Raw genomic sequence first — 144,179 nt, forward strand, 5'->3', positions numbered from 1 at the left:
GAAATCCATGGAAATAACCTCCCACTTCCACTCTGTAATCATAATCGATTGTAGTAGTCGACTTGGATGCTTACATTATGCTTTCTCCTACTGATAGTACAAACATCTAGTCACAAACTTTTCCACACCCTTCTTCAGATTTGGCCAATGATAAAACTTCTTCACTGCTATCAATGTCTTCTGGTATCTTAGGTGACCTGAATATGGTTTTTCATGAAAATATTTCAAGAGACTATTTACAAAAAGGAACCTTTGGGGTTTTATTTTTTGCCTCTTTCTCAAACTCTCTAAACATAAAAAAGGAGTTGATTTAGACCTTCACTAGACTCGAGAAAACATCAAAAAACGATAGAATTATCGAACATGACGAGACCGAACCACTCAGTTTTAGAGTTCGTTAAAAATACTCAGAGAGATTCATCCTAAGGATGAAATTACAGATCAAGCATATGTTATCCTCAAGCTTGTCAAAAATAAAGAGGTACTGACCAGAAATGGTTGGGGAAATTGGATAAATGGGATACTCCACATATTAATGCCAGCAAGTCGCTCTTGAACATGATACTCTTCCACTTCATCTTTGTGGCTGTTAGGTTGGTAAATCTTCTTGTTTTTTATTCATCACACCATATCAAAGCCTCTGCTTTCAGTTTTGGGTCAATGCTGCCAACTCCATTCAGTGTCACTGATATGTTCAAGAGAAGTCATTCAATTAATATCTGCTATGATTCTCTTAAGCCTTCATTCCATGACTATCATTCCTGAACCAGTTCCACATCAATTCCATTCTATCTCAAATCATGATACCTATTTCATGTCGTTGATGGGGGTTACATCAAGGCCCTCCTGCGATGGATCACTTCCTGTCGACATCAGTTCATTATCCAAGAAGTTGACTTAGAAAATATTGATTCAGTACCTTGGGGATTTCATATAGCAATGACAAGTTTCCTCACTCTCTATGACAGGTTTTCATCATTGGCCTTCGACCGATAGATTTTGTGTCATGTTATACTTCAACTCATTCATTCACGCCATATAGATTGTGTTGATGTACCTTGAGATCCATTAACATCATTGGTAGTTGCTCTCACATATTTTAATGGCTTACATTGATGGTTAGTAATCAGATGGTCTCTACTATGTTCAACTCCAGCTCCTTTATTTGCATGGTTAGACTCACACGTTGAACGATCAAGTGAAAAAGATAGAAGACCCTAAATCTAGTTCCATCCATCCAAGCTGTATTTTCAGGATTAATGCAAGATCACAAAAGTATGATGACTATGATCATAAATAACGTCATGTAATCATGGTCCATCCACACTTTTTCATCAGTGGAAACGAATTATTGATCAGTGTACATGTAATGTTAGCTTATGTGTTGAGCATGGGTATGCCTCCCTCAATAGAGATATCATGATGACAATGTATTCTAATAAATGATGATCTCGACCAATTGTTTTTTATCCAAACTTGTCACAATGTAAAGCACTTCAATCATCAACTACCATATCTAACTTTGCGCTTTAGGGGGGCAATATTTTATAGGTCATTTTGTCGCATCTAGTCAATAGGCATGCAAACCAGATTAATCAACATCCATGAACACCTTGTAATCATCCCTACCCAAATCCCTAAGAATGACTCTTCCAAATCCCTGAGTTTCTGGGTCTGACTACTTGAAATCAGTGCTTTTAAGGTCAAGTGCACCCTACCCCTTTAGGGACCTATGTTTAGCAACAAGTTGCTTACCTCTACACCAACACTAATCAGCAGCAAGTTGTCCCTTATTGGGGGTGCGCTGATTTTATAAATTCGGCTAACCGACCACAGCACATCCACAACCATACACCATTGGGTGCCTTCACCAAGGACGATATCTTCGCGTGAGCCAGCAGTGTCGCGTTCCATACAACATCAAGCCCTTCACGGATGAGGTATTGTGTGACATTGCTCCCCTTGAAGTTTGTGATGTATTACTAGGACAACCATACTTGTGGAAGCGACATGCTGTGTATGAATCAAGGCCCCGTGCTGTTATTATTACATTGGGAAATAAGTTGTTCAGGATACCAGAGGTAGCACCACCTGCCGCCATCTCTTTGATTACTGCAAAACAATGCAGTAAGATCATTTCCAAAACCAGGAAATTTGTTTTCCTGATGATACACCCTCAAGGAAAGAAGAAGACATTGGCCGCAGCCTCCAAACGAGGTCCCTCTGCATGACAACTACAGATGGACAAGGTTGTGGAGGAGTACGAGGACATCTTCACCTCCCCGGCAGGGGTTCCTCTGCACTGTCAGGTCAAGCACTCCATCGATCTTACCCCAGGTGCGCCGCTACCCAATGGACCAATTTATCGACGCTCCGTTCAGGAGAACAATGAAATCAAGAGGCAGATTCAGGAGCTCCTGCAGAAAGGTCACATCCGTCCGAGTTCATCGCCCTGTGGGAGCCCGATCGTGTTGGTACAGAAGAAGGATGGGACGTGGAGACTCTGTATTGACTATCGGGCGCTGAACAAGATCACTGTCCGTAATAGGTACCCGATCCCGCGGATTGATGACCTCCTAGACCAACTAAAGGGGGCGAAATATTTCAGCAAGATCGATCTGAAGTCAGGATATCACCAGGTACCAATCGAACCCTCCGATGTGTGGAACACTGCCTTCAAATCCAAGGAGGGCCTCTTCGAATGGTTGGTCATGCCTTTCGGATTGACGAATGCTCCTGCAACTTTTATGAGGCTAATGGATGACATCTTGCGGCCATTCACCAACTCCTTTGTAGTAGTATACTTGGATGACATTCTGATCTTCAGCCAGAGTTGGGAAGAGCACCTCCACCACATCCAACAGGTTCTCCAAACACTGCGGCAACACAAGCTATGTGCCAATTTGGAGAAATGCACTTTTGGCATGACCCAGGTTCAGTATCTGGGATACATCATTGATGAACAGGGGGTGCATGTCGATCCGGCCAAGATCCAAGTCATTCGGGATTGGCCCTCTCCAACCACTCTAACAGAGCTCTGCAGCTTTCTAGGTCTTGCCAACTTCTACCGCAGGTTTGTGTTGGGGTTTTCTCATATTTCTTGGCCCTTGAGTCAAGTCACCAAGGGCGGGGCGAAAGCAAAATTCTTTTGGTATGGATCTCAACAGAAGGCATTCACGGAATTGAAGGATCGCCTCTGCACGACACCAGTGCTCGCGTTACCAGATTTACAACAACCATTTGAGGTCGAGACAGATGCCTCTGACTATGCTATTGGGGCAGTCCTTACTCAACATGGAAATCCAGTGGCATATCACAGTGAAACACTTTCAGACACAGTCCGGAAGTACCCCACTTATGATAAAGAGATGTATTCAATTGTACAGGCCTGCCGACAATGGAAGCATTACATTTTGGGGAAGGAAACGGTCATCCACATAGACCACCGACCTCTGCAGTTCATACAGACCCAAGGGAAATTTTAGAATGATCGCCATCAGAAGTGGTCTACATACCTGCAACAGTTTCACTTGAATATCAAGTATAAAAAGGGCAGCACCAATAATGTTGCAGATTGCCTCAGTCGGCCACCGATCATGGCACTAACCACCGTGCTCAACTCTTGTGGGCACGAGACTGCTGATTGGCCACTTCTCTACAAAAGCGACCCAGAATTCGGCCACACATACCAGACACTCTTGGAGGGTCAGCATGTTGCAGATTTTCACCTCCAGGATGCCCTATTATGCCACCTCGGTCACCTTTGTGTTCCTTCAAGCGAGCATGCCAAGATGATTTGGGAAGCACACTACAGTCGGGCTGCTGGACATTTCGGCGTCGAGAAGACAGTGGCAGTACTGCAAAATTATTTCTATTGGCCGAATCTTCGACAGGATGTTGGGAAGTACATCCGATCATGTACTGCCTGTGCCATTGCCAAACCGACCATTAAGAAGCACGGCCTCTATACCCTGTTGCCTACCCCTAGTCGACCTTGGGAATCCATCTCCATGGATTACATGTCAGGCCTTCCTTCCACTAAGCATGGAAATGACTGTGTTTTTTTGGTCGTCGACAGGTTCTCGAAGATGGCCATTATGATGGGCGACAAAGTCTAGTTGCATTTGCAAAAGGAACGCCTTACTGGAGCCTATCGGAAATTGAGACCACTCCGATATGGTCCTTACACCATTACTAAGGCTATGGGAGACAATGCATTTGAGCTCAGCATTCCCCCATTCCTTGGCCTGCACCCAGTGTTCAATGTGGACTGCCTTCGACCATACTTTCCACCATTGCTAGACACATCTGACATTGCAGAACAGCTCAAACCCACAAAATTAAATCCAGATTGCATGGAACAAGCTGCAACTGATCGGATCATGGACACATAGATCAAGAACACTCGCCAATAGAATATCCAACTGTATCGAGCTGTCAAAGCAGGCCAACTCCTTCAGCAGGGCAAGTGGCTCACCAGGGAACAAGTTCAGTAGAAGTTTCCTCGTCTCATGGAGGAGCTCAACGCAATGGGGACCATTGCTTCCTAAGGGGGGAGGAATGATCCAGGTGGATATTGGTGGCCACCTGCCAAGTCCACCTGGACCCCCACCATTGTATTTCTCAGCATTTTCAGTTTCCTTAATTGTAGCACAACTTACTATTTTTAGCAGTTTTTCGGGTCCTGAACTTCCGGAGCCGTTTTGAGGCCCTAAACGACGTTTTTTGGGGAATCCGGGGGCAACACGAGTCCATGGAATGGACTGGTGTTGCCCGTTCCAACAATGATAGTGCTCGAATAGATCTTTCTAATGAGCTACTGTACGCGTCAAACGGAGATCATATGCCAAAGTTACGACCCCGGGAAGTTGATGTACCAACTTACCCCCAAACGGGGCCCACAGTTTGGCGTTTCATCTCCTAGGGTTAGGTTTTGGAATGTTAAGGGTTTTCCATTGTTTCTCAACAATAAATAGGCCTTCGAGCCTCATTGTAACACAGTTCAGAGGCATGTAGCCATCACATCTCTTCTCAGAGATAAGCTACCATCGCCCTAGCTGGTTTATTTCCATTTCTGGTTGTAAGCATATTTCAGTATTTTCCATTAATGAAATGAAGTATTATTTCCGCTGCATCTTTGTGTATATGGTTATCTCTGTAATTTGTTGCGTTCTTGTTTAAATCCGGATCAGTGGTATCAGAGCGGTCTGCTTTTTCTCTGTTTTTCTTTGCATGTCCCCAACAAGGTCGGGATATAAGGAGTTAAGGCTTGAACTGGTTGAACCTTTGCAAGACCAGCCTCGCAAATCCCGACGGCCTCCCATGGCGGACGAGAAGAAAGATGAGGGGGCAGGAGATCCCATCAAAATCTTGCTCGAAGAAGCCCTCGAGCGACAACGGAACGCGATGATGGACAGCTTTGCCCAGATCCTTCAGCGGCTACCCAGAAGCAACGCATCGGCTTCCAGCAGCTACTCTGGAAACACCACACCCTTTAAGGTACAAGTTAATTTTGAAATCCCCATATTCGAGGGTCAGATAGACGCAGATGCTGTAGATAAATGGTTAAATCTGCTAGAGGGTTATTTTTCTGTTCATGAATTTTCGAGTCGGGAAAAGATTGTTTTTGCTCTTCTCAAAGCAGCCCCCCACGTCAAGGACTGGTGGGAAACCTACTGCGAGCAGAAGGATGAAAGTACTGGCTCACTATTTTCAGCCGCACCCACCTGGGATTCGTTCCGGGATGCCATCAAGGAGCAGTACTACCCTGTCGGAAGCTATGAGGATGAATACATAAAGTGGACCACGCTGCGGCAGGGAAGGGACCAAGACGTGCCGGAGTTCACCAATCTTTTCCATACCCTTTGCACAAAGTTGGGTATCAAGGATTCGGAGCAACATTTGATACTCAAATACCGTGGCTGCCTGCACAAGTACATCCAGGAAGAAATACAATTCCTAAACATCCCCTCGCTCGGCGCAGCATACCGATATGCCGTCAAGGTCGAGCAGAAGTTTAAACAAAAGAAGCGAGACTTTGGATCTGCGAATCCAAAGCAGGGGAAAGGTGCCCCTAAACCACTAAACAAAGGCCAAAGCCAAGGCGGGACAGCCCAAGACAACCAGCCGAAGCCGCAAGCAAAGAACAGCGTCGCGAAGCCGAGAAAGGACACTGGAAAATGGTGCGAGTTCCATAAGAGCTCCACTCACAACACAAGTGAGTGTCGGGCCAAGCAGTCACTGGTGGCTGAGCTAAAGGTTTTAGAATCAGATGCATGTTCCGACTCTGAGTCTGAACCCGATAAGGGGTATGAAAAAGGGAAGCAGATCATTGATGCGGATCCCAGCGCCACTGTTGCTACCGCAAAGATCCAGAAAAATGAACCCGAAGATCCAGTGGAGGAGGAGCGTCTCTTCCACTCCCAGATGTGGGTAAAGGGCTCCCCGATACAGTTCATTGTTGATAGCGGGAGTCAAAAGAACCTCATTTCGGCAGAGGTCGTGAAGCGGTTGGGCTTACCGACCACAGCACATCCACAACCATACACCATTGGGTGGCTTCACCAAGGACGAGATCTTCGCGTGAGCCAGCAGTGTCGCCTTCCATACAACATCAAGCCCTTCACAGATGAGGTATTGTGTGACATTGCTCCCCTTGAAGTTTGTGATGTATTACTAGGACAACCATACTTGTGGAAGCGACATGTTGTGTATGAATCAAGGCCCCGTGCTGTTATTATTACATTGGGAAATAAGTTGTTCAGGATACCAGAGGTAGCACCACCTGCCGCCATCTCTTTGATTACTGCAAAACAATGCAGTAAGATCATTTCCAAAACCATGAAATTTGTTTTCCTGATGATACGCCCTCAAGGAAAGAAGAAGACAGTGGTCGCGACCTCCAAACGGGGTCCCTCTGCACGACAACTACAGATGGACAAGGTTGTGGAGGAGTACGAGGACATCTTCACCTCCCCGGCAGGGGTTCCTCTGCACTGTCAGGTCAAGCACTCCATCGATCTGACCCCAGGTGCGCCGCTACCCAATGGACCAATTTATCGGCGCTCCGTTCTGGAGAACAATGAAATCAAGAGGCAGATTCAGGAGCTCCTACAGAAAGGTCACATCCGTCCGATTCCATCTCCCTGTGGGAGCCCGATCGTGTTGGTACAGAAGAAGGATGGGACGTGGAGACTCTGTATTGACTATCGGGCGTTGAACAAGATCACTGTCCGTAATAGGTACCTGATCCCGCGGATTGATGACCTCCTGGACCAACTAAAGGGGGCAAAATATTTTAGCAAGATCGATCTGAAGTCAGGATATCACCAGGTACCAATCGAACCCTCCGATGTGTGGAAGACTGCCTTCAAATCCAAGGAGGGCCTCTTCGAATGGTTGGTCATGCCTTTCAGATTGAGGAATGCTCCTGCAACCTTTATGAGGCTAATGGATGACATCTTGCAGCCATTCACCAACTCCTTTGTAGTAGTATACTTGGATGACATTCTGATCTTCAGCCAGAGTTGGGAAGAGCACCTCCACCACATCCGACAGGTTCTCCAAACACTGCGGCAACACAAGCTATGTGCCAATTTGGAGAAATGCACTTTTGGCATGACCCAGGTTCAGTATCTGGGATACATCATTGATGAACAGGGGGTGCATGTCGATCCGGCCAAGATCCAAGTCATTCGGGATTGGCCCTCTCCAACCACTCTAACAGAGCTCCGCAGCTTTCTAGGTCTTGCCAACTTCTACCGCAAGTTTGTGTTGGGGTTTTCTCATATTTCTTGGCCCTTGAGTCAAGTCACCAAGGGCGGGGCGAAAGCAAAATTCTTTTGGTCTCAATCTCAACAGAAGGCATTCAGGGAATTGAAGGATCGCCTCTGCACGGCACCAGTGCTCGCATTACCAGATTTACAACAACCATTTGAGGTCGAGACAGATGCCTCTGACTATGCTATTGGGGCAGTCCTTACTCAACATGGACATCCAGTGGCATATCACAGTGAAACACTTTCAGACACAGTCCAGAAGTACCCCACTTATGATAAAGAGATGTATTCCATTGTACAGGCCTGCCGACAATGGAAGCATTACATTTTGGGGAAGAAAACGGTCATCCACACAGACCACCGACCTCTGCAGTTCATACAGACCCAAGGGAAATTGCAGAATGATCGCCATCAGAAGTGGTCTACATACCTGCAACAGTTTCACTTGAATATCAAGTATAAAAAGGGCAGCACCAATAATGTTGCAGATTGCCTCAGTCGGCCACCGATCATGGCACTAACCACCGTGCTCAACTCTTGTGGGCACGAGACTGCTGATTGGCCACTTCTCTACAAAAGCGACCCAGAATTCGGCCACACATACCAGACACTCTTGGAGGGTCGACATGTTGCAGATTTTCACCTCCAGGATGCCCTATTATGCCACCTCGGTCACCTTTGTGTTCCTTCAAGCGAGCATGCCAAGATGATTTGGGAAGCACACTACAGTCGGGCTGTTGGGCATTTCGGGGTCGAGAAAACAGTGGCAGTACTGCAAAATTATTTCTATTGGCCGAATCTTCGACAGGATGTTGGGAAGTACATCCGATCATGTACTGCCTGTGCCATTGCCAAACCAACCATGAAGAAGCACGGCCTCTATACCCCGTTGCCTACCCCTAGTCGACCTTGGGAATCCATCTCCATGGATTACATGTCAGGCCTTCCTTCCACTAAGCATGGAAATGACTGTGCTTTTGTGGTCGTCGACAGGTTCTCGAAGATGGCCATTATGATGGGCGACAAAGTCTTGTTGCATTTGCAAAAGGAACGCCTTACTGGAGCCTATCGGAAATTGAGACCACTCCGATATGGTCCTTACACCATTACTAAGGCTATGGGAGACAATGCATTTGAGCTCAGCATTCCCCCATTCCTTGGCCTGCACCCAGTGTTCAATGTGGACTGCCTTCGGCCATACTTTCCACCATTGCTAGACACATCCGACATTGCAGAACAGCTCAAACCCACAGAATTAAATCCAGATTGCATGGAACAAGCTGCAACTGATCGGATCATGGACACACAGATCAAGAACACTCGCCAACAAAATATCCAACTATATCGAGTTGTCAAAGCAGGCCAACTCCTTCAGCAGGGCAAGTGGCTCACCAGGGAACAAGTTCAGCAGAAGTTTCCTCATCTCATGGAGGAGCTCAACGCAATGGGGACCATTGCTTCCTAAGGGGGGAGGAATGATCCAGGTGGATATTGGTGGCCACCTGCCAAGTCCACCTGGACCCCCACCATTGTCTTTCTCAGCATTTTCAGTTTCCTTAATTGTAGCACAACTTACTATTTTTAGCAGTTTTTCGGGTCCTGAACTTCCGGAGCCATTTTGAGGCCCTAAACGACATTTTTTGGGGAATCCAGGGGCAACATGGGTCCATGGAATGGATTGATGTTTCCCGTTCCAACAAGGATAGTGCTCAGATAGATCTTTCTAATGAGCTATTGTACGCGTCAAACGGAGATCATATGCCAAAGTTACGACCCCGGGAAGTTGATGTACCAATTTACCCCCAAACGGGGCCCACAGTTTGGCGTTTCATCTCCTAGGGTTAGGTTTTGGAATGTTAAGGGTTTTCCATTGTTTCTCAACAATAAATAGGCCTTTGAGCCTCATTGTAACACAGTTCAGAGGCATGTAGCCATCACATCTCTTCTCAGAGATAAGCTACCATCGCCCTAGCTAGTTTATTTCCATTTCTGGTTGTAAGCATATTTCAGTATTTTCCATTAATGAAATGAAGTATTATTTCCGCTGCATCTTTGTGTATATGGTTATCTCTATGATTTGTTGCGTTCTTGTTTAAATCCGGATCAAGGTGACCTGTAATAAGATACAATACAATACATTATTTTTCATACTGCTTTCATGATCTAGCTGAGGCGGGCATTCCCATGCTCAGCTTTATAAATTCATTTTTCTGTACATAGAGCAGACAATCGTCTGATGGTAGACTGATGATTTTGATGAAATCGTCATCCTTTTTGGTAGGATGATTATCTACTGCAATGTTGTACATGTCAATGTCTTTATTTTTCCTGAATATATATCGCAGCCCGGATGGATGAAACTAGATCCGGGGTCTTCAATCTCGTCCGATCTTCACTCTAAGTACAAGTCGATCCATGTGAAAAATGTTCTGAAGTCGAACATGGAAAGACATCGCTTGATTACCAGTAAATGATGTAAACTGTTAACAAGCGCGAGAGGAATCACCGATAATGATAATGACCCTCAAGGTACTGCAGTACAATTCACGTGGTGTGAATAAAGGACTTGGCGTTGAACACCACGCAAAATCTTTCGGTCGAAGGTCATTGATGTATACCTGTCGCCGGAAGTGAGAAACTTGCCATTGAGGCATGCAAGCTTCAAGGTACTGAAGGGGGTGTTCCTAGATCAACATCTTGGATAATAGGCTGATGTCGACAAGAAGCGATCTGTCAAAGGAGGGCCTTAATGTATCCCACATCAGTGACACGGAACGGAGCAAATGATTTTTATGGAGGTGAAAACGATCTGATGATATATGGTTCAGGGTGGCAGTCATGAAAGGATGAAGGATAATGTATGGTAGTGGATGGGACACGGTTGACTTCTCTGGATGACTTCTCTTGAACATATCAGCGACACTTGTGTGATGGATTGGTAGCATTTACCCCAAAGATGGATGGTATGGCGAGACCATGGTGATGTGACCGGTGAATGAAACAACCCAACCCGACTCAGGCACGGAGTGGAAGTGTCATGTTCAAGAGCGACTTGCTACCAATAAAAGTTCTTTGAGTTTCTTCCCAATTTTTCCCCAGTCATTTCTGACCAGTACCTCTTTATTTTTGTCAAGCTTGAGGAGGATAACATATGCTTGTTCTATAATTTGCCCTTCGGGCAAACCCATCGCTATGTTTTAATGAGCCTAGCGATAGTGAAACTTGTTCTCGTCTAAAGACAAGTTTGTCGCCATTAATGTTTTTTAACGAGTCTAACGACAAATATAACTCGGTCCTTTTCAATTTTAGAGAGTCTGAAAAGGTACGTAAAGATAACTCCAAGAGTCCTTTTTCGTCATCTAATCCCTTAAGTCCGAAAAAGTATAAAACAATACAGAAGGGATGAGTTTTCGATAGTTTTAATGAGCCGAACAAAACAAGCGCTCGATCTTTTTGTGCAATAATCCCTCAGGTCCAAAAAGATTAAAATCTAGAGGAGGGATAGCACTTCCGGTCGCTTTAACGAGCTGGAAGGCCAAAACTCGGCAATCTTTTCATATTTTACGAGTCAGATGAAAAGAGCTTAAAGAAGACTCGTCTTTTGAGGAACGAGTGATGAAACGGGTTAGCAGTTGATTCCAGGTAAGGGTTGGAATCTTCCAATCACGACAGTGTCACAAGGATGGCTAAGTGAAATCACTCTTCGTAGCTGTTCCTCAAAATGGGTAAACAATCAAATGGAGGTGAATGATCGGCCAATGGAAAAGTGGAGGTGACGGTGCAAACACGACCAAGGCTTTAATGGCTGATAATGTTACATTCACGGTGGTTATTTACCGGAGGGTTCATTTTTTAACGAGCTTAAATGCGGGTTGAAACACTTGCTCGATCTTATGTTTATTTTTTAACGAGCATGAACTATGTGCTAAAACTGCTCGATCAACATGGTCTAATTTTGATTTTTTACCATAACTAGCTTTGCCCTTTTCAAAGATAGTACTGTACCCTCAATTGTTGCACCAAACTAGTTAGAAATGAATAACATTTGTTTGAAAATGAGATTAAAACCCTAATATTTCGCTTTGAACTACGTAAAAAGCAATTAAAAAGTGTTTTTACCTCTCATTTTACCATTTCATTTGAACTTGGTTTGTTGGAGCTTTGGAGGTGCCTCTTCCCCTTGATTTTCATCAGCTGATTCCGGGAGATTCTATGGACGATTCTCGGTGTCGTCTGGACCAGGTAGGAGCTAAACTTGAGCTCTTTCATTTCATGGTTTCCTTTCTGCATTCTGTGCTTGATTCCCTGTTTTTCTGAGCCCCTGGGGTTTGATGGGGTCGCTCTGCCATCAGCGCACCTAGTACACTCGAAACCTACGCTGAATGTGAAGCAGCATGAAGGCAGTTTGACCTTCAACGCAGGTGGAACACTGGGCAGGTGCGCTGGGTGCAGAAAAAGAGTTTTGTTGCACAGTTTTTGATGAAAATTTTGCCAGTTTCTCATCAAATCCAGGATCTAACTCCTCTCATGTTTGTTTTTCAGAGATATGGATCAAAATGACCCTTATATGGCGGGAACGAGAACATGAAGAAGAGGACATGATTGCCCTACATGATCCTGTCATGGTGAATGCGCTGTGGAACTGTGGCCTGCTGAAGTTCTTCCGCATCTCTAGCATGAGACAGCAGATCTCCCTACTGCAGTATTTGCTCGATGCTTGGGATCCTATTAACCAAGTATTCCAGATTAGGGGCAAATCTATCCCCTTGCCCGCAGTAGACATTTACTTCTTGACTGGCTTGTCGAGGCGGGGTGCCCCCATTTCTTTGTCAGGTTCGGCCTGAGGGAGTGACTCTGTGAGAGATTATGTCCGCCGGTATTGCAGGGAAGGATCTCAGCCGAGTAAATACGGCAAGATCATTATCCGTGAGGTTGCTGACAGGTCCCTCAGGTCTATCCTGTACACTATTGGTAGGATGTCCGGTAGTGCGTCTCTTCATGTAGCCAACAGATCCTATGTGCAGCATGCCTTGGAGTGCCTCCAACCGAAAATATTCAACTGGTGCGATGCAGTACTTCTTCAAATGAAAAGTCAGTTGACCAAGGTAAAGGACGGGAAGTTGAAGAACTTTGGGTTTGGTTCTATTTTGACCGCCTTTGCTTTGGAGAAGATACCACTGATGCAGCCACAGTACATTGCACTCGACTTGCCTTCTCCTACTGAACCACGCATGCAGAGATGGGTTGATCACATGTCTAGGCATGCTGGTCAATCTCATATTTCTTTCTCTGATACCTTCTTCAGGTGGTTCGAGCGTCAGGAGATGGTCTATTCCGAGTATCCATATGTTGGCATGGACTTCCGGGGCGATCCGGATTTGGTACTGCCGGATGGCGAGCAGTGGGGTGCTATTGGTAAAATCTTCGACCATATCACTATTTACTGTTTTTATTCATAATTTCCTTGTGCTTTATTCTATCAAGACTTTAATCAAACTCATGTGTGCATGCAGATGTTGGTCCTGTTCGTCCAGCAGTTCACCCGAGAGCGCCAGCCGCTGCCCCAGCAGGGGAGACTGCCGGGAGGGTTATTCTTCGCGACCTTGATGTGGCCGAGACCCTCACAGCTGTGCAGGAGCAGGTTGAGAGCCTTACTCTCGACATTCCAGATGTGAGGATCGACGAGTTACCTCTACAGTTGCAGCGGCATACTACTGGTGTGCCTAGACGATGGACTCGTCTCTTACGCATGATCGCACAGGCCGTGACGTGCTATCATGAGCATCACTAGACTAGGGTGCCCCCTAGCATTTTTGAGTTTTTGGGTCATGCGACTGATTTTGTCTTGGTTACAGAACATTATATGTAAACCATAAACAGCTTATATATATATATATATATATATATATATATATATATATATATATATATATATATATATATATATTGATTTTCAGGGTTTTATTCTGGTTGAGTTATATGATCCATATGTACAACATTGATGATGTGTTTCTTTTTATAAATGTCGCAAATGTCTATCTAACACATAGTTTGCTAATGAGTCGGTTAATGTGTTTAAGTTTCTGGAAATATGTTGGTATTGAATTAAATCAAACTGTCTTTCCAAAATCTTAACCCTTAGGAACATGCAATAAATAGCTGGGTTGCGGACAGAATATATACCATTGAGTTGTACTATTACGAGTTGTGAGTCTAGCCTGACGATTAGGTAGCGTATACCATGGGTGATGGCATCAGAGAGCAGTTCTATCAACGCGCTATATTCAGCGATGTTATTCGTTGATTGACCAATACATACACCTCTGAAACTTACTAACTCGCCGCTTGGATCAAAAATGGCCCAGGCTGCGGAGGACAGGTTCCGCGAACTACGACTCGCTCCGTTGGCATATCCCACACATGTCTCCAAAAGGTTCGACATCTGCAATAAATGTAAAAATGTGGATTACTCGACCAAAACAACCACTTTAGCGAAAACAAAATACAACAAAAGCATATTGGTTACTATTTAAGCATAGTAACGCTTGAGGTACAACCCATTACGAGGTTGCGCCAGTGGAATTCCGTCATAATCCATCAATTCGTAGGCTCCTTTTGCTAACACTCGTTTAACAATATAGGGGCCCATCCATAAAGAATTAAATTTACCTGCTCCCAATTTATCGGATTCTTGGTCTAAAGCAAGACCAAGTCACCTTCTGAGAAGACACGGGGTTTGACATTTTTGTCGAACTGCGCCTTGACTCGTTTCTTATGGGCTTCGTTAGCCAAAGCGGCATCACGACATGTTTCATCCAATTGGATTAATTCCAAGAAATGGGCCTCTTCTTCTGAAGTTCCGGGGAGGAGATCGATCGCGAGTTTAAGAGACGAGATTTTGCACTGGACTGGTAAGACTGCTTCCAGGCCATATACCAGTTGGAAAGGTGTGAACCCGGTCGCATTCCTTACTGATGTTCGGTAAGCTCACAAGGCTGAGTACAGGATTAGGTGCCATCTTCTTTTTTGAACCCCGATCATCCTTTGCAACATACGCTTCAGGACCTTGTTGATCGCTTCAACTTGTCCGTTAGCTTGCGGGTAATACGGAGTAGAGCTGTCGTGAGATAGCCCTAGCTTGGAAGCTAATTCAATCATCATGTGATTGCGAAAATGCGATCCATGATCTGTAACTATAGCCTGTGGTACGTCGAACCTGGCGACTACATGATTGAAAAAGAAAAGGGTAGCTGTTTCACCGGTGTTATCTAATGTAGGCATCGCCTCGGCCCATTTGGTAAAATAGTCAACGGCGACTATAATATACCCATGCCCCCCGGTCGAGGTGGGGTTACATGTCATGAAATCGATGCCCCATTTGGCGAAAGGCCCAACAGCTATTATTGGATGTAAAGGTGCGGGTGGTTTTCTGGTTTTGCTATCAAAAATTTGACAAGCATGGCAACTTCTGACTGCTATTATGCAATCTTTGAACATGTTTGGCCAGAAGTATCCTGCTCGTAAGATTTTTTGTGCTGTAGCATATCCAGATTGATGTCCCCCACATGCGCCTGAATGACACTCATTCAGGGCTTTTTCGGCCTCCTCATGGGTGAGGCACCTCCTTAGAACTGTATCGATACCACGACGGTAAAGTGTATCACCGACGATCATGTAGTCTTTTTCTTGGTATCGTATACGTTTTTGTTCAGAGTGAGAGGTATTTGGCCTGAACTTTTGGGTTTGGAGATAAATTATTATATCTCCATACCACTCATTGCTTGTAGATATCAGAAACAAATTCTCGTCCACGATTGATTCTTCGGATGTTTCATCGTTGGACGACGATGGGAGATCGCACAATAATTCTGCGAAAACTAGAGCTTTCTTTGATTTGGATTTTACAAATTCCAGATCAAACTCTTGAAGGATTGCTATCCATTTTGAATATTTGCCCCCCAGCAACTGTCGCGACAATATATAAGTCATGGGGTTGCAATCTGACAGAATGGTAGTTTTCCGAAAGAGGACATAATGTCAAAACCTTTGAATCGCTTGAACAGCTGCAAGCACTAGTTTTTCAACATAAGAATATTTTCTTTCTGTATCATTTAAGTTTCTACTTAAATAATATATAGGGTGTTCAATTCCATCGACTTCTTGAACTAAAACCATTGCGATGGTTGTATCTGCTGCAGCCAGATACAGGTTAAAATCTCTTTGATAATCGGGGATGTACATTAATGATGCTTTTATTAAGGAATCCTTTAAAGCATCAAAGGAAGCTTGCGCAACCTGATCCCAAACGAAGGGCACCTCCTTTTTCAAAAGACGTGTATAACCTTTAGCAAGTTCTACGTAATTTGGAATGAACCTCCTTAGAAAGTTTGCTTTCCCTTGGAGTTTCTGAATCTGAAGAAAATTCGAAGGTGGAGGCAAATTGATGATTGCCTGGACCTTGCAAGGGTCAAGACGAATCCCATCCTTGGAGACTACAAAGCCAAGTAAACGACCAGAACTGATGCAAAATACACATTTGTGCGGATTGAGTCGTATCTTGTAGTGTCGGCAACGTAGAAATATCGCTCTTAAATGCTGCAGATGATCAGTCCGCTTTCGCAAATGAGCCGGAAGGTCGTCGAGGTATGGTTGAACGATGTTCTTGATGTCATGGAAGACATAATTCATTGCCCTCTGAAACGTCACCCCTGCGTTCTTTAAACCAAAGGGTAATTTCCGATATGCAAATGTGCCCCACGGACAAATGAATGCAGTCTTTGACTGGTCCTGTGGGCGGATATTTATTTGATTATACCCGGAAAATCCATCCATGAATGAAAAAATTTCACATCCGGCGCATTCATCAATTATCTGGTCGATGAAGGGTGTAGGGTAGTTGTCTTTTGGACAAGCTTGGTTTACATCCCTATAATCGACACACACTCTAATTGTCACTTGTTTCTTCATAACAGGGACAATATTCGATACCCAATCGGTTAGAGGAACCGGGTAGATGAAACCAGCATGGAGAAGCTTTTCAACTTCTGCCTTAATGGCAGCGGCTTTCTTGGGGTGCACCTGCCTGAGCCGTTGTCTTACCGGTTTGACATCTGGATACATCTTAATTTCGTGTTCAACTATACTCGAGTCAATGCCTGGCATCTCATCATATGACCAAGCAAAGACATCTCTGAACTCGCGAAAAAGAGCGTTATATATTTCCAGTTCTGAAGGAGAACAACCTTTGCCGACGTAAATATTCTCTACAACATTCGTTTTAGTCGAGATATTTATGGCTATAGTCTCTTCAATATTGGATAATTTTTGCTCGAAATCCACCGTATTTACAGTATTTGATAGGAATTCAAAGACTGAAGGGTGATAAAGGTCATCTTGAGTATCTTCTTCATATTCTGGAAGAAGGGAACGATGGTGGCAATCATTCCATGGTGCCCCTTCAATCAACATTGATTGTAGAATTCCTTCGTCGGTTCCATGCACTCGCGACCAAGGATCTAAAGGGGTACCATATTCTCTAGACCTATCTACCCAAACGCTTGATGAGCGTTGATTTGGGTTCGCCTCCCATGCCCGAAACATTGATTGCTACAATATTTCTATTGGGCTTGGGGGCAAAACCATTGCATGATCCATGTTGATATCGTTTTCTAAGATCTTCGTGGAAGATATCATATTGCAGGTACCTACCGATGCTACTTCCGCCAAATCAATTGGAGGTGGAAGAGCGAAAGTTCCCATTAGTATAGGATCTTTCAGTAGGCCTACTCCGATATTCTGAAGTGAATGGGGGCTTCCATGGATCATGGGAATGCTTCCTGTAACTTGTGAACCATTGGGGAGGAAGTTTTGTTGGTCGACGATCGTAATCCCCCCTTGAAAATGGAATGCGATCTTTCTAAAATAGGTCGACACAACAACTGCCATGGCATATATCCATGGTCTTCCCAGTAAGATGTTGTAATCAAGATTCCCATCGATGACTTCAACATTTATTTCTATTGTTTTTCCCCCTAGTTCAACCTTCAAGTTATTTAGGATACCATATGGGGTATATGTCCTTCCGTTGAATGCTTTTAATGTCGTCGAAGATCGCGACAAGGTTGTAGATCCTAAAGTTTTCCAGCAACTCATCGACATAATACATGTAGATGCCCCCTCATCAATAATTGTTCGGTGAACAGTTTTGTTGAGGGCTTTCACTTGAATAAGGAAAGCTAGTTGAGCTGGTAACTGAGGATCGTATCCTTTGTGGTCAAAGGATACTAGATTGGAATCCCTAGGATCAATCCCACCAATGGCTGATAACAAAGCCTGCCTTTGAGATGGGAAATTTTGTAGTACTTCTAGAGTCGACATAGCGGATGGCGTTTGGGTAAAATCTTCCACTATGTTATAATGTTGCGCCGCTCTAGCGCGAGGATTAAATGTCGACTTGTGTACTACTCCCTTTGGCGGTTTTATTGTTAATTCAGGAATGATGGGTGGTGTTAGCGCTTGGAATTCACCTAGGCTGAGATAGACAAACTCTCAAGGCTACATCAAACTATTTCACCTCGTAGCTAGCCCTACGAGGTATGAGAAGGCTCTCTCGGGTCAGATTCGATAGATCTTTCAATATGATTAGGCTGACCAATTAATAATAAAGATTTTAGGCTAGTAAATTGATAAGGGGGTTGATTTAATGATTTTTTGGGGTTTTTGGTGGCAATTGGTGGAAGTGCAATTCAAGGTGCGGGGATTGAGCACAGTTTTCACAGGGGGATCTAAGGGGCAAGGTAGGAATGAGTGCTGATGCCTTAATTTGATATGGATGATCAGAGATGATAGAGGAGAAGCTAAAGAGGGCAAACACACAATTCGAATCCTCTCTAGATAGTAGAAAACATTAAAATTGAACAAACTAAAAAGCTGAGCATGTCAAAGCATGAATTCAAACTTTACCACTTCATCTGTCCAATTAGAAGCAAAAGAGAGATGTGGAATACATAAACAAACTTACAAGAAAATGTAGAGAACACACCATCAACACATCAATCCACAAGAATCCACAATGATGTCTGCAAAACCCTGGCCTTCCTTTCCTTAAATTGCAGAAATAGATGTACAATACACAATAAAAACTTTCTCCCACAAGAGTCCAACCATGAAAATGAGAAGGAGAGAGCATAATATAGACCATCTAGACCATCTAACTCCTTTCCCCACCTCTAGGGGTCGAGCTCAGCTTCCTAGGAGCAGTTTGAACTAATTCTAAACTAAGAACTAGAAAATAGGCAGCCCAACAACTTGCCTCTATTACTTAGCTAACTCATCCATGCATTAATTTTTCACTTTTTACATCATGGAAGCTTCTAGAAGGGTAAAGAAAGATAAAAACTACCAAAGTGCCATGAAAATATTACATTTATCCTTCATCTACAAGTAAAAATAGTCAACCATAGTCAAAACAGTGTTTTTTGACCAAAAATGTGAATTCTGGCAAATCTGGAAGTTCTGGTCGCGCCCCTGGAAGTTCTGGTCGCGCCCCTTCACAGCTGTTTTGGAGTGGGTTCCACTGGTCCAAATCAGGTGCACGATGGCTCATTGGAAAGCTTGGCCTGTCGAATTTCCATCCCAAGTGGAATTTCTGAATTTGGTGTTGATTTGACCCCTCAAAAACCATTTCTCCCAAGGTCACTTTCTGCAACTCAAAAAGTGGGCAGAAAGTCATTTTTTTGATGTATTTTGAGCTTTTGGAGGCTCAAAACTCAAAACCAGGCTTCTTCCAAGCATTGGTAATTTTTATTTTTGCATGCCCTTTCCAAAAATGCCAAGTTTTCAAAATTCCGAGCAGTCCTCCAAACTGGTCTCACCCGGGGTGAGACCAGTTCTTGGGAAAAACCTGTAATTTTCACAAAAAATTCACAAATGACAAAATTTTCTCCAAATTTCTTGAAATTTGGGCTGGGAGACCCCAATCAAGTACCATGCTCATTCAAAGAGGCTTTGGCCAAATTTTGGAGTGGATCGGGCGTTTTCTTTCGTTTTTGTGCTTTGGCCAACCGTCCTTGGAGCACCTTTGTTCTCGTCGGTAGTTTTGACATTTCTCTCAAACCATGACACCTGTGTAAAAAGTGAAAGATGTTTTTCTTCCTTGGCATGTTGTGGACAAAAACCTCTCTCAGTTTTGAAAAATTCATCTTTGATTGCTCTGGAACATCATTTGAGTGAAACTTGTCCCGATGTGTGAAACAAGGGATTTTGTCGAAATGGAGCGAGATGAAGGGGATAGGGGGCTTCTAAATTCTTAGGGAAATTTTTGGGAGTGGGGAGGGATGTTAGGAAGCAGGAGAAAGTGGAATCTTAGTGATTGAGTGAGGGGAAGGGGTCCAAAAGGGAAAAACACAGGCCCAACCTAGAAAATGGCCAGGTTGTAGCTAGAAACTAGGGTTTGCGCAAAAATGAGGAATTTGGCGGATCTAAGGGATGGGAAGTGTTTGATAAGGTACTTTAAGGATAGGGGAAGGTGTATGAACATCAGGAAACAAGTTTTGCCGGTGATTTGACTGTCCAAGAGAAATTGGCTTTCAAAACCCTAGGAGAGGGAAATGAGCTTGCCAAAGCACAACTGAAGCATGGACAAGGTGTGGAATGACTCATTAGACACTGACATGATAATGACAACCCTACGAATGATGATAAACTCAGCTGAATGGTGACATAGACTAACATTTGGGAAACTTTGAACAGAGTGAAAGCAAACCCTAGACCTAATGCCTAATGACCAAATTTTGCTTGAAGACTCACTGAAATGACAAAATTTGACTTGGAAACTCTGAGACCACAATGTAAGAGCACATTTGATCACTGGAGGAAGGCTGGAAAGACTGACACTAACAGGTGGTACAACTTCTGTCGAAGTTGTTGTCGAACTACTTGGTTGATCTTTACCTTTGTCGTTTGACAGCTGCAGATTCCCGTAATCTTTGTTCCTTGTTGAAATCAAAGCATCATTTTGTTGCCTGGAAATCGACAACATTAGCACTTGCGACGGGGAAGCATTTCCACTATCAACCAAATTCGTGCCTGGATTTGGAAACGGATCAGTCAACACAGCTGAGGTTTTCGAACTTTTAAAGAATTTCTTAAGCTCAGCTCTATATGGACAATCGGTTGTCCAATGATCCTCATCGCATATAAAACATGGACTTTTTGGTTTCCTATTTCCAGGAGGGTTTGAAGAAGTTTTTTCAGGAGATGATTCATCCTGTTTCTTCTTCTTCCCTTTGCTTTGTTTCTTCTTGCTTCCTGGTTGTTTGGTTTCTTTTCCCTTATCTACTGATACGGCATTTACTTCCGAAGCAAGAATTTCGTCTTTTGCATTTTGATCTGAAATCTTACGTGCTTTCTTGGACGAAGCCTTTGTCTATTTCGCGTTTGTCGTGCCAATCACGCCATCGCCGGCATGAGAGTCATTATTTGATTTAGGAGGAGGAGGAATTGAGAATTCCGGTCTAGGGGCGTCAGGTATTTTGTCGTAGAGCATGCCAGACTAAGTATAGACCAAGTCTAGATATTGCGCACGAGCGATAACTTGCTCTTCCGTTACGACTCCCCCCTTCGCCACATCTTCCGTTATGGCAGGAAGTAACGACTTGATAAACCATTCAGCTAATAGCTGATCAGGAACATACGTTTTTACCATCCTACGACGACGTCGCGACTCATGTATATGATCAGATATGTGAGTGGCCGTTGTCTATTTGAAGTTGGTTAAGATTTCCGTTCCTGTCTCATACCTTATCGGTAATTGAAAATGGGTTAAGAAAGTCGTGGCTAAGGTGCTGAAATTTTCGAAACGAAGCTCTAGGCAATTCAATATACCATTTTGCCACCGGACCCGTTAATGTCCTCTGAAAAAGGTGAAGCCTTATCGAATCATCGTTTAGGGTGTTTGATGAACACCATAGATGAAATGTCATCACGTGATTCGATGGGTCTTCACCTGGATTTCCATTAAATTTAGGAATGTCTGATGGAAGTTTGTGAGGAATCGTTGGCCACCAAGGGGCGTAAGAAATTGGATCATTTGTTAACCGGTGTAAATCGGGTAACTCTAAAGTTGCCACGAATGGTAACTGTTGATTAAGGTTAGGTGAAGCATACCCAGGGTACGATGGAATTTCCTGAGCAGTTGGCCTTTGCATACCAGCATAATGTAATTGATGCTGGTATGACTGATACGGTTGGTGGACTTGACCACTGTAAAGTGGTTGATTTTGACCATTTTGAATGTACGGTTGTCCATTGTTCGCAAAGATCTGCTGCTCAGAACCTTGGTACACTTGTTGGAATTGTGGTTGTTGGTATTGCATCAGCCACGGTTGTGAAGCCATGTTCTGTTGTGCTATACTAACCGTCGGATCAAGATGTGGGCTAATTGTACCCGTTTGGACCTGTGTCGCCCCACCAGTTGGCGATTGTGGTTGAGTCATAGGGTCAAGGGGCTGTTGCATTACAACCTGAGAAATCTGAGGTTGAAATACAACAGGCATCGTTTGAACTTGTGACACTGTTACAATAGCTGGTGTTGTCGGGATGTTCGACATAGGTACACATTGTTGCATAGAATACACAACTCTTGGTTGTTGGGGTAGTATAGGTACCCAACCACTTGTCGTAACTCCAGTATAACCTGAATACTGTTGAGAACTCCCGTATGGATATCCTCCCGGAGGGGGTAATAAAAGGGCATACTACCCCCCATACGGTGGTAATCCGGAACTCAAGGGGATTGTTTGCCCTTGGGGACTGGATGGCCCAAATTGACCTCCAAATGGATCAATTTGTCGAGTCTCAACATAAGAGTTGCCGGATATTATCCCGGAAGAACAAATAGGAACGGACCACACTGTCAAAATAGTCCCTGGATGGGCTCCTTCTAGCGGTTGTGAGCTAGTCAGGACAGATGGTACGCCGACAAACATTGTCGGAGTGACGGCAGGGAGTTCTGTCGTCGATGTGTCATTTGACACAGTCCTAGATGTTGACGGTTGTTCAGACATTTTGAGTCTATCCAAAAGATCACCTAGCGATTCTACAGGAACTTCCAGTGGTGGTAGACTAACTTCTGATGTCGAAGGAAATAGAGTGACCCCGACTCCAAAATGTGTTGGAGTACTTGCTTGCGGATCTTCTACAATTTCCTCTATCGCAATCAAACCAGGTGGAAGGGGAAGACCGTCAGGTCCGTAAAATATTTCTGGTGCCGAAGAAGGGGTTGAATCGACAGCGACAGATGTTTGAGGAGCAAGACTCTCTGAACCGGTTGCAGATGGAACTGGTTCAGTAACGCAAGTGTTTGCTCTCAGACTAGGATCAGTATCACTGTCCCTCTGTGGCTGTTGAACTTCTTCTATAGAGGCAGGGTTTCCAGAAATGTTTGGAGTAACCAGAATCTTGGATGTTGTTGGAACACTTGTTTTAACTTTGATAGGAGATTTCGAACCGGTTAAACGAGTTCGCTTTGTCCGTACTGTTTTCGATTCCGGAGACAAAGACGGTTGACTCGTAAGTCTCCGCGAACGACGGGGTTTCAATTGACTTTCTTCCACGATTGCGGATTACTCGATCAACCAAAATATAAAAGGGGAAAGTGTGTTTCCGAATTAAATGAATTTTTTAAACGCTTTAGACACAACTTGCTTTTTCAATTTTAAAGAGTCGAGAAAAAGCTAAAGATGATGCTAGTCTCCTTCGATGTTTTAACGAGCCCGAAGTGACAAATGCTCGGATGGAATTTTTCTGTTATAGAGTCTGAAAAATGCCAAAATGAACTGCTCTGGAGTTCTAGGTAGAGGGTGTGCCAAACTTTTCGCAAAACCGCAGAATACTTTTTAGGGTACAGGCGGTCAATCTTCCTGAATGATGTGTTCAGTGCATTGCGATCAGTAGGGCGGCCGACACGGCTTCCTATAGATAAAGGTTATATTCCTATAGGGGTCTCCCAATATATACGCGACGGTACGTGGGAGCACAATCCGTACTGGCACTTATCGTCTCTCAGGAGGAATCACCCAACCATCAGTGAGGCGACCAGTGACCAGGTTTTACGACGCCGGAACACGTCTCTAGCCTAGACCTCTATGTTGTGCGTTATGTTACAAAGCGTTGTTAAGTTCATTCAATTTATTTTATGTTGATCTTTCTTAGAAGTTTGCCTTTTTGGATCACCACGAGATGTATGATACAATTCCTAAATGCAGTCTAAAGATGATAAGCAAGCTTTTATATCTTCTCAACAATGAAAATCCTAGCTACAAGGGAAAAGAAAGACACCATCTTTTCTCAAAGAGCATAGAGCACACAGTAATGCACTTTTCCCTAAATCAACATACAAACTATCAAAATGCAAATGCACATATGCATGTATTTGTTTTCACTTTCTTAATATTGATTCCTAAAAAGAAAGCTTTTGTACAAATCTGAATTCGATTTCAAGTGAAAAACACAAACAAGTTCCTTTTTCGAAATCAAAAATACGATTACGACACTTTATGATTTACTTGTTTCGACACTTGAAATGCATAAATTCAAACCAAAAGACAAAAGTAAAAGTGTAATCAACTGTGAACAGCAAACAAACTCACTCCTAAGATCAAAACGACACTTACGACAGGTCTAGATCTAAGGGCGACAGTATGACTAGTTTACTTTTGTAATGGGAAACTGCAAATGATGTAACAAATACACAAAGAACAAATACAGTTTCTTTATACAACTAAGGCAGAATTGAGGCAAAGAAAAGGGGTTTCAGATAGGTACACTGACTGATAACAGGCTGCAAAAAACAGAGAGAAAACTGAGCAAAAGGAAGCAGGGAACCACAGCTGCACAAGGCAAAGACTGATCAGCGCACCCTCAACACAGAGAATCTGAACTTCAGCGCAGGTAGCCTTCACGGGACCTGCGTTGAAATGTAGAACCTCTTCACAGAGTCTGCGCTGAAGCAGAAACGAGAGTTGTTTCTGGGTTCTAGGTCATGGTTTGCAGTTTAATCTATGGTTTTTGGCCAAATAAAAGCTATCAATTAGGTACAATTAGAAGGATGATTTATAGGAGGACTAAGATCTATCACAAAGGGTTGTTAGAGCACTTGTGGATCAGATGTTCAGATCATAAACAGGCCCAGTGAGTGGACTAGAGTAGCTGATCTCTACTTTGCATTTGTAAATGGCAAATGCAATTCGATTCGGCACTCTTGAGTTTATGAAATGAATAGCAATAGAAACACAAATAAACTAACAAGATACTCTCCCCAGTGGAGTCGCCAATGTGTTGTTGGGAAAAGTATCCAATTCGGAATGCCCCTATCCCACTCTAAGAGGTGATAGTGCCTTAGCAACAAACAAGGAAAAACTATCTAAGTATTCTTCTTTATGAGATGCAAATAGAGAAAGAAGGATGTAACTAACCGGTGTCTTCCGCTAGTTTGTCGATCCAATCACTCTCTCTTTTGTTCGCTTCCCGCTGCCTGCTCTTTCACTGGTCTAGCTTCACCCAGTTCCTGCAAGATCACAAGAGAGGAAAACTACACAAAAGACATAGATTCACATTCATAACTAGTTTAGGATCAGATGTAAACTAAATATGCAAATATAACAAAACATCATTGAAATACAAGCATATAGGAGAAACTCAAATAGCTTTATTGATATGATAACAAGGTTCAAGAGGAGATACAACCAAGTGAGTCCCGATCCAGCATCTACCTCCCAGCAAAGGAATCCCTTCCTCTCCTCCAACAAAGCATAAATCACCCAATGTACTAATCTCAATCTCAAACCAACAACAATTCTCTGCAAAGTACAAAATTCCAGCCTCCTGAACCTCTGGGTGAGAGATCCATATATAGATGTAAGCAGAGAGGATGAGTCAGCTTATGTTTTGACTTGTGGCTTCTCTCTGTCAGTTCTTGCTTCCACTTGGAGATTGAGAACCTCTTACTCATCACTAGTCGAATTCATTGAGGCAAGTGTCATTGGAGAAGATTCTGGAAGCTTCCAGGGTCTTTCCACCTCGTTGAATGAGCTTGCCATTTGTCATTTCCCGCTCAGCGCACCCTGGTAGTGCTTCTACCTGCATTGCAGTGCACCTAGCCAGTGTAACCTCTGCATTTCAGCGCAGACAGCTAGTGGAGCCTCTGAATTGATCCTGAATTGACTGTTTCTGAGTTGTTTTTGGTGGAGAACTTCTGGGAGAAGCTGTCATTGGTTGACCTTGTTCCTTTAGGGGTAGGAACAACTCATTTAGGGACTTTGGATCCCTTGGATTATGGACATTTCATGCTCAATGTTGTAAGGCACAAAAATGTCTATAACAGCATGTCCCAAGTGAAAAATGGGATACCATTCTCCTTGAGGATAATCCGGGAATAGATGTGTACAACATAACATTTAATCAGCCACAACACAGGGTTGTACAAGCACATAGAGCACGCATCTCGGATGAGCATGCATCACCTACGCACTTTGAATAACGGGTGATTGTGTCAGATGTACAAAGACATCCAACCACCTTACCCGATGTTGGATTAGGGGGTCTTGACCCATGCTCAGAGTTAGTTGCGCCAACCAAGAAATCCTTACCCTATTGTCCCTTTCAGCAACAACCTGCATAGCATAGGCTGCAGTCTCACTTGAAGCAGTATGGGGGGATGCAAGAACAAATTTTCTGCATCCAAAGACTAGTGTGATGTCTTCCAGCGCCTCAGATCTTCCTTCATGCAGATCGATACCCTCTTAGGGTACACTACTGCAACTCTATCAAAATGGCCTTCAAGCCTTCATGAAGGTTGACATTTGGTCTTTGCGGACCTTTAACAGTCAATATATCTACTTATGCACATTAGAGAGCAGTCCTAAATTAGGGTATACAAATTTACTTAAGTTATTAGTAAACATTAGAGAATGCATCAAAGTCTACGCAAAAGTACTTAAACATGCATTGCGTAGATCATTAACAGTTATTCAAGAGAATCACACAATATTTAACAAATATTCCGTAAAACACATCATTCATTGGCAGCATATATCATAAACAAAAGTAAACAGAAATACGCAAGAATTCTTCAGAAACTATCTTTGATCTTCAATTCAGGATTACAGACTCAAAACTACCCTGCGCACAAAGCTGCAGGGGTCTGTGCACTCAATTGTGGACTCTTCTTAGGCCTCTGCACACTCAGTTTCAGAGCCTTTCTTCTCCTATCTGACCCACTTCTCTTTGCTAGCACTCTTTGCCCATCATTAATTACTATCAGAGCATGCATTAGACTCTCTAAGACACACCTATTTATAGCCTTTTTCATACAATTCCATGGTTTGTGAACCATGGGTGGGTCTTAAAACAGACTCAAACTTTACATAAAACAAGGGGCAAAACCCCTTTTGACTCCTACTCATCTACGTGCTCTGCATCCAGAAATCATGGAGACTTTACATTAATGACAAAATTGTATCAAAATTTGGGTTATCTTAACCCCAAAACTGACCCAGGCGACCCCATCCCAATAGTCGATTCTACAAAGGCTTATGCCAAAGCCATGAGCTCGAGTGTTAAGTTCTTGATAGAAGAAAACAAGCTCATGGCTAAGGAGTTGAAAGCAGCCAGGCAGAGAAAGGAACAATCAACAGGATCCGCTAGAGCAGAGATGAAGAAATCCATACTTGGTGAAGTATTGAATCTTGAGATAGTCATGCAGAGACTATATGATAGGTTCGTCATCGTGCATAAGGTAGTTGTCCATCTACATGGTCTTCAGTAGCGCTACATCAAGATAACGTGAACACTCACAGATATACATGCCGCAGTTGATCATGTACAAACATGGACAATGAGGTACAAGGGATCCCCGCTTCACTTGCACAAGATGATGAAGTCACAGGTAGAGTTGGACAAGCATGCATCTGGAGTTTGATCTGGAACTATGAGGAACTCCCGCAACTCATCACCAGTGTTGAGGCTTCATATGCAAGGTTTTATAGGAGTTTGGATGTCGTGGTGAGAAAATATGGCACCCTGTCATTTGGTATGCCCACTGAGGCCAAAGAGAAGAACCAAGTCATATTGGAGCTCGATGCGTACTTTTATAAGTTGATGCTCATGACTACCAGCGCATTTTTGCAAGTCAGCGCAGATAACATGTGTATGTACATCGCTAGTCCGCCCTTGCTCGGGACTAAGCTGTGCATGTTACAAGACGAGTTGGACAGAGGTTCCAAATCAGTATACCTAGAAGCAATGGAGGCAAGAGTTTGTTTCCAAAAAGAAATCATCAAAGAGTATATGGACACCATTCCACACTACCAATCATGGCATCAGTTCATCACCGAGGATCACAGAGAGGAGGAACTAATGAGCTGCTCTTTCCACAGTTTTCTAAGTCTTAGTGTTGTCTTGCTTGGCTGACTCAACCCAATTTTTCCCCACATAGGTATATGTAGAAAATGTATCATTTTTGTAAACACAATGTAAAGTAAAATTCCAAGTGTCATTAGTGGAATGCAAACAATCATATGTAATGTAAAGAGTTATGTAACAAAGTTGAAGAGTCGTGAAGGTAGTCCAAGAGTCACAAAGGGGAATTTCAAGGGTCACCCCACCCTTTGTTATAAATAGAACCTCATAACTCATAGAACATGCTTTTGGGAGCCAAGCTTTTGCTAGGCAATGCTTAGAGAGTGATCTGAATTTAAGCAAGAATGCAACAAATTACAGATATAACCATAAACACAGAGATCCAGTGGAAATAAAACTTCATTTCATTAATATCAAAGAACTGCAATATGCTTACATACAAAATGGAAATAAACTAGCTCGGGCGATGGTATCTTATCTCTGAGAAGAGTTGTGCAGCTACATGCCTCTAAACTATGTTACAATGAGACTTGAAGGTTTATTTATTATTGAGAAACAATGGAAAACCCGAAACATCCAAAAACCTAACCCTAGGAGATGAAACACAAAATTATGGACCTTGTTGGGGTAAGTTGGTACATCAACTTCTCGGGTTTTAACTTTGGCATACGATCTTCGTTTGACACACACAATATCTCGTTAGAAATATCTATATGAGGAATACAATTGCTAACAATGAATACCAAGTTAAAATCTAATATTTTCTGCTAGTGGTTTTCCCGAGCAACGTCGTTTATGGCCTCAAAATGGCTCCGGAAGTTCACGACTCGAAAAACTGCCAATAATAGTAAACTGTGCTACAATTAAGGAAACTAAAAAAATGAAAGAAACAATGGTGGGGGTCGAAGTGGAATAGGCCGGTGGCCACCAATATCCACCTGGATCAGAGAGGGCTTGGAGAGTATTTTGACGAGCCTTTGCTTCTCCACAGTGCAGAGCGAGTATGCCTCTTTGGAGGAGCAGGCGATGTTGACTGTAACGTTCCACTACTAGGGCTAGTGGTTGTCATGGTTTTATGTATGGATGGAACTTTCAATTTATATAATATAATAGATCCATCACGTTTCATGCATGTGTTATTATTGTAGTTTGACTATTCTGGTTACTTTAACAATGTATGTAATTTTAACTTATGCATTTATGTATGGACTATTTCGTATGTGATTGTATGAATCTTATCGAAGTGTGTTGTTGGTTTAACTCATCACTTTTGATTGTCGATTATTCTTCTTTCCAATTTGTGATGTCATTCAACTCGTGTGTTCCTTTCAAGCTGCGTACTATTATAGGCTTCTAAGGGATACACTTATTGGCTTCATGTGAATTTAAAGTCCTACTTTTAACATGTCACCCCATCTCACTTCTTAATGGCCAATTGCCACATCTACAGGATCCTTTCACCCTGAATTGTCTCAAAAGTGTGCAAAATGGAATCCTCTAAGAGATAAACTCTAGGAAACAATAATTATTCCAATCAAAGGTCATTCCCAACTCCGGTCAACCATTATGCTCGGCCTTTTTATAATGCGCAAGTCTTTACCATGCTCCCACTTCACTCTGCCTCGTAACTGGCATCCATGTCATCCTGACCTCCTTCATATTAGTCAGACTCATATGTTATTTCCCTTACACATCATCTTGATGCTCCTAAACTATGCACTAAATATTTGTTTATGGTAAAAGACTCTAAGGACACATCAACCCGATCACATTCTCTCATATATATTTGTTGACAGAAGTTTATTTTGTCATTAACTCCTATCAGGTGACAAAAAATTTCAAAAAATAAAAAATGACTAAGTCTTTGCTTGTATATTCCGATCTCAACTCTTATGCACTTACAAGCCTCGTGCTCTGAGGTATTGGAATAATCTGTCACTGCCTCTTTCTTTGGTCTCAGTTCCTCATAAGTTCCAACATTATTTATAAGGGCATGAATTCCTCTGTCGCAGATACAGAGATTTAAATAAAAGTACAGGGCATAATGCAAACCCTTGCAAATATTATAATATATGCATGCATTCAATTAAATAAAAAGGAAATGTTACAGAAGCACTGGTTGTGCCATAAATCCATTCAATCACCCTTACTCTACACTCTACTTTTTTTATTAAACTCAAACAATGAATAAATACAACAACAAGTTTTCTTCCAAATCCATGAATAGTGGATCAGATGCCTAATTTTGGTTTGAAAACAAAACCTCTGGAATTTCTCAAACAACTTAAAAAATTACTAAATTTACTTGATTACATGACAAACAAAGGATTCTCCTAATCCAACTAAATCCACACATTGAGGAACCAACTAGTCTAGTAAAAAGGGTTGACCTTCTCAGTCAATTGGGATTTACAATGCTCCTACGTCATACTCCTAAGGAAAAAAAAAATTCATGATCTCCTAATCATGACTTTTATGTTTTTGAAGTCTCCTAGGATCCCAAATTTTATGTTGTAGTTTTCCATTTACTTTACTGTTGTGTTATTTCTTTGTTACTTCCTGCAACCATCCATGATACTTAACCAAAATTTTCTTTTGCACAGTCTCTTTTCCCCAACTTCCATTATCAATCATCTATCACTAGTTGTAGTGATTGTTGTTGCTCATCCACTTGAGAGTCTTTATCCCTGATTCTGTTCTTTTCACTTCTACTTGTTGTTAACTCTTGCCTCTTTGAATTGGACACATTACTCCTTGACAAAACATTTGGAACTTACACCAATGACTTCTTAATATTCCAACATTTTTAAAATCATGTTTCATGCATCCTTTATTAGCTGCTCTATTTTGTGTTTCTATCATCAACTATTTTCTCCAAAATGCTTCCTTTAACTACATTGGTGTAGCAATACATGTTTCCTTTTCATGCTAACTTATAGAGGTTATGTTACACAAATCCTCCATTTCTTCCACTATTCACACATTCATTGTCTCAAGTGGAGTCATTTCATCCTTATAACTAAAATATAGAAACAATCCCCCATATGTTGCCTTTTTACTATAATAAATTAAAATTTTCACTAATAGTTCATTGCATTCATGCTGCATTCAAGCGCCTCACTACATTCTCTAACAGTACCTTGATTTCCACTTCCTCATTGATCTGATGAAAAAATATGATTACATGTTATAACTTCACATTCTTGGAAATCTTCCTCTGTTTCAACAATGCCCTATGTAATATTTGTAAAAAAAATTATTCTTCTATTCCATACCTCACCATTTGGATTGTCTCCATCACCAAGACTTCTTGGGTTATTCTCATTTGTATAATTTAATACATCTCTAAAAACATTCTGCAAAATACAATTAGCATTTAAAATTTTAGAATTTAGAACCAAATTACACTTTGCAGTTATCTCCTACAAAAATATTTGAATGTTCATGCTGCTGATATACACATGACACAATAAACTTTCCATGTCCTTCCACTATTGTCTTCTCGTCCATATTTGTGTTGGTGCACTCCTCTATTAGCCATCTCACATTTCTGTAGTCTAAGCCATTTCCAAGCCAAATGACTTCATACATGCCTTCTTTTCTGTCAAATTTCTCTTAATTGCCTTCAACCTTTTCTCCTTATGCTTCTATTATCTTCAACCTGTCTCCTTGACACTTGTCGACCTATAAAACATTTTTTTCTTCATCAGACCAAAAATCATAATGATTGTTATACCTTTTGTCACCCTAAAGCAATTTCTTCCATTCAGCTATCAACATTTGATGTGTGAGAGTTACAAGAGCTCTCTCCCACTTCTCTTGCCTCTAAATAATTCTTCTCATCCTTAGTCATTGTTTCGTCAACTTCAGGGATGTCTATTTTCTGGCCATTCTCAACAAATGCACAAATCTTTGTCTCTTCATACACATGTTTATCAACCATGTGAAGTAAGTTAGATGATAAAAAAATAACCACCTTATATTTTCACTCTTAATGTAAGGAAGATACATAGCTCTTATATTTTTAAAATATTTCAATATAAAACTCATAAATTTTTTGAATATCTGAATTAACTAATTTATTTTAATACCACTTCATATATATATATATATATATATATATATATATATATATATATATATATATATATATATATATATAAGGAAGAAGTGATTGAACGTAGAAAAAATCCATTATTTTATAATAAGAGTAATGAAAAAAGATATGTAATTCATTCAATTCTTAATATAAAATTAAGAATAATAAAAAAATATTACTAACCATAATAAAAAAATTCAATATGATTGTTAATAAAATATTTTAATGCATAGAATTAAGTATTATTAAGATCTATTTTTCCAAGGTATTAATGAGATATACTTTAAGATATATTAATAAAAAAAAGTAGTTAATGTAGATAAGGTTTATAAATAAAATATTTCAAAGTTCATATTCAGTAAAATGTTTATTATATGGTTTACAAAATGAAAAAAAAAAAAACTTATGATTAAAATATTTCAAGTTGTCTTTATGCTCTATATTTGACCCTTTTTCAGGTAGCTTTTCTTTACAAATCATCAAGGTATCTGACTACAGAAAAACTCCACCCCAGGGATCCATTTGTTTTCTTATTTGTTTCAAAGGATTACTCATTCTTTTGTTTACAAAGTCCTTATGGTGATTTTATGCTTCTCCAAACTCAACCATTCCTGAAAATTCAATTTCCATCTTGTTCCCTTGGAAAAATTTATCTCCTAGAACCCTATTGTTGTCTTTAGAAATGATACTTTGTCTTCCTTCTGTTAACACATATTCACATTCATTTAAAAAAATTGGAATTTGCAAAAGGTAAATCCATTACCTCAATTTCTTCAGGTTCAACTTTAGGTTGTGGTAACAAACATTCCAACAACTTTGGTCCTTCATTAAAATCCTCAAACATTGTCTCTGAATACGGCTTCCTATCCTTAGTCATTGTTTCCTCGGCTTCAGGTATGTCTCTTTTTTGCTCATTCTAAAAAGAATGCATAAATCTTTGTCTCTTCATACACATGAGTTCCTTCTCCATCTTTTGTCATTTCCTGGCTATACTGAACATCATCATCACCCTCCCACAAAACAACGTCTTGTTTTGCATCACTTGTATCATGGCCTTCGTTTGTTCTTCCATCCTCATAACTATCCTCATAACTGTCTTGGTATGTTCTTTCTGACCTATACGAGACATCGATGCCTCTTCTTTCATAACAGGCTCTTCACTGTCTTCTCATCCTTGAATTCTTCTAGTCTCATCTGAGCTTTTTGAAATACCTTGAGCTAAGTTCCTCTTATTAGCTCCTCTTTCATTATCTTCACATTGTCCTGATTCAAATTTCTACAAAACAAATGTCTTCTTCTCCCTTTGCATTTCCAATTTCTTCCAAAACTTGAAAAAATTCCCTATAAAATGATTAAATATACACTTAACAAAATAAAGTTGAACCAATCAAATATACCTATGATCTTCCTCTTACAAACTTGAAGAGTTCCATCCTAAAATTATCCATGACTTCCTTCAATGGCATCTCCACAAATTTTCTGCCAGATGCTTTATTTTAATATCTTTACTTTCTCTTTGTCGCAACTTTCGAGCTATAATTGTTGCCACTATATCCTTTCTTTCTGCTACTACCTTCTTCAACACTCCCAAATTAAGTGAAAACAAAAATCATTATTTTTCAATCCAATTCCTTTAATCATTATTGCAATCTCTCTCTCCTGACCATAAGTCTATCCAAATCAGTTATCTTAATCACCACCCTATACTCTGCTCATTTTAATATGCTCCAAAAATTGCGCTTGACTCTTACTCCACAATCCACACTCTACAACTAACAATCCTATCTTGTCATATTTGAAGGTCATTATAACATCTTTGCATATATTGGCTTGATATAGTGATGAAATTCAAATAAGAAGATCAATGTTATAAAATTTTATTCAATTCCAAAGATTTCAATCGAGCGGGCCATCCTGCTTTGATACCACTAATGATGCAAGCCTATAGCTTAAGAATATATACCAAATCAAATTTAAATTCAAACCCTCAAGTGCGATCCAAAACCACAGTGACTGAGCACTCCCCTATATTATTCTTTTCCGATATAATCCCAACCTATATGGAAATATCAGATTATATAACCCAAATCATGACTGTAGAAAGGATTAATTTCATCCCAAAAAGGCCTCTAAATTCCCAAAAACCAAACTAGAACCACCAAAGTCGAAATCCTCCATTATATATTCTTAGAGCCATTGTTTGTAATTTAAAAGAGGAGGGCTTACCTTATGTTACAACCATATGCCCCAAGCCTTTTCTAATAACAGTTGTCGAGACCAACCGCTTGTTATATATCAGGCGACCCCACTCTCTTTAAGATCTCAGTGCTTTTAACTTTCATTCTAGTTCTCGTTGCGCGACCACACCATGTGACCATAATGATTAACCCTAGAGAGAAATGGGTCCTACTTTTAACTATGCACACGTCACCCTGGCTCACTTCTTATTGACTAGATGCCACAACCTCCAAGTCCTTTCACCTTGGCTTGTCCCAAAAGTGCACACAATGGAATTCTTCGTGAGATAAACCCAAAGAAATGGGAATTATTCCCATCAGTTGTTGTTCCTGGATCTTGCAAACTATTGTTCTCGGCCCTCTTTATAACGTGAAAGCCTTTATCGTTGTCCCACTTCGCTCTACCTTGTAAATGGCACCCTTGTCATCCCGACCTCCTTCGCATTGGTCAACCTCATACATTATTACCCTTACACATCTTCCCGGCTCCAAGTCAACCCGACACTCTCGAACTACACTTGAAATATTTCCTTCTAGGAAAAGAGTCCTAGGACATGCCAGCCCAGTCATGTTCTATGATGGGTATTTTTTTAGAGTAATTGATTCCATTGCCAGTCAGGTGACAAAATTTTTCCGAAAAGAAAAAATGGCTAAGTGTTCGCCTATATATTATCATCTCGGGTCCTCTACACTTAAAAGCATCATGCTGAGAGGTCTTGCAACAATTTGCCACTACCTTTGTCTCTATTATAAGATCCTCATAGTTTCCAACATTATTTATAAGGGAATGAATTCCTCTGTCTCGGTTATAGATATTTAAATAAGAGTCCAAGGCGTAATGCAAACCCTTGCAAAGCTTATAATATATATGTTCATTAAATTAAATAAAAAGGAAAGATTGCAGAAGGATTGGTTGCACCATAAATTCATTCAATCACACTTACTCCACACTCTGATTCTTTTTATTAAACTCAAAAAATGAATAAATACAACAAAGGGATTTCTTCCAGATCCAATAGTAGATGAGATGCCCAAATTTGGTTTCAAAACAAAGCCTCTCGAATTTCTTCAAAAACTTAACAAAATACTAAATTGACTCACACACTATTAAGCCTAGAGATGGATAGTTAAGCTTCTTGGAACACACACCATTCTCATCAACTTGATAGCATCAATAACTTTATTTAGTTGAGATTTTTGAGAAGGTAAAAATGTTGGCTCACATTTGCTAAATGGAAGGAAAGATAACCAAATGCCTTTGTAAAGAAACACACATCTTTCCCATCATAATAAACAAGTTTTTTAAATCTTTTATGTGGCTCGTTATCTTTTGACTTCATAAAAGTGTGCAAACCACACACCATTAAACCTTATCATAGGTATATGAGTAAATATTTGTGTTTTCCCTCTTCCTCGTTTGTAGTTTTTAATTTTATATGACATTTAAAGAGCGTAGATTCTTGGGTAAGAAAGATACCTTCATTCCAAAGGATAGAAAATCATATATAGTTTTTTTTACATGGAAAAGGATGGAAAATTGTGTGTAGTTTTTTAATAAGAAAGTTGATAATTTTAATTAATAATAAAGATATAAAATATATATATTTACAACATAAATATTTTAAATATTATTATTAAAATAAGTAATAGTTTTTTACGTGGAAAGAGATGGAATATTGTAGATAGTTTTTAATGAAAAGTTTGATAATTTTAATTAATAATAAAGATTTAAAAATATACATATTTACAACATAAATATTTTTAAAAATATTTTAAATATTATTATAAAAATAAATAATAACCGCAGAAACTTTTATTAATATAATAAAAATATAATTATAATACAAATGTTTATAAACTAGATTAACTAGTTTAATCTTAATGAAATTTTTAGAAAAATAATTAAATGGTAAAAAAAAATATTTGAACAAAACTATTTTAATGATTTTCTTATAAAAATAATTAAATGATAAATAATATATAATATTCAGACTTACCACTCAACAGGTCGGTTCGATCCCTTCCGACCCTTAAAAAAACCATCGAGAGAATCTTACTCACGCCACATTCCAGAGGTTATACATTTTACCATACCCAGCACTACAAGACAAGACGCGTTCCGGACGCGCAATATACTCCGCCAAATTCAAAATAGAGTGAGCCGGCAAATTTCAAAACTCGATGCGAAAATTCAAAACTTGGTAGAGGTTTAAATTAATTGAGTTCAGATCGATCATGCGCATGGTGGATGATGCATCTTGCATTCATCATTGGATTGGATAGATGATGAATGTACAAACACATCAACCCATTTCACGAAGAGTGTTTGCCGGGGAAACTATGTCTACAAATTGACCGTCAAAACTGATTTCAGAGTCTCTCACCAAAACTGGTACACATTAATGGGTCCATAGGGTTGGAAATATTGGTTTCTTTTTAGGATGGGCCGTTGGGGGTGTGGACCCATAATTAATTGACTAAGCCCACGCTTGAGTGTATTAGTTGCAACTTGATTGTATTAATATTAATCGGAGAGCATATAGAAGTTGGCTTGAGCCCTAGCGGACTTGTGCCAGCTGACCAAGTGACAGCTGCGACAAGAGCTAGTACTTGTGCATACAGCACCGTCGCTTCCAAGTTTGTACGAACTACCGGGTTCATAAAATTAAAGAAGGGAGCTCCAGGAGTTGTAGCATTATTGCTACAATACTGGAGCCCACCACTGCGTACTATTATAGGCTTCTAAGGGATACACTTATTTTCCCCTTTTTTATGTTAGAACCTCCCCATACATCTCTCTTGACTCATTGCAAAGTCACACACTTTCTTTCGACAAGGATATATTGCTTACCTCTATGAGCTATCGAAGTTAAGGCATATCTGTACTATCCACTGTTGGGACTCCTGCTCCAAACGGTCTGAGGTCTAGTTGGGAATTCTTACCAGGGAGACCCCCTGACATGTTGGCGGGTCCAGCACCCTCAACAGGTTCTAATGTGGTGTATTTCTTCCAACCAATCTTTTTGTTTTTTATGGATACATTAAGTCTATTTGGTGTCCTTTCCACCTTGACCTCTCTTCCCATTTATTTGGTTCACAATTCACCACTTTTGGGAAATGCTTATTCTCTTCAAAATGTTTCTCAACCTACATATAGCTTAAATTTCACTCCCTATGATATTCAATAGAGTTTATGGGACATGTGATTCTCTATTTATATATCAAGTTGGATTCATTATCACTTTTTGAAGGTCAATATCAATGGTCATAGGGTCGAGGGTTGGGGGGACATGGCGGTTGTGCGGTGTGGTTCTTCAACTACAAGATAAGATCACATAGAATATGATTTTTTTTTCTGTTTGTGTCCTTCTTTTATAGGTTTTCTCACAATCCTTCCTTAAACATTTTAATACTTTACTTGATCACTCTTCTCCCATGCTAATAACTACTAGTCACTCTTCCTTTGGTCCTTACTATTTTGAGTCATAGTTGCAATATATCTACATGACAACATGAAAATAGGATTATCTCTTCTCTAGATCAACGACTAACTCCTAATAATGTGAATGTAAAAACCACACTAACTTGAATCTCATTTATACCCCAAGACTTATTTTTAATTGGATCAAATATTTCCATGATGTAGGCCTAAAGCTTAAGTATATATATACCAATTCAAATTTAAATCAAACCCTCAAGTGTGTTCCAAAACCACCATAGCAGAGCACTTCCCTATATTATTCTTTTCAAATATAATCCCAACCTATGTGGAAATATCAGATTATACAACCCAAATCATCATTGTATAAAGGATTAATGTCGGCCTAAAAAGGATTTTAAATTCTCCAAAACCAAACTAGAACCACTGCAGCCGAAATCCTGCATTATATAGTCCTAGAGCCAAAGTATGTATGTTGTATAAAAGAGTAGGGCTTACCTTATATCGAAACCATTGGCCCCAAGCCTTTTCTTTTAATAGCCACTGATACCAAGCTCTTATTATATATAGGGCAACCGCACTCTCTTTAAGCTCTTGGTGCTTTTAAATTTCATTCCAGTCCTTGTAGCGCGACCACACAACAATACCAGAGTGCTTAAACCTAGAGAGAAATGGTTCCTACTTTTAACATGTCACCCCATCTCACTTCTTAATGGCCAACAGCCACATCTACAGGATCCTTTCACCCTGAATCGTCTCAAAAGTGTGCAAAATGGAATCCTCTAAGAGATAAACTCTAGGAAACAATAATTATTCCAATCAAAGGTCATTCCCAACTCTGGTCAACCATTATGCTCGGCCTTTTTATAATGCAAAAGTCTTTACCATGCTCCCACTTCACTCTGCCTCGTAACTGGCATCCATGTCATCCTAACCTCCTTCATATTAGTCAGACTCATACATTATTTCCCTTACACATCATCTTGATGCTCCTAAACTATGCACTAAATCTTTGTTTATGGTAAAAGACTCTAAGGACACATCAACCCGATCACATTCTCTCATATATATTTGTTGACAGAAGTTGATTTTGTCATTAACTCCTATCAGGTGACAAAAAATTTCCAAAAATAAAAAATTACTAAGTGTTTGCCTGTATATTCCGATTTCAACTCCTATGCACTTACAAGCCTCGTGCTCTGAGGTATTGGAATAATCTTTCACAGCCTCTTTCTTTGGTCTCAGTTCCTCATAAGTTCCAACATTATTTATAAGGGCATGAATTCCTCTGTCGCGGATACAGAGATTTAAATAAAAGTACAGGGCATAACGCAAACCCTTGCAAATATTATAATATATACATGCATTCAATTAAATAAAAAGGAAATATTACAGAAGCACTGGTTGTGCCATAAATCCATTCAATCACCCTTACTCTACACTCTACTTTTTTTATTAAACTCAAACAATGAATAAATACAACAACAAGTTTTCTTCCAAATCCATGAATAGTGGATCAGATGCCTAATTTTGGTTTGAAAACAAAACCTCTGGAATTTCTCAAACAACTTAAAAAATTACTAAATTTACTCGATTACATGACAAACAAAGGATTCTCCTAATCCAACTAAATCCACACATTGAGGAACCAACTAGTCTAGTAAAAAGGGTTGACCTTCTCAGTCAATTGGGATTTACAATGCTCCTACATCATACTCCTAAGGAAAAAAAATTTCATGATCTCCTAATCATGACTTTTATGTTTTTGAAGTCTCCTAGGATCCCAAATTTTATGTTGTAGTTTTCCATTTACTTTACTGTTGTGTTATTTCTTTGTTACTTCCTGCAACCATCCATGATACTTAACCAAAATTTTCTTTTGCACAGTCTCTTTTCCCCAACTTCCATTATCAATCATCTATCAATAGTTGTAGTGATTGTTGTTGCTCATCCACTTGAGAGTCTTTATCCTTGATTCTGTTCTTTTCACTTCTACTTGTTGTTAACTCTTGCCTCTTTGAATTGGACACATTACTCCTTGACAAAGCATTTGGAACTTACACCAATGACTTCTTAATATTCCAACATTTTTAAAATCATGTTTCATGCATCCTTTATTAGCTGCTCTATTTTGTGTTTCTATCATCAACTATTTTCTCCAAAATGCTTCCTTTAACTACATTGGTGTAGCAATACATGTTTCCTTTTCATGCTAACTTATAGAGGTTATGTTACACAAATCCTCCATTTCCTCCACTATTCACACATTTATTGTCTCAAGTGGAGTCATTTCATCCTTACAACTAAAATATAGAAACAATCCCCCATATGTTGCCTTTTTACTATAATAAATTAAAAATTTCACTAATAGTTCATTGCATTCATGCTGCATTCAAGCGCCTCACTTTCTCCTCTGTTTCAACAATGCCCTATGTAATATTTGTAAAAAAAATTATTGTTCTATTTCATACCTCACCATTTGGATTGTCTCCATCACCAAGACTTCTTGGGTTATTCTCATTTGTATAATTTAATACATCTCTAAAAACATTCTGCAAAATACAATTAGCATTTAAAATTTTAGAATTTAGAACCAAATTACACTTTGCAGTTATCTCCTACAAAAATATTTGAATGTTCATGTTGCTGATATACACATGACACAATAAACTTTCCATGTCCTTCCACTATTGTCTTCTCGTCCATATTTGTGTTGGTGCACTCCTCTATTAGCCATCTCACATTTCTGTAGTCTAAGCCATTTCCAAGCCAAATGACTTCATAAATGCCTTCATTTCTGTCAAATTTCGCTTAACTGCCTTCAACCTTTTCTCCTTATACTTCTATTATCTTCAACCTGTCTCCTTGACACTTGTCGACCTATAAAACATTTTTTTCTTCATCAGACCAAAAATCATAATGATTGTTATACCTTTTGTCACCCTAAAGCAATTTCTTCCATTCAGCTATCAACATTTGATGTGTGAGAGTTACAAGAGCTCTCTCCCACTTCTCTTGCCTCTAAATAATTCTTCTCATCCTTAGTCATTGTTTCGTCAACTTCAGGGATGTCTATTTTCTGGCCATTCTCAACAAATGCACAAATCTTTGTCTCTTCATACACATGTTTATCAACCATGTGAAGTAAGTTAGATGACAAAAAAATATCCACCTTATGTTTTCACTCTTAATGTAAGGAAGATACATAGCTCTTATATTTTTTTTAAAATATTTCAATATAAAACTCATAATTTTTTTGAATATCTGAATTAACTAATTTATTTTAATACCACTTCATATATATATATCTATATATATATATATATATATATATATATATATATATAAGAAGAAGAAGAACCGAGGAGATGAGCAGCTCATCAAGGTAGAAGAAGACCTGAAGGCTCTACTAGATGAGAGAAACATGGGATTCTTATCTCAGGATGACAAGGCCCGCCTCGTGGAGCTAGAAAATCAAAAGAATATCATTCTAAAGGGTAGGGAGGAATCCATCAGGCTTCGTAGCAGAGCTACCTGGCTCAAAGCCGGAGATGAGAATACCAGATTCTTCCACAACTTTTCCAAAGGAAGGAAAGTGGCAAACACCATATGGAACCTCCCTCTCCCCGAGGGGGGACTGGCAGACTCTTTTAACAAACTCTCAAATCTGGGAACCTCACACTTCAGAGACCTATACAAGAACCCTGCAGGTATAAATCTGGCAGAAATCATCAACGTGGCCACACACTTCCCCAGATTTGTAGAAGAGGAGGAATCTGAAGACCTTGAAGCCCCCGTCACCATGGCAGAACTGGAAAGTACTATCAAATGGTTTCAAAAGGAAAAGAGCCTTGGGCCGGATGGATGGACTATAGATTTCTACATTGCCTTCTTTGATTTGCTGGGAGAAGATATCTTAAAGGTTGTAGAGGAAAGCAGGATCTCGGGTAGTCTCTACAACGCTATTAATTCCACTTTCATTGCCCTCATCCCTAAATCAGACAACCCATCCTCATTTGATGACTTTCGCCCCATATCCCTCTGCAATGTCCTCTATAAGATCATCTCAAAGATCATTGCCAATAGTATCAAGCCCATTCTCTCCAGACACATCTCCCCCCAACAATTTGCCTTTCTGGAAAACAGACAGATCCATGAAGCCATTGGCTTGGCACAAGAGGCGATCCACTCTATCTGGACTAAACATCTCAAATGTGTCCTGCTGAAGATAGATCTATCCAAGGCATTTGATCGTGTAAGCTGGCTATACATAAAAATGATCCTTATTCACATCGGCTTTCCTCCCGCCTTAATCAACTGGATCATGGCGTGCATCACCACCCCCACCTTCAGTATCTTGATCAATGGATCAGCCTCTCATTTCTTTCACTCTGAAAGAGGGCTGAGGCAGGGCTGTCCCCTCTCGCCACTACTCTTTCTGTTAGTCATAGAAGCTCTAAGCAGGCTTATCATCTCTGCAAAAAGGGAGGGGACTATCCGCGGCCTCAAAATCCACTATCACCGCGGTGGGTACCTCAGCAAATGAATCGCACGTGGCCAGACAGGCGTTTCCATATACAGCCCAGCCACTGGACAGAGGACTCAAATATCTGGGATATTGGCTAAAGCCGACATGTCAAAAGATAGCTGATTGGGTATGGCTTGTATCAAAGATAGAAAAAAGTTTAACATGCTGGAGTCACAGATATCTCTCCAGGGCTGAGAGACTTTCCTTGATAAAATCTGTACTTGAAGCCACCCCTGTATTCTGGATGGCATTAGCTTGGATACCCCGGAACATACTGGCCAAACTTCAGCAGCTATGCAATAGATACTTATGGGCCGGCAACCAAGACAAGCGCATATTCGCCTGGATTGGTTGGAACAAGATTGCCATTCCCAAGAAATGGGGAGGCTGGGGGTTGAAGGATCTCCCTATTTTCGCACAAGCACTAGCAGGAAAAATGGGTTGGGCCCTACTGACGACCCAAAGTTTATGGACCAGTATTACATTCCACAAATACATATGGCCACTCAGCATCTATGATTGGGCAAGGCTCCCTGAATGGAACAAAACAGGCATATCTTCGATATGGAAGGCCCTCCTACATTCACTGCCTCTCATCAGAGACAACCTGGTCTGGCGTATCAGAGATGGGAACAATGCAAGGATTGGACTTGACCCCTGGACGGGGAGTGGGGGAAGGCATACACTACCTCAAGACCTGGTTGCACACCTCACAGCTCGGAACATAAAGGTAATCTCACAGATTGCGGACCATGACCAATCGGACTTATTCCACCAAGCTTGGAAATCAGCGCACCAACTAAACCTCCCTAGAAGATGGCACACAGTATGGGAAGAATACAGAGATGCCTTAACAGAGTCTCACATTAGAATCACAGAGGGCCCGGACGAACTTGTATGGAACCAGGCAGAACACGGGGTATACACTCCCAAGGATGGATACAAACAGCTCATAGCACATAAAAAACCTGAGGTAAATGCTAGTTGGTGGCAGAGTATATGGAAACCATCCGCTTCCCCTCGATCAAAGCTCTTTAATTGGTGCATTCTGCGGAATAAAATTCCCACCGGAGACCAGCTTATGAAAAGAGCACAGCATGGCCCCACGTGGTGCGTGCTATGCAAAGCGGACTCAGAATCAACAGACCACTTATTCCTAAATTGTCGTTCGACATTGGACCTGTGGAAAAACCTCAAGTCCTTCATAAACTACGCGGGCGAATGGGCTGGTCCTGATATCATTAGAGCATGGACTAATTGGGAAAAGAATAACAGAGGTTCCAAATCCATCAATCTCCCCATCATTGTAAACTGGGCCATTTGGAAAACAAGGAACAGAGTGATTTTCAACAACAAGCCAATACACTGGCCACTGCTAGAGGCTAGTATTGTAGTTGCACTAAGGGAACTACCTGACCCTCCCCCTCCCGCATCACGACATCCTGCCCCGCCCCCACCCATCGACCCAAGCACGCCTTGGGCATATTTCGATGGAGCGGCAAACCTGCAAAGTTGTGGTGGAGGTATCATCCTTCATATATCAGAGAATCATCACTACAGAATTAAGGCAGGACTGGGAGCGGGAACCAATAACTATGCTGAACTCATCACTCTTCGCCACTTACTTCACTTTGCATTGAGGCACCACTGCACTAGCATCAATATATTTGGGGATTCACAGATCATCATAAACTGGATAAATGGCACTGCTACTTGTCACATGCATTCTCTCAGAATTATATTACACGAAGCACTAACATTCAAATCAGCTTTTAACAACATTACTATCTCTCACATCTACAGGGAACACAACAAGGGTGCCAACAAATTATTCAAGGAGGCAGCGTTGATGGACAGAGACATCTGGGAGATCACAGAGGTTAAAGATCAGCAGGAACAAAATTTTTTCCACCGACCGTATATAGACCCGGGATATCCAACCTTGGGTCTGCAAATAGCATAATAGGAAACGCTTTTATAACAGCAGTAATTACATAGACTCTATACTGATATTTGGGATATTTTTGGAAAATGTTGAACAGGCTACTGTAATAGAACAGTCGGCATACCCTGCGTGGTAATGCAGCACAACAGCTCAAACTGTTAATACTTGTAAAAACAGACACTCATGTAAATTCTTGCTTATTAATGCTATATTTATGGATTTTTCCAGAGGGAAAATATATATATCTATATATATATAAGGAAGAAGTGATTGAACGTAGAAAAAATCCATTATTTTATAATAAGAGCAATGAAAAAAGATATGTAATTCATTCAATTCTTAATATAAAATTAAGAATAATAAAAAAATATTACTAACCATAATAAAAAATTCAATATGATTGTTAATAAAATATTTTAATGCATAGAATTAAGTATTATTAAGATCTATTTTTCCAAGGTATTAATGAGATATACTTTAAGATATATTAATACAAAAAAGTAGTTAATGTAGATAAGGTTTATAAATAAAATATTTCAAAGTTCATATTCAGTAAAATGTTTATTATATGGTTTACAAAATGAAAAAAAAAAAATATATATCTTATGATTAAAATATTTCAAGTTGTCTTTATGCTCTATATTTGACCCTTTTTCAGGTAGCTTTTCTTTACAAATCATCAAGGTATCTGACTACTGAAAAACTCCACCCCAAGGATCCATTTGTTTTCTTATTTGTTTCAAAGGATTACTCATTCTTTTGTTTACAAAGTCCTTATGGTGATTTTATGCTTCTCCAAACTCAACCATTCCTGAAAATTCAATTTCCATCTTGTTCCCTTGGAAAAATTGATCCCCTAGAACCCTATTGTTGTCTTTAGAAATGATACTTTGTCTTCCTTCTATTAACACATATTCACATTCATTTTAAAAAAAATGGAATTTGCAAAAGGTAAATCCATTACTCAATTTCTTCAGGTTCAACTTTAGGTTGTGGTAACAAACATTCCAACAACTTTGGTCCTTCATTAAAATCCTCAAACATTGTCTCTGAATACGGCTTCCTATCCTTAGTCATTGTTTCCTCGGCTTCAGGTATGTCTCTTTTTTGCTCATTCTAAAAAGAATGCATAAATCTTTGTCTCTTCATACACATGAGTTCCTTCTCCATCTTTTGTCATTTCCTGGCTATACTGAACATCATCATCACCCTCCCACAAAACAACGTCTTGTTTTGCATCACTTGTATCATGGCCTTCGTTTGTTCTTCCATCCTCATAACTATCCTCATAACTGTCTTGGTATGTTCTTTCTGACCTATACGAGACATCGATGCCTCTTCTTTCATAACAGGCTCTTCATTGTCTTCTCATCCTTGAATTCTTCTAGTCTCATCTGAGCTTTTTGAAATACCTTGAGCTAAGTTCCTCTTATTAGCTCCTCTTTCATTATCTTCACATTGTCCTGATTCAAATTTCTACAAAACAAATGTCTTCTTCTCCCTTTGCATTTCCAATTTCTTCCAAAACTTGAAAAAATTCCCTATAAAATGATTAAATATACACTTAACAAAATAAAGTTGAACCAATCAAATATACCTATGATCTTCCTCTTACAAACTTGAAGAGTTCCATCCTAAAATTATCCATGACTTCCTTCAATGGCGTCTCCACAACTTTTCTGCCAGATGCTTTATTTTAATATCTTTACTTTCTCTTTGTCGCAACTTTCGAGCTATAATTGTTGCCACTATATCCTTTCTTTCTGCTACTACCTTCTTCAACACTCCCAAATTAAGTGAAAACAAAAATCATTATTTTTCAATCCAATTCCTTTAATCATTATTGCAATCTCTCTCTCCTGACCATAAGTTTATCCAAATCAGTTATCTTAATCACCACCCTATACTCTGCTCATTTTAATATGCTCCAAAAATTGTGCTTGACTCTTACTCCGCAATCCACACTCTACAACTAAAAATCCTATCTTGTCATATTTGTAGGTCATTATAACATCTTTGCATATATTGGCTTGATATAGTGATGAAATTCAAATAAGAAGATCAATGTTATAAAATTTTATTCAATTCCAAAGATTTCAATCGAGCGGGTCATCCTGCTTTGATACCACTAATGATGCAAGCCTATAGCTTAAGAATATATACCAAATCAAATTTAAATTCAGACCCTCAAGTGCGCTCCAAAACCACAGCAACCGAGAACTCCCATATATTATTCTTTTCCGATATAATCCCAACCTATATGGAAATATCAGATTATACAACCAAAATCATCACTGTAGAAAGGATTAATTCCATCCCAAAAAGGCCTCTAAATTCCCAAAAACCACACTAGAACCACCAAAGTCGAAATCCTCCATTATATATTCCTAGAGCCATTGTCTGTAATATAAAAGAGGAGGGCTTACCTTATGTTACAACCATATGCCCCAAGCCTTTTCTATTAACAGTTGTCGAGACCAACCACTTGTTATATATCGGGCGACCCCACTCTCTTTAAGATCTCAGTGCTTTTAACTTTCATTCTAGTTCTCGTTGCGCGACCACACCATGTGACCATAATGATTAACCCTAGAGAGAAATGGGTCCTACTTTTAACTATGCACACGTCACCCTGGCTCACTTCTTATTGACTAAATGCCACAACCTCCAAGTCCTTTCACCCTGGCTTGTCCCAAAAGTGCGCATAATGGAATTCTTCGTGAGATAAACCCAAGGAAATGGGAATTATTCCCATCAGCTGTTGTTCCTGGATCTTGCAAACTAGTGTTCTCGACCCTCTTTAATGAAATCCTTTATCGTTGTCCCACTTCGCTCTACCTCGTAAATGGCACCCTTGTCATCTCGACCTCCTTCGTATTGGTCAACCTCATACATTATTACCCTTACACATCTTCCCGCTCCGAGTCAACCCGACACTCTCGAACTACACTTGAAATATTTCCTTCTGGGAAAAGAGTCGTAGGACACACTAGCCCAATCATGTTCTATGATGGGTATTTTTTTAGAGTAGTTGATTCCATTGCTAGTCAGGTGACAAAATTTTTCCGAAAAGAAAAAAATGGCTAAGTGTTCGCCTATATATTATGATCTCGGGTCCTTTACACTTAAAAGCATCTGCTCCGAGGTCTTGCAACAATGTGCCACTACCTTTATCTCTATTCTAGGATCCTCATAGTTTCCAACATTATTTATAAGGGAATGAATTCCTCTATCTCGGTTATAGATATTTAAATAAGAGTCCAAGGTGTAACGCAAACCCTTGCAAAGCTTATAATATATATGTTCATTCAATTAAATAAAAAGGAAAGATTGCAGAAGGACTGGTTGCACCATAAATTCATTCAATCACACTTACTCCACACTCTGATTCTCTTTATTAAACTCAAACAATGAATAAATACAACAAAGGGATTTCTTCCAGATCCATGAAGATGCCCAAATTTGTTTTCAAAACAAAGCCTCTCGAATTTCTTCAAAAACTTAACAAAATGCTAAATTGACTTACACTATTAAGCTCAGAGATGGATAGTTAAGCTTCTTGGAACACACACCATTCTCATCAACTTGATAGCATCAACATTCTTCTACATCAATAACTTTATTTAGTTGAGATTTTTGAGAAGGTAAAAATGTTGGCTCACATTTGCTAAATGGAAGGAAAGATAACCAAATGCCTTTGTAAAGAAACACACATCTTTCCCATCATAATAAACAAGTTTTTTAAATCTTTTATGTGGCTCATTATCTTTTGACTTCATAACAGTGTGCAAACCACACACCATTAAACCTTATCATAGGTATATGAGTAAATATTTGTAGTTTCCCTCTTCCTAGTTTGTAGTTTTTAATTTTATATGACATTTAAAGAGCGTAGATTCTTGGGTAAGAAAGATACCTTCATTCCAAAGGATAGAAAATCATATATAGTTTTTTTTACATGGAAAAGGATGGAAGATTGTGTGTAGTTTTTTAATAAGAAAGTTGATAATTTTAATTAATAATAAAGATATAAAATATACATATTTACAACATAAATATTTTAAATATTATTATTAAAATAAGTAATAGTTTTTTACGTGGAAAGAGATGGAATATTGTAGATAGTTTTTAATAAAAAGTTTGATAATTTTAATTTAATCTAAACTAGTTTAATCTTAATGAAATTTTTAAAAAAATAATTAAATGGTAAAAAAAAATATTTGAACAAAACTATTTTAATGATTTTCTTATAAAAATAATTAAATGATAAATAATATATAATATTCAGACTTACCACTCAACAGGTCGGTTCGATCCCTTCCGACCCTTAAAAAAACCATCGAGAGAATCTTACTCATGCCACATTCCAGAGGTTATACATTTGACCATACCCAGCACTACAAGACAAGACGCGTTCCGGACGCGCAATATACTCCGCCAAATTCAAAATAGAGTGAGCCGGCAAATTTCAAAACTCGATGCGAAAATTCAAAACTTGGTAGAGGTTTAAATTAATTGAGTTCAGATCGATCATGCGCATGGTGGATGATGCATCTTGCATTCATCATTGAATTGGATAGATGATGAATGTACAAACACATCAACCCATTTCACGAAGAGTGTTTGCCGGGGAAACTATGTCTACAAATTGACCGTCAAAACTGATTTCAGAGTCTCTCACCAAAACTGGTACACATTAATGGGTCCATAGGGTTGGAAATATTGGTTTCTTTTTAGGATGGGCCGTTGGGGGTGTGGACCCATAATTAATTGACTAAACCCACGCTTGAGTCTATTAGTTGCAACTTGATTGTATTAATCGGTGTATTAAAGGGGAGTTTATTAGTTAGATTTCAACATCATCATTTTGGTCATGGTTCTTAGAGCATGGTGGAGACTTTAGTTTTGGAAAGAGGTTGGGAATATGATGGAGACTTTAGTCTTGGAAAGAGGTTGGGTTATTGGCAAGATGATAAGAGAGTGGTCGTGGTTCTTAGAGTATGGTGGAGACTTTAGTCTTGGAAAGAGGTTGGGAACATGATGGAGACTTTAGTGTTGGAAAGAGGTTGGGTTATTAGCAAGATGATAAGAGAGTGGTCGTGTTCTTAGAGCATGGTGGAGACTTTAGTCTTGGAAAGAGGTTGGGAACATGATGGAGACTTTAGTGTTGGAAAGAGGTTGGGAAGATGATAAGAGAATATGTAAATAAATTGAGAAAATAAATAATTTATAATTTTAATTAAGATAGAAATTATTATATTAATAATATAATTTTTTAATAAAAAATTTTAAGTTTGAACTTACTTGAACGGAATCGACTTCTGGCACAGGACGAGCTTCGGTATACCGTTTTTCCGCTCTAACGTGATTCCGGCAATCTCCGAGGGACTTCCCCCGCTGCAGTCATTGTCCGGCGCCGTCAGAATCCATCGATCGTTGTGAGAGAGAGGATTGAACACGAGCAATATCCTCTCAGTTGTTGAAGGCCGTAGGAAAGTCTGGTAGCATAAGAACCCGTCGCCATAAGTAGTCAACGTCCACAGATGGTTGACAACGCCAAACTGCCAGAACGCGCGTCTGGTTTTGTAAGATAAATTCATGGTCATCAGTTGATACCTGGCGAGCGCAATGTGCTCATGGAAGTTGCTCCAGCAGGTAGCAGGGCATCCCTTGAAAGGCTCCACCAAACCGATCTTCTCCATCCACAGATGCACACGCCGATCCTTCCAAAAACCTATTGCGCTGCTTGTGCTGCAGCTCCTTGAAAATGGCAGGACACCCTTCCCCTTGTCGTGAATCGATGCCTGGTCGAGTGGAAGGTATTTCTCGGCGTATTGCCTCGGAATAACGAGACGGTTCAGCTTCCCCACGTCGCTGGGCGTGACCGCCTTGTCGAACAGGTGCTCGCGGGGTTCTGTTGTTGTCGACCACGCGATGTCGGGATACGCCGCAAAGGAGGTTGTGTCGTCCTTGTCAAGTTCTTCGTCGTAGGTATGTCTTCTCAGCATGTCGACGATTTCACTATTGGAGTGACCGCGGAGAAACAAGGTCTCCGGATTCCTGTCGGCGAAGTTGAAGTTGGTGATGGCTTCGGCACCGCGAAGCTTTATGGCGGCCCTGTCGTATGCCCTGGCGGCGTCTTCTTCGGAGTTGAATGTCCCGAGCCACACCCGCCGGTTCTTCTCGTATATTTGTGCGCCCCAACGCCCGTTGGGCTGCGCGACCACGCCCTTGTATTGGGACGACGCCAGCTTGCGCTGCGCCGAGGGAGTGTGAGTGTTCTGTGAGGGGCCAACGTTGATTCCATTCCCCATTTTTTCCAGCCCTGCCTTGTCCGGCAACAAAAATGAAGCGGCCGCAGGTGACGAGCTAGAGTCCTCCTCGGTCCCAGCCATGCCGTTCTCGTTGTCTGTTCTAGTCAAATCGTTCCCCATCGCCTTGAATGCGAGGGACTTATAATTAGGCTTGCTTGAATCACTGGAGCTTGAAAGATTCGACATTAATTCGCTGCAGTCTGTGTTCTTTGTGCTCTCCAGGGTCCTGATCGGCGGTGGGCGGTCGCCGGAGAGACTTTTCTCGTCCAGAGACAGGCGATATTCCTCATCCATGGCGGCTTCCCATTCAGGATGCCCATTTGCTTCTGCATAATTTTGTGGATCAGATCCATGCATTATATAAGCATGCATGGGCATGGATGGCTCCATAGTTAAGAGTGCTTGCGGATTTTCCTCAAATAGAGGGATAGAGGCAGGATTATCAAAGATATCACTCATGCTGCGCCATTTTTGTGCAGAAGTCTGATCTCGATGTTCAACAACTGGTGGTCTAACAGAGGTTTGAGGAACAAAATCAGAAAATGTATACAGACGAGATTGATCATTTACCTTGCCAGATGCAATCTTCAAATTGGTTTGCATGTCATAGATGCTCACGGAATCTGGGGTAAATTCCACTTTCCTTCCGCTGCCTGTGTGTGTCATCTGATACACTGAGAGAAGATTCATAGCAAGCCTTGGAGTATGCAAGACATTTTCAAACCTTCCATCTTTGAATTTCACTCTTCCTTGCCCAGTTGCTGCAACTGCAGAATTATCCCCCATGAGGATGGGAGGACCTGAGTATGCATGCAAAAAAGAAAAGGATTCCTTTGAAGAAGCCATATGATGTGAAGCTCCTGAATCGATGATCCATTCTTGTGGTGCAGAATGAAGAGCAATCAAAGCATGCCCGTTACCTCTTGGATGACGTGCTTTTTCTCTTGGATCGGGTGCTTTTTCCTCAGACTTCTTCTTAGCATTCTCAGGAATGTGGTCTTCAAGATTGTATTGCTGGAGTGTCTGCGCCATAAGATCTATAGTCTTCTTCATGCATGCAGATTCAGGATGAAAACCACGGTGGCAATAATTGCACATTGATTTTCCTTTCGTTCCTTTCCTTTCCTTTGAGCCAGATGATCCATCGGGGGATCTAAGATTTGCCTTTCCTTTTGCATGCACAGTGAGTGCATGCGCTTTGGAATTTTTAAGTGTGCCCATTTTGATGAGCTTATCTTGCTCATGCATCAAAGACTGAATAAAAGTATCCAGTGAGGGAGGCTTCCAATCTGCACCAGTTGCAGATCTGACTGTGTGGAATGTAGAAACGAATACTGCATACTCTGGACCAAGTTTTGATAAAATGGAAAGAATCAACTGCCTTTCTTGCTTGGATTTGTCGATCCCGCATCCTTTCAGCTGCACCAACAAAGCTTTATACCTTGTGAAAAAATCTTGAATGTTCTCAAAGTTTCTCGGATCTAATGAGTTTAACTCATTTTCGAGAATGTGACCTTGCATTTCATCTTGTTTTCCAAACAATTCTTCCAAAATTTTCCATACCTGATTTGGAGTTGAACATGATTCAACATGAAATAGCAGTTCTGGAGAAATAGATAAACATAGGATGCCGAAGGCCTCGTCCATGCGATTGAAATATCTTGATTTCTCCACTGCCGATGTTGGTTCAACTTCCGTTTCCATGGTTATTCGAAATAAGCCTCTACTTCTGAGATGAAGTTGAATCTTTGGCTTCCATTCGAAATAGTTATATGGAGTGAGAATTGCCGATTGTGGAAACTCCAATTTAGACTCCATTCTTTGTTGTTGCTTCAATCTTTTGAACCTGCAAATAAATTGCTTGTGCACTGATTTACAAATCCCTGTGCTCTGATACCATGTAAGATTTTGAGAAACACAGATGGATCTAGATTTGCAAAACAATAACAAGCTTGCAAAGCAAGGAAGAAAGCGAGCAAGAATTGAGAAGAATGAAAAGTAAATTCTACATTATGAGGTTTAGAATAAATACATAAAAGCACCTAAGTTAAGCTTAGTTGTGCATGCAATAACTAAAGCTAACTAAAGCTAAGTGGGCTTATGTGCCACATGCATGCAAGTAATGAGTTAACTAGACCTAATCTAGGTGCATGTACACCAACACAGCTAGTCTACATCTAGTCTAAGTGCATGTACACCAACAAAAAGGGCCGCCATCGTAGGAGTTTGGTGCATTCAGGACGATGAAGATGCGAGGCCATCGATGAGTGAAGTTCTGTAGACATTGGAAGGGATTCTTGATGTTCCTCCTATTCCCCCACTTCCATTCTCTCTCCAGAGCTTGGCGCTAAAGGCCAACAGTAGTCTCGTCTTCTTCTGGGATAAAGATTCTGCCTCGGCACAACACAATAAGAGCGATACTCCCTCCACCAGTCTGTAGAACCTCGCGGTATTTTCTATTTACTTGGATTTTCATATAAATATCTTATAGATGCATCGAAGTTGTAAGAATAATGTAGCTGCCCAGCTCCCTGTGATCCTACTGCTGTTATTAGATAGGTCCAACGTGCAACCTGTATCCTTTTTAATTTGATTGCAGCTATAGAAATATTTTGAAAATATAATAAGCATAAAGGAAATGGAGGAAATTGTATGTTTTTTTAGCAGGAAAAATAAAGCAGAGCTTCATTTTTATTAAAAATATCAGAGATAAAGAGAACAAACAAAAAAAATAGCTCAAGAGCAAATACTAAATGGCTACACTGCATACAATATTCGAAAATTCAGCTTACTGAAAGCTAAAACTATGAGAAAAATCAGAGGAACAAACATCCAGTGATCAGAACTCAAAAGAGTCTTCTTGTAAGATGGATTCATCAATCAGAAGTGCAAAATATTTTGCTGGCCCAAAAAAAAAATTGGATAGAACATTAGCTTCCCTATTTTGCTCCCAATAGATATGGAGAAAAAAAATGTCACAGAAATACTATCCATCCAACTTGAACCAACTCCACCATTCTGATGCAGTAGCATCTATCGGTATTTTCAAAAAGGAAATTTCCAAAAATCTTGCAGAAAAATATAGAACTTATAAAAGCTGGAAATTTTTTTAGGATTTCTAAATTATGTAAAAGCTCTAGAAAAGAGTAAAAATTAGGATAAGATTACTTTTGGAAATATGGAAGGTGTAATAAAAATCGAGCTTCCTGAATTTTTTCCTAATAGATTTGAACCCAGGAGGTTTATTGAATGTAATCTCTGTATATATTAATCATGAAATATATAATGAAAAAAGTGTGTGAGAGTATGGGGAGGTGTGGAGTATGAGTAAATGACCAAACTTAAGTTGTATCAGGCCATAAAGAGTGAATGGAGATAAATGAACGTGTATGTACATATTTGGTTTAATGAAATAGAGTTTTATATATTTATGGTGTTCACAAATTATCTTTTTATAAATGGAAGAATTTTAATTTGTGCATTGTTTTAGAATTCACTGTAAATGAAATAAAATATTTATACGAAATACTTTTGCAGAAAAAAATAAAAGCTGAATAATGAAGTGATTTTTCTTGTAATTTGATAAAAGTGAATTTCCAAAAAAATAAAATTTTCTTGCCTCACATTCCGAAAGAAATAGTAAATCTCGTTAGCACAAATCATTTTAAATCCGATAAAAACACCTGAATAAAATAAAATAAACAATTTTACTACCATTTTAAATCCGATAAAAACACTTGAATAAATAAAATAAACAATTTTACTTCATTCAACTCGTCAGTACTTATTTTACTTCATTCAACTCGTCAGTACTTACGCTCAAGGCCGCTCAACTTGTTGAATTGAGGCTTCTGTGATCCATATTAGATTTAAGAGAGATTTTTCAGCGTAAATCACAAGATATTTCAGTTTATAAGACCCTTTCGAAATTGTAAGCATAACCTTTTTTTTTCGTTGATTAACGAAAGACTAAAGTGTTGCAGTTAAAAAAATTGTTTTAATAATCTTCCGAATACTTTTTATGATTAAAGTGTTTTGGTCAAATCTCACATTTTATCATCTCAGTGTACTTGCAATGCTTAAAATCTCACATTTAATCATGTTAGTGTAATGGCCCATGGGGATTGATTAATCTTGATCTAATGACTTGCCTCTACATCCATGCATCCATCCATGTATCATCAGAGTTTTAACATTAGCTTTTGTTATCATATTAGTTTTTAACCTTTTCACATTTACTACTCATGGCCATATTTACCATCACATTTAATGGAAAATGAAATGGTTCAAACACCTGTCCCGATGTATAGTGCCTATCCATTTCCAAATGATACCGGAGGCCACTACTCGCACGAGATATGTAGTGGATGTCCCTTCGTTCAATGATGCAACAAACCACGACTCAGTTGCTGATGCAGGAGACCACGACTGGTTGTTTGAAAAGGTCATCACCCACATTAATTATTAATTATATAATAAGAATATTAATAATTAAAATTATTTATGATAATATTGGCTATTAATTATTAATTGATATTAATAAATAATAATATTATTAATATTAATTATAAATATTTATATTAACAAACTTTATATAAAAAAATAAATTATATTATATTATTCATATTATCATAAATACTAGTAACTTTAATAAATAATAGAATCAATTAAATTAAATTGATTTAAAATAATAATATTTTTTTTCTTTTTTTCTAAGTAAGCTTAAATCTATTAATGTAACATATGGTACAAAGAGTTCTAGGCATCAGAGTGCCGCCATACAGTCAGCAAGATATCAAAAATTGAGCCACCCGCAAGGGGAAACCGGCCCGAGAAGCGTTTGAGAGCTGCCTCGCAAGAGGAAACCAGCCTTGACTTAACAACAGTGAGCCAAAAATCTGAGCCGCCCACCAGGGGAAACCGACTCGTACACAGATTTAGGACGAATTTAACTACAAAGATCAGTTTAGACAAGCTAAGATACGTAGGCGACAAAACCAGCAAAATGCTCAAAAGACTAGACATGATGGCGAGAAAAAAAGCAGTAGCGCTAGAGTCCATAGTCACCCGAGGGCGATTCCTCTTCAATTCTGCACCACCATCCTTCCTTGTCATCAGGATCTGGATCTGGAACCCTTTGAGGAGCGGCATCCACCGCTTCACGCTCGCCTGCAGGCGTCCCGGTGGCCTGGAGTGGGCCAGAGCTGCTTTCACCTGCCAAGCGAGAGGGACCTTTGTCTACGGGCAGAGAAACAGGCGGTACAGAAGGAGAGGCCTGCGAGCTAATAGGGGGCGCAGAAGACGGGGGAGCAGGAATCACCTCGGGTATCTCTTTGAAAGAAACAGTAACCGTCGCAATGACCAAGGGGCGGAGGAGTTGCAATGGTAATGGAAGACAGCGGTGGAAGGATTCCGAATAGAGGCGGCGAAAGCAGGCTGAGGTTCAAAGTAAAATAATAATATTTAAATTACATTATTAGTAATAATTAAATTAAATTAAATAATCATTCTAAATAAACAAATAATAATTATTCTATAAATAAATTTTGGTTGATATCAACAATATGACAACCACATTAACCAACGTAGTTAGAAAAAGCCCATAGACATTAATAATAATAATAATTAATTATATTAATAATAATAATATAAACTCAAGGGATTATAATATAAACCCAAAGATAAATATTATAAAACCTAAAATAAATATGGTTGACCATGGTTTTCCATGGTTCAATTTTATATTGAGACAATCTTTGTCACAATGCGATGGTGGACCATGATTGATTTTCATGTTGAGAAAATATTTGTCACAATGTGAAGTTGGACCATCATTGATTTTCATATTGAGAAAACCTTTGTCATAATGTGACATTGGACCATGCTTGACCAAGATTATAAGCCCAAAAGAATAATATTAAACCCAAAGGATTAATATTATAAACCCAAGGTATATAAAACCTAAGATAAATATTATAAACGCTGAAATAAAAATGGTTAACCATGGTTGATTTTCATATTGAGACAATCTTTATCACAAAGAGACATTGAACCATGGTTGACAATGATTGATTTTCATATGGAGACAATCTTTGTCACAATGCGACGTTGGACTATGGTTGATTTTCATATTGAGAAAATCTTTGTCGCAATGTGACGTTAGATCATGGTTGACTATGATTAAAAACCCAAGGGATTTATATTAAACCCAAGGTTTAATATTATAAACCCTATGAATAATATTATATCCTGGGAATATGAACCCTTAGATTAATAAATCAAAGTGATTGATATTATAAACCCAAAGAACAAATTCTAAAACCCGAGGTATTATAAACCTATGGGAGCAATATTAAACACTAGGGATTAATATTATAAACCCAAAGTACATAAACCGATAAATATTATAAAGCCCAAAATAAGCATGGTTGGCCATGGTTGATCAAGGTTCATTTTCATATTGAGACAGTCTTTGTCACAATGTGATCTTCGACCATGGTTGATTTTCATATTGAAAAAATCTTTGTCACAATGTGACGTTGGACCATAGTTGGCGAAGATTATAAACCCAAGGGATTTATATTAAACCCAACGATTAATATTATAGACCCTATGAATAATATAATTATAACACCCTCCTCCCACATTTACCCAATCTAACTGTTCCACTGGGGTAAACATGTGACGAGAGACTACTATGATGTGATTCAACTACCCATGTACAGTTAAGAAAGTTTAACCAACAAAACAAAACCATTTTGACCTTCCACACATGCTACAAAACCTTCAGGAGCCAACCAACCCCTTCAGGTGACCAACCCTTGAGAAAACTTGACATTTCACTGATTTGGACCCTTAACTGCTCCCATGACAAGCCATGCATGCGATTGAGGCCTTCCAATCGCTCCCACAGCAAGGGATGCCAACGACTCTAGGCTTTTTCAGGCAGTTCCATGCCAGTGACCCCAAATTCTGAGCCACTTTTTTAGGATTAGGTCTCAAGCCACTGCCCAAAACTTCATGAACCTTTTGAGAAATGATAAATAACAATGGAATAAGGCTACTAATGTAATCACTAGTAAAAGTACTTGATCTAACCCCTACTAGCCATAATAGGCATTTCGTCTTGAAACATGTCACAAATATGTAATCTATAGGTCATAACAAGATATTTGAGCATAGGGGTCTCATACTTATTTGAGATTCATAAAGAAGCAATGTTGTCTTATCACAATAGTTGCATTATCATCTATTATGTCATATATTCATTGTACATTCATTTTCCAATCAAAACATGATGAGAGTCGTACATCAAGTTTGTCATAAAACATACTCATAACCAACATATAACCAACAAAAATAACAAGGATACAATAGTCATAAAAATAACATATGAACTAGTACATTTACACATGAAATACCAAGGAGAAGGAGATATTATTAATGAATGCATATGCCAATTAGGTCTAGGTCTTCCATGAACCACCTGACCATAGATTGGGTTGAACCAAATCTTTCTTTCAGTCAATCACCCCCGTGCCATATTCCAAGCATGAATGTGAGACTCACAACAAAACCAATCAGGACTTCCTCAGGCTTTATCATATATCCCACCTAAGGATTCCTAGGCCCAAACCCTCATCAATATAACTAGGCTTACCGTGATCCCCATCGGATCACTAGGCCCTAAACAAGCATGGATGCCTCCATATCTCTCCACCTAAACCGTGAGGAATTTGTTTGTCTCAACCTCTTGGCTTTACCATGTATCCCAACATTACTAGTTAAGGGATTCCTAAGACTATTAGGTCACCAACCTCTGGCCTTTACCAACTATCCTGCCATTATCGGTCAAGGGATTCCTAGGCCCAATCAAGGGTATTCATCTATGATATTTACCATATATCCCGCCATTCATCGGTCAAGGATTCCTAGGTTGAATTGAGGTGTTCACAACCAGGCTTTACCATTTATCCCATCCTGGGATTCCTAAGACTTGTGAATTATTCTAAGACCACCTCACTCAGCTTTGAATCCATTCAGAAATCCATCTCAACCAAAACAAGAGAACTCCATCACACCATGGCTATTTGGAAATGGCAAGGCAAGGCTAAGGAACATTGTCACACATGGAAAAACCCATGTCAATGACAACAAGAGAACCAAAAACACACATGCATGTACCATGCATGCAAAAACTACCAAGGAAATAAGACATGCAACTCGATACCTACAAGTAATCTTGTTGTAGCCGTTTGATCCTGCTCTTCCTTGCTTGATATTTGCTTCCCTTTGCCTCCTTTGTCCTTCCTTTGTTTTCTTTGATCCAATGCTAGAGTGCTCCAAGAATGCTCTAAGTGTCCAAGGTTGAGAGAAAGAGAGCGAGAAGAGAGAGAGAGAGTGCTCCAAAACTGAAATAACAAAAGGTACCAATTAATCCTCAAAAACCCTTTTATTAGTGAGTCGTCTATTTTCTTCAATTTCCATTATTTTCCTTCATTTTCATCCTCACATGCAACCTGTGACCTTTCACCTTCCTCTTCTCCTAATTTCCATTATTTTCATAAATAAAATGCCAATTAATGCCACTTTGTCTTTCCAAAGCCTTTGTCATTTCCTTTGCCAATTTCCTCTTAGCCATAATAAATTGAATGAACACCAACACTAGGATGTTTTTCCCAACATTCAACTTGGAATACGTGTCCCATGACCTTGGTTATTAATTTTCCTTTATTAACTTTGTTACATGGATTTTTTACCAGAGTTGTTACAGAACCCTCTCACTTGGGGGAACACCATCCTCGGTGTTCAATGACACCTACAACTAGTAAAACTTGCTAAAAATAAATAAATAAACATGCTACCCATGGAGCTTTATAACTTAGCTCATTACAATATTTACAATGATCAATATGCTCATTATATATGTGCAACTTTCGCATAATAATATATTTTGTATATGCACATATATTTCATATATGTGCAACTTCAGTATATGCATATATACTGAATTTGCACATATACAGATGTAGTGTGAAACTTCCATAATATGCATATATGACAACCTCCATATATGCACAACTTTCATATATGCACATATCTTTCATATATGTGCAAATTTCGTATATGTACATATAAAAAAGTTAAGTATATCTAGAAGTTGTGCACAACTTTCATAATATGCATACATAATAGTCTCTGTATATGCACATATCTTCTGTATATGTGCATATCTTCCATATATATGTATCTTTTATATATGCACATATTTTCCATATATGTGCATATACAAAATATAGGCACATATATGGAAGAAGTGTATATATGGAAATTACGCATATACGAAATTTGTGCATATATGAACATGCATATATTCTTTGTATATGTGCATATCTCTTGTGCATGTGCAACTTCCATATATACACATATCTTCCATATATGCATATACGATAACTTCCATGTGCGCATATCTTCTGTGCCTATATTCTTGTATCATTGTATAAGACAACCTCCATATATGTGTATATCTTCCGTATATATGCAACTTCCATATATTCACATATACAAAAGTTGTGCATATATGAAAGATATGCACATATATGAAAGTTGTGCATATATGAAAGATATGTGATATAGAAGATGTACATATATAGAAGTTGTGTGACTTCCATATATGCACATCTTTCATATATGCACAACTTTTTCATATGTTCATATCCTCCATATATGTGTAACTTTCGTATATGTGCAACTTCTATATATGCACATCTTTCATATATGCGCATATCCTCTGTATATGTGTAAATTACGTATATGTACATTTATCGTATATGTGCACCTTTCAAATATGCATATATATGGAACATATGCACATATACAAAAGTTGCACATATACAAAAGATATGCGCATATACGGAAGTTGTGCATATCTAAAGACTGACGTAATATGCATATACGGTAGTCTCTAGATATGCACAGGTTTCGGTTATGTGCAACTTCTGTATATACGCATATCTTTTGTATATGCACAAATTTCGTATATGTGCAACTTCTGTATATGTGTTTCTTTCGTATATACACATATCTTCCATATATGTGCATATTTAGAGATTGTGCTTTTTTCGTATATATGCATATCTTCCATATATGTGCATATTTAGAAGTTGTGCTTCTTTCGTATATACGCATATCTTCCATATATGTGCAACTTATATATATGTACATATATGGAAGTTGTGCATATATAAAAAAAGTTTGAAACTTCCATAATATGCATATACAACAACCTCCATATATGCACAGCTTCCGTATATGCACACAACTTATGTATATGTGAAAACTTCCTTATATGTGGATACTTGTGTGAGAAGATGCTTAATATGTTTGACCTATGTGAAAAATCCCTATTTGTTGAACATGATGAACTCTAGATCCAAATTAATGCAACACATATATGCCTCTCCATCACCCCCTCAATTTTCATATTTATGTTGAAAATTTTTTATGGTTTGTATTTATCTTATTGTGAAATTTATACAGGTTTGTGGGTTCTATCAACTGGTGTTTGAACCTAAATCATATGAAATCAAGTAATATAGAGGCTTAATGTTCCTATAAAAGGAATTTATATTTTACTCTTGATCTTTAGTTGTAGCTCCCTACTTATCGAGAAGGTCATCAAATTATTTTATTACTTGTTACATATTTATTAGATATTTTATTCACTAATGTTTAGCTCTAAGGTTTTAAGTGTAGGATTCTTATTTTCCATATGAACGTTCTCCTTACCATTTCCTTGCATTTACCTAGCAAATTTTACCATCTCAGGAAACTTACTTATCTTGGAAATTCTATTTTGTATAGTTTTATTATTTGGGTTCTGTTGTAGCGGCTATAACCACCCTTCAAAAATTTTCCTTCACTTCATTTTGGAGCCTCCCTCCTTGAAATCATTGCAACTATCCTACACTAATTAGGTACTTGTGTTTATTTGATTTCATATATTGTTTAACAACTTGTGTTCACTCACTTGTCCTGTCTGTCAATCACAAGCACATCCATCACTTGGTACTATTCATGGATCCACGAGGCATGTCATTGGCCAAAGGAAGGCCCATGGAGATACTTTTATAACTCCTCTAGGCTCAATAAACAGGTCAACATGGTAGTAGAATGGTTAGAATTACCCAAAGCCATAGGAACAAGAACTTGCTTTGCAGGATGAGTTAATATTAGAACATATGGACATGGAGATGGAGCAGGTGGAACATGACCAGGACACCAACCTCATGCCAAAAGCAACCAAGGTCACCCCAAAAACTTCACCAGCTCCAATGACAGAGCATGTCCCAAGTGAAAAATGGGATACCATTCTCCTTGAGGATAATCCGGGAACAGATGTGTACAACATAACATTTGATGAGTCACAACACAGAGTTGTACAAGCACGTAGAGCACGCATCCTAGATGAGCATGCATCACCTATGTGTTATAGACATTTTTGTGCCTCGCGTCATGGAGCATGGAATGTCAATAATTACAGGGATCCTCAGTCCCTAAACATGTTGTTCTTACCCCTAAAAGAACAAGGTCATCAAACAACAGCATTTCCAATCAGTTCTCCACCTGAAAACACTTCAAAACAGGCTTATTTTGGATCATGTCAGCTGCTTAACTGAGCTTCTGCGCTGTAATGCAACTGTCCCACTCTGTACCTGCGCTGGAAGTCAAAAGTAATGAAGGCTACCTGCGCTGGGCGAGATTGGCCAAGTGGCACAGTCATCCTGCAAGGTGTCAACTGCCCAGGAAGCTTCCAAACTGACACTTGGTTCATAAGATTCGCCCTGTGATGAGTAAGAGGTACTTGATCACCATGTGTAACCAAGGATCTCCAAGTGGACTCAAGAACTGAAGATTAACTGAAGAGGGAGAGGACACAAGGCAGCTTCATGTCAGTCTCAAGCTGACTCATCCTCTCTTCTTCTATCCTATATATAGAGCTCTTCTATGAGGTCTAAGGAGGCTGGAATTTTGTGTAAAGCAAGGAGGTGCTGTTGGATTACAGTTAGAGCTATTGGGTGATTGTTTTACTAGAGGTGAAGAGGAGAGTTCTTGCTGCTGGGGAGGTGCTGCTGGATTGGAGCCATCATTGGTTGTAACCTTCTCAGAACCCTGTTACTTCTATCAATAAAGTTTTGCATGTTCTCCTATATACTTGTATTGCATTGATGTATTGTATTTACATGTATATTTGATTCACTCTAATCCATGCATCAGTTATGAGTACTTGTATCTTGTAGTTTCCTCTCTCGTTTTGTGCAGGGCTTGTGTGTAGCTGGACCGGCAAAGAGAGCAAGGAGCTGGGAACAAGAGACAAAGAGAGAGGATCAAGATCGACTAAGCGAAGGATACCAGGTTGGTTGATCATTTCTTCCCCCTCTCTGTACTTTCATAAAGGAAAACATCAAAGATTTACTTTCAGTTGTTGCTAAAGACTGTCACCTTTAGAGTAGGGATAGGGTCATCCGCATCGGATACTTTTCCCCACAACAAACTGGCGACTCCACTGGGGAGCCTAGTATCTTGTTGGTGTTTGTAGTATTCTGCTATTCATTTCTTGAAGAAAAGAGTACCGAATCGAAAAGCTTTTGACTATATCAAAAGCGAAGTAGAGGGACTGCTACTCTTGCTCATTTGCTGAGCAAATTCAAGATTTGAAGAGCTTATCTACAAAAGACTCTTTACTCTTTGTGATAGATCTTCATCCTCTTGATCATCCCTTAGCCTGTACTTGACCTATAGCTTTTTATTTCATCAAAAACAGTGCATTTTTGAGCTTTTTATGACCCGGAAAACTTGGTAGACGAAACTCTCGTGAGTCAGTGCAGGCTGTACACAGGCAGCCTGCATTACAACGTAGGTACTCCCTTCAGGAACTGCGCTGAGAGTGGAATTGGCAGACTAGAACCTGCGCTGGTCCAGTTAGCCCTTGTCTTGCTCAGTCTTCCTATTGTGTCTTGGCCCTGTTTGCACTTGTTTTTTGCTGATTGCTTGCTGGTTATTGTACTTGCTGTAAGCCACTTCTCCTTGACATTATTCCGCCTCAGTTGTGTGATGAAACTGTGAATGTTCTTTCAGTATTTCTTGTTGCAGTTACAGTTTCCCATTGTGAAAAGCGAACCAGTATAGTTGTGACCTCTTAGATCCTGAACTGTAAAAGTGTCTTTGTGATCTTAAGAGCTAGTTTTATTACTGTTCATAGCTGTTTGAGTTTGTTCGATTTGCATTTCATGGTTTGAATCTATACATTTCCTGTGTTTTTAAACAAGTCTATCATAAGGTGTCTTTTTGATTGTGGACAAGCTTGTTTACTTCTACTTGAAATTAGATTCAAAATCATACAACAGTTTCCTTTTTGTCTAGCATCAACATTAAGGATAACGAAAAGAAATACATGCATTGTGCATTTTGCATTTGACTGTATGCTTGACGATTTAGGAAAATGTGCATTTTAGTGTGTGTTCTTTGATCTGTGGAAAAAGTTGTGTCCTTCTTTTCCCTCAAGTAGATTAAGGTTTTCAAAGTTGAAAGATTGAAAAGATTTGCTTCTCATTCTTAGATTGCATATAGGAAGTTGTATATATACATCTCGTGGCGAACCTGAAAGGCAAACTGTTAAGAAAGATCAACATTAAAATAAACTCAATTTACATAACAACGCTTTGGAATTTAACGCAAACATCTAGAGGTCTAGGTAGAGACGTGTTCCGGCGTCGTTAAACATAGTGACTGTCGATCTCTACGAAGGTGGGTGATTCCTCCTGAGAGTCGGTGGCACTAACACGGACTTGAGCTCCCGCGTACCGTCGCGTATATTGGGAGACCCCTATAGGCTTTTATCCTTTATCCTTAGGAAACCGTGTCGGCCGCCCTACTGATCGCGATGCAGTGAACACAGCATTCACGAAGATCGACCACCCGTACCGTAAAACGTATTCTGTGGTTTCGCGAAAGGTTTGGCACACCCTCTGCCTAGATCTCCAGAGCAGTTTCTTTTGGCCTTTTTCAAACTCTATAACTGAAAAAGTCCAACCGAGCATTTGTCACTTCGGGCTCGTTAATACATCAAAGGCGACTAGAGTCATCTTTAGCTTTTTCTCGACTCTTAAAACATGAAAAAGCAAGTTTGTGTCTAAAAGCGTCGTTAATAAAATTTATTTTAAAGCGGAACATAATCACCTGTTATTCCCACGTTGATCTTTCAGTTGAAAAGTATGGAGCCCACCAACCAAGGAAGTAACCTTGGCGGAAGTCCAAATCCCTTCTCCTCTTGGGGAGATGTTGGTGCGCCTCATATGGCTACATTGTCGCTTCCAGGATTGACAATCGGCCTCCCTGTATGGCTCTTTTCAACTAATGTAGTCCAGATCGCCACTAATCTTGAGCATTCGAATCAACAGTCAGAACAATCTAGAACTACCCACCAGCCTTCCACTTCTTATGATACTTCCTCTGATCCTTCGTCTTCGCAAGGTAAAGCTGGCAAAAGTCAGCCTCCCAAGGAGAAGAAGGAAAAGAAGAAGAGAGAAAAGAAGCAGAAGGAGCCTCTGGCGAAGGCGACTGGGGGCAAGCAGAAGAAAGCTGACAAAAACCCACACACTGCACCGACCGGGCCTAAATCGCCATGTGTCATTTGCAAAGGGATCCATTTCCATCGTGATTGTCCTTGTATTCCCCGGATACTAAGGGACTGGTCCCCAAGGTTGCACAATCCGGTAGCATCAACCTCTGGTTGTCATGTTGATTGCATTCCGTCAACTAGCGAGAGTGAAGGACGAAGAAGGGGACCAAGATCACCCTGTCTATTATGTGAAGGTCATCATGCCATCCACAAATGTCCATTCTTAGATGAGGCCAAGAGAGTTTTGGAAGATCGCCCGGTGTCACCGGTGCGACTTCCACCTGGATATCAAAAACTCGCGCCTAATCCCTCGATAGTTGAAAAACCGGTTGAACCACTCAAGTGGTCAGCCGAAGTGTCGGTCATTGAGAATGAACCTACTGGATCTAGACTAGACGAAAGTCTAAAGGTCGATACGGCAGTTGGCCTGGTTCTTCCTTCAGAGGTTCTATCGTCCAATGACCCCGTCATTGAAGACCCGTCTTCAAATGACACCGTCGCCGAAGAGTCGTCTTCATGCGACACCCTCACTGATGAGAACAAGGATGACACCATCCAGGTTCTTTTCATCAGCACCGACTCCGATGAGCATCAGGGCAATGCGCCCATTCCTTTATCGCAGGAAGGAACATCATCAGAGTCATATCCGGCCATATATTCGGTCCCACCGCCAAGCAACCTGGTTGTATCCTTTGATTGGAATCAGCTAGGCAGGCCCCGGTTACCAGCCAGTGTACCATTCAGAATCATTGTCCAGATCTATAGAATGATTATGGCTGGTACTATCATTGATGAAGGGGCGTCTGTGAGTATCCTTTCCTCTGTTTCTTGGAAAGCACTGGGTTCCCCGGCGCTTTTACCTGAGTTGAGAAATCTCTCAGGTTTTGATAAAGGAACCAGTCGACCATTAGGGATCCTCCCCGATGTACCTGTTACATTGAAGGGGAAGACCATCAGGATGAACGTGTTGGTAGTTCAAGGACCCTTGGATTATAACCTACTCCTTGGACGCGACTATATTTATTGCATGGGAGCGATAGTCTCCTCACTCTTTAGAGTAATGTGTTTTCCACATGAAGGAAGGGTGGTCAAGCTCGTAGACCAACTTTCATTTCCGGGATCTCGCATCGCAAATAGTCAAATACCAATCCTAAATGGTCTGTTCACTCAAGATTCGCCTCCGCCCCCGGTCCTCCTTCCCGATGAGCGCGAGTGATTCGGAAAGAAAGACTAGGACCCAGGGGGCATGCACCCTGGTCTGCTTCGGGCAGAAGAAACTCCGGGTATAAGACAGAATTTCCGCAGGAGAACATGACTAGTCCGTACCCCGTCCGTAGGAAGTGGGGTTGTTCTGGAAAAATGATCTTTTGTTAAAGTTATGTGTTTGGGAATCATTCACCTTTGTCTAAAAAAGTGGGCAATGCCCGAGTAGGAATTCCCTTATTACAACAAGTAGTCACCATCTTTAAATTCAAGCCTCGCCCATCGAAACATGTGTTTTGAAGGATAAGCAGGGGCAGTCTATTAAGAAGGAGACCGTATTGTTGTGACAGAGGGTAACCATCTTAGGACAACCCAATGATAGGCACCGCCGAAGAAAGAGATTGATCTGCGGCAGCAAATCGAACCGTCTTTGGAATAATAAGAAAGAGGCAAGCCTCCCTCAATAATACCAATGTTTTATCTTTGAGTAGTGTTCTTCTATTGTCATAAATAGCTGTTTGTTAAAAGTGGGCTGACGGGAAGCCTGAGTACTGCGTAAGACCCCTTAAAATAACGAGAAGACAAGTATCGTTAACATTAGATTAGCAAGATGACAAATAAATGTGAACACCCAAAGAAAAGCAGAAGTAGGGGAGAGGAGGGGCAGCCTCGAAATTCTATCCTATACCTGGGAGCATGCAAACTTTCTGGAGTGAAAGCTAGGGGTGGTTATTTATCTGGTTTTAAGATTAGCCGTTTCCAAACTTGCATGAAAGAAAGCCTGTGGGGCAAAAGTAAAATTTGCCAAAAGTGAGCACAGCTGTGGTAAGGCATAAGCTCTATAAAAATTGGTCCTTACGAGAGGCGTTCTTCATATGACTGGTATATCGAGCAGTTTTAGCATATAGTTCATGCTCGTTAAAAAATAAACGCAAATCCGAGCAGTTTTAGGACTGAATTTATGCTCGTTAAAAAATAGAAAAGTGTGAGCAAAAGTTTCCCTCAGAGTTCAAGCTCATGGAATAAATGAACCGGTAAATAACCTTTTGAGATCGTAAATTCATCAGCCATAAGAACCTTGATCGTGTTTTCATCCATCACCTCCACTGTTCATTTGGCCGATCATTCACTTCCATTTGTGTGTTTACCTCTTTTGAGAAACAGCTGCGAAGAGTGATTTCACCTAGCCATCCTTGTGACACTGCCGTGATTGGAAAATTCCAACCTGTACCTGGAATCTGTAGCTATCCCTGTTTATCACTCGTTCCTCAAAAGACGAGTCTTCTTTCAGCTCTTTTCACTGACTCGTAAAATATGAAAAGTTTGCCGAGTTTTGGCCTTCCAGCTCGTTAAATGACCGGAACGCTATCCCTCCTCTAAATTTTAATCTTTTTGGACCTGAGGGATTATTGCACAAAAGGATCGAGCGCTTGTCTTGTTCGGCTCGTTAAAAGTACCGAACAGCCATCCCTTCTGTATTGTTTTATACTTTTTCGGACTTAAGGGATTTGCTGACGAAAAAGGAATTATGGAGTTGACTTTCTGTACCTTTTCAGACTCTCTAAAAATGAAAAGGACCGAGTTTTCTTTGTCGTTAGACTCATTAAAATAATTAAATAGCGACAAACTTGTCTTTAGACGAGAACGAATTTCCCTATCGCTAGGCTCGTTAAATCATAGCGATAGGCTTGCCCGAAGGGCAGGTTATAGAACAAGCATATGTTATCCTCCTCAAGCTTGACAAAAATAAAGAGGTACTGGTCAGAAATGACTGGGGAAAAATTGGGAGAACATTCAAAGTTTAATGGTAGCAAGTCACTCTTGAACATGACACTTTTCCTCCGTATCACATCGGGTTGGGTTGTTTCATTCACCGGTCTCATCACCATGGTCCTCGCCACACCATCCACATTTGGGGTAATGCTACCGATCCATCGCATCAGTGTCGTTATATGTTCAAGAGGGGTCATTCTGAAAGTGTCAACCGTGTCCCATCCACTGCCATACATTATCCTTCATCCATTCATGATCGCCACCCTGAATCATATGTCACAGTTTGTTTTCACCTCCACTAAAGTCATTAGCTCCGTTCCGTGTCATTGATGTGGGATTCATTAAGGCCCTCCTTTGACGGATCGCTTCTTGTCGACTTCAGCTCATTATCCAAGAAGTGGATCTAGGAACACCCCCCATCAGTACTTTGAAGCTTGCATGCCTCAATGGCAAGTTTCTCACTTCCGGCGACAGGTATACATCAATGGCCTTCGACCAGAAGATTTTGCGTGGCGTTCGACGCCAAGTCCTTTATTCACGCCACGTGAATTGTACTGCAGTACCTTGAGGGTCATCGTCATTATTGGTGATTCCTCTCGCGCTTGTTAACGGTTTTCATTATTGACCGGTAATCAAGCGATGTCTTTCCATGTTCGACTTCAGCGCAATTCTCACATGGATCGACTTGTACTTAGAGTGAAGATTGAACGAGTTTGAAGACCCCGGATCTAGTTTCATCCATCCGGGCTGCGATATATATTCAGGAAATATAAAAGCATTTGCCATGTACATCATTGCAGCAGATGACCATCCTACTCAAAGGATGATAATTTCAGCAGAAAATTATCAGTCTATCTTCAGACGATCGTCTGTCATATGTACCAAAATGTATTTATAAAAAGCTGAGCATGGGAATGCCCGCCTCAGCTAGATCATGAGAATAATGATGAATGAAAAATAATGTATTGTATTGTATTGTATTACAGGGCACTCTCCTCAGCACTGGAACGAACTTCGGATCCTCTAGATAAAGCATTTCACCCGATAAACGGCCTCATACTTTAGGGGGCAACTGTTATAGACATTTTTGTGCCTCGCATCATGGAGCATGGAATGTCAATAATTACAGGGATCCTCAGTCCCTAAACATGTTGTTCTTACCCCTAAAAGAACAAGGTCATCAAACAACAGCATTTCCAATCAGTTCTCCACCTAAAAACACTTCAAAACAGGCTTATTTTGGATCATGTCAGCTGCTTAACTGAGCTTCTGCGCTGTAATGCAACTGTCCCACTCTGTACCTGCGCTGGAAGTCAAAAGTAATGAAGGCTACCTGCGCTGGGCGAGATTGGCCAAGTGGCACAGTCATCCTGCAAGGTGTCAACTGCCCAGGAAGCTTCCAAACTGACACTTGGTTCATAAGATTCGCCCTGTGATGAGTAAGAGGTACTTGATCACCATGTGTAACCAAGGATCTCCAAGTGGACTCAAGAACTGAAGATTAACTGAAGAGGGAGAGGACACAAGGCAGCTTCATGTCAGTCTCAAGCTGACTCATCCTCTCTTCTTCTATCCTATATATAGAGCTCTTCTATGAGGTCTAAGGAGGCTGGAATTTTGTGTAAAGCAAGGAGGTGCTGTTGGATTACAGTTAGAGCTATTGGGTGATTTTTTTACTAGAGGTGAAGAGGAGAGTTCTTGCTGCTGGGGAGGTGCTGCTGGATTGGAGCCATCATTGGTTGTAACCTTCTCAGAACCCTGTTACTTCTATCAATAAAGTTTTGCATGTTCTCCTATATACTTGTATTGCATTGATGTATTGTATTTACATGTATATTTGATTCACTCTAATCCATGCATCAGTTATGAGTACTTGTATCTTGTAGTTTCCTCTCTCGTTTTGTGCAGGGCTTGTGTGTAGCTGGACCGGCAAAGAGAGCAAGGAGCTGGGAACAAGAGACAAAGAGAGAGGATCAAGATCGACTAAGCGAAGGATACCAGGTTGGTTGATCATTTCTTCCCCCTCTCTGTACTTTCATAAAGGAAAACATCAAAGCTTTACTTTCAGTTGTTGCTAAAGACTGTCACCTTTAGAGTAGGGATAGGGTCATCCGCATCGGATACTTTTCCCCACAACACTATGCACTTTGAAGAATGGGTGATTGTGTCAGATGTACAAAGACATCCAAGCACCTTGGCTGATGTTGGTTTAGGGGGTCTTGACCCATGCTTAGAGTTAGTTCTGCCAACCAAGAAATCCCTACACTATTGTCCCTTTCGGCAACAACCCGTGTAGCGCAGGCTGTAGTCTCACCCGAAGCAGTATGGGGGGATGCAAGAACAAATTTTCTGCATCTAGAGACTAGTGTGATGTCTTCCAACACCTCAGATCTTCCTTCACGCAGATCGATACCCTCTTAGGGCACACTACTACAACTCTACAAAATGGCCTTCAGGCCTTCACGAAGGTTGATGTTTGGTATTTGCGGACCTTTAACAGTCAATATATCTACTTACAAACATTAGAGACCAATCCTAAATTAGGGTTCACACAAATTTACTTAAGTTATTAGTAAGCATTAGAGAATGCATCAGAGTCTACGCAAAAGTACTTAAACATGCATTGCATAGATCATTAACAGTTATTCAAGAGAATCGTGCAAGATTTAACCAATATTCCATAAAACACATCATTCATTGGCAACATATATCATAAATAGAAGTAAACAAAAATACACAAGAATTCTTCAGAAACTGTTTTTATTGATCATCAATTCAGGATTACAGACTCAAAACTACCCTATGCACAAAGCTGCAGGGGTATGTGCACTCAGTTGTGGACCCTACCTAGGCCTTTGCACACTCAATTACAGAGCCTTTCTTCTCCTATCTGACCCACTTCTCTTTGCTAGCACTCTTTGCCCATCATCAATTACTATCAGAGCATGCATTAAACTCTCTAAGACACACCTATTTATAGCCTTTTCCATACAATTCCATGGTTTGTGAACCATGGATGGGTCTTAAAACCGACTCAAATTTTACATAAAAAAGGGGAAAAATCCCTTTTGACTCCTACTCATCTACGTGCTCCGCATCCACAAATCATGGAGACTTTACATTAATGACAAAATTGTATCAAAATTTGGTTTATCTTAACCCCAAAATTGACCCACGGGACCCCATCCCAATAGTCGATGCTACAAAGGCTTATGCCGAAGCCATGTGCTCAAGTGTTAAGTTCTTGATAGCAGAAAACAAGCACATGGCTAAGGAGTTGAAATCAACCAGGTAGAGAGAGGAACAATCAACAAGATCCGCTAAAGCAGAGATGAAGAAATCCATACTTGGTGAAGTATTAGATCTTGAGACAGTCATGCGGAGACTATATGCCAGGTTCATCACCGTGCATAAGACAGTTGTCCATCTACATGGTCATCAGTAGCGCTACATCAAGATAGTGTGAACACTCACAAATATACATGCCGCAGTTGATCATGTACAAACATGGACAATGAGGTACAAGGGATCCCTGCTTCACTTGCACAATATTATGAAGTCACAGGTAGAGTTGGACAAAGCATGCATCTGGAGTTTGATCAGAAACTATGAGGAACTCCCGCAGCTCATCACCAGTGTTGAGGCTTCATATGCACGGTTTTACAGGAGTTTGGATGTCGTCGTGAGAAAATATGGCACCCCATCATTTGGTATGCCCACTGAGGCCAAAGAGAAGAACCAAGCCATATTGGAGCTCGATGCATACTTTTATAAGTTGATGCTCATGACTACCAGCACATATTTGCAATTCAGCGCAAATAACATGTGTATGTACATCGCTAGTATGCCCTTGCTTAGAACTAAGTTGCGCATGTTACAAGACGAGTTGGATAGAGGTTCCAAATTCGTATACCTGGAAGCAATGGAGGCAAGAGTTTGTTTCCAGAAAGAAATCATCAAAGAGTACATGGACACCATTCCACACTACCAATCATGGCATCAGTTCGTCACCAAGGATCACAGAGAGGAGGAACTGATGAGCTGCTCTTTCCATAGTTGTCCAAGTCTTAGTTTTTTCTTGCTTGGCTGACTCAACCCAATTTTGTCCCACATATGTATATGTAGAAAATGTATCATTTTTGTAAACACGATGTAAAGTGAAATTCCAAGTGTCATTAGTGGAATGAAAACAATCATATATAATGTAAAGAGTTATGTAACGAAGTTGAAGAGTTGTGAAGGTAGCCCAAGAGTCACAAAGGGGAATTTCAAGGGTCACCCCACCCTTTGTTATAAATAGAACCTCATAACTCATAGAACATGCTTTTGGGAGCCAAGCTTTTGCTACGCAATGCTTAGAGAGTGATCCAAATTTAAGCAAGAATGCAAAAAATTACAGATATAACCACACACATAGAGATGCAGCAGAAATAAAACCTCATTTCATTAATATCAAAGAACTGAAATATGTTTACATGCAAAATGGAAATAAACTAGCTCGAGTATCTTATCTCTGAGAAGAGTTGTGTGGCTACATGCCTCTAAACTATGTTACAATGAGACTTGAAGGCGGATTTATTATTGAGAAACAATGGAAAACCCGAAACATCCAAAAACCTAACCGTAGGAGATGAAACGCAAAACTATGGACGTTGTTGGGGTAAGTTGGTACATCAACTTTCCCGGGGTTTTAACTTTGGTATACGATCTTCGTTTGACACACACAATATCTTGTTAGAAAGATCTATATGAGGACTACAATTGCTAACAACGAATACCAAGTTAAAATCTAATATTTTCTGCTAATGGTTTTCCCAAACAATGTCGTTTATGCCCTCAAAATGGCTCTAGAAGTTCACGACTCGAAAAACTGCCAATAATAGTAAACTGTACTACAATTAAGGAAACTAAAGAAAATGAAAGAAAAAATGGTGGGGGTCCAAGTGGAATAGGCGGGTGGCCACCAATATCCACCTGGATCAAAGAGGGCTTGGAGAGTATTTTGACGAGCCTTTGCTTCTCCACAGTGCAGAGCGAGTATGCCTCTTTGGAGGAGCAGGCAATGTTGACTGTAACGTTCCACTACTAGGGCTAGTGGTTGTCATGGTTTTATGTATGGCTGGAACTTTCAATGTATATAATATAATAGATCCATCACGTTTCATGCATATGTTATTATTGTAGTTCGACTATTCTAGTTACTTTAACAATGTATGTAATTTTAACTTATGCATTTATGTATGGACTATTCCGCATGTGATTGTATGAATTCTATCAAAGTGTGTTGTTGGTTTAACTCATCACTTGCGATTGTTGATTATTCTTCTTTCCAATTTGTGATGTAATTCAACTCGTGTGTTCCTTTCAGGCTGCATACTATTACAGGCTTCTAAGGGATACACTTATTTCCCCTTTTTTATGTTAGAACCTCCCCATACATCTCTCTTGACTCGTGGCAAAGTCACACACTTTCTTTCGACAAGGATATATTGCTTACCTCTACGAGCTATAGAAGTTAAGGCATATCTTTACTATCCACTATTGGGACTCATGCTCCAAACAGTCTAAGGTCTAGTTGGGAATTCTTACCGGGGAGACCCCTTGACATGTTGGTGGGTCCAACACCCTCAACAGGTTATAATGTGGTGTATTTATTCCAACCAATCTTTTTGTTTTTTATGGGTACATTAAGTCTATTTGGTGTCCTTTCCACCTTGACCTATCTTCCCATTTATTTGGTTCACAATTCACCACTTTTGGGAAATGCTTATTCTCTTCAAAATGTTTCTCAACCTACATATAGCTTAAATTTCACTCCCTATGATATTCAATAGAGTTTATGGGACATGTGATTTTCTATTTATATATCAAGTTGGATTCATTATCACTTTTTGAAGGTCAATAGAAATGATCATATGGTTGAGGGTTGGGGGGACATGGGGGTTGTGCGGTGTGGTTCTTCAACTACAAGATAAGATCACATAGAATATGATTTTGTTTCCTATTTGTGTCCTTCTTTTATAGGTTGTCTCACAATCCTTTCTTAAACATTTTAATACTTTTCTTGATCACTCTTCTCCCATGCTAATAACTACTAGTCACTATTCCTTTGGTCCTTACTATTTTCAGTCATAGTTGTAATATATCTACATATAATTGTAGACAACATGAAAATAGGATTATATCTTCTCTAGATCAACGACTAACTCCTAATAATGTGAATGTAAAAACCACACTAACTTGAATCTCATTTATACCCCACGACTTATTTTTAATTGGATAAAATATTTCTATGATGCAGGCCTAAAGCTTAGGTATATATATACCAGTTCAAATTTAAATTCAAACCCTCAAGTGTGTTCCAAAACCACCATAGCAGAGCACTCCCCTATATTATTCTTTTCAAATATAATCCCAACCTATGTGGAAATATCAGATTATACAACCCAAATCATCATTGTATAAAGGATTAATGCCAGCCTAAAAAGGATTTTAAATTCTCCAAAACCAAACTAGAACCACCGCAGCCGAAATCCTCCATTATATAGTCCTAGAGCCAAAGTATGTATATTGTATAAAATAGTAGGGCTTACCTTATATCAAAACCATCGGCCCCAAACCTTTTCTTTTAATAGCCACTCATACCAAGCTCTTATTATATATAGGGCGACCCCACTCTCTTTAAGCTCTTGGTGCTTTTAAATTTCATTCCAGTCCTTGTAGCGCGACCACACAACAATACCACAGTGCTTAAACCTATAAAGAAATGGTTCCTACTTTTAACATGTCACCCCATCTCGCTTCTTAATGGCCAACTACCACATCTGCAGGGTCCTTTCACCCTGAATTGTCTCAAAAGTGTGCAAAATGGAATCCTCAAAGAGATAAACTCTAGGAAACAATAATTATTCCAATCAGAGGTCATTCCCAACTTCGGTCAACCATTATGCTCGGCCTTTTTTGTAATGCGCAAGTCTTTACTTCACTCTGCCTCGTAACTAGTCATCCCGACCTTCTTCATATTAGTCAGACTCATACGTTATTTCCCTTACACATCATCTTGATGCTCCTAAACTATGCACAAAATCTTTATTTCTAGTAAAAGACTCTAAGGACACATCAACCCAATCACATTCTCTCATATATCTTTGTTGACAAAAGTTGATTTTGTCATTAACTCCTCTCGGGTGACAAAAAATTTCCAAAAATAAAAAATGACTAAGTGTTTGCCTGTATATTCCGATCTCAACTCCTATGCACTTACAAGCCTCGTGCTCTGAGGTATTGGAATAATTTGCCACTGCCTCTGTCTTTGGTCTCAGTTCCTCATAAGTTCCAACATTATTTATAAGGGCATGAATTCCTCTATCGCGGATACAGAGATTTAAATAAAAGTACAGGGCATAATGCAAACCCCTGCAAATCTTATAATATATACATGCATTCAATTAAATAAAAAGGACATATTACAGAAGCACTGGTTGTGCCATAAATCCATTCAATCACCCTTACTCTACACTCTACTTTTTTTTACTAAACTCAAAAAATGAATAAATACAACAACAAGTTTTCTTCCAAATCCATGAATAGTGGATCAGATGCCTAATTTTGGTTTGAAAAGAAAACCTCTGGAATTTCTCAAACAACTTAAAAAATTACAAAATTTACTTGTTTACATGACAAACAAAGGATTCTCGTAATCCAACTAAATCCACACATTGAGGAACCAACTAGTCCAGTAAAAAGGGTTGACCTTCTCAGTCAATTGGGATTTACAATGCTCCTACATCATACTCCTAAGGAAAAAAAATTTCATGATCTCCTAATCATGCGTTTTATGTTTTTGAAGTCTCCCGAGATCCCAAATTTTATGTTGTAGTTTTCCATTTGCTTTACTGTTGTGTTAATTCTTTGTTACTTCCTGCAACCATCCATGATACTTAACCAAAATTTTATTTTTCGCAGTCTCTTTGCCCCAATTTCCACTATCAATCATCTACCAATAGTTGTAGTGATTGTTGTTGCTCATCCGCTTGAGAGTCTTTATCCTTGATTATGCTCTTTTCACTTCTACTTGTTGTTAACTCTTGCCTCTTTGAATTGGACACATTACTCCTTGACAAAACATTTGGAACTTACACCAATGACTTCTTAAGATTCCAACATTTTTAAAATCATGTTTCATGCATCCTTTATCAGCTGCTCTATTTTGTGCTTCTATCATCAACTATTTTCTCCAAAATGCTTCCTTTAACTACACTAGTGTAGCAATACATGTTTCCTTTTCATGCTAACTTATAGAGGTTATGTTACACAAATCCTCCATTTCTTCCACTATTCACACATTCATTGTCTCAAGTGGAGTCATTTCATCCTTACAACTAAAATATAGAAACAATCCCCCATATGTTGCCTTTTTACTACAATAAATTAAAAATTTCGCTAATAGTTCATTGCATTCATGCTACATTCAAGCGCCTCACTACCTTCTCCAACAGTACCCTGATTTCCACTTCCTCATTGATCTGATGAAAAAATATGATTACATGTTATAACTTCACATTCTTGGAAATTCTCCTCTGTTTCAACAATGCCCTATGTAATATTTGTAAAAAAAATTATTCTTCTATTCCATACCTCACCTTTTGGATTGTCTCCATCACCAAGACTTCTTGGGTTATTCTCATTTTTATAATTTAATACATCTCTAAAAACATTCTGCAAAATACAATTAGCATTTAAAATTGTAAAATTTAGAACCAAATTACACTTTGCAGTTATCTCCTACAAAAATATTTGAATGTTCATGCTGTTGATATGCACATGACACAATAAACTTTCCATGGCCTTCCACTATTGTCTTCTCATCCATAGTTGTGTTGGTGCACTCCTCTATTAGCCATCTCACATGTCTATAGTCTAAGCCATTTCCAAGCCAAATGACTTCATACATGCCTTCATTTCTGTCAAATTTCTCCTAACTGCCTTCAACATTTTCTCCTTATACTTCTATTATCTTCAACCTGTCTCCTTGACACTTGTTGACCTATAAAACACTTTTTTTCTTCATCGGACCAAAAATCATAATGATTGTTAAACCTTTTGTCACCCTAAAGCAATTTCTTCCATTCAGCTATCAACATTTGATGTGTGAGAGTTACAAGAGCTCTCTCCCACTTCTCTTGCCTCTAAATAATTCTTCTCGTCCTTAGTCATTGTTTCCTCAACTTCAGGTATGTCTATTTTCTAGCCATTCTCAACAAATGCACAAATCTTTGTCTCTTCATACACATGTTTATCAACCATGTGAAGTAAGTTATTAATTTTAGATGATAAAAAAATAACCACCTTATATTTTCACTCTTAATGTAAGGAAGATACATAGCTCTTATATTTTTTAAAATATTTCAATATAAAACTCATAAATTTTTTGAATATCTAAATTAACTAATTTATTTTAATACCACTTCATACATATACATATACATATACATATACATATATATACATATATATACATACATATATATACATATATATACATACATATATATATATATATATATATATATATATATATATATATATATATATATATATATATATATATAAGGAATAAGTGATTGAAAGTAGAAAAAAATCAATTATATATATATATATATATATATATATATATATATATATATATATATAAGGAATAAGTGATTGAAAGTAGAAAAAAATCAATTATTTTATAATAAGAGTAATGAAAAAAGATATGTAATTCATTCAATTCTTAATATAAAATTAAGAATAATAAAACATATTACTAACCATAATAAAAAATTCAATATGATTGTTAATAAAATATTTTAATGCATAGAATTAAGTATTATTAAGATCTATGTTTCCAAGGTATTAATGAGATATACTTTAAAATATATTAATAAAAAAGTAATTAATGTAGATAAGGTATATAAATAAAATATTTCAAAGTTTATATTCAGTAAAATGTTTATTATATGGTTTACAAAATGAAAAAAAAAATCTTATGATTAAAATATTTCAAGTTGTCTTTATGCTCTATATTTGACCTTTTTTTAGGTAGATTTTCTTTACAAATCATCAAGGTATCTGACTGCTGAAAAACTCCACCCCAAGGATCCATCTGTTTTCTTATTTGTTTCAAAGGATTACTCATTCTTTTGTTTACAAAGTCCTTATGGTGATTTTATGCTTCTCCAAACTCAACCATTCTTGAAAATTCAATTTCCATCTTGTTCCCTTGGAAAAATTTCTCTCCTAGAACCCTATTGTTGTCTTCAGAAATAATACTTTGTCTTCCTTCTGTTAACACATATTCACATTCATTTAAAAAAATGGAATTTGCAAAAGGTAAATCCATTACCTCAGTTTCTTCAGGTTCAACTTTAGGTTGTGGTAACAAACATTCCAACAACTTTGGTCCTTCATTAAAATCCTCAAACATTGTCTCTGAATACGGCTTCCTATCCTTAGTCATTGTTTCCTCAACTTCAAGTATGTCTCTTTTCTGATCATTCTAAAAAAATGCACAAATATTTGTCTCTTCAAACACATCAGCTCCTTCTCCATCTTTTGCCATTTCCTGGCTATACTGAACATCATCATCACCCTCCTACAAAACAAGGTCTTGTTTTGCATCACTTATATCATTGCCTTGGTTTCTTCTTCCATCCTCATAACTGTCTTGGTATGTTCTTTCTGACCTATACGAGACATTGATGCCTCTTCTTTCATAGCAGGTTCTTGACTGTCTTCTCGTCCTTGACTTTTTCTAGTCTCATCTGAGTTTTTTGAAATAACTTGAGCTAAGTTCCTCTTATTAGCTCCTCTTTCATTATCTTCACATTGTCCTTATTCAAATTTCTACAAAACAAATGTCTTCTTCTCCCTTTGCATTTCCAATTTCTTTTAAAACTTGAAAAAATTCCTTATAAAATGATTAAATATACACTTAACAAAATAAAGTTGAACCAATCAAATATACCTATGATCTTCCTCTTACAAACTTGAAGAGTTCCATCCTAAAATTATCCATGACTTCCTTCAATGTTGTCTCCACAAACTGTTTTATGAAGTTGTTCATCTTCAAACTCTGCTAACCCTTGTTGCTTTTCATAAGCCAATGATCCATGTGGATATTGGTGGTCACCCGGCTATTCCACCTAGACCCCTCAGTCAGTTTCATATGTTTCCTTAATTGTAGCAAAATTTACTATTTTTGGCAATTTTTTGGGTCTTGAACTTCCAAAGCCGTTTTGAGGCCCTAAACAACGTATTTTTTTTGGAAAAATTTCTTTAACGATTACTACTGAAATCACACCAGAAACTGTAGTCCTCGGAGAGATCTTTCCAACAAGGTATCATATGCGTCAAACAGAGATAATATGACTAAGTTACGACCCCAGGAACATGGTTGCCCAACGAGGCCCATAAACTCTTGGTTTATATCTCCTCAGGTTAGGGTTTTGGTTGTTTAGGGTTTTCCCTTATTTTTCAATAATAAAAATTACCTTGAGCCTCATTGTAACTCAGTTCAGAGGCATGTAGCCGCCACATCTCTTCTCAGAGATAAGCTACCATCACCTGAGCTATCTTATTTCCATTTTGTTTGTAAGCGTAGTTTAGTATTTTTTATTAATGAAATGAATCGTTTTTCTGCTGCATCTTTGTGTTTATGATTATATTTGTAAGTTGTTGTGTTCTTGTTTTTGAGTTCTTCTTGTAATATGGATCCATCAATCAGAAGTGAAAAATATTTTGATAGGCCAAAAAAGAAATTAGATAGAACATTAGCTTCCATATTTTGCTCCCAATAAATATGAAGAAAAAAAAATGTCACAGAAATACTATCCATCCAACTTGAAACAACTCCACCATTCTGATGCAGTAGCATCTATAGGTATCTTCAAAAAGGAAATTTCCAAAAGTCTTGCAGAAAAATATAGAACTTATAAAAGCTGGAAAATTTTCTAGTATTTCTAAATTGTGTAAAAGCTCTAGAAAAGAGAAAAAGTTAGGATAAGATTAGTTTTGGAAATATGGAAGGTGTAATAAAATCGAGCTTTGTGAATTTTTCCCTAATAGATTTGAACCCAAGAGGTTTATTGAATGTAATCTCTATATATATATATTAATCATGAAATGTATAATGAAAAAAATGTGTGAGAGTATGGGGGAGGTGTAGAGTATAAATAAATGACCAAACTTATGTAGTATGAGGCCATAAAGAGTGAATGGAGATAAATGAGTGTGTATATGTACGTATTTGGTTTAATGAAATAGAATTTTATATATTTATGGAGCTCACAAATTATCTTTATATGAATGGAAGAATTTTAATTTGTGCATGGTTTTAGAATTCACCGTAAATGAAATAGAATATTTATATGAAATACTTTTGCAGGAAAAATTAAAAGCTTGATAAAAGTGAATTTCCAAAAAAATCAAATTTTCTTGCCTCACATTCCGAATGAAATGGTTCAAACACCTGTCTCGATGTATAGTGCCTATCCATTTCCAAATGATACCGGAGGCCACCACTCGCACGAGATATGTAGTGGCTGTCCCTTCGTTCAACGATGCAACAAACCACGACTCGAGTTGCTGATGCAGGAGACCACGACGGTTGTTTGAAAAGGTCATCAACCACATTAATTATTAATTATATAATAAGTATATTAATAATTAAAATTATTTATAATAATATTAGCGATTAATTATTAATTGATATTAATAAATAATAATATTATTAATATTAATTATAAATATTTATATTAACAAACTTTATATAAAAAAAAAAAAAATTATATTATATTATTCATATTATCATAAATATTAATAACTTTAATAAATAATACAATCAATTAAATTAAATTGATTTAAAATAATAATACTTAAATTACACTATTAATAATAATTAAATTAAAGATTTTTTGATATCGGAACAGAAAGCGATGGCGGAACGAAATGCTTCGAGCAGGGTTTTTGGTGCTCGGGTTCTAGGAATGGGAGACGCCGAGCCCCCGCTCCCTCCAATGGCGCCGCAACAAGAAAGGCCGCAGGAATGGCTCCGGTACTGCTCACCCTGCGAAGATTCAGCAACAGGGAAAATCGAGAGCCACAGGCCGGGGCTGTGGTGGTTGTCGGACGCAGATGCTAAATATTATCCAGCATTTCGCACCGGATCCGCTCAGAAGAGGAACTAAACCCAGCCAGGGTTAACATAAGCAGTGCTCTGCCTCCTCGGAATGGTCATTACTCCGCATCTCATTTTCAGAACTTTCCAAGCTTCCTGGATCTGCCTAGAAGGAGCATCTGGGATCTGAATGTTTCAACCTCGATTCCTCTTTCAAGCAGCCGAGATCTTACTCATTTCCAGCAAGCGAGTTTCCAGATTCAGATAATTCTTCTGACTGGCAAAACCCTGCTCCTAGAAGTCCAGCCGTCTTTCACAGTGCGCCATCTCTCAAAGATTCTCGAACTGAGGCTGGGGATCCCTTCCTCCCTTCTGCGGCTCCTCTTTGCTGGTAAGCAGCTTGATAACAATCTGCCTCTTTCCTTTTATAATATTGAAAGAAATGCCACAGTGATCCTATCACTCCGACTAAGGGGAGGGGCAGTCGGGCAATCCTCTGCCTCCAAAGGTTTCTCATACAAAGATGCAGTACATGCACAACCTGCCAAGAAGCCTGCCCAATCTGCCGAGGCTCCCAAACCCTTCTTGGTGGACAAAATGGAGGAAACCCCTGCCATTGAAATCACTCATCCATCTTTGGATGATCAATACCAGACATTTGCAGAAAAATCCCTCATCTGCAGATTTAATGGACTATGGCCCCGCACTGCTGATCTATACCAGTGGATCCATTCTAATTGGACCAACAACTACAAAGTCTTCTTCTGCTCGAAAGGCTTCTTTATTGTAGTCATTGCCTTCAACGAAGATTACCAGAAAGCCTTAACGGGTGGCCCCTGGTTCTGGGGATCAGCTGGACTTTTCCTCTCCCCCTGGCTCCCAAACTTTGACCCCTCCACTGCAGTCATCTCCAAGCTTCCTATCTGGGTCAGGCTTCCAAATCTCCCTGCGCATCTATGGCATTTTGTTGTCTTTCAGGGAATCGGAGACACCCTTGGCCGCTTCCTGGCAACAGATACCTCAAGGGGGGAGAAAGGAATATACACCTATGGCAGAATTTGTGCAGAAATAGACATCAGTAAAGGGCTGCCAGATCAGATCATCCTCAAAGTTGGGGACTTCCATTGGACGCAAACTTTGGACTATGAGAATACAACCTTCAGGTGTCGCCACTGCCATCAGACAGGGCATCTCCAGAACACATGTGCAGCATTCCTCGACAAAAAGAAGAATTTCACTCGCAAATCCAAATCCAAGAGTTGGAAACCTTGTGACAGACCCCCTATGGATGACATAGAGTCCTCTAGCTCTGATGAGGAGGACTTGGAAGTGGACGAGGAGAATTTGGAGCAACCGAAGGACCCGCCCTCAGCCAGCGCCATGGATCCTTCTGCGCCTCTGTTCTCGCAAAAACGTCCTCATGAGTCTTCGCCTTCTGATTCAGACAAGGAGTCTCCTCCTTTAGCTCATATCAGTCTGCAAGTTGTTCCGGTCCAACCAGATCCTTTTGGTTGGGTCAAAGTCAGCAAAAAGAAAGGAAAAAAATGTAGATTGGAAGATTCTGCCCATGCTGGGTAGACTCCCTAGACCAACTCGTTCTTTTTGTTCCTCTTTGTCATTTTCTACTTGTGCCATGGTTGTTTTTGGGACCGAGGTTGATATCATATCATTTCCGGCTCCCTTGCTCCTTAGCTTCGCTTCTTTGTAAGCTCTATTTGTACCATATTTTTTCTTGATAGATTTAGTCTTAATTCAGAAAAAAAATAAAAAAAAAATAAATAATAATAATAATAATAATAATAATTAAATTAAATTAAATAATCATTCTAAATAAATAAATAATAATTATTCTATAAATAAATTTTGGTTGATATCAACAATATGTACAACCACATTAGCCAATATAGTTAGAAAAATCCCATGGACATTAATAATAATAATAATATAATAAACTCAAGTGATTATAATATAAACCCAAAGATAAATATTATAAAACCTAAATAAATGTGGTTGACCATGGTTTTCCATGGTTCAATTTTATATTGAGACAATCTTTGTCACAATGCGATGGTGGACCATAATTGATTTTCATGTTGAGAAAATGTGTGTCACAAAGTGAAGTTGGACCATCATTGATTTTCATATTGAGAAAACCTTTTTCATAATGTGACATTGGACCATGCTTGACCAAGATTATAAGACCAAGAGAATAATATTAAACCCAAGGGATTAATATTATAAACCCAAGGCATATAAACCCTAAGATAAATATTATAAACGCTAAAATAAAAATGGTTAACCATGGTTGATTTTCATATTGAGACAATCTTTGTCACAAAGCGACATTGAACCATGGTTGACAATGATTGATTTTTATATGGAGACAATCTTTGTCACAATGTGACGTTGGACTATGGTTGATTTTCATATTGAGAAAATCTTTGTCGCAATGTGACGTTAGATCATGGTTGACTATGATTATAAACCCAAGGGATTTATATTAAACCCAAGGTTTAATATTATAAACCCTATGAATAATATTATATCCTAGGAATATGAACCCTTAGATTAATAAATCAAAGTGATTGATATTATAAACCCAAAGAACAAATTCTAAAACCCGAGGTATTATAAACCTATGGGAGAAATATTAAACACTAGGGATTAATATTATAAACCCAAAGTACATAAACCCATAAATATTATAAAGCCCAAAATAAGCATAGATGGCCATGGTTGATCAAGGTTCATTTTCACATTAAGACAGTCTTTGTCACAATGTGATGTTCGACCATGGTTGATTTTCATATTGAAAAAATCTTTGTCACAATGTGACGTTGGACCATAGTTGGCGAAGATTATAAACCCAAGGGATTTATATTAAACCCAACGATTAATATTATAAACCCTATGAATAATATAATTCTAACACCCTCCTCCCACATTTACCCAATCTAACCGTTCCACTAGGGTAAGCATGTGACGAGAGACTACTATGATGTGATTCAACTCCCCATGTACAATTAAGAAAGTTTAACCAACAAAACAAAACCATTTTGACCTTCCACACATGCTACAAAACCTTCAGGAGCCAACCAACCCCTTCAGGTGACCAACCCCTGAGAAAACTTGACATTTCACTGATTTGGACCCTCAACTTCTCCCATGACAAGTCATGCATGCGATTGAGGCCTTCCAATCGCTCCCACAGCAAGGGATGCCAGCGACTCTGGGCTTTTTCAGGCAGTTCCATGCCAGTGACCCCAAATTTTGAGCCACTTTTTTAGGATTAGGTCTCAGGCCACTGCCCAAAACTTCATGAACCTTTTAAAAAATGATAAATAACAATGGAATAAGGCTATTAATGTAATCACTAGTAAAAGTACTTGATCTGACCCCAATTAGCCATAATATGCATTTCGTCTTGAAACATGTCACAAATATGTAATCTACATGTCATAACAAGAAACATGTCACAAATATGTAATCTACATGTCATAATAAGATATTTGAGCATAGGTGTATCATACTTATTTGAGATTCATAAAGAAGAAATGTTGTCTTATCACAATAGCTGCATTATCATCTATTATGTCATATATTCATTGTACATTCATTTTCCAATCAAAACATGATGAGAGTCATACATCAAGTTTGTCATAAAACATACTCATAACCAACATATAACCAACAGAAATAACAAGGATACAATAGTCATAAAAATAACATATGAACTAGTACATTTACACATGAAATACCAAGGAGAAGGAGATATTATTAATGAATGCATAAGCCAACTATGTCTAGGTCTTCCATGAACCACCCGACCATAGATTGGGTTAAACCAAATCTTTCTTTCAGTCAATCACCCCCGTGCCATATTCCAAGCATGAATTTGAGACTCACAACAAAACCAATCAGGGCTTCCTTAGGCTTTATCGTATATCCCACCTAAGGATTCCTAGGCCCAAACCCTCATCAATATAACTAGGCTTACCGTGATCCCCATCAGATCACTAGGCCCTAAACAAGCATGGATGCCTCCATATCTCTCCACCTAAACCGTGAGGAATTTGTCTGTCTCAACCTCTTGGCTTTACCATGTATCCCACCATTACTGGTCAAGGGATTCCTAAGACTATTAGGTCACCAACCTCTAACCTTTACCAACTATCCTGCCATTATCGGTCAAGGGATTCCTAGGCCAAATCAAGGGTATTCATCTATGATATTTACCATATATCCCGCCATTCACCAGTCAAGGGTTCCTAGGTTGAATCGAGGTGTTCACAACCAGGATTTACCATTTATCCCATCCCGGGATTCCTAGGACGTGAATAATTCTAAGACCACCTCACTCAGCTTTGAGTCCATTCGGAAATCCATCTCAACCAAAACAAGAGAAATCCATCACACCATGGCTATTCGGAAATGGAAAGGCAAGGCTGAGGAACATTGTCACACATGGAAAAACCCATGTCAATGACAACAAGAGAACCCAAAACACACATGCATGTACCATGCATGCAAAAACTACCAAGGAAATAAGACATGCAACTCGATACCTACAAATAATCTTGTTTTAGCCATTTGATCCTACTCTTCCTTGCTTGATATTTGCTTCCCTTTGCCTCCTTTGTCCTTCCTTTGCTTTCCTTGATCCAATGCTAGAGTGCTCCAAGAATGCTCTAAGTGTCCAAGGGTGAGAGAAAGGGAGTGATCAGAGAGAGAGAGTGCTCCAAAACTGAAATAATAAAAGTTACCAATTAATCCTCAAAAACCCTTTTATTAGTGAGTCGTCTATTTTCTTCAATTTCCATTATTTTCTTTCAATTTCATCCTCACATGCAACCTGTGACCTTTCACCTTCCTCTTCTCCTAATTTCCATTATTTTCATAAATAAAATGCCAATTAATGCCACTTTGTCTTTCCAAAGCCTTTGCCATTGCCTTTGCCAATTTCCTCTTAGCCATAATAAACTGAATGAACACCCACACTAGGATGTTTTTCCCAACATTCAACTTGGAATACGTGTCCCATGACCTTGGTTATTAGTTTTCCTTTATTAACTTTGTTACATGGATTTTTTACGAGAGTTGTTACAGAACCCTCCCCCTTGGGGGAACACCATCCTCGGTGTTCAATGACACCTACAACCAGTAAAACCTGCTAAAAATAAATAAATAAACATGCTACCCATGGAGCTTTATAAATTAGCTCATTATAGTATTTACAATGATCAATATGCTGAGAAGAAAACCAACATGACAACATAACAACATTACAACCATCATGGCATGACACTGATACTACTTATTGGAGCTTTATAGCATAACTCGTGGTAGTATTTACATCCATATACATATGTACATATACCAAAACATCATACCAAAACTTATACCAAAAACATTTGCTCAACCAACGAATAGAGAAGGATACATAGCCCACATCTGATCCACCATCTCCCATGTAGCTTCATCGGTTAGAAAGTGATTCCACTGCAATTTAACCTGCTTGATTGCTCGGTTTCGGAGCATGAGAATCTTTCTCTACAAAATACATCGAGGTTCCAACTGGAATTCTCCTTCTGGCTCCACCTACAATACAGACTAGTCAATCACATGATCAACATATTTAACATACTTCTTAAGTAATGACACATGGAAAACATCATGGAATTTCACTGTCAGAGGCAATGCAAGTCGATAGGTTACTGGTCCAATCCTTTCAAGAATATTGAAAGGTCCACAAAACCGAGGTGCCAGCTTGGCACATGATCCAATCCTTAAGGAGCTCTTCTTAGGCTTGATGTGCAAATACACCTGTTCCCCAACCTGAAACTCCTTAAACATCATGTTCCGATTTGCATAACTTTTCTGTCTATCATGTGCTACCTTTAGATTCTTCTTGATTACCTGCATTTCCTGTTCCATCTCTACCAACATATCTGGTCCAATCAACACCCTATTCACTGGATCACTCCAACTGATGGGAGTATTACAACTCCACCCATAAAGTGCCTCAAATGGACTCATCCTTAGTGACTCCTGATAACCATTATTATAAGCGAACTTAACCAATGGAAGGTACTCCTCCCATCTCCTCTGCTGATGCATCACATACATCCTCAACATGTCCTCCAATATCATGTTGACCCTCTCTATCTATCCATCTATTTATGGATGATAAGTTGTGTTGAAGGCCAACTCTGTCCCCAAACCTACAAACAGCTCCTTCAAAAACTTGGAAGTGAACTTAGCATCCCTGTCTGACACAATATTCCTTGGAACACCATGCAACCTCACTACATCTCTGATGAATACCTATGCCACATCAATATTTGAATACATAGATTTTACTCGAATGAAGTGTGCTACCTTTGTCAACCTATCTACCATAACCATGATGGAATCATGTTGTCTAGATGTCCTCGACAAACCTATGATGAAATCCATGGAAATGACCTCCCACTTCCACTCTGGAATCATAATCAATTGTAGTAGTCCACCTGGATGCTTACATTATGCTTTCTCCTACTGACAGTCCAAATGTCTAGTCACAAACTCTACCACACCCTTCTTCAGATTTGGCCAATGATAAAACTTCTTCACTGCTATCAATGTCTTCTAGTATCTTCTAGTATGTTTTGTCTCTTTCTCAAACTCTCTAAACATAAAAAAGGAGTTGAGTTAGACCTTCACTGGACTCAAGAAAACATCAAAAAATGATGGAATTATCGAACATGACGAGACCGAACCACTCATTTTTAGGGTTCGTTAAAAATACTCAGAGAGATTCATCCTAAGGATGAAATTACAGATCAAGCATATGTTATCCTCAAGCTTGTCAAAAATAAAGAGGTACTGACCAAAAATGGTTGGGGAAATTGGATAAATGGGATACTCCACATATTAATGCCAACAAGTCGCTCTTGAACATGATACTCTTCCACTTCATCTTTGTGGCTATTAGGTTGGTAAATCTGCTTGTTTTTTATTCATCACACCATATCAAAGCCTCTGCTTTCAATTTTGGGTCAATGCTACCAAATCCATTCAGTGTCACTTATATGTTCAAGAGAAGTCATTCAATTGATATCTGCTACGATTTTGTTAAGCCTTCATTCCATGACTATCATTCCTAAACCAGTTCCACATCAATTCCATTCTATCTCAAATCATGATACCTATTTCATGTCGTTGATGCGGGTTACATCAAGGCCCTCCTGCGATGGATCACTTCCTGTCGACATCACTTAATTATCCAAGAATTTGACTTAGAAAATCTTGATTCAGTACCTTGGGGATTGCATATAGCAATGACAAGTTTCCTCACTCTCTATGACAGGTTTTCATCATTGGCCTTCGACCGATAGATTTTGTGTCGTGTTCAACTTCAACTCATTCATTCACGCCATATAGATTGTGTTAATGTACCTTGAGATCCATTAACATCATTGGTATTTTCTCTCACATCTTTTAATGGCTTACATTGATGGTCGGTAATCAGATGGTGTCTATTATGTTCAACTCCAGCTCCTTTATTCGCATGGTGGGACTCACACGTTGAACGATCAAGTGAAAAAGATAGAAGACCCTAAATCTAGTTCCATCCATCCAAGTTGTATTTTCAGGATTAATACAAGATCACAAAAGTATGATGACTATGATCATACATAATGTCATGTAATCATGGTCTATCCACACTTTTTCATCAGTGGGAATGAATTATTGATCAATGTACATGTAATTTTAGCTTATGTGTTGAGCATGGGTATGCCTCCCTCAACAGAGATATCATGATGAAAATGTATTCTAATAAATGATGATCTCGACCAATTGTTCTTGATCCGAACTTTTCACAATGTAAAGCACTTCAGTCATCAGCTACCATTTCTGACTTTGCGCTTTAGGGGGGCAATCTTTTATAGGTCATTTTGTCGCATCTGCTCAATAGGCATGCAAACCAGATTAATCAACATCCATGAACACCTTGTCATCATCCCTACACAAATCCCTAAGAATGACTCTTCCAAATCCCTGAGTTTGTGGGTCTGACTACTTGAAATCAGTGCTTTTAAGGTCGAGTGAACCCTACCCCTTTAGGGACCTATGTGTTACAGGGAAAAGTGTCTATGTAGAACTGCTAATCCCACTAAGGTGTGGTAGCTACCTTAGAAACAAACAAAGTAAAACTACTTTCATTTTCCTTTATGAAAGATAGATGAGAGAAGAATAAAGGAGACCAACCTCTATCTTGCGCTTAGTTCCTTTCTCGATTCCTCTCTCTTCTGATAGGCCTTTGCTACTTGCTTCCTTGTATACCCAGCTTTACAGAGTACCTGTAGAATCAAATCAACACAACACTATACGAGAACATAGATCTATTATCATAAACAATCTAGGATCGGATGTAAATTGACCATACAAATGCACAAAACATAGATTACACAAGATTATGGAGGAAAACTTGAATAGCTTTATTGATAATCAAGAAAGAGCCAAGAGAGTTAAAACCATTTGTTCTAACCCAGCATCATCCTCTCAGCAGGTAAGCCCTTCTTCACCTCATGCAAAGCTTAGATCACCCAACACTATGATGTTGCCTCAAGAAACCAACAACAATTCCTTACAAGATGCAAAATTCTAGCCTCTCGATCTTTGGGATGAGGGATCCATATATAGATATCTGTAGGGGAGATGAGTCAGCTTGTGATTTGATTAGTTTCTTCCCTCTGATAGTTCTTGCTTCCACTTGGAGATTGATGATCTCTTACTCATCCTTGGTCGAATTCAGAGAGGCAAGTGTCACAGGAGAAGTTTATGGAAGATTCCATGCTTCTCCACCTCACGGATTAACACTGCCATTTGTCACTTCTCGCCCATCGCACCCCATAGAAGGGATTTTTGAAATGAAACACACCCACTGAGTGTATTTAGGTGAGATGCAACGCACTTTGCCTATGGAGCAGGTGAAATGATCCTGTTTTGACCAGTTCTGGGTAGTTTTTCATGGAGAACTTCTGGGAGAAGTTGTAATCAGTTGACCTCATTCCTTTAGGGGTTGAAACAACACTTTTAGGGACTTAGGAGCCCTTGGTTTATGGACATTTTAAGCTTGGGGTTGCAGTGCCCAAAAATGTCTATAACAGTTGCCCCCTAAAGCATGAGGTTGTTAATCTTTTTTGATGTCGGGTGAAATGCTTTATCATGAGGATCCGAAGTTCTTTCAAGCTGGGAGGAGACCTGTAATAAGATACAATACAATACATTATCTTCATAATATTTTCATGATCTAGCTGAGGCGGGCATTCCCATGCTCAACTTTATAAATTCATTTTCATGTACATAGGACAGACAATCGTCTAAGTGTAGATTGATGATTCTGGAGGAGCCATCATCCCATAGATTGGATGATTATCTGTGCAGCAATGATGTACATTTGATGTCTTTATTTTCCTAAATATATATCGCAGCCCGAATGGATGAAACTAGATCTGGGGTCTTCAATCTTGTTCGATCTTCACTCAAAGTACAAGTCGATCCATGTGAGAGATGTTCTGGAGTCGAACATGGAAAGACATTGCCTAATTACTAGCCAATGATGTAAGCCGTTAACAGGCGCGAGAGGAATCATCGATAATGATAATGATCCTCAAGGTACTGCAGTACAATTCACGTGGTGTGAATAAAGGACTTGGCATCGAACACCACGCAAAATATTTCGGTCGAAGGTCATTGATGTAAACCTGTCGCCGGAAGTGAGAAATTTTCCATTGAGGCATGCAAGCTTCAAAGTACTGAAAGGGTGTTCCTAGATTGACTTCTTGGATAATGAGCTGATGTCGACAAGAAGCGATCCGTCATAGGACGACCTTAATGAATCCCACATCAATGACACGGAACAGAGCAAATGATTTTAATGGAGGTGAAAACGGTCTGGTGATATAAGGTTCAGGGTGGCGGTCATGAAAGAATGGAGCGTAAATGTATTGCAGCGGGTGAGACACAGGTGAATTCTTTGAGTGACTTCTCTTGAACATATCAACGACACTGACATGATGGATTGGTAGCATTAACCCCAAATGTGGATGGTGTGATGTGACCATGGTGATGTGACTGGTGGATGAAACAACCCAACCCAACTTGGATGCGGAGTGAAAGTGTCATGTTCAAGAGTGACTTGCTACCAACAAAGTTTCTTCAAGTTTTCTTCCCATTTTTTCCCCAGTCATTGCTGACCAGGACCTCTTTATTTTTGTCAAGCTTGAGGAGGATAACATTTGCTTTTTCTATCATTTTCCCTTCGGGAAAACCCATCGCTATGTTTTAACGAGCCTAGCGATAGTGAAACTCGTTCTTGTCTACTATGGACAAGTTTGTCGCTATTAGGTTTTAATGAGTTTAACGACAAAGATAACTCGGTCCTTTTCAATTTTAGAGAGTCTGAAAAGGGACGTAAAGGAAACTCCAAAAATCCTTTTTCGTCATCTAATCCCTTAAGTCCGAAAAAATATAAAACAATACTAAAGGGATGAATTTTCAATACTTTTAACGAGCCGAACAAAACAAGCGCTCGATATTTTTGTGTAATAATCCCTCAGGTCCAAAAAGATTAAAATCTAAAGGAGGGATAGCACTTCCGATCCCTTTAACGAGCTGGAGAGGCCAATGGCTCGGCAATATTTTCATATTTTACGAGTCAGTTGAAAAGAGCTTAAAGGAGACTCGTCTTTGAGGAACGAGTGATAAAATTGGGTAGCAGCTGATTCCAGGTAAGGTTTGGAATTTTCCAATCACGGCAGTGTTACAAGGATGGCTAACAGGATCACTCTTCGCAGCTTTTCCTCAAAAGGGGTAAACAATCAAATGGAGGTGAATGATCGGCCAATATAGAGTGGAGGTGATGATGAGAACACAACCAAGGCTTTAAAGGCTGAAGTACTACATTCACGACGGTTATTTACCGTAAATTAGTTCATTTTTTAATGAGCTTAAACACGGGGAGAAACATTTGCTCATGACTTATGTTTATTTTTTAACGAGCTTGAACTATGTGCTAAAACTACTCGATATATCCAGTTGTATAATAAGGATGTCTCATATATAAAAACGACAATTTTTCAAATCTTTGCCCCACATCCTTTCTTTATGCAAGTTAGGAAATGACCAATCCTACGAGTTTAAAGGGTTAAAGGACCTACAAATTTAAAAAAATAAATGGTCGCTCTTCGCTTGCACACCAAAAGGTTTGCATGCCCCCAGGTATAAAATAGAGTTTCAAGGTCACCTCTTATTCTACCGACAAAACATTTGTTTTATCGAGAAAGGTCTACCTCTTTCAGGTTACCAAAGATTGTTCTACTCACAGTGCAAACAAAACACTTCTTCGGCGATGTCTACCGAAATAGACAAAGGCGAGTGGCGCAGACGCCTCCACTCACATAACTTTGACGAGGGAATCTTATTCCAGTCTAACCCCCTTTTCCAATCACGGACGGGAGCATCAGACTAGTCATATATCCCTTGCGGAAACCTACCCTATACCTGAGGTTTTCCTGCCGAAGCAGACCAGGGTGCATGCCCCCTGGGTTTCAGTCATGTCCTCTGAATCACTCGCGCTCATCAGGAGGACGGACTGGGGATTGATGAGACATTCCTTGTGTGAAAAGACCATTTAAGGATGGTATATGACTATTTGCTATGTGTGAACCGGGAAATGAAAGCTGGTCTACGAGCTTGACCACTCTTCCTTCGTGCGGAAAACACATTACTCTAAAGAGTGATGAGACAATGGCTCCCATGCAATAAATATAGTCTCGTCCAAGGAGTAGATTATAATCCAGGGGTCCTTGGATTACCATTACGTTCATTTGAACAGTTTTCCCTCTCAATGTTATGGGCACATTGGGAAGGATCCCTAACGGTCGACTGGTTCCTTTGTCAAAGCCTGTTACATTTCTCATCTCAGGCAAAAGCGATGGCAAACCAAGCGCTTTCCAAGAAGTCGAGGAAAGGATACTCACAGAAGCCCCTTCATCTATGATGGTACCAGCCATAACCATTCTATATACTTGAGCAATGATTCGGAATGGTATACTAGCCGGTAAATGGGGTCTGCCTAGTTGATTCCAGTCGAAGGAGACAACCAGGTTGCTTGGAGGTGGGAACGAATACACGGCCGGATATGACTCTGACAAACTTCCTTCCTGTGGTAAAGGAATGGGTAAATTTCCCCCATGTTCATCGGAGTCTGTGTTTACGAAAAGAATTTGGACGGTGTCATCCTTGTTCTCTTCGGTGACTGTATCATCTGAAGATGGAGCCTCTGAAGGCAAGACCGGGTCAACTGCCGCCTCAAACTTTTGACTTTCTTCTGGTATGGGTTCAGATGGTTTATCTTCAATGATAGACGCTTCGGCCGACCACCTGGGTGGGTCAGCCGGATTTTCAACTAGTGACGAACTCGGCAAGTGTTTCTTATATCCAGAAGGAAGTCGTAACGGTGAAACCAGACGATCGTCCAAAACTCTTTTAGCCTCATATAAGAAGGGACAACAGTGGATGGCGTGATCGCCTTCACACAGCTTACAAGGAAATTTGCACTTTTCTTTTTGTCCAGGGGCTTCACTTTCACTAGTCGACGGTGTGTTTTCAACATGATCATCAGAGGTTGACGACACCAGGTTGTGCAAACGAGGAGACCAGTCCCTTAAGATCCGAGGGATGTAGGGACAATCTCTATGATAGTGGTCTCCTTTGCAAATGACACATGGCGATTTAGACCTGGTCGGTGCAGTGTGTGGATTTTCGCTAGACGACGCTTGGTTGCCCCCATTTTCCTTTGGCTCCTTCTTCTTCTTCTCTTTCTTCTTCTTTTCCTTCTTCTTCTCAGGTACTTGATTTTTGGCTTTACCAGCCTCATCAAGCGAAGAGGAAGGAGGAGAGGAAGAATTGGACGAAGTAGAGGGTTGGGAGGTAACTCTGGAATTGTCTAGTTGTTGACTCGATTGTTCAGGAATTGCGGTGTTTTGAACGACGGAGGTTGAGAAAAGCTATACGGGCAAGCCGATTGTCAATCCTGGAAGCAACAATGTGGCCATATGGGGTGCACCAACATCTCCCCAAGAGGAGAAGAGACTATGATTTCCTCCAAGGGGAACTCCTTGGTTGGTGTTATCACTCAATTTGTCCTTAAGCTCTAGAAAAGGATACGGCCGAGGTAACCACAGACCAACTTTGTACTGCAGGTTCTAGCCCACCTGCAATCAGAGAGGGCTCTCTCTTTGGGATTTAGCTTTGTTGAAAATAATCTTAGGCTAGCTATTGAGTTTAGGGGTTTTTGTTATGATTTTGGTGGGAAAATTGATGTTCTCAGGTAGTGACGTAGATCATAGTCTGAAATTTCAAACCATTGGGCGTGGAGTCGAAAAGGAGGACTGCTGGTGCGTTTTCTTGGTCCCAAGAGAGAAAATGGAGCAAGGTAGCTGCAAATGAAACAATGTTTCAGGTTTAAAGGATGGGGTGAATGCTAAGTAATGAGGGGCATTTAAGAATCCCTCAATCAGCTTAACAGGGGAAGATAACAGAGCTCTACCTAGGGGCAGTAAAGAATCCCTAGATAATTGGCACACACAGGTGAATCGGGGTAAACATGAGCCAGAAGGAATTCATATTCATTACCAATTCATTCAAAGGAAAACATAAAGAAACAACAGAAATTGAGCATAGAGTGTATTTAAACAAATTCTAAGCTAATCTTTCTTTCTGCTATTTAGATAATGGTAAACAGTAAACAGAGGTAAGGAGCACTTATTGTATCAGGTTGCAGCACAAGAATTCCATCTTCAGTCTCCAGAAAAACATTAAAAACACATCAACAGTCTCTTCTCAGAACTTTCGACAATCTTTGATTACAGAAACAACTTCAGGTATACAGTGCGAGTCTCTAGTGAAAAATACCAATTTACCAACCCTTGAAACAATGCAGAGGGTGGTATATATAGGAAAAACTCTTCAAAATTGCTTTTTACAGTTTGACCTAAACAGGTCTGAAAGAAAGATGATTACTTTTAACCTAATCCTATCCAGAAATAAATGCATAAAATATTTTTGGCCGCGTTGAAGGCTACCGTATCAAAACTGAGTAAATTATGTTGTCCTTGGTGGCTTGGTGCAGTGTTTTCTGAAATAAATGAGCGTAGGTTTCTTCTTCTTTGCTGTCCAGTGGCTTTGAATGCTTTAATTGTGATTTGAGGGCAAGGATGGGCTCACACCTCTTGATTTTACTTTCTGGGAACTCATTAATGCTCAGGTGCTTTGAGCCCCTAAAAAATCTTGGCTGATACTCTTTGGCTCTTCTTCTTCCTCTGATACTCTTTGACAATAAACTAGGTTGCCACTCTGATGTGATGTGCGTTAAATCAACATTTAATGGCAGCTGTTCGGCCCTCGGTTTCCTTCAAAACTGTCTTCTGCTCCTTTCTGAGTGCCTCGCGAAGAAAAGCGGGTCATTCGGCGCCTTTCGGGCTTGCTGGGGGCTGCGTAATGAAAAGATTCCCCATTCAGGCCTAATTAATCCAGCGATGCGCGATCAAAAACTGCCTGATGACATCAGCATGACGTCATCAGCATGACATACCTCGTATGGCGGGTGACGTCAGCGATGTCGTCAGCATGATGACGTGGCGAGATGATGACATCATCACGTACGGAGGTGATGTGGTAGTACGGTAGGGGACATGGTGGCAGGGTGACTCGGCGGTATAGTGGCAAGAGGCCACGCAGGCGAATGACGTGTCATGGTGATAGGGCAGGGGGCTGACGCAAGCGGGTGATGTCACTGGGCAGGAGGCGGTTTCCGGTTTTGGGGCACACCGCCTTTGGACAGAGGTGGTTTCGAGGGAGGGGGCTCCGCCACAGCCCAGAAGGCGACGCGTGGCGGGAGTACGGTGGCAATGCCGCCTATCTCCCGGACGCTAACCTTCGGGCGCGTTAGGCAACGGGAAGTCCCGCCCACCGTAGATTTGTGGGGCGGGCGATCTAACGGTTGGCGGTGAATGTGAAACGGTGGAGGTATAAGGGCGGGGATCCGGGGAATATTCCCATTTAAATAAAGCGCGGCAGCGTTTAAACTTAGGTTTTGTGGGTTTGGGGGGTTAATAAGCAGGCGGGACATGTTTTTGTGAATGAAACTTTGGTATAAGGGGGCCAAAGCGGGTTTTTAGAGGGTTTTAGGGCTAGGGGAGAGGTTGAAGCATGACCAGGTGTCATCTAACTCCTGCTATGACTCGGATGGGCTAAAAACATCCCCAGATAGACTGTTCTTTCCCTGAGTTAGAAGAGATATGGCTATATTGCCAGGGAGGGGAGTTTTATATACATATTTTTAGTAGGGCAAAGGGGAAAACTGATAGGGAGTTATATACTAGAGTTATTAGTTAATATGGAGATGATAACCAGGCGCTAAGGTAGAGGACCTGTTGATGCCTCGAAAATCGCTGCAACAACATTGGGGGATAACCACCTGGTCCGGACCTTAGTACAACTCCTTTTCCGTTTGGAATGGTGGCTCCGACTGGGATAATGGGACCAGTTTCCCAAAAGTGGATAAACGGGATGAATGGATGATTTATTAACTAAGCTAGTGATGGACGAATACCTAAATCTATTAACAAGAATATAAGATCTATGATCTATCCCGGGAACTTATTGAGCTTTAAAGTGCAGCGTTTGATGGTCTATGTCTATAAACAGGCATATAGATGACTCTATTTGACAGACATGGATATTATTTCATTCGGGATTACTATGCTTAAATAGTTAAGCAAAGCGATTAAAGCGATATTACCACACTTATCATTTATATCATTGATACATACATAATTAAAAGAAAAGCACATCATAAAACCTCCAATAGTGGAAGGAATATAGATCTGCTGTTAAAGCGCATGCATATAATCAACAATAGCAAAGGATAATCAAATAACAATTCATGTAAAAGGAATGAATTCAGACATAGATAGAAATACCATATGAGTTGCTTGACATTCCCAATATCAATCGCTACTTGTAATTCTTTCTTCAACGCAGAAACATTCTCAACAAATACAATAGTGCACAATTGCATAAAAAAGCTTCCTTGTCAAATTAAGAACAACTGGTCCAGTTTCATAAAAAAATATTGACTGAAGCACAATAGTGCAAACTTCAGTCTTTAAGTCTGGTACAAAACTTTACGAACCTTTCCAAAACAATGAAAGGGTCTATAAATACTTAATTAATCTACCTATCTATAAAACAGAAATCCTATTTAATTGGTATCAATAAATCTTGATCCTATTCTTCTTAGTGATCTGGCATTCAGCGGCACGATTCATCAAGTAGGTTGCTTGCCTTTATATCTGAGCTGACTTATCGCAAGCATTTGCTCTACTTCAGGAGGTTTGTTGAGGCGCGAGCTGAGCTGGGCGGCATAGGTGGCATCCTGAATATCAGGAATAATATACCCGATTGCATCTGTTAGGCACTTGAGGGCGGCTCTCTGTGTATGCGGCTTGACCAGGAAGAACCAATATGTGTCCCAGGTTAAACTGTTAATCCCAGCGATTAACCTCCCCTTTTCTTCTAGATCTGGATAACATGATTGCTCCAATGTTTTCATAGTTGTCAACTTTCCTGGTGTACATTGGGAAATCATATTTGATAAGTAGAGAGTGTTATTAACTAGCTCAACTAAATTGCTAGAAGTTGATTTACATCTTGAAGCCGCCCTCTCTTCTTTCATTAACTGGGACTGCCATTCTATGAAGAGTATATCTTTATGTGGTTCTAGGATCCTGGGAAAATTCGCCGCTTGTCCTTGATCAGAATCTTGCCAGTCAAGAAATGCAGCTATGGTTTCTTCGGCTTGATCCGATTCAGTTCTGGCCTTCTCTACTTGCTTATTTATGGATGCCGTTAACTCACACAGTGGCTCTGCCTGGGCGATTTGTTTACACAAAAGCTTAATTTGGGATATTAATGCAGTGTTTATTTGTAATGCTTCTGTTCTAAATTCAGCCACGTGTAGAACGCCCTTTATTTTTTCGAGTTGTGATGATAATTGAGTGATTTTCTCATCTTTTGTCTTTACCATTTGCTCGTTCGCTGCCTTCAATTGTGCCAATGCCTCTGATAATTCTTTCAGCTTCTGGATTGCGCTTTGTTCAATCCTTTGTTTTTTTGCCTGCAATTGTTGAGTTAGTTGACTGTTCACTTGCTGTTGTGTCAACAATTGCTGCTCTGCCTGCTCTGCTTTCTGCTTCGCTTCACTTAGCTGGGCCTGTAATGAGAAAATCTCCTGATCCTTTGTTTTCAGTAAAAGGCTTACCTCCGATACCTTGTCTATTGTCGCTGCCGAATAAGCTCCTGCATACTGTGACAGTTTTGTCAGGTCATCGGAGGGGTCAAATTCCTCCTTCCAAACCACATTGCCCATGACAGTTTGCTCTGGGAAAAGGGAAGGTTGATCAGTCCTTCTTCTTTTCCTTTGTCATTTAACCACTGCTTTATGCCTTGGGCTGTAGAAGACATCCAGGGGAGGAATATCTTCTACCTGCAAAATGATCTGGTCGGAGGGGTCCTTTGGTATTATCTCAACCTCTTTAGAAATGGGTGGGCTGCTGGTTCCACTCAGAACCTGTGATGAAGTGATTTCTTGTGTGTCCGTTGTCTTGGAAGTGTCTGTATCCTTTGAACATTCCAACCCACTGATGATGGAATCAAATTTCTTCCATTCCTGGAGCAATTTAGGGTCAATATGAGTATCTATATTGACATCAATGGTGGTTTGTTTTTGCTTTTCAGCTTGGGACTCCTTACGCACTTTTTCCTGCTCTCTCTTCTGCTTTTCCTCTTGCTCTTTCTTTTGTCTTTCCTCCTGTTCTTTATTTTGCTTTTCCTCTTTCTCTCTTCTCTGTTTTTCCTCCTGCGCTCTCTTCTGCTTTTCTTCTTTTTATTTTCTCTGCTGTTCTTCCTGTCACACGGAATTTGTCAAGGGTGCGGACACGACTGACCTTCCTAGAAGTCTAAGACATTCTAATGACAAACAAGACAAAATGGAGTGATCTTTCTCTAAATACACCTTTTACAACATGAAAACTACAAGTGTTTAGGCTTACCTTATTCCAAAACGCTGTTGTTGTAGTCCGTCCTTGCCGATCCGGATGAGCTCCTCCTTCAAGTCAATTCCTGCAACCACAAACAATCAAACAATTACCAAGCACTTGCATTTCATATAATAAAACATATATTCAACATGCAGACCAAGGAACACATGAAATAACTCATTAACACAAGCTATTGAGAAAAATAAACCAGTTTGTATTAATAACGAAACAAAGAAACTCTTACAACCTGGCCTTGGTGTTGTGCAAGTTCCTCCCAGGGTCCATCAAGGGTTTTCCTCTACTTTGACAAAGCTCACCCACTTCCAAGTAGAATCAAGTGAAGACAATCTCTCCTCACAAAGGCTCTAATGGAAGACCTAAATCCTGCAGCATTTACCCAAAGAAAATGTATAGCTCCAACCTCTCCTCCCTCTGGCTCAATGTCTTTATTTATAGTGCTGTAAAGAGGTTATTCAGGTCCACTATCAATGGGATCATCCCCCTCTATGGGTGGGATAGCTCCCTTATTGATGGGATAAGTTCCCCTTAATAGAGATACATGAACCAACTGGAGGCGCATCCATTTCATCAAACCGACCTCTAGAATGTTCTAGAAGTAACCACAAGTAACTTTTTCAAGATAAAACTCGCGCATTTTGCCTTTTACAGAAGGACGCACCTGTCCCTTAACATACAGAGCGTCCATGGACGCAGTTTTTGTGAACATGGTCAGCGTCCCCGCAGGTAAGGCTAGAGAGAACCTGCGACCCCAGAGATAAACATAGTTTTTACAAGACTTTCTCTCTTCTTTGAGTTTGAGATGGATAACAGAGGCATGAGACTTGCCTAAGAGGGTAGCATGACTGTTGATTTGAGCCATACTAACTGTAAGTAGTCAAGGTGACATTTTTTAGTGTAACAGATTGCCCCCTAAAGTGCGAAGCCTGGAATAAATTAGGGTTTTGTAATTCTAGGAAGGGTGAAGCGCTTTATCATTTCAAGGATTGTCTTGTGGATGGCCTGGTTGGAACCTGCAATTTTCAACACAAAATACATGGATAAGATTATATCATCACTGAGGTAGGCATTCCCATACTCAGATTCAAAACTTTAACTAATGGACTAACTATTCTGATACAGGAATGATCTTGCAGTACATCATTTTTATAGACTTTTGTAGACACAGTATGGACGCAGCCATCTGTTTATGATTAGTCTACATAGATAATGAATACAAAACTCCTCGCAGCCTGGATGGTAGAAACTAGATCCAGGGTCTTCACTTCTACTTCCCGAATTGGTACGATTCTAGCATGTGATTAAATGATTTGATGTCGAACATGTTAGAAACCACTTGATTACCAGTCGATGATGTAAACTGTTAACAAGCGTGAGAGAGACCACCAGTAATGTCAATGGTTCTCAAAGTACCAAGCACAACCCGTGAAATGTGAATAGATGTTTTGATGTCGAACACTTCACGGAATCCTTTGATCGAAAGTCAATGATGTAAACTGACGTCAAAGGCGAGAAACCTGCCATTGATGCATGCAGACTTCAAGGTACTGTCGATTCCTAAGTCATCTTTCTAGATAATGTGTCGATGTCGATAGAAAGCGACCCGTTGCAGGCAAGCCTGCAACACGAAATCATTGTTCAAGTTGAAGAAATGTTGCTGTAAGGACTGACTCAGGGATGGTCAAATGGATGACAAGTATTTTGCAGATGAAAGTTTTGCTTGCAGACCTCTTGAACACATAACGACACAACAGATGGTTTGGTGACGAATAACTCAAAGTTAATCCCTGGAACCCGGTTAAAGATTTTCAAAGTGATTTGGTCAACTGTGAGGTAAAAGATTTCCCAACCCAGGTGAATGAAAAAGTGTCGTGTTCAAGAGTGGTAATAAAGTTTCTTTTGAGACAAAGGTGACAAATAGGTTCATTCTTCTCTCTTTTCCCCCACCATTTCTGGCAAGTACCTCTTTATTTTTAACAAGCTTGAGGAGGATAACATATGCTTGATTATAAGCTCATCCTTCGGACGAGTCCAACCTAGTTTAAATTCGAACCCTAGGAAGGAGTGGTTCGTTCCTGTTTGTAATTGAACAGGTCCTTTACTGTAAAAGTTTAACGAGCCCAGTATAGGAGAAACTCGGCGTTTTTCAATTTTAGAGAGTCTGAAAAAACTTAAGGAAACTCCACGTTGAACTTTTTCGTATATTTGTGTCCCTCAAGCCCGAAAAAGTATAAAATAATACCTGGGGGAACCGCTTGATCTTGCGACCAAGGAGTACTTTCATAATAGTGTCGTCGACCTGAAAAGTAAAAAGCGATCAAGGACACGTCGTTTTATTTCCTTATCGAGTTTGAAACGACAAAAACCCGGCAATCTTTTCCTGATTTTACGGTCAGAAAAGAGCTAAAAGGGGACCGTCTTTTAATTCCGTTTTAACGAGTGAAAAAGAAACACTCGGCGATCTTTTCATGTTTTAGGAGTCAGAAAAGGGCTTAAAAGATGACTCTGATATTTTTGTTTGTGAAAAATTACAATTTCCCTCGAAATCCCTTTGTCCTGCACAAAAGCAACACATTACTCATACCTGTTTAAAATAGGCAAAAATACATCGAAAAACATCTTTTCATGGTAAAAAATGAACTAATTCATCCAAAAAACCTATAAAAAGACCTTTTACCATGTCATTTTTACCGTTTCACTTTGAGGTTGAAAAAGGAGCTTTTGACAAGAAACTTCCCGTGGTCGCTGCGGAAAATCTGACCGTCGGAATCGAACGCCGCTTCATCCAGGTATTTTACACATCCTACTCTGCATTTCTATCCGTTTAGAATTAATTTTTAGGTCTTAGTTTCATTTTTTGGGGGGTTTTGGTTTTGGAATGCGCCTCTCGGCGGACGCAGGTGCCCTTCGGGTGACCTGCGTCCCCCGACTTTTTCTCATACGGGAAAACGGTCGGGGGACGCAGCCCGCCTTCAGGCCAGCTGCGTCCGGACGCCCTGTGCTACAAAGCCGGGGTGCGTCTTCCGAGAAATGCGCATTTCAAAACCCCAACTCCCTCAAAAAACCACCAAAAATCTTCAAATCAATTTCTAATTGCTTTTTTGATATGCAGGGCATTAATCATGTTAGACTGGAGAGAGAGAGAGCATGTAGAGGAAGATGAAGCTGCAATAAATCACCAACCTTCTCTGGATGCCCTAAGAGCATGCGGATTATACAAATATTGGACCATACCGGGCATGAGGGGCCAGGTAAGATTCTTGGAATGGCTGGTTGAGCGATGGAACGTTCAAGAACAATGCTTTTACATAGGAGGGCACCAGCTCGAGATAGAGCCCTCGGATGTATACTTTCTCACTGGCTTGCCAAACAGAGGTGAGCAACTCAATCTTGCGGGGACTAGGCCGGGTGGCCAATCCCTTGATAGTCTCCGCGAGGATTGGTGCACACGTGGGGCTCACCATTCAAAAGGCATAGAGATAAAACACATCACTCTGCCTGAACTCAAAGTCATTGCGTTCACGGTCACCAGAATTTGCGGCGCGGCCGCTTTGCACATTGCTTCCGGATCCCAAATGCGGATGGCAATTGACTGTTACCAAGGCACCATTTTCAACTGGTGTGAAGCTGTGTCGGCTCATATGAAGAGCCAACTGACCAAGGCAAAGAACGGACGACTAAAGACTTTTGGATATGGGCCTATAGTCGTGAGCTTTGCCTTGGAGAGAGTTCCAATGCTGATCCCTCAGCAACTCACTGTTGATACTTGGGTCCTCGGGAGCCAAAGCTGATACGATGGGTTGCGGTGATGGCCCGGCATCCTGACGAGGGTGCGGCAGTGGTTCGATTCTCAGATAGTTACTTTGACTGGTTAGAGGGCCAGCTTTTTGTGATACAGGACTTTCCGTATGCCGGAATGGATTTCAGAGGTGATCCGGACATGGTTCTTCCACAGGGAGAACAATGGGACGACAGAGGTACTTTTATTTTCACAAGTTTTCTAATTATGTATTTTTTGTATTTTTTATATATATCGTCTCAAAACTAATAGTAAACTTTTTCAAAATGCAGATGTTGGTCCACAGCGTCCAGCCAACCTCCGGCCTTATGATAGACTACATCCAGCTGCACCGGTACCGGCCCCACAGGACGCGGCTGCGGACGTACTAGCTGAGTTGGAGCATGATCTAGAGCGTCTCACGGCAGATATACCTGAGACTACTATGGACGACATTCCTATCAGGCTTCAGCGCTTCGTAGTCGCGGTCCCTGGACCGTTTAGGAGATTTTTGCGTAAGGTAGCCCGCGCAGTGGTGTCGTACAGAGAGCACCACCAGTGATTGACTAGTCACTTTTGTAGTCACATGTGACATTTTTGACTTTTTGTACTATCATTTTGCCGATCATAAGGTGTTTTCAACCTATGATCGAAGACGATGTATATATTTTTTGACACACTTCTATCTATATATATCACTATTACCGGCTTATCTTGTTTAACATGTATGATGAAATGTTTTTAAATTTACTTGCATGATTATTATAAATGTCTGTCCAACACTCGAGAAGCAATTGCATCTGCTAATGTATTCAAAGACCTTGGAATATGTTGATATTCAATGTAATCAAATTCACGTTCCAAGAGACGCACTCTCAAAAACAACCTTAATAACACAGGATTTCTAATGGCATAAACTCTATTAAGCTGTAATACAACAAGTTCAGAATCTAACCTCACTATCAAACGTCGAATTCCAAATGAAATAGATTCGGATAATAATTCAACCACTGCACTGTATTCTGCAATGTTATTCGTTGTTTGACCGAGGCTTACCCCATGCATAGAAACTAACTCGTCAGAGGGCGAATAGATAACCCAAGCTGCGGAAGAGATATTCCGTGTACTACGACAAGCACCATCAGCAAATCCAATGTATGTTTGGAGAGGCGTCGACATCTACAATATCAAGAGTAAAACCAAGATAAGCCAGAATAATGACGAAAAACCACACTCGCTAAGCTAAGCACACTGACTAAACTAACACACTTGCTAGCTAGAAAGAAAATCTAACCTATCTAAAAATTTCTCCATACCCATCATTTTAAGCATAATACCTCTTTAGGTAAAGTCCATTTCTGGGTTTACCCAAAGAGTCCCCATCAAAATCAACTAACTCATAAGCCCCTTTTGCTAGCTTTCGCTTTACAATGTAGGGCCCATGCCACATGGGAACGAATTTTCCGGCACCTAGCTTATCGTTAGCTTGATCATATAATAGTACTAGGTCTCCTTCCGAAAAACTTCGAGGGGTTACATTTTTATCGTACTGAGCTTTCATTCGTTTCGCGTGAGTCTCGATAGCTAAAGTAGCGTCACGTCGAGTCTCATCTAATTTAGCCAAGTATAATAACCGTTTCTCCTCTTCGGAAGTAGCTGGAAGTAATTCGACAGCCATTTGAAGTGATGGGATTTCGCATTCAATAGGTAACACAGCTTCTAAGCCATAAACTAGCTGGAAAGGGGTGAAACCTGTTGAATTTTTCACTGAAGTTCGATATGCCCATAGCGCCGAAAATAACATGTTATGCCAATTCGTTCGATGGATACCAATGATCCGTCGAATCATGATGACTAGAACTTTGTTGATTGACTCAACCAAACCGTTGGCTTGCGGATAATAAGGAGTAGAGCTATCGTGGCGCAAACCAAGCTGGCTTGTAAGCTCAGTCATCATGACGTTTCGAAAATGGCTCCCATGGTCAGTAATGATTGCTTGTGGGACACCAAACCTAGTTATGATATGATTGAATACGAAAACTGCAGCTGTCTTGCCGCTTGCGTCGAATGTAGGCATCGCCTCGGCCCATTTTGTAAAATAATCAACCGCGAGGATGATATACGCATGCCCCCCGGCCGAGTGAGGGTTACAAGTAATAAAGTCAATGCCCCATTTGGCGAATGGACCAGCGGCAATTATAGGGTGGAGAGGAGCAGGTGGAGCGCGCATCTTTCGATCAAACACTTGACAGTTGTGGCATGTTCTGACGGCAAGGATACAATCTTTAAACATAGACGGCCAGAAATAGCCAGCGCGCAACACCTTCTGAGCTGTGGCATACCCAGACATATGACCGCCACATGCTCCAGAGTGACAATCATTCAAAACTCTCTCAGCCTCTTCGTGAGTTAAACAACGTCGAAAAACTAAGTCTGCCCCCCGGCGATAAAGTGTATCTCCAATAATTCTGTATTGCTGGGATCGAAACCGAATTTTTCGACGGTCTTCCTTGGAAGCTTCAGGCCGAAAGGTTTGGGTTTGGAGATAGATGATTATATCCCCATACCACGGATCTAAAGTGCTAATAAGAAACAAAGATTCGTCCGCAATGGACTCCTCTGCCACAGTCTCTGTGTCAGCACTCGGGAAATCACACATCAATTCCGCAAAAACTAAAGATTTCTTAGACTTGGACTTCTCGAACTCCAAGTCGAACTCTTGCAGGATAACAATCCATTTAGAGTACTTGCCCCCTAGCAGTTGTTTTGTCAAAATATAAATCATAGGGTTGCAATCCGAAATAACTGTAGTTTTGCGGAGAAGAATGTAGTGACGAAAACGCTGGACAGCTTGAACGGCTGCCAGGGCCAATTTCTCCACATGCGAATATTTTAACTCAGTGGGATTTAAGGTTCTACTAAGATAATATATCACATGCTCTGCTTTGAATTCATCTTCTTGAACTAACACCATTCCAATGGTGGAATGCGAAGCTGCGAGGTATAAGAAGTAGTCCTGGTTGTAGTTGGGAGGATGCAATAACGGTGCATGGGTCAACGCGTGTTTTAATGCATCAAAAGATTGTTGGGCAATCTCGTCCCAAAAGAATTGTGCGTTCTGTTTCAACAACCGTGTAAAACCTTTAGTGACCTCGGCGTAGTTTGGGATGAATCGGCGTAAAAAGTTCGCTTTCCCTTGCAAACTTTGGAGTTGGCGCAAACTCGAAGGAGGAGGCAATTTGATGATAGCCTCGACTTTCGAGGGATCGACGCGAATGCCGGCTTTTGAAACAACAAATCCCAGCAATCGACCTGTTTCTATACAGAAAACACACTTGTGGGGATTCAACCGAATTCGATAATGCCTACACCTCATAAAGATTGCTCGTAGGTGGACAAGGTGATCAGCTCGATGTAAAGAATGAGCAGGCAAATCATCGAGATAGGGTTGCACAATGTGCTTGATGTCATGAAATGCATAAGACATCGCCCGTTGAAAAGTAGCGCCGGCATTCTTAAGCCCAAAAGGTAATTTGCAATAAGCAAATGTCCCCCATGGACAAATGAATGCCGTTTTTGGTTGGTCGGCAGGTAGAATATTGATTTGATTATAGCCTGAGAAACCATCCATGAAGGAAAACATCTCACTTCCGGCACAATCATCAATAATTTGATCGATATAAGGCGTAGGATAGTTGTCTTTTGGACAAGCTCGATTGATATCCCTATAGTCGATACAGATTCTTATTGTTCCTTGTTTTTTATTGACGGGAACAATATTCGATACCCAATCCGTTAACGGGATCGGATAAATGAAACCTGCTTTCAACAGCTTTTCGACTTCTGCTTTAATTGCAGCCGCTTTTCGAGGGTGAATCTGACGCAACCGTTGCCGAATGGGTTTAGCATCCGGGTAGGTTTTGATTTCATGAACAACAATGGCAGGATCGATTCCTGGCATTTCCTCGTAAGACCAGGCAAACACGTCGCGGAATTCTTGGAATAGGGCCTTGTAAGTTTGGATTTCTTCTTCAGTACATGCGGCACCTATATGAATGTTCTCCTCGATTCCGGGCTTCACTGAAATATCAATGGGAATAGTACGAGAAATATTCCCTAAATTCAGCTCTGAATCAGAATGTTTCGTTGGATCCTGAGCGTCTTTGACATATTCAGCGGTAAAGATAGATGAAAAATCATTTTCAAATGCATCATCCTTAGGTAAAAACGAAGATCTGTGATGGAGATCTTCCCATGGTAGATCATCTACACTTAGGATTTCGCGAAGTTGTTCGTCAGATGACACTTCTTCGGGAAACGTTATCCGTTCTAAGGGTGAGGTGAAAAGTGACTCTTCACTGACCACATTCATTTGGTCGGTTTCGGTTGAATGAAAATCGGTAAAAGACATAAGAGCTTCATAAGCAATCTCATACGGACTCAACGGCATAACATCACCGAGTGAGTCTAGCTCAGAGTCAGAGGGAACATACCAAGGATCATCATAAATAATGTTTTCTGACGTGATCATATGAATTGTTGCAAACGAAGGGTCTGCATTGAGTGGAGGGAGAGGAAAAGTTCCCAGTAAACCGGAATCCTTAACTAAACCTACACCAATGTCCCTATAAGGGATTGTCGTTTTACCAACATGCTGGATAGTTTCTGAAGAGGTTGGGTCGGATGAAAAGTATGTCAGCTGATCAATAGTCACGATCTTACCGTTATGTGGAAACTTAATGACTCTGAAGACCGATGAAACGACCGCTGTCATAGCATATGACCAACTTCGACCCAAAAGAAGGTTGTAGTCTAGAGGGGCATCAACCACTTCCACATCCAGACTAACGGTTTTACCTTCGACCCCTATAGGCAATTCTTGTAGAATACCAAACGGACGGAACCCACGGCCATCAAAGGCCTTAAGGATGGTGGGGGATTGGTTCAACGAAGGAGAACCAAGCGATCTCCAACATTGAATCGACATAATACACGTAGAAGCTCCCTCATCAATCACAGTCCGATGAATAGGCCTGTTTTTGACTATCACTGGAATTTGGAAAGCCATTTGATGGGGGAGACGTGGTGTACTATTTTCTAGATCAAAGATCATTAGGTTCGGGTCCTGAACATCGACAGCTCCGATAGCCGACAAAAGCAATTTTCGTTGCGCTGGACATGATTGCAGCACTTCGAGTGCCGACATTGCTGAAGGTGAAACAGCTAAGTCTTCAACAATGTTGTAATTCTGGGCTGCTCTCGCATGTGGATTGAAAGCAGACCTTCGAAGTACACCCTTGGCGGGCGGCTTAATCACTAAGTCTGGGTTAGGTTTTTCGATCTGTAGTGGATCGGAACCAGGAGCTGAGGTTGATGGGTTAGAGTGAGAAGATTCTGCTTCCTTACCATCAACAGGAGCCTTACTACCATAATCTTGCGATCGAGTCGCAATCCTGACATGAGACATCATCAAAATGGGTTCTTCACTGGCATTCGAAGAAGAACCTATCATCTTATTCTCCTGCTCTGGAAATGGATTTTTTAACACAGCAGGAGTGGGAGAACCTTTGACTATTTTCACTACCTCGGCCCGATGAGGGCAGTCTCTCGTAAAATGATCTTCTTCACAAATGAGACAAGGATAACGAGGTTTGCGCTTTTCGTCATTAGTTTCCGACTTTTCCGTTTTCTCCTTTGGAGCCTTGTCTGCTTTGGCCTTCTTCTTTCCTTTCTTCTTTCCACCGTTTTTTGGTTTGGCCGTAGATGACTCTACGGCGTGAATGTCGGCGGTAAGTTCAGGAGAAGACTCTCCTGTCGGAGAATCAGGCAAAGTGATAATTGGAGTAGTTGAAGCCTTGGAAGACTTCTTCTTGCTCTTCGTAGTCACGATACCAATCATACCATCAGCGGCATGAGATCCCGAAGGAGCAGCAGCGATTTGGTTTGACTTTGGAAGATCCGGAATTTTCTCGTGTAACGTACCCGACTGAGTGTAAACTAAGTCAAGGTATTGTGCCTGAGCAATGACTTGCTCCTCAGTAACTACTCCGGCCTTAGCTACATCTTCAGTAATTCTTGGTAATAATGATTTGACAAACCATTCAGCTAAGATTTGGTCCGGGATAAAAACTTTCACTAATCTTCTTCGACGTCTCCACTCATGGATGTGATCAGAAATGTACGTGGATGTCGATTGTTTTAGCGAAGTTAATAATTCTGTACCATTATCGTATCTGACTGGTAACTGAAAATGAGTTAAGAACGAGGTAGCTAACTGGCTAAAGTTGTAAAAAGAGGCCCGTGGTAACTCAATGTACCACTTGGCTGCGAGACCAATGAGTGTACGCTGGAAAAGACGTAAGCGGATGGAATCATCTGAGATGGAATTTGATGCACACCAGAGGTGGTAAGTCATCACGTGATTAGACGGATCCTCTCCAGACTTACCTTCGAACTTGGGTATATCGCTGGGCAACTTATTTGGCATTGGCGGCCAGAACTGAAGATATTGAATTGGATCGTTCGTTAGGCGCGTCAAGTCGGGTAAATCTAAAGTCGCAATAAACGGTAACTGCCGGTTAGGATCTCTAAAACTCTGAGTCACAATACCAGCCCCAGGAGGAGGATATCCAGGATAACTAGGAACAGGAGTCGCATTTGGGATATTATATCCTCCTGGAAAACCAGGATTAACCGGACCGTACTGGGGTTGCTGAGGTTGTTGATAAGTGTACCCAGGATACGGTTGATACTGGTAAACCGGTTGTTGGGCAGCTTGCCCAGGTTGATACTGTCCCTGGTACGGAGGTTGAACAAATTGAGGTTGAGTAGTAACAACCGTACTTGTACCAGGTTGGCCTGCAGGCATCTGGACTGTGGTTTGAACCGTAGGTCCAGACAACGGTACAGATGTCTGAGGAGTGGTTACAGGGACAGTAGAAACCGGAGCTGCCGATACTCCAGAAGTAAGCATGGTAGATGAAGCGGTAGTTGCTGCAGCCGTGTGAGGTGGAGTACCAGGTGCAATTGGCGGCTGAGTAACTACAGAAGTTACAGGGGTCTGAACACTTGACTGGACAGGTTGCGGTTGCTGGGGTGGACCAGGAACTGCAGGTTGTCCTGCTTGAGGTACCGACTGTATACTTGGTTGCGACATCTGTTGACCCTGTGACGGATCCCATGTTAACATTCCAGGGTATTGACTCGTAACAGGTTGAGGATACTGAGATCCATAGCCGTATTGAGGATAGGGTTGATAACTGTAAGGTGCAGTCCCATATGATTGCCCTTGAGGTGGTTGATAACCTTGACCAGGGTATTGACCCGTAGGTTGATAACCTTGAGGTAAATACGAGTACTGGGGTTGACCTTGACCTTGAGGTTGGTATCCTTGAGGTTGATACCCTTGGGGTTGATACCCTTGGGGTTGCCATCCTTGAGGTTGCCATCCTTGAGGTTGATATTGATACTGAGGTTGACTTTGGGGTACATATTGAGGCTGGGGTTGATACCCTTGAGGTTGCCCCCCAGACACGAATGAAGTACCTTGAGGTTGCCCCCCAGGCATTAACGAAGGTTGCCCCCCAGGCGGTAATTGGCCACCTTGAGGTTGGTTAATGGGAGTTGAACCTGACATCATATAAACATCACCTATACTCAATGGTACATTACCACTGTTTCCAACTAATAACCCATGATCAATGGGTTGAGGAGATGCTCCCGCAAAGGTACCAGAAAGTGATTGATACCCAGTAGGAACAGAAGGACCGCCATGTAAAAATGATTCAGGACTTTGCGTAAACACAGATGACTGACCAGACATATTTACAGGAGTATGAATTCCTCTAGGTGGAAAAGGAGTACGAGGTGTAGAAAAACCTACTGAGTTGTCTAAAAAATTGGTTAATGCAAGGTACCAAGATTCACTTCTAGGAGGACTGTAAAAGATGGATTCACGCTCCCTTAGATCAAGGGTAATTAGATCTTCAGAATCAGAAACGCCTATTTCTTCCTCTGGAACAAGTTCTTCTATAGCAATTAATCCAACAGGAAGATTTTCGGTGATAATTCTTTCTATTCTTGGTGAATCAGGAACACTAGGAGTTGGAGTAACAGGTTCGGAAATTTCAGGTTCTTCGCCTGTTTCACTGGCAGATGAAAAACTACCAGCAAGCTCGGAAACTGTAACAGCTTCGGGATTGTAACCTGTTTCTAAACTTTGGTAATCTGGATGGACTACCAAGGAAGATTCTCCTTCTTCAGGTGAACCTACTCTACTGCCACTAGGAGGAGTTACAAGGACCTTTAAACCTTCTAAATTACTGGGGTCGTCTCGAGGAGGTGAACCCCTAAGTTCACGGGATCTTCTCAACAATTCGGCCACAGAAACAACTTCAGGAGACTGGCCCGCAATTCGACGGGACCTTCTCGGTAATTCCGCCACAATTAAAGATTTTTAACTACAACACACGAAAACAAAGTAAAAATTTCAAATCAAACCACCTAAAGTCTTCTAAAGAACCAAACAAATTTGAAGCACACGCCTAAAGAATCTAGAGCGTCAAACCACACACAAACAGTATCTTCCGGACCAAAAGCGCTAGTTGGTGATTAGGTCCAACCTCGCAGGATTCAGTACAGAAATGGTGGGTGGAACAGTTACGCCGACAACCTGCTTAATGAATAGACTGGACCAAGTTCCTCCACTTTAACCGTCTCGAAGTGAAGCGAACCCCCCAGAAAATCCAAGTGAGTATAGCCGACGTCTGCTCCAGGTACAGTGGGACCTTCCCTCCACCGTCACCTTGGGTAGAATCCTAGATATTATGGCCACTAAGGTTACCAATCACAACAATTACACCTGGGGGAACAGTCTAAACTCCGACAGCACGCAAGGGCAGAGTAACAAGCTCAATCCCCTTACCGGCTCCTTGACAGTAATCCAAGGTTTACCGATAAGTGACCCCTGGCTCCTCGACAATGGTTAATCCGAGGTTTACCGTTTGTAATACGTACTGTCTGGCGTCGTTCCCAACGAGGGAGGAATGATCCCCTCACTGGTTCGGACACGAGCTCGTGCTTCTCCTTTAAGAGGAGCTTTCCCAGAATGTAACTGAAACAATTGGATTTGTTCTACTCAAGATAGACTATCTGTTTGGTTTTGTAGTCTTGGAGAGTTAAGTACTCACCTACTCCAAGACCCTAGCCTAAGCTATGTTGGTGCTTTAGAGCCCTAGAAAATAAAAATTACTAGATTGATTTTAATTTAAGCGTTACTTTTAAGTTTGTTTCTTAAGTCAAAAGGTGATGGAAGTGAAACTAGTGGTGTGTTGACTCGACTCAAATTCACTACAAAATGCACCTAGGATGATTTATCCACTACTTTGCTTTTTCGATGAATTGTTTTAACTAAAAAGTTGAGAGAATGCAATCTTTATAAAAGCAACTTCTTAATTGAAGACAATCAAAGAAACAATTCGTTTTTCTTTTCCAAGCATAAAAACATAACCTCTCTTTACATGCACGAAAAAACTCTTTTCTTCTTTCAAAAACAAAAAGCTACTTGAAACAAGACTTTTTAAAGAAGATGTTTTTTGTATTTTTCTTTTAATAAAGCAAATAAATCTAATGTAACCAAAAATCAATCTTAACAACTATTAAAATCTATGAAAATTCACTCATAAGCAAACTAAAGGCAAATTTATTCTAAGCAAGTTTAACGAGGCCAAAACTAACAATGATTATTCTAAGGTGTTTTACTTGATCACAATCAAATCAAGGACTAGCTTATTGCAGAACCAAAAACTAGCCAAAACAAAACTCTAATCTTTTTGTTCTTTTTGTAAAATGGAAATCAATACTTTATAAACAAGCAATTCGAAATTTGACCCAAAACAACTTAAATGGCAAGCTGCTCACACAAGGAGACTTTACGACAGGCCCGACTTCTAAGAAGGTTGACTAACCAGAGAGATCTAAGGTTGGACAACTTTCTACTATCAAAGTCACTACAAAACCTATCAAAAAATCAAACCCTAGGTCTAAACTTCGTTGAAAACCACTAAAACACTCAAAGCTCACAAAACAAGTTCAGGTGAAAATTCTTGACAGGGTACTAAAGGATCTGGGCAGAAAACACTAAGGAAAAACAAAATCTAAAAGCAATTTAAAGCAAAAATGGAATTTTCTTAAAGTTTACAGGAAGACGCAGGCAACCCGTTGTCACAGGTGCGGGCCCGCTCTGTGCAGACGGCAACAGCGCGTCCAAAGACGCACTGTGCAGTACTCAGAGGGTGCGTCCTTCTGGAAAAAGGAAGAAAAACCAAATCTAACTAAATCTAAAGCTAAGCCACCCAAATACTAATTCTCACAGTCAAAAACCAGAAAATAAAAATGATTTTCTCAAAGCAAAGTTCATATAAAGGAAAAGACTCTCTCATTAATGGATTCCCCAGCGAAGTCACCAATTTGTCACACGGAATTTGTCAAGGGTGCGGACACGACTGACCTTCCTAGAAGTCTAAGACATTCTAATGACAAACAAGACAAAATGGAGTGATCTTTCTCTAAATACACCTTTTACAACATGAAATTACAAGTGTTTAGGCTTACCTTATTCCAAAACGCTGTTGTTGTAGTTTGTCCTTGCCAATCCGGATGAGCTCCTCCTTCAAGTCAATTCCTGCAACCACAAACAATCAAACAATTACCAAGCACTTGCATTTCATATAATAAAACATATATTCAACATGCAGACCAAGGAACACATGAAATAACTCATTAACACAAGTTATTGAGAAAAATAAACCAGTTTGTATTAATAACGAAACAAAGAAACTCTTACAACCTGGCCTTGGTGTTGTGCAAGTTCCTCCCAGGGTCCATCAAGGGTTTTCCTCTACTTTGACAAAGCTCACCCACTTCCAAGTAGAATCAAATGAAGACAATCTCTACTCACAAAGGCTCTAATGGAAGACCTAAATCCTGCAGCATTTACCCAAAGAAAATGTATAGTTCCAACCTCTCCTCCCTCTGGCTCAATGTCTTTATTTATAGTGCTGTAAAGAGGTTATTCAGGTCCACTATCAATGGGATCATCCCCCTCTATGGGTGGGATAGCTCCCTTATTGATGGGATAAGTTCCCTCTTAATAGAGATACATGAACCAACTGGAGGCGCATCCATTTCATCAAACCGACCTCTAGAATGTTCTAGAAGTAACCACAAGTAACTTTTTCAAGATAAAACTTGCGCATTTTGCCTTTTACAGAAGGACGCACCTGCCCCTTTACATACAGAGCGTCCATGGACGCAGTTTTTGTGAACATGGTCAGCGTCCCCGCAGGTAAGGCTAGAGAGAACCTGCGACCCCAGAGATAAACATAGTTTTTACAAGACTTTCTCTCTTCTTTGAGTTTGAGATGGATAACAGAGGCATGAGACTTGCCTAAAAGGGGTAGCATGACTGTTGATTTGAGCCATACTAACTGTAAGTAGTCAAGGTGACATTTTTTAGTGTAACACTTCCTACTCTCTCTTCTGCTTTTCCTCCTGTTCCTTCTCCTGATCCTTCGTTATAACCGGAGGTTCCTTTGACTGTTGTCGATCAGGCTCGCTTGATGATGTCGCTGGGGTTGTCGCTAGTAAATCTAGAGGCAGAGTTTGCAACCTCTGCTCTCTAAGTTTATTAAATTCAGTCAGCCCTTCATCATTATATTTCACTTTGGCGAATGCTTTAACCTGATTTATTGTCTCAGCTGAAGAGAACAGGTCATCAAACATATCTTCTTTATGATCAAATTTTGTCAATTTGGCCTGTTCTAGTGCAGTATAGGCAACTTTGTTTGGATCAAACTGCCTATTTGGGAGAGTCGCCAGAGTTAATGATTTAATATGCGTGGCTTCCTTTTCTGCATGTTTGAGATCATGCAGAGTATAGACACCACATCTCAAGGGAAAAGAGGGCCAACCCTGCTTCTTATTTTTCTTGAGAGTCTGTGTAACACTCTCAGCCATAATCTGCTAAGAGATTTCTCTTGCCAACAGTTTATCCGATATGTATAAAGGGAGAACATGAGGTTCGGCTTGGCTACCGAAAACTCTTATATAAGTGAATTTCTCCTCCCCGAACCATCTACCTATTGAGGTTAAATCAATTCCGGCTTAATAATAAATCTTTGGAGTGGGTTTATCAAAAATAGAATAATAAACATGTAACATAAAGCCATTGCAGACTTGGTACAGATGGTGCTTATAAGAGGATTTCCATAACTTCTGATGGTATATGTGAATAGGCATGGGATCTTGTGGTTTCCACCTCCAGCCGAGCACAGGAAATTCAGAATTAAAACACAAGGTATCTAAGATATAGGCACTGTAATAGAATGGGGGAATTATCCTTTCAGAAATGCAGGTCTTACTCCTAAGTCGAGAAGAGCTGTTGCTAGTTTATCTGAGAGAATAGTGGCCCAATCCATTATTACACTGTTGCATGCTGCTTCCATTAGGGGAACCATTTCTATAGTGAAATTAGCAGAGTCGTGCAATCCCCATAATCTACACATCATTATTCCAGCGTAGCAATAAGGAGAAGCTAGGGAATCAACCGAGTACTTACCAGAAGATTCATGTTTGTGCTTTGCCGGATTTTGTCTCCAATCCCGGATGGGTTCGGATTCAACTTCGTTCTCGTTTGAGAATTTTTCCAGGAACGCCTTATTGTATATCTTCTCTGGCTCAGGAAAATGATACATTTTCCTCAGATCATCCGCCCTTAATGACCCAAAAATTCTCCCGTCTCTGGTGCTGAAGGTTCTATCCAGGATTGGGATTTCCTCAATTGCCCACCGCACTACATCAGTATATGGGAGAATTTGTTCTCTAGCTGCTATCCGGTGAAGGAAGGAGTCAGCTAAGTCCTTGAGAGTACCCTCAGATTTCCGAGTAGAATCTGCAGTAGCTTCTACTGTTGTCACTGCTGGTTCTTCGGCTTCAATCAGGTTGTAGGTACCTTGCCAAGTAGTTCTGACGAGACCCGAACATGTAGTATCAGATATCAATCCCTTCTTTTTGTCAGTGGCAGCTTGTCCTGCAGCTGGCGCAGCGGAAGTGCCTGTGGTCTTCTTGGATTTCTTCCCCATTTTGCTTGAGCTTTCTCCTTGGGATGAATTCTGCACAGAGGCGAAAATAAACGTAACACGGAGAATTGGCAATGAAAACTTCAAAGTAATGAGCTATAGTGACTGATGCGTAATAAGGGATTAGCTTTTAAAATGGGCGCAGATACAATCCATGGGAGGATTTTAGGACTTATGATCACATTAAATGGCTGTTTAAAACCTGTCAATCTTAAATGCCCATTATATCATTATTCGGCCGAATGACCCATTTAAGCGTGTTATGGATGTTTTGGCGGTCGGGCGCAGGTGCATCATTGCTTAACAGATTAAGCTTTAAATACGATTCGATCATAATATCCCTCCATTTAACGGCTTTTTGGAAAACTGCGCTTTATCGCAATCAGCCATCGGGGAGAGCTTTAACCTCTTGTATTGACACCATTTAAAACCCCCGATCGCCGATAGTCGATATCGCATCGCGTCGGGAGAATCGGGATTATATATGACATGGACAGCATATTGTCGATTGCGATATCACATCGCATCGGGCTGCACCACCTGGGCGCCTTATCAATGTGCATAGGATATTGCCGATTGCCGATTGCAATATCGCATCGCATCGGCGTGAAAGGCTTGGGGTGCTTTAAGACTACGTATAGAGTATCGCCAATAGCCGATAGCGATATCGCATCGGCGGAAACCAATATGTCACTTATTTGTGTTCTCTATGTCATTGCGATATGCGATCTTGCGATTGCTTTATCGCAATGATAAAAGATTGTTTTATTTGATCAAAATGGGTTTTTCAAAAGGTTTTTTATATAATGTTTTCATTTGGTTATCGGACCTTTTTGAACAATACAATATTGATACCAATTAACTTCTAAAGGGACCCATTTCATATGATAATTTTGTAAATAAAAATGATATGAAATGGGGGGTTGTTGTAGAGCACAAGAGGACCTTAGGCTAATTTTGGGGAAAAGAACTTGTACATGAGAAATAAAGGATCCTTGAGTGAAGCAAATATTCACCAAGGAAACTGATATGGAGAATGATGGAACTAAGAGGAATCAAGCAGATCTTGACCTCTTTGGGAAATTAGTAATTAATTTGGGGAATTAGAAGAAGCGGGAGTTAGTGGTGTCCAGCTTGAGCTTCTCCAGATGAAAATTGCCTGATAACTGTGATCTAGAAAAATATACACTTAGAAACACAAAGTTTGATCATGAATCATTCTGCCACCTCAAAAACTACCTACCCAGCCTACTCACCTAACATTTTTTCTTCTTTTTGGTTTGGGTGCACTTAGACTTGCAGACCCAGCTTTACAATTTTTCTTTTTGAATGATTTCCTATCTAAATCTACACTTATTTCTGCCAGGGCCCAGATTAAGCAGTTGGGTCCCTTTGATTCTCTACCTATCTACAAATATGCAAAGATTAAGTGGTTTGGACAGATACATTCTCTATATTCTAAAACAGGAAATTGAAACCTAGGGAGGCCAAGATTAAACTGTTTAGCCTTCCCTTAACTGAATGAACTCTTCAAAGTGGAATGACTCATCAAATTGGAATATAGCAGTGACATTTGGACTAGCACACTTCATGGCTTTTTTCTTTGGTCTCTTCTAGAAATATGGAACATTGCAGCTTGCAAAGTATGATATATTTGGCCTGTAAAAATGTCAATCATGAAAAATGAACACCTGTTGCAACAGGAGGCTAACGGTGGCTCCACTTGGGGATGGCTTTTCCTTGTGAAAAGCCAAGAACAGCAGGTCAGACTGCCTTGATCTTCTATGGTTGTTGTAGACTGGAAACATTTGTTCTGGCTGCTAAAAATGTAAAACTTTGAACTATGAACAATCTCCTCCTCAACTGAATTACTGTGAACTGTATAGCATCGCCTGCTTTCTTCTGCATGCTTGATGATTATGTACAGTGCTGTCGGAACATGCCTTTGACTGCAAATATTTCTTTTCTACCATGAATTGCTTGTAATGTGACAGTTTTTCCTCTTGCTGTTTTGTTTGAAACTGGTGTAGAGACAGAGCTTTAAAAACTGGAATACTTGCATCGACTGTGCCTTCACAAATTTACTGTTGCTCCTTAAATAATCGGCCTGCTTATAAAAAATAAAAACAGAGTGTTGATATATACAAGACTGTACAGAAAGATATATACAGGGCTGCATTGTTTCCTTTAAAAGGGATCATGGTAATGTTTCAGCATACGGCCATTGACAGGGCCTTCTTCAGCAGAACTATCCTCTACAGATTTGAGAAAATATGTGTTATTTCCCTGAACAGCAGAAACAACGAATGGCCCTTTCCATAAAAAATCAAACTTGGCATGTTTGCCCTTGTCTTCTCTTCTTGAGTCCCATCTTAGAACTTTGTCACCAACACTAAAATCCTCAGCCTTAGATCTCTTATCAAACATCTTTTTAAGCTTTTCTTGCAGGATTTGAGCTCTGTCGTAAACTTGTTCTCTGGTTTGCTGAAGATGAATGGTCTGATTGATTCTTCTTTGAATGTCATTTGGTTCAGCCTGAATCTCCTGTAACAGCTTGATAGTAGGAATGCGCAGGGATGAAGGAAACCTGGCCTCCATGCCATATACTAGTTCATAAGGACTCATCCCAATGGATCTCTTGCTCGAGAGTCTGTCTGCCCATAGGGCATTCACCAGCTTTTTGTGCCAGTTCTCCTTGTTTTCTTCTAGCACTTTCTTTATGATGTTGATGAGGCTTTTGTTAGATGATTTGGCCAAGCCATTACCTTGAGGGTAATAGGCTGTAGAGTGGCCCAAGGTAATATGAAATCTGTGGCAGAAATTGATCATCTTTTTGGACTTAAAGGCAATAGCGTTGTCAGTGATGATTTTCTCGGGGCAGCCAAATCTAGAAAGGATATTGCACTCAAGGAATTGGATAATGATGGTTTCATTGGCCTGCCTACAGGGGATGGCTTCAACCCACTTGGTGAAACAGTCAGTGGCTGTTAGGATCCATTTGTGCTGGCCTGAGGAAGAGGGATGGATTTCTCTAATGAAGTCAAGACCCCATTGTTGAAAAGGTTTTTCTGTTGAGATAGGTTTAAGGGGCAGGGGTAACAACTTTCTCTTGCCCTCAAAGATTTGGCATTTATGACATGACATGGCAAACTTCTTTACATCTGCAAAAAGAGAGGGCCAATAGAAACCTGCCCTTAAAATTTTATCAGCGGTGGACTTCCAGTATAGATGTCCTCCACAGTCACCTGCATGGAATTCTTTCATGACATTGTTAGTTTCATTCATGGTTAAACAATTAAGCAATATACCTTCATGATTTCTCCAAAATAATGCACCATCTATAACACAAAAATTTAAAGCCTTCATTTTCAAAAATCTTTTCGTGGTCCTGGACAACCCTTGGGGAGTACACAGGTTTAACAATACAAAGCAAATATTAGTGTACCAAGGGCATTGCAGAAATATTTCACTGATCTGTGGAGTCGCCAGCTCCGGTTCATTGTCCAGTTGGTTAATGTCTAAGGCTTGAAAGTTTGTTTCGGACATCAGTTTAGCTAAACCTTGTCCCTTTATCAGCTTGGTTGGTTTTATTTCTATGTCATATTCAAGGATGTTTGCAATCCACTTGCCTCTTTTGCCTTCTAATCCCTCTTGGGTCAATATGTCTTTTACAACAACGTGTGGAACATAGGCAATCACGTGTGAATACAAAATGTAGACTCTGAAATCCTTGATAGCCTTAACAAGTGCGTAGGCATGCTTTTCCATGATCGGGTACTTCAAAGGGGTGTCTCTTAAGGCTCGGCTGAAAAAAGCAATTGGCTTTTCAGCTCCCTGTTCATCCTTTTGCAAAAGGACAGTGGCTATTGTGTGATCAGATGAAAACGAAAATATGATAAAATCTTTCTCAAACTGTGGGCTGGTGATTACAGGGGTTTGGGTTAATGCAGCTTTGATACTTTTAAATGCTTGCTTGGTTTCCAGGGACCATCTTACCTTGGCATCCTTTTTTAACATGTTGCTTAACAATCGTATTAGTTCAGCTAGATTTGGAATAAATCTTCTTAGGAAGTTGATCTTTCCAAGGAACGCTTACAGCTCTTTTATGTTTCTTGGATATGGAATTTGGAGGATGGCTTGGATTCTTTCAGGGTCAATTCTAATCCCATCTTTTGATATAATGTGTCCAAGTAACTTGCCTTCTTCTAGGCCAAATAGGGACTTTTTGGGATTCAAGGAAATGCCATATTTCCTACATGTCATGAAAATTTGCCTAAGATGCTTGAGGTGCTCTTCATCAAATTTGGAAAATGGGGTCAAGTCATCAAGATAGACAACTAGGAAGTCATGTATTTCTTTGGAAAAAGTAATATCCATCACTCTTTGAAAGGTGGCACCAGCGTTTTGAAGTCCGAATGGAATCTTCACATACTTAAATGTTCCCCACGGTGTGGTGAAGGCTGTCTTGTCTTGGTCATCCAAGTGAACAAGTATTTGGTTGAAACCTGAAAAACCATCTAACAAGGAGATTCTAGATGACCTCACTATCCTTTGTAGGATGTGGTCCATTTTGGGCAAAGGATAGTGGTCTTCTAAGGAAACTAGATTTAAATTTCTGAGATCTACACATAGTATGATCTCACCTGTCTTTTTTCTTGTAGGAACAAGATTGGACACCCATTCAGAAAATCTGATAGGTGCTATGATGCCTGCTTCAAAAATCCTCTTTACTTCCTTCTCAATCGAGGGAAGAAGCATAGGGTTAATTCTTCTAAGTTTCTGCTTGAAGGGTTTCTGGTTGGGTTTTAAGGGGATTTTGTATTGGATCACCGAGGTGTCGTAGGATTTCAAATCCTCATAGCTCCAAGCAAATACATCTTGGAATTCTTTGAACAAATCAATGTACTTGGGCTTTTGATCAAGAGGCAAATTTTTTGACAGTTTGATCATTTTTGGATTTTCTGTTGTCCCAATAATGTGTTCTTCTATGTCAGTGTTAATGGGTTGCAATTTTGGCTTTCTGGGCACATCACTGGCATCAAACATGTCTTCTAATGGGGTTAGGCCAGCAGGCAGAACGTTATCCTTTAAGTCAATGATCTCTGCCTCTGTTTTGGCAGTTTCTTCCAAGTGCATTTGTTTCAGCTGTTCAATGTTTTCGTTGTCAAAAATAGTTGGGTTGACGATCTGCTTGGCTGTTGCAGCTGTTACATCTTCCTGATTTTCAGTTGTTTGGTGTTGGGAGTCGTTCATAGCATCCATGTCTATGTTAATATTTGAAAACTCATGCTCAAGGGTAAGGAAATTATTAATCTGGGAATCATTTTCGAATACTTGCCAATCTTTAACGTTATTTGGGACAGCAGGCCTATGTTTTATTTCAGTTGTGAAGTGATGATTTGGGTCAAAAGGAAGCTTGCATGTGCTTGCAAAGGTGGCTAGGCTATGTGCATGAATTTTATGTTCTCTTGAAATTTTTTCAAGCTTGAATTCAGTGAACGCCTTGGGTATATTAGTGGCAGTCGTCCTATAGGCTCTCATTCTATTGTCATTGGTTACAAAATTTCCTTTCATCTGCTGTATGATTAAGTCAGAGTCTCCTAAAATAGACACCTTTACAGCTCCTAGAGCTTTGAGCAGTTTAAGGCCTAACAGCAGAGCCTCATACTCGGCCATGTTATTTGTGCATTTGAAATTTAGTCTGTAGGCATGACCTACTGCATGATTGTTATGTGTATTGTGAATCCAGACACCTGCCCCTGCTCCTAACTTGTTGACAGAGCCATCAAACTCTAAATACCATGTGATTTCCTGCTTGTGGTTGATGCCTAAAGTGTCAGTCAACTTAGGATTGGGCAGATTTGCGTTTTCTGTTTGGGGAAGTTCTTCTTGCATGTTGGTTGCATTGACTGTTGTGACAGTTTCGTCAGTGTGTGCAGCCGATTCTTCATTGATCTGCGCTTGTTGTTCCAGAGCCAAAGGCTCATCACCAGTTGGAGAATTCGTGTCATCATTAAACAAAATAAAGGAATCCATATCAGAGTGGATTGAGTAAATGGGAAAATTTTCAGGCTTGCTCTCACTACTCACCACATATTTCATCAGCGTTTCTCTGTACAGTCTCTTTGGTTGCCCAAAGACTGAAATGGTGGCATAGGAGAGGTCTAGTTGAAGGGATCCTTGCAGCTTTGCTCCCCATGATCTTGATAGGAGCATACCGTATTTTGGTGGAATGTCAGCAACCACTACATCCATGAGGATGGTCTTATTTGGATATTGGACTAAGGAGACACACAGGTCTTTGATGAGGCCTAAACATTTCACTTGACTTGAGTCAAATGAGTATAAATCTTTGTAAGGTCTTGTAACATCAAGGTTCAGTTTTTCCATAACTGCTTTGGGCATAAGATTGTGAGATGCCCCTGAGTCAAACATAGCGTTGTGCAAAATCTGGTCATGTATATGCAAGCTGATATAAAAGGGGGGAATAGGTCCATGTGTTGATTTCCCATTAACCTCTGGGCCAAACAGCAGTTCTGGGGTGTCATCTAAAACATTTACATCGTCCTTAACCTCTGGCATTTGAAGTGATCTCTGAATCTGTTGCCTATATACATCGTGTTTGGCAAGTTCTGAGAGGGGAATGGATATCTTCAACTTAGCTATTTCTGCCTCTAAATTAAATGGCTTTTCCAATGGAGTCTTGGTGTTGATGAGGGCAGTTTTTTCTGTTTCATTTGAAATATCAGCAGTTTGCTCTTGTTTTTCAGCGTTGTGGGGATTGACTACTTGCGGTTTTACAGTTTCAGGAGGACTTTTTGGAACACTGTTCGAGCTTTCTTTCGAGGAAGAAGGTGGCAAAGGCTGATCTTTGGAAGGCTGCAGGTCTGTTATGTCTTCTACAGTCACTTGATGTGGGTTTGGAAGAGGTATATCAACTAGTTCTGTCATGACAGCCTTGCCTTTAATCTTGTTGGGTTGTTTGCCATCCTTTGTTTTGCTAGGTTCGGAAATATCAATGGTCCTAGTTCTCAGCTTATATTGTTTGTGTACTTCATACACAGCAGTATCATATCCTTGTTTAAAATCAAAAGACTCACCAGATTTAGTTTGAAACTCATTACAGTCATGTTGATTCTGCTCTTCTTGGGACAGGAAAGTTTTATGCTCACCCTTTAAATCCATCAGGTTCATGTGAGTGTCCTCTATGGGTTCACTAGAAGTAGATCCTTCAACATAGTTATCTTGAAAAGGGGGTCTTATATCATGGTCTTGGTTAGTCCTACCAGCATTTGTGTTCTGCGTTTTCCTAAAATTTGGGTTCCTTATGGTATTAGACTGTTGTCCTTCCCATGATTCTTTTCTCTCAACATTTTCTACTCTCTCTCCCAGCCTTTGTAGGCCATTAATAATAGCATCAAGCTTCTGGTCAAAGGCTGAGGGTTCTTTCGTAAAAGTGGTTCTTCTTTCCATTCTAGCTTTGTTTCTCTTGGCAATTAAGTTGGCCTCAACACTGACAGCAATGTTTTGCATGTCTGCGAGGGACTGAGGAGCTCTTTCTTTTAACTGGTATGCCATATCAGGTTCAAAACCATCCGGAAATTTGTACAAGGCAAGGTCAGGTGGAGGCCTTAAGTTCTGTGGTATTGCATTATATACATTATTCAATCTTGCACAATACTCAAAAACAGTCTCTTGAGGACCTCGTTTAATCGTATCATATTCAGATAGTACGTGCAAGGGGTCTTTATTTTTCTCCCATCTGTTGGTAAAGGATTGGTACAGTTCATCTGGGTTGTTATGGAGTTCGCAGCAAGTGATCTGAACCAAGTTCTTACATCACCTGTTAGGCTCTAAACAAAAATTCTCATTCTCACGCTATCATCATCTATCTCGTAGTTTTCAAAATAATCTTGCATCTTTTTAGTGTGCTGAAGGGCAGTAAAAGGACCAGTACTATCAAAATATGTGATCTTCGATTGGTACTCTTGAGGTAAAGCCCCAGCGTTAGCGGGCAACTGCAGGGGTGCATATCTATTAGCCATATTGGCAGGGATAAGTGGAACGACTAAGGTAACGGGGATCACAGGAGTAACTGGAACGCTGGAAACAACAGTAGTGGTACTGGGAATATGTGCAGCGGATGGAGGTGTGGAAGGAGTGCTATGAGATGTGGATGATGAACAAAGGGAAACAGGGGTTGAATGAAATAAAACCTTGACAGGAGTTGGAACACAGCTTGGGTGAGCCGTTTCAGGACTCAAATCAGCAAAATTTTCCTGTCTTTCTTGCTTCCTAAGGATTTTTGGGATTATGTTAGGGTTCTCAAAAACAGCTGGAGGGTCTGGGTCTGGATTTGACCTTGTGTATTGTGGATTTTTCTTAGGAGCCAGCTTCCGAATTTGCTTTTGGTATTTTTCCTGGGAATGTTTTTGTAATCAACAAGGGACTAATTAAAATTTGGGACAACTTATTTGTAACTTAAAACTAGCATGAAGATTGACTGAAGCAGCATTTATTTACTCCTGTTAATGCAAAGCAAAGAACAGATTCAAAGGCTTCCTGGCTGACATTCAGGCTTCATCTATAGTTTTAAGAGATAAACAGCAATTGGAAAGTTTGATTTATGGTCTCAGCGGAGCTTTCTTACCTTCTTCGTGAAACTATCTGAGGAAGTTCCCCAGCCGAGTCGCAATTATTTTATCACTCAGGTTGTCCTTAAGCTCCGGAAAAGGATACGACCGAGGTAACCACGGACCAAATTTGGACTGCAGGTTCTAGCCCACCTGCAATCAGAGAGGGCTCTCTCTTTGGGATTTAGCTTTGTTGAAAATGATCTTAGGCTAGCTATTGAGTTCAGGGTTTTTTGTTCTGATTTTGGTGGGAAAATTGATGTTCTCAGGTAGTGAGGCAGAGCATAGTTTGAAATTTCAAACCATTGGGCGTGGAGTCGAAAAGGAGGACTGCCGGTGCGTTTTCTTGGTCCCAAGAGAGAAAATGGCGCAAGGTAGCTGCAAATGAAACAATGTTTCAGGTTTAAAGGATGAGGTGAATGCTAAGTAAGGAGGGGCATTTAAGAATCCCTCAATCAGCTTAACAGGGGAAGATAACAAAGCTCTACTTAGGGGCAGTAAAGAATCCCTAGATAAGTGGCACACACAAGTGAATCAGGGTAAACATGAGCCAGAAGGAATTCATATTCATTACCAATTCATTCAAAGGAAAACATAAAGAAACAGTAGAAATTGAGCATAGAGTGTATTTAAACAAATTCTAAGCTATTCTTTCTTTCTGCTATTTAGATAATGGTAAACAGTAAACAGAGGTAAGGAGCACTTATTGTATCAGGTTGCAGCACAAGAATTCCATCTTCAGTCTCCAGAAAAACATTAAAAACACATCAACAGTCTCTTCTCATAACTTTCGGCAATCTTTGATTACAGAAACAACTTCAGGTATACAGTGCGAGTCTCTAGTGAAAAATACCAATTTACCAACCCTTGAAACAATGCAGAGGGTGGTATATATAGGAAAAACTCTTCAAAATTTCTTTTTACAGTTTGACCTAAACAGGTCTGAAAGAAAGATGATTAATTTTAAACTAATCCTATCCAGAAATAAATGCATAAAATATTTTTGGCTGCGCTGAAGGCTTCCGTATCAAAACTTAGTAAATTATGTTGTCCTCGGTGGCTTGGTGCAGTGTTTTCTGAAATAAATGAGCATAGGTTTCTGCTTCTTTGCTGTCCAATGGCTTTGAATGCTTTAATTGTGATTTGAGGGCAAGGATGGGCTCACGCCTCTTGATTTGACTTTCTAGGAACTCATTAATGCTCAGGTGCTTTGAGCCCCTAAAAAATCTTGGCTGATACTCTTTGGCTCTTCTTCTTCCTCTGATACCCTTTGACAATAAACTAGGTTGCCGCTCTGATGTGTTTTCCGTTAAATCAACATTTAATGGTCACTGTTCGGCCCTCGGTTTCCTTCAAAACTGTCTTCTGCTCCTTTCTGAGTGCCTCGCGAAGAAAAACAGGTCATTCGGCGCCTTTCGGGCTTGCTGGGGGCTGCGTAATGAAAAGATTCCCCATTCAGGCCTAATTTATCCAGCGATGCGCGATCTAGCGCAAATCGCGCATCAAAAACTACCTCAGAAACTGATTCCGGGGTTCCAGAGTGTGATTTTCGCCCTTTGCGCCAAAAACTGATGATGACATCAGCATGACGGACCTCGTACGGCGGGTGACATCAGCGATGACATCAGCATGATGACGTGGCGGGATGACGTTAGCATGATGACGTCATCACGTACGGAGGTGACGTGGCAGTACGGCAGGGGACATGGTGGCAGGGTGACTCGGCGGTACAGTGGCAGGAGGCCACGTAGGCGGATGACGTGTCATGGTGACAGGGCAGGGGGGTGACGCAAGCGGGTGACGTCACTGGGCAGGAGGCGGTTTCCGGTTTTGGGGCACACCGCCTTTGGACAGAGGTGGTTTCGGGGGAGGGGGCTTCGCCACAGCCCAGAAGGCGATGCGTGGCGGGAGTACGGTGGCAATACCGCCTATCTCCCGGACGCTAACCTTCGGGCGCGTTGGGCGACGGGAAGTCCCGCCCACCGTAGATCTGTGGGGTGGGAGATCTAACGGTTGGCGGCGAATGTGAAACGGCGGAGGTATAAGGGCGGGGATCCGGGGAATATTCCCATTTAAATAAAGCGCGGCGGGGTTTAAACTTAGGTTTTGTGGGTTTGGGGGGTTAATAAGCGGGCGGGATATGTTTTTGTGAATGAAACTTTGGTATAAGGGCACCAAAGCGGATTTTTAGAGGGTTTTAGGGCTAGGGGAGAGGTTGTTAGCATGAGCAGGTGTCATCTAACTCCTGCTATGACTCGGATGGGCTAAAAACAGCCCCTGATAGAGTGTTCTTTCCCTGACTTAGAAGAGATATGGCTATATTGCCAGGGAGGGGAGTTTTATATACATATTTTTAGTAGGGCAAAGGGGAAAACTGATAGGGAGTTATATACTAGAGTTAGTAGTTAATATGGAGATGATAAGCAGGTGCTAAGGTAGAGGACCTTAGGCTAATTTTGGGGAAAAGAACTTGTAAATGAGAAATAAAGGATCCTTGAGTGAAGCAAATCTTCACCAAGGCAGCTGATATGGAGAATGATGGAACTAAGAGGAATCAAGCAGATCTTGACCTCTTTGGGAAATTAGTAATTAATTTGGGGAATTAGAAGAAGGGGGAGTTAGTGGTGTCCAGCTTGAGCTTCTCCAGATGAAAATTGCCTGATAACTGTGATCTGGAAAAATATACACTTAGAAACACAAAGTTTGATCATGAATCATTCTGCCACCTCAAAAACTACCTACCCAGCCTACTCACCTAACATTTTTTCTTCTTTTTGGTTTGGGTGCACTTAGACTTGCAGACCCAGCTTTACAATTTTTCTTTTGAATGATTTCCTATCTAAATCTACACTTATTTCTGCCAGGGCCCAGATTAAGCAGTTGGGTCCCTTTGATTCTCTACCTATCTACAAATCTGCCAAGATTAAGCTGTTTGGACAGATACATTCTCTATATTCTAAAACAGGAAATTGAAACCTAGGGAGGCCAAGATTAAACTGTTTAGCCTTCCCTTAACTGAATGAACTCTTCAAAATGGAATGACTCATCAAAATTGGAATACAGCAGTGGCATTTGGACTAGCACACTTCATGGCTTTCTTCTTTGGTCTCTTCTGGAAATATGGAACACTGCAGCTTGCAAAGTATGACATATTTGGCCTGTAAAAATGTCAATCATGAAAAATGAACACCTGTTGCAAAAGGAGGCTAACAGTTGGTGGACTCCATTTTCTCAACCTAAGACCAACGTAGGAAAGGTGATGATTATTCTGTTTAAAATAAAGTTTAGACGCTTTGACACAACTTGTTTTTTCAATTTTTAAGAGTCGAGAAAAAACAAAAGACTCCAGTTGCCTTTGATTTTTAATGAGCCTGAAGTGACAAGTGCTCAGATGGACCTTTTCCGTTAAGGAGTCTAAAAAGGAACGAAAGGGACTGCTCTAGAAATCTAGGCAGAGGGATTACCAAACCAATCGCAAAACTGCAGAATACTTTTTACGGTACGACAGTCAATCTTCCCAAATGTTGTGTTCAGTGCATTGCGATCGATAGGGCGGCAGACACGGCTTCCTATGGATAAAGGATTAAGCCTATTGTGGTCTCCCAAAATATACTCGACGGTACGTGGGAGCACAAATCCGTACTGGCACTTATCGTCTCAAAGTGGAGGAACCACCCAACCAACAGTGAGAACAACAGTTACCAGGCTTTACGACGCCGAAATACGTCTCTAGCCTAGACTTCTAGATGTTGTGCGTTAGGTTCCAAAGCATTGTTAGATTCATTAAATTTATTTTATAGTTGATCTTGCTTAAGAAATTTGCCTTTCAGGTTCACCGCGTGATGTAGATGTACAATTCCTAAAATGCGACCTAAGATGATAAACAGTCTTTTTATCTTCTTTGTGCAATGAAAATCCTAGCTACTGAGGAAAGAAAGACAGAATTCTTTCAACAAAGAGCAAAGAGCACACACTATATGCATTGTCCTAAATCAAACCAATCAAACAGTCTAAATGCAAACGCACATGCATGTATTTGTTTTCAGCCTTCTTAATATGTGAATGATAAAAAGAAAGCTAATGCGCAAATCTGAATTATTTTTCAAAGCGACAATTACTAACAAGTTTCTTTTCAAAATCAAAATGGAGACAATGACAACACTTTGTGATTTGGAAATGAAAACTTGCTTTCGACATTAGAAAAAACTACTAATTGAGATCAAATACAACAGTAACAGGGTAATCGACTATCAAGAGTAATCAGACTCTCTTTTATGACTGAAAACGACACTTGCGACACTTTCAAATCAAGAAACGACAACACAATTACATTACTTCTTTGCAAAGGAGAACTGAAAATGACTCAAAAAATACATAAAAACATTTACAGTTCATTGCACAATGGAGGCGGAATATCAGCAAGGAAAGGGGTTTGAAACAGAGGTGTACTAACTATAGGCAGCAAAATTCTTGAATAGATCTGAAAAGAGTGAACACAAAAACCAAAATTCAGGAACAATGCCTAGTCTGATCAGTGCACCTATAACACAGTGAATTTGAAATGCAGCGCACCTACTACACTCGGGAAGTGCGCTGAATTTCAGATTCACAGAACAGAGAGTGCGCTGGGCCAGGGACGAGACTTTGCTTGGTTTCCAGGTCACAGTTTGCAGTTCAGTTCAGGGATTTTGGCCGAGCAAGTCGTAATTAGTAAATCAACAACAGGGGTAGATCTAAGGAGGTTACTAGAGCCACCACAAGGGCAATTAGAGAGTTTGTAAATCAGTTGTTTAATTCATAAACAAAACCCGGAGATTCACTGAAGCGGCATTTATCTACTTTGTATTTGCATAGCAAATGCAGTTCAAAAGCGACCTGGCTCAACTTCAGGCTCCGCCTGTAAGTTTATAAAGTAAAAAAATGTAGATAAACAAACAACCTAGTCGCTCCCCAGCGGAGTCGCCATTTTGTTACAGGGAAAAGTGTCTATGCAGAACTACTAATCCCACTAAGGTGTGGTAGCTACCTTAGAAACAAACAAAGTAAAACTACTTTCCTTTTCCTTTATGAAAGATAGATGAGAGAAGAATAGAGGAGACCAACCTTTGTCTTGCGCTTAGTTCCTTGCTCGATTCCTCTCTCTTCTGATAGTCCTTTGCTACTTGCTTCCTTGTATACCCAGCTTTACAGAGTACCTGTAGAATCAAAGCAACACAACACTATACGAGAACATAGATCTATTATCATAAACAATCTAGGATCAGATGTAAATTGACCATACAAATGCACAAAAAATAGATTACACAAGAGTATGGAGGAAAACTTGAATAGCTTTATTGATAATCAAGAAAGAGCCAAGAGAGTTACAACCAGTTGTTCTGACCCAGCATCATCCTCTCAGCAAGTAAGCCCTTCTTCACCTCATGCAAAGCTTAGATCACCCAACACTATGATGTTGCCTCAAGAAACCAACAGCAATTCCTTACAAGATGAAAAATTCCAGTCTCTGAATCTCTGGGATGAGGGATCCATATATAGATATCTGTAGCGGAGATGAGTCATCTTGTGATTTGATTAGTGTCTTCCCTCTGATAGTTCTTGCTTCCACTTGGAGATTGATGATCTCTTACTCATCCTTGGTCGAATTCAGAGAGGCAAGTGTCACAGGAGAAGTTTCTGGAAGATTCCATGCTTCTCCACCTCGTGAATTGACACTGCCATTTGTCACTTCTCGCCCATCGCACCCCATAGAAGGGATTTTTGAAATGCAACGCACCCACTGAGTGTATTTAGGTGAGATGCAATGCACTTTGCCTATGGAGCAGGTGAAATGATCCTGTTTTGACCAGTTCTGGGTAGTTTTTCATGGAGAACTTCTGGGAGAAGTTGTAATCAGTTGACATTGTTCCTTTAGGGGTTGAAACAACACTTTTAGGGACTTAGGAGCCCTTGGTTTATGGACATTTTACGCTTGGTGTTGCAGTGCCCAAAAATGTCTATAACACTATGTTTAGCAACAAGTTACTTACCTCTACACCAACACTGATCAGCAGTAGGTTGTCCCTTGTTCGGGGTGCGTTGATTCTATAAATTAGGAAAAATTAAAAAGAATCCTGAAGCTTCCGCGAGTTTTTTTAACCATTTACCTTTGATAAGAATTTTGAATCCTATCTGATCCTACCTTGGAGACTTCATCTCTTATCGCTTGAGTTCATCCTCCCATCTTAAGTGGATCTCAAGCCTAGATTGGTAAATGGATAAGAATTCCTAAACTACCATCCCTCTCCTATAAATTTATAGTCATCTATGACATCAAGGTTGGATTTTGGAGACTGATCATGGCCTCATGTTGTTTCCTTGAATCTAAGAGAGTCATCATATTCATGAATAAGGGTGACATTGAGGTGTGCTTTGTGACAAGGAAGGAGAAGTCAACTTGGGGAGATCTCTACAAGATCAACTACTATTCCTGGTTGTAAATTCTCTCCTATTTCTATTAATACAAAGAGTATATTGTTTTCCTAAATGTGTTATGTTACATTTACATTCATGTATTTCAATGCTTCGCTAATCCATTGAATAGAGTAATTGAATTATTCTACATAGATGTTGTTCATATTTGGCTTGTGCTAATTGTATGTTCTGGTTCTAATTATAGCAATCAGAGCTATGATTGGAGCTAACAAGCCGAGAGGAAAGTAAATCTTCCGACTGATTCCAAGTAATCCCATTTCCCATTCTTCAATCTCTCTAAGGGAACTTTATATTCTTTGCTTTATGTTGTTCTACACCAGTCCACTAGGTCTAGGGAAGCTAATTTTGTCAGCAGTTGTAAATTATACATAACAATAACCATGATAATGCATGCATAATGGAATATAAACATTTACATGCATACAAATGCATAACTGGCATGCACTCATGACGACCACATCCAAGAACAACCACCATCAACTTCCACATGGCGACATAACTACAACAATGACCACCACCATACATAAACAAAAAACACATAGACCACAAGCATAAAGAACACATATGCAACCGAAATGTATGCATGACAACCATATTTTTCCCATCCAGTCCAAGTAGTGAACCTAGCTCTAATACCACTCTATAACATCCTCCTCCCACATTTACACAAGATAAATGGTCCAATAGCGTAAACGTGTGATGAAGAGTTACTATGATATGATTCAACTCCCCAAGTACAGTTAAAGAAGTGGAACCGACAAACCAAAACCAAACTGACCTTCTTTACGAGCTACAAAACCTTCAGGAGCCAACCAACGCCTCCAGGTGTCCAATCCTCAAGAGAACTTGCTTCTTGACTAAACTAGACCCTCAGTCACTCTCACGACAAGGCCTCCATGCAACTGAGATCCTCCAGTCACTCCCACAGTAAGGCCTCCATGGGACTATGGCCTTTTCCAGGAAGTTTTGTGCTAGTGACCCCAAATTTTGAGCCACATTTTTACGGCTAAGACTCAAGCATCTACCCAAAACTTCATGAAACTTCCAAAAATGATAAATAACATTGAGACAAGGATTCTAGTGCAAAACTTAAACAAGGATTTGAATTGACAAGGCATAGCCATGACAGACATTCCATCAAACACGTCATGATAATGTAATTTACAGGTCATATAAACACATTTGAGCATAGGGACTTCATAGTTATCTGAGAATCGTCAAGAAGGATTAATGCGCTCTCACAATAGTTGCATTATCATATATTAGCTCATACATTCATTCTTCATTCATTTACTAATCAAAACATGATGAGATCCATAACTCAAATATTTTATAAACCATTCTTATAACCAACATAAAACCAATAGATCGACAATGATAGAACAACCATTATGATCATGTAATAAAAGGCACATTTACACATAAAACACAAGAGGAAAAGAGCTATTATTAACATATGAAAAATCCAACTAAGCCAGGGACTTCCATGTACCATGCGGCCATATATTGGGTTGAACCAAATATTTGGGGTTCCTAAGCCCAAACAAGAAACGCACACTGCCAGGATTTACCGCAATCCCAACATATACTGGTTCAGGGATCATTAGGCCAGTATAACCATGGATGCCTCTAGATCTCTCCACCTAAACCACGAGTAATTTGTTTCCCTCCACCTATAGGATTTACCGTATATCCCTCCATTAACCAGTGAAGAATTCCTAGGCCCAACGAAGTTCCACCCTATAGGCTTTACCATATATCTCGTCATTCACTAGTCGAGCATTCCTAAGCGTAGCGAGGGCATACAAAATCAAGATTTACTATATTCCAACCTTCACCGGTCTAGGGATTCCTAGACCTTGTTTCTCCTTGTGAGACCACCCCACACACTTTCGAAACCATCTGGAAATCCATCTCAACCAAGTAAGAGAAACCCCATCACACCATGGCTTTCCAAAAATGGCAAGGCAAGACTAAAAACCACTATCACACCTAGAAAAACCCATGCCAATGACAAAAAGGGAACCAAAAACACACATGCATATATCATGCATGCCAAAACTAGCAAGGAAGTCATACATGCAATTCCATACTTGAAATTAATCTCGTTGTAGCCGCTTGATCTCACTCTTCGTTGCTTGATCTTTGCTTCCCTTTGCTTTCTTGCTCCAAATTCCAAGTATGCCACACTCTTCCAAAAAAACTCTAAGTTTCTAGGAGTATGAGAGAGAGAGAGAGCTTCAAAACTGAACTGAAAAAAGGTTGTGAAATGATCCTCAAAAGCCTTTTTATCAATGAGGCCTCTATTTTCTTCAATTTCCATTATTTTCCTTCATTTTCCTCTTCACATTCAACATGTGACCTTTCACCTTCCTTTTCTCCTAATTTCCATTATTTTCATAAATAAAATGTCAATTAATGTCTTTTTCCTTTTCAAAGACTTTGCCATTGCCTTTGCCAATTTCCTTAGCCATAAAAAACCAAATGAACACCCACATTAGGACATTTTTCCCAACATTCATTTTGGAATACATGTCCCATGAACTTGGTCTTATTTTTCTTTTTTTAACTTTATTACATGAATTTTTAACCTGGGGTTGTTACATGTATGCATGCAATATTTTTGTTAGCTTTCGTTGGAAATAATATACATTCACATGCGGGAAATGACATGATGCTTTTTTTAATCTTTTATTACGTATTTTCATGCACCAAATGTAATAGTTTAATGGATAGTTCTTTTGATAAATTTTATGTAATTCGCATGCACAAATATCATAACTAACGTGTTAGTTTCCTTTAAAATAATGTCTTGATAGTTGTAGTGATTTGTCTTGCAAGAATGTGTTCTTATGTGAGGGTAATATTAGTTAATGTGGTATTTGTTCATAGACTTATATGCTTATAACTAACACACATGCATTGTTGTTAAATAAAGCATGTCGTGATATTTTGTTTCCATTTCTTGAATGTACATGAATAGATGGTGAAGCACCACTAGTATAGATTTATGAATTGGTTTGATTAATACTTGATTTAATCACAATGTCAAAGGTTGCTGACAGTAGCAATTGTAGGAAAAGGTTGCGACATGTAAAGGTGGATTATGTTACCATTATAGAAGGAAATGAATTAGTGGTCTATGCATATTGAAGAAATATTGGCTGCAGGATAATCCACTAATGGCAAGAACTAGGCCCTAAAGACATAATGCTCAAGGATTTGTGGGTAAATGATGTAATGATGATTGTAATAGCTTATAACAAGTTATGTTGTTCTTGAGATGATATTCTTTATAATATTTTATGACAATGGTCAAGGGATGGACTCCCTTATAACTATTGAGTGAGGGGTGAACACCCTCACGAGCGTTTAATAATAAACTTAAATGTTTGTTTGTTTTCACCCTAAGGGGTTTTCAGGGTATATTGGTGTCTAATGATGTGGTTCCTTGTTGTGTTACTTTTATCATGTGTATTCCTTGCATGAGCTTATGTTTAAAATATCACGTATGTTATTAACTAATCTAGTTAAAGGAATCATGAAAATGATGCAAGGTTACATAAAAAAAGTTTATATGCTAGAACAGTGGTTGTTAATGGTTATGTACTTTACTATTCCTTTACTAAAGTTACTCCATGTAATGATGAAGATTCTATCTAATGGTTAATGAGGAATTTGTAATAGTAATTTAGATAGTTACCCGTGGGTAAATTAAGTTAAAATTTTCTAACTCCATGCATTTTGATGTGAAGTCACTGAAAAAAATTACAAATAATAATAATTATAATACTACCCTTCTATATAATTAAAAAACCTATAAATATAAATAAAACTTTAACAAAATAAAATAAAATATTTAACTTCATCATATTTTCAAAATATTCAACTCATGAGACCTCTACGAAATTATAAGCGTAATTTGTGCTAAAATTGTGAGACATTGATACATAATCACATTTACATAAACGTTTTCCTCTTATGCATATGAGTAATTACCATGATTCACTGTTCACCGGTTTTCATTAATGTTCTTCATTTTTAAAGGTTTGTATTAAAAGAGACCATTTTTTTCCATTATGTTGTGTTGCAAATTTCTTTTAACGTTAAGGTGGAGTTCATTATTATGTTGTGTTGCAAATACCCTTAACATTAAGGGGGTTTAATTAATTTTTTTCCCAATACAGTTAGATTGTAATGTTTCATTATTTTTTTATATTACTTTTTATTTTTAATGGGTCTCCCAGATAGATTCGCTTATTTTACTAGGCCTTTTAGCATTTATGTTCTTTAATTAAAAAAATTATAAATTACATAGGATGGATTTAAAGTATATTTAAAATTCTTCTCGTCTCTCAATTCTAAAGGTGAAATAACGAGTTTGGTAATTGTGTACGTTCGTGTATTTGTGGCTTAGCTAAGTGTTAAGAGTCTCCATAATTCTAAAGATGAAATAAGGATTTTAAATTGACGCTCATGAGATCTCGTAGTCTAAGGGACAACCATTATAATTTAATCAATATTTAGATTTGTTTCTATGTTGATTTTTTTTTATGGATCTTGAGAAAGAAATTTTGTTGTTTGTGAAGTTTTGTCTTCTTAAAAAGCTCACTGAGATTGTTCACTTTTAGATTGTTATCAAACTTACTACGAATAACTTCATAGGCTACACAATCTATGATAAAATTCCATTCTATTTCTACCACCTCTTTGTTGCAAAAAATGCAAGTTCATTCTTCCCAATCTTCTTTAGGAACTGCCCATCTACTAGTTCCGCATATTAGATGATGGGAGCTAGTCCTTAGTTGTGCAATTAAAATTTTAGATTTTCCCTTGATTGAGGAACTCAAATACTCTTTATCATCATGCTTCCATGTTGGGTTAAATTCTTTGACATAATATGTTCCTTTTTTTCCTACTTGTGTGTTGTCCACATGGCAGTCCTAAATTTTTATAACATACTTTTTTTATCTCCTCCTTAGCGTGAGGACACTCATGAAGATTTATGCCTCATTTGCCCAACCACTTTCTATTTTGCTCCATGGCGTTTTTCAGTTATTTAGCTCTTCTTCAACAACCAATTTGGGCCACCAGTGATTATCTATTTTTTCAACCTTCTTTAGGTAACTTAGCAAATGAATGACCGTTGAAGCCTCAATTGGAAACATACCAGCCTCAGCTAAAAGGATACAATTTTTTGTTTGTGTATTTTTGGCCTAGGGAGATGTTAAGATAATCATTTGAATGGTTTCAACACACCTCACCCTATGCGTTCAATTTCATTTGATGTCCAATAACAATATAATATTAATATATTGCATGAATATGTACCATTTTGAAAGATTTTTGGATTGAACGAATATGAGTGAAATATATATATATATATATATATATATATATATATATATATATATATATATATATATATATTCATTCTAAAATAGTTTTGAAATCTTGAATAAATAAAGAACAAGGCTACATAGTTGGTTCCTTTCCACTTAGTTTAATTATCGAACTTTCAAATGCATGAATCAATTTTAACATTTGAACAAGGGCTACAAAGTAGCTACTGTTACTTAGCTTAAATATAGTTCAATAAGAGTAGAAAACAATAAATACATATAGCTCTGCCACTTGGTTTATGTTTGTTTATATATATATATATATATATATATATATATATATATTTTAATTTGACTAAAAAATTGAATCATTTTGACATTGAACAGAAGAATTGAATGCATAATTCATCAATTATAAAATTGTTGGCAGTCATTCACAAAGTAATGAGTCGTGAGAGAGGAGAAAAATGTTAGATTTAGCTAGTGTTCAGGCATGCAATGACATTTTGAAGGGGTTGTGAGATATAAGATTAATTATTTAGAAGATCGACATATCCATTCAAACAACGCAACCATGAAATCTTTAGATTATTTATCTACGTCAATTTTCATTTCTTTCCTCTCATAACATTGAGAGACTTTTGGATTCGTCACTTTATAATATAATAAAAATTCATTTGGACAAAATTTCTTTAACGGTCCTTTGATTTCTGAGAAGAAATAGTTTTGTCCCTTGCATTTTAAGATTTCCCAAAAAGACATTACTCATTTTAATATCATTTGTAATACTCCTCAGTCAAGAGTAAATATTTAATATTGCAGTAACTTGGTAAACTGTGTGCTATATGGAAAGCTGTTAGAAAATTTAAATTTAAATGTTTAAAGTTTATTTTGATTTTATTTAAAACTTGGTTATGGCTAGCCATGGAATTAATGGGGAAAAGACACTAAAAGAAATTTTTCACTCACCAAATAGTTAGGAAACAACTCACTAGACAATTAGAAGACATTTATTCCTCTCCTTAGAGATAAATAATCTCAGTTGGGGCAAGGGAGCCAAGAGGGTGAGAGGAGAGAAAACCTTAGGCAACCTTGAAGACTTGGTACCTAGTTGGAGGAGGTCCAAGTGAGGAGAAGGAAGTTGTAATCTTCTGAACCTACAATAGGGCGTTGTTGAAGGAAGGTGGGAGATTACTAGTTAGGCTATTCTTGAGTTGGTTGGAGCCAATGGAATTCGTAAGACATACTTATGAGTGTGTGAGTCCTTTGGTTGGAATTCTACAGTCTTGATGCCTTTGAATAGAATTTGTTAGGTCTCTCTCAAGACGTTGTTTTGGGAGTAATAAACTGGCTGGAGGCGGGGAATTGGATGTAATTTACATTCTAATTGGTTGGGAGGAGTATTCTTTCTTCCCTGTAAATTGCCTAGCAGTCTAACCTAAGAAAGATAAGTACTTTAATTTTTGAATTCCAAAACATAGAACATTATTTATATATACTGTAATGTGAAGTTTTTTGCAAGTATCTACATATTGGTTATAAATAAATGATATAATTTTCCTATAGAATAATTTATGATGTTGTGGCAAACTTGACATACTTGAGAACACAAATAAGTGGAAATATTGTTAAGCCACTATTTTGTTCTCTATGTTTTGAATGAGTTTGTAGTGAGTAACGTTATGTTTTATATTTTTATGTATAGTGTGAGACTACATAGTTTAATGGAAATATATTTCCTAATTTATTTTTGTATAAAGGTGTAAGACTACTGGGTAAAGGTTATTTCTAGTCCATATCCAACAAGGGTTAGCTAGCCCGGAACAATCCCACCTATATGAATTAATTTGTATAGGGAAGACAGGTTCTAAAAACTAAATCCCATCTAACCCCACATTTAGAATAAAGTTATTATTAAAACATTGCTACTTAAGAAAATAAAACAAACGAAAAAGTTATCATTTGCAAGAAGGTGGATACCATAAAAATTAAGAATGAAAAATGCTAGCACAAAAGGAAATAATAAAACAATGAAATGATTAGTTTATTACCATAAGGAGCCTATATGTCTATAATGCAACTAAGAAACATCATGTAAACTAAATTCTTAACAGTAAAAGAAAAGAACATGTGAGTAGCCTTCGTGCAATACACATAAGTTACTAGTAAACATGTGACTGTGAACTGCCTCACACAGTAAGTATAATAAAAAACAATATTAATCATAACCAAGGAACGTGCTTTCAAAGTAATAAAATATAAAATAACTCGCTAAGAGTAATCATAATCTATAACCCTACAGTTATTAATAGAATTCATAATTGGCAGAGGTTTCAATACCCGTAGCCAAATTTCCTAAGCAAATTTCCTTTAACAAGACTGCAGACATATATATATATATATAAGCGAAATACTAAGGCCGAAAGGCCATAAGTTGAGTTCAACAAGATTTTAAATAATAATATATTCGATACAATTATTAAACTCGAGGGAATAATTAACCCTTAAAAACTTCCATACAAATCACAAGTTTATTGGAAGTCGCGGAGTCTATAGGTTGTAAAATCTATTATATTTAATAAATAAACCAAAAAAAGAGCAATCTACGCTAAACCCTCAATGGAAGAAATCATTGTTTGACATTACCAAGTAAAACTATATATATATATACTGCTAAGAGTAATAAAGTTTACCCCAATAGTTTGAGGAAAATATAACTTGCCATTTTTAGTACGCCGAACACATAAATCAAGAATTTAAAAAATATCTTCTTCCAAAAGAAATAAGTCCCTAAGATAAAAACTATAAATACATATATCAAAATTTGTGACTTTCTATAGCAAACAAAGAACATTCTAAATGAGTTCAAGATCTTTAAATGCACTGGAAATCACAAGAGTGGACGGGCTAAAAATTAACTCACAAAATTTTAACTAATTTCTACAATCCTAGGAAACCTCGTTTGTGGGAAACCAATTCTCAGGTGCAGCCTACTCAAGGAGTAATCTGGAGCATTAATAAGAGAGAAATTGGATGGTTGATCGAAGGAATTTGAGTTTCTAAACCAACTTAAGCTCAAAACTTGAAGTTAATGAGAACCCACTTACGAGAATACAAAGGAAAATAAGGCACACAGTTATGGAGTAGGTTAGCAAATTAAAATTGCAACCTAGGAAGACTCACTCAGCGAAATGCCTGAATCCCCTACTTGTTAACCGGAGGAAGATATGGAAAATTGGGGATGAAACCCTACACCTGAAAAAATATTTTGTGGATGACTTAAAAAAAATTGGGTCGAAATAATTCAACCCCTTAACTCAGTCATGACTTGATAGGAGAGAACACCTTTCTCCACATGGGTAACTGTGAATATTTTTGGGGAAGTCATCGTTGTGGCCATGGTGAGCCTTGGGTCCTTACTAGCATATGAACAAATAATTTTCTTTCAAAGAGTACATGACAATAGATTACAAAAAAAAAAAAAAATATTATGAGTATTATATGCATTCACCAAAACACAAAAAGACTAAAAATTGTATAAAGGATCCCTCAGTCAGAGTTACCTTTCTGCATGTTGGTTTTCATCACAAGAAGGGTTTTAACTAGTGAATTGGAGCTTCAATCTGTAGAAGTAGTAGATACGAACCTTGCATAGAGGATAGTTGCAGAGCCCTTCCTATAGGGTAAAGAGTGCAAATGGAGGTCGCACAGAGTGGTGAGAGAGACACGGTTACCCCCTTAACCAACTCCTCTAAATCTAGACCCTTGGATTGAAACCCCATTATCATAAACAACGGATCTATTTCCACTTCACCAATGTCAGACCCCACTATGATTTGTATGAGGTGTGTGACAACTGTGCATTCCAGAAAGTTCTCAAGAAAACTCATATATAACAAGATCAAACCAACCAGGGGGTGGAGAAGGTAAGACAGATGAGTTATATATATATATATATATATATATATATATATATATATATATATATAATGATAATCTGTTGCGCCAGGAACCATGAAGGCGTGGTTCTGAAGTGTTATAATTATATTATATTCACCTTCAAATAATCACCAAGGGTGAGGTCTTTAACACCCTATAGTTTAATCTATATAAATATGAATATGGCACATGGGTTAAGCAACCTATAATATACAATAATTAATATATCTATATATATATATATATATATATAATGGAGTATGGTAGAAGAAGTAAGAAGGATATGATCCTTTGTCCCTTACAATTGAATTAAAGGCATGTTGTGTGTAGTATAAACAAAAAATGAGTAAGAGTGGTAGGGGGATGTTACAAGTGGTATCAGAGATGAAGGGTTCATCATTGTGGTTTGATTAAAGGCAAGAAAAGTGAAAATTCCTACGAGGAGTGCATTGAAGTAATTCCATTTAATGAGTTAAATTGCCAAAGTATTAATTGATTTATTGCTAAGGCCACCCTTATCTACAAGTATTGACTTATTGAGTGCCTAGGAGAACAAACAATTGTTGAAAGATTTATTTGACAATAAATGATAACTAAGCAAATCATATTATGTTACTGTTGGATAATGAAAAAATTTCATGAATCTTGAATGATGAGGAAGCGTACGCACCAATAAATCAAAAGATGAATATCAGATAAACTAAGTAAAGTGACATTTCCTACACTATGGATATGCTTGAGAAGGAAGATGGTTGTTGTAGGTGATATCGTTATGAGGAGTTTGGGATTATCTATAGAACGAGTGCCGATTAGTGGTTGTGATATTCTTATTGTTAATTTACATAAGGATTATTTCAAAATTTTATAATAGTGATATTCGTAAGAATGATATTTATAAGGATTTTGGTCAAGAAAGGAGACATGTATAAAAAGGGGTTAAAATTACTAGTGACGTCAAAGTAAGTAACATTTAACTATAATACCAAATATATTGCACCTATACTGGATGTTGACCAAGAACCTTGTTGAAATGATGAGTGAATAAAATCATTGATGATAACATAAAAATCTGAATCATATCCACGAATGAGAATCAAGTTGTAAAATCACTCAACATGTTGAATGCATTGTATACTTTCCAAAAAAAATCAAGAACCTTATAATATATAACAAAATATATAGTATATTGATATACCTAAGGAATTAATTTGAGCATACTTAAGGATAACTCTTGTCCAAATTGAATGGGGATATAGGATGCTAATGATTACCAAACATATGTACACATATGTGCCAATGGTGGGAATGGTTAGAATACTTTCAATTGATATGACAGATATTGACAATAGTGACAAAAAAAAAAAATATGTGTCAATAGTATACCTTAGGTATAAGTAAGTCCAATACAATCATACTAGTTGGTATAGGTTTCATGATTGATGGAAATAAAGTCCAAACTGATAAAGGAATCAATGAACATTTGCACTGAATCTCTTAAAAGGGAGGCAAAGAAAGAATGGTTAACATAGTAGAACAATTGGCACAAACCACTAGCATGGAGGATTATAACAGTCAATTGGTTAAGAGTTGTAGTAGAATTATTGGATAAGATACCTAATCAAGGACCAACGAAATGGAGATAAGTTGTGATGTAAGAAATGTTGGCATTATGATACATATGTTGTACTTGATGGCAACCCACTCATCTAAGATGATAAATTATAGTGCAGCAAAGTTCACGCACTTTCATGAAGATAAAAGTTTCTTTCATGTAGAGAAAAGTTCACGCACTTTTATGCAGAGAAAAGTTTATTTCATGTAGAGAAAAGTTCACGCACTTTTATGCAGAGAAAAGTTTATTTCATGTAGAGAAAGGTTCACGCTTTTTTATGCAGAGAAAAGTTTATTTCATGTAGAGAAAAGTTCACACACTTTTATGCAGAGAAAAGTTTATTTCATGTAGAGAAAAAGTTCATGCACTTTTATGAAGAGAAAAGTTTATTTCATGGAGAGAAAAGTTCACGCACTTTTATGCAGAGAAAAGTTTATTTCATGTAGAGAAAAGGTTTGATCTCACACACTTTCATGGTTGGTTCATGGTATTAGTTCGACAGTTTTTGATCCTATGGTTTTGGCCCGTGGTATTGCATCCAAAAGTGTTGATCTCACGCACTTTCATAGTTGGTTCATGGTATTAGTTCAACAGTTTTTGATCCTATGGTTTTGGCCCGTGGTATTGCATCCAAAAGTGTTGATCTCACGCACTTTCATGGTTGGTTCATGGTATTAGTCCAACAGTTTTTTTGATCTTATGGTTTTGGACCGTGGTATTGTGGAAGGCCTAAGACTATAAAAGAGGAAGGAGATCATTTGGCAAAGTATTATCGAATGAATTGAATATCTAATAAGTGCTAGATCTGAAATATTTGTGATTGGGTTATGGTGCAGATCTGGATCTGAATGAAGGAGGAACCTTAGCGCATAAAGAAGGATAAGTTCTTTTGATGGGTCATAATCTTTATGCTTGAATAATAGTATCTTTGCATGATTTGGATCTGTTATATGAGGCGAATGCTTGATCTATAAATCTGACAATCTGGGTTAATTAGTGTTTGAATATTTGAAAGAAGGAATTATCCTTTATAGATCTGCACGCATGTTTCAGGTTGTTGAAGTAGTGTATATCTTTAAATTATGATCTAGCTGCCTCTGTCTATTGTTGCAGTATTCTGGGTTCAGAATTTGGTGTGTGGTTACTGTTACTGTGTTCTGGGTACAGCTGTCAGAGAAGTGTTTACTTGATTCAGTGCTAATTGGGAAAAGGAGATTGTTTGATGCATATATACTTGATGATTGATTGATGTTCATGGATCCAGTCTGAAAATTTATGAAACGTGGTCCCTGGAAGAAAGAGAAGGTTGTAGCCTTCAGTAGGCCAGCACCTACGTACTAGTATCTTGGCTAGTACAAGAGCTAAGAGGGTTGTAGCTCTCTGCAGGTTGTAGCCTGCGTACTGGTAAAGGACTGCACCAGTACAAAATCATTGTAAAAGGAGTTTCTTATTAAAAGAAGATAGAGACATATTGCAGCAGGTAGTTTTCATCCACATTGGGTTTCCACCTTATATCTGGTGTTCT

This window comes from Pinus tabuliformis, chromosome X (genome assembly GCF_031772625.1).
Source record: "Pinus tabuliformis cultivar Carrire ecotype Pingquan chromosome X, CPIR1, whole genome shotgun sequence".
Lineage (NCBI taxonomy): Eukaryota > Viridiplantae > Streptophyta > Pinopsida > Pinales > Pinaceae > Pinus > Pinus tabuliformis.